At 36.5% G+C, this 122,349-nt stretch overlaps 11 protein-coding genes and 1 pseudogene across 20 annotated transcripts; 8 read left to right on the top strand and 4 right to left on the bottom strand.

The window, feature by feature from the left end:
- Positions 1–9,083: 9,083 nt before the first annotated feature.
- On the bottom strand, positions 9,084–14,060 carry LOC113050224 (growth/differentiation factor 5-like). Its single transcript, XM_026213007.1, has 2 exons — positions 13,117–14,060; positions 9,084–10,702 (listed from the first exon to the last, which is right to left on the bottom strand). The coding sequence occupies exons 1-2, from the start codon at positions 13,736–13,738 to the stop codon at positions 9,840–9,842; spliced, it is 1,485 nt and encodes a 494-aa protein (XP_026068792.1). The 5' UTR covers positions 13,739–14,060; the 3' UTR covers positions 9,084–9,839.
- Positions 14,061–21,014: 6,954 nt separating this feature from the next.
- On the bottom strand, positions 21,015–29,915 carry LOC113050223 (syndecan-4-like). The gene is made up of 4 exons (XM_026213005.1): positions 29,667–29,915; positions 23,677–23,886; positions 23,056–23,230; positions 21,015–22,657 (listed from the first exon to the last, which is right to left on the bottom strand). The coding sequence occupies exons 1-4, from the start codon at positions 29,724–29,726 to the stop codon at positions 22,497–22,499; spliced, it is 606 nt and encodes a 201-aa protein (XP_026068790.1). The 5' UTR covers positions 29,727–29,915; the 3' UTR covers positions 21,015–22,496.
- Positions 29,916–42,860: 12,945 nt separating this feature from the next.
- LOC113050222 (oxidative stress-responsive serine-rich protein 1-like) lies at positions 42,861–45,418 on the bottom strand. Its single transcript, XM_026213004.1, has 4 exons — positions 45,093–45,418; positions 44,534–44,639; positions 44,286–44,396; positions 42,861–43,980 (listed from the first exon to the last, which is right to left on the bottom strand). Exons 2-4 carry the CDS (start codon positions 44,617–44,619, stop codon positions 43,278–43,280), a joined length of 900 nt encoding a protein of 299 aa, XP_026068789.1. The 5' UTR covers positions 44,620–44,639; positions 45,093–45,418; the 3' UTR covers positions 42,861–43,277.
- An 11,013-nt stretch (positions 45,419–56,431) lies between these two features.
- Positions 56,432–68,794, bottom strand: rbpjl (recombination signal binding protein for immunoglobulin kappa J region-like). The gene is made up of 12 exons (XM_026213003.1): positions 68,608–68,794; positions 65,729–65,798; positions 63,873–64,007; positions 63,099–63,169; positions 62,907–63,022; positions 62,184–62,358; positions 61,403–61,540; positions 60,205–60,317; positions 58,932–59,072; positions 58,692–58,847; positions 58,450–58,553; positions 56,432–57,178 (listed from the first exon to the last, which is right to left on the bottom strand). The coding sequence occupies exons 1-12, from the start codon at positions 68,639–68,641 to the stop codon at positions 56,905–56,907; spliced, it is 1,527 nt and encodes a 508-aa protein (XP_026068788.1). The 5' UTR covers positions 68,642–68,794; the 3' UTR covers positions 56,432–56,904.
- On the top strand, positions 62,940–85,098 carry LOC113050219 (matrilin-4-like). 10 transcript variants are annotated; one of them, XM_026212994.1, is made up of 19 exons: positions 62,940–63,063; positions 69,633–69,749; positions 71,205–71,768; positions 72,763–72,885; positions 72,973–73,095; positions 74,086–74,208; positions 74,455–74,577; positions 75,216–75,338; positions 75,815–75,937; positions 76,741–76,863; positions 77,190–77,312; positions 77,599–77,721; positions 78,005–78,127; positions 78,441–78,563; positions 79,665–79,787; positions 79,973–80,386; positions 81,824–81,976; positions 82,262–82,366; positions 84,259–85,098. In XM_026212994.1, exons 2-19 carry the CDS (start codon positions 69,677–69,679, stop codon positions 84,315–84,317), a joined length of 2,844 nt encoding a protein of 947 aa, XP_026068779.1. In that variant the 5' UTR covers positions 62,940–63,063; positions 69,633–69,676; the 3' UTR covers positions 84,318–85,098. The 10 variants fall into 10 exon arrangements, with proteins under 10 accessions (XP_026068779.1, XP_026068784.1, XP_026068782.1 ...); XM_026212993.1 differs by lacking the exon at positions 62,940–63,063 and adding an exon at positions 65,379–65,733; XM_026212997.1 differs by lacking the exons at positions 62,940–63,063; positions 77,599–77,721 and adding an exon at positions 65,377–65,733.
- A 3,716-nt stretch (positions 85,099–88,814) lies between these two features.
- LOC113051162 (odorant receptor 131-2-like) lies at positions 88,815–89,747 on the top strand. Its single transcript, XM_026214754.1, has one exon. The coding sequence runs from the start codon at positions 88,956–88,958 to the stop codon at positions 89,745–89,747; it is 792 nt and encodes a 263-aa protein (XP_026070539.1). The 5' UTR covers positions 88,815–88,955.
- Positions 89,748–93,177: 3,430 nt separating this feature from the next.
- On the top strand, positions 93,178–94,924 carry LOC113051161 (odorant receptor 131-2-like). Its single transcript, XM_026214752.1, has 2 exons — positions 93,178–93,414; positions 94,205–94,924. Exons 1-2 carry the CDS (start codon positions 93,178–93,180, stop codon positions 94,922–94,924), a joined length of 957 nt encoding a protein of 318 aa, XP_026070537.1.
- A 756-nt stretch (positions 94,925–95,680) lies between these two features.
- Positions 95,681–96,841, top strand: LOC113051160 (odorant receptor 131-2-like). Its single transcript, XM_026214751.1, has one exon. The coding sequence runs from the start codon at positions 95,927–95,929 to the stop codon at positions 96,839–96,841; it is 915 nt and encodes a 304-aa protein (XP_026070536.1). The 5' UTR covers positions 95,681–95,926.
- Positions 96,842–106,128: 9,287 nt separating this feature from the next.
- LOC113051159 (odorant receptor 131-2-like) lies at positions 106,129–107,043 on the top strand. Its single transcript, XM_026214750.1, has one exon. It carries the CDS (start codon positions 106,129–106,131, stop codon positions 107,041–107,043), a length of 915 nt encoding a protein of 304 aa, XP_026070535.1.
- Positions 107,044–109,148: 2,105 nt separating this feature from the next.
- Positions 109,149–110,176, top strand: LOC113051088 (odorant receptor 131-2-like; annotated as a pseudogene).
- Positions 110,177–117,024: 6,848 nt separating this feature from the next.
- LOC113051087 (odorant receptor 131-2-like) lies at positions 117,025–118,087 on the top strand. Its single transcript, XM_026214699.1, has one exon. It carries the CDS (start codon positions 117,152–117,154, stop codon positions 118,085–118,087), a length of 936 nt encoding a protein of 311 aa, XP_026070484.1. The 5' UTR covers positions 117,025–117,151.
- Positions 118,088–121,189: 3,102 nt separating this feature from the next.
- On the top strand, positions 121,190–122,107 carry LOC113051086 (odorant receptor 131-2-like). The gene has a single exon (XM_026214697.1). The coding sequence runs from the start codon at positions 121,190–121,192 to the stop codon at positions 122,105–122,107; it is 918 nt and encodes a 305-aa protein (XP_026070482.1).
- The last annotated feature ends 242 nt before the right edge of the window (positions 122,108–122,349 follow it).

Genomic DNA, 122,349 nt, shown 5'->3' with positions numbered 1-122,349 from the left:
ACCATCCTCTGAATCTTTCTTCTTGTGTCTCTTCCAGGAATACACGACTGTTGTTTGTTTGCTTGGATCAGAGCATCTCGGGAATGGTTACCATGCTGTGTGTTTGCGTGGATGCGTATAAAAAGTGTTTATGTGTTGTGCATGTGGTGACGGATGACCAGCGCAAGATTCAAGATGTGTTTTCAGGTATCAGGTTTGAATCATTTCTCATGTGTGATCAATGCAAACATATGGCAGCTAATAAGAGGAAGTCTCTGCTGTTTGCTGAGGACACTCACGCTTGCCTTTGATAGTGCGTGAGACAGTTCAGGATCCCTAAATGACCTTATCTTAAAACAAAACCAGTCGCTGTTGTGGTGCAGCAGTTAGCAAATAACTTTTGTCTAACTGAATATATTTTCAGCATATATTTCTGAATATATTTCAGCATCATTACTCTAAAAGTGTCACATGATCCTTCAGAAATCATTCGAACATGTGCCGATTTGCTGATTAGAATTTTTTTTCTTATTATCAATTCTGAAAACAGTTATTATATAGCTGTTATTTGAAATACTCTTTTTTTTTAATTGTCTTTACTGTCACTTTTGATCAATTTAATGCATCCTTGCTGAATAAAAGTATTAATTTCTTTCAAAATGAACTGTGCCAATCCTAAACTTTTAAACAGTTGAGTATAAGAATCAACATAAATGAGAAAGAGCAATGAAAAAGCAACTATTTAAACAATAAAACTCTCCTCTTGTTTGTGCTGATAACACAGTTTTTGGGGCTGCAGATCTGAATCCAGACTGCCTCAGATTTTATATAATCCTTCTTATTTTTTCAGCTATTTATTACATTTACTTTTGAATATAGTCAAAAAGATGAGAGATATATGATGTAATTCCACTCCACCCCTGCTGAACACTGAAGACCCCATGTTAGACTCTCAACAGCTTGAGACTGTTATAAACCTTTAGTGAAGTGACATTCAGCCAAGTATGGTGACCCATACTCAGAATTTGTGCTCTGCATTTAACCCATCCGAAATGCACACACACAGAGCAGTGAACACACACACACACTGTGAGCACACACCCGGAGCAGTGGGCAGCCATTTATGCTGCAGCGCCCGGGGAGCAGTTGGGGGTTCGATGCCTTGCTCAAGGGCACCTAAGTCGTGGTATTGAAGGTGGAGAGAGAACTGTTCATGCACTACCCCCACCCACAATTCCGTTCGGCCCAAGACTAGAACTCACAACCCTTCGATTGGGAGTCCAACCCTCTAACCATTAGGCCACGACTTCCCCTTACTTATTCACTCTACAACACACTTGAACCGAGTATTTTAAACTGCAAATTTCCTTCCACCAGACGTGTGGTTGTGATCCCTACAGCTATATTTTATACGCTAGACATATTACTATTTGCTAGAACATATTATTTATTCAGAAAACTTTTTTAATGTGATGAATGCACGACTCAAACCCGAAGACTCAGGAGGTGAACTAATCATTTCTGTTTCCTGTACAGAACCTATTGGATGTTGCGGATGCATGGTCAACACAAAATGAACGAATCCCATTCTCCAGTCATATTAAAGATTCATTTGTAAATGAATTAATCGTTCAAGAACCATCCATCACTAATTATTAATAATTGTTGCTTTGATGTTCTGTCGAGCGTGTAAAATATGTAGTTTTGCGTGTTGTGTTGTGTATACACTCAGTGCACCTGTAGGTCTCCAGCTGATTCACGTTATAATTCTGGTATAGTTCTATAAGTGTTGGGGAGTCCCAAAACCAAATTATGAGCCTTTCAAAAAGCATCATAAGGATACTTTAAGATCTTTTGGGTCTTTTAAGAGCTGCAGAAACCCTGCCTTTTTTCACTTTTATTGTGATTTTTAGTTTATTTTTTGCAGCCTCCAGTCCCCATTTATTGTAACTGCATTGAAAGAGTGACCGGTTTCTTCAGAATCCTCTCTTTTTTTCCACAGATGAAAGTAAGTTATACAGTTTTGGAACAAGTTTTGGAACAACATGAGGGTGAGTAAATAATGTCGAAAAAGTTTTATGAACTACCCCTTTAGTAAAAGCAATTAATATCTCATTTGAGATTTTTCTTTCCAACATGAGGGAACAGCATTAAAGATCTAAAAATGAAGCATATTCCTCCACTTGGACTCCTCGGTCTCTCTGTCTCTCCTCAGAGCAAAGCCATGCTGAAGGAAATTGCTTTGGAGAGTGACGATATTTTCATTTTTCATTTCAGGGCTGGTGTGTTTGCCTAGCACCTTGCAGAGAGAGCGAGAGTGCACTGTTTCGAAATGATGGCTAATAGGTGAGAATGCCAGCAGATTCTTGTACTTGTATGTGTGTGTGTGTGTGTGTGTGTGTGTGTGTGCTCAGTTTGGGGGCCTTGCTCCACTATGAGTGAAGTTAACATTTAGCATGTTAGTCGAAGCCATGTTGCACAAAACCATGATGAACAAATTTTGGTTCTTACATGACTTGTTCCCCCAGGAAGCAGCAGTTCAAGGCTGGGTTCAGATGAAACTGGTAAAAACACACTTAACAAGATCCCTCACTCAACTCATTCATCAGAGAGCGGCTCTATGAAGGCCAACTGCTTCTGATACAGGCTAAAAGAAAGAAAGCATCAAGTACAGGAAGCTCTGACACTGAACATGCTCAGCTTGTAAAGTAAAGATATATGGTTCATGATGAGTCAGACTGGGAAACTGAACAAAACTTTTTTTTTAAACTTTTTTTATAAATATTTGTAAAAAGTTATTATTAAATGAGCATACAAATTTTATTATAAATTAAAGATTTTTATGAATTTAAAATGGCTTTAGTTAATAAAATAAAACATTAAAAATGTTTTATTTAAAACATTATGGCAAGAATGTAATATATATATATATATATATATATATATATATATATATATATATATATATATATATATATACACACACACACACACACACATATGTTTGTTTTTGTAAAAAGTAGGTTCATCCCATAGGCGTAATGGTTTTTATACTGTACAAACTGTATATTCTATCACCCTTCGCCAACCCTAAACATAACCCTAACCCTCACAGGAAACTTTGTGCAGTTTTACTTTCAATTAAAAAATGGGGACATTGGTTATGTCCTCATAAGTCACCCTCTCCTTGTAATACCTGTGTCATACCCATGTCATTATACAGAGTTGTGTCCTGATATGCCACAAAAAAGAGCACACACATACACACATACACACAAATATATTTTATATTTTATATATAAATCAGCCAAGCTGGTTGATGAGCTACACTTTGTATCCTCATGCTTTAATAGTGGCCAGCTGAAAACTGCCCTAATGAAAGCACTTTTTGTGTGATTTAGGGTATTAAGATGACAGCATGCTGATAAGTGTATGGGTGTGTGCACGGTCCCGAGCTTGTGCGACATCTTTTATAAACTCATATACCTGTGATCACCTGTGTGACGGCCAATCATAACAGGAGGATTTAAGGACATGTTTGTGTCAGCGATGGAAATTTATCAGTGGGAATAACCTGGGCTTACCAAAAGCTCTGCTTACAGCTGTTTGAACAGATGCATTATAAAGCAGGATTTTATCATGTAAAACTCATCAGTATTTTAACTTCAGATGCTACAGGGGGTGCACACATTTTACATGGGAAATGACATCACTGTGTACATGAGCGTCAGGTGGTTCGATGCCTAATGCTGCAGCATTGTTTTAAATGGCATAACTGTGTGTTTACTCACCTGGCTTAGGTTTCATACTTTGGCCAAATGCAATAAAAGTTATAACAAAACATACCTGTATTCTCTAGAAATCCCAATACTAGCAGCACTCAGATTCTTTTGACAGCTGATCCTAAACCATGTTATTCCCAGCGGAACCTGTTTTCTTGTTGGAAATCCACTTCCTTTCTATTCTTGGGGCCCAGAAGGCTTCCAAGGAAATGTATGATTGAACAATAATAAATAACGTTAATTGCATGAAGCATGACTTGTGTGATTTGCCACTCCATCAACCAAATAAACCACCACTGAAAGATCATGGGTGCACAAAGTAGATCTGGGCTTGAAATATTCTCGTCTGCTATAACAGTGTGCCATACATCAGTGCCACGGGATGAAGTACTCATCTTTCAACAAGCTATAAGCTCTAATGTAAATTCAGCCTCCTCAGCTCCTATTTTAGTCGAGTGTGAGGACAGAACACGTCTGGCATACTACAATAAACACAATAAAACAAGATGTAAAGGACAAAATAAATATTCCCACAGGGTGGCCTGCCGATGTTTTGAGAGACTCCAGTTTTGGTGACAACTGGATTCGTAGATGTGGTACTGCAGGTGTTGGCCACATTGGAAAGAATAGAAAAAAAAGTCAACGTCAAAGCAGAGTAAAAGACAGGCAGATTACAGTGTGTCATTGTTTAAATCAATTGATATAAATATAAATATATATATGCAAATTAGAAGGTTAACCCAGGGTTTAGGAATGCACATGTGAAATTAATACCCAGGTTTAACTTATAACCCAGCGTAAATTAAGAACAGTGTGAAAGGTGAAGGTAAGATAACAATGGTTTCCCATTACCCAGGGTTTAGAATAACCCAGAGTTAACTATTTAAAGTGTGAAAAAGCCCTTATAAGACAGAAATGAGCTTCCCTATTTGTACCTGGCATGATTAGCCTATTTGTGTTTAGTTGCATTAAAAAAAAAAAATCCTGATTATAATAGACCTTCGAAACTCCAGTTCCCATTAGTCTCCCACTCTTGTTCCACTAGCAGATGTGCAATGTGGATTTATTACTAAAGCTCAATGTATCACCACTAATTCTTCTAGCTGTGACAGATCTCTACATGGTGTTCTGATGTCATTTAGTGATAGAAAATACGAATTCACAGGAATGCCTTGATGAATGGAAGCAGCTGCCAAATCCAGTGACGGAAGTCATGAAAGTATGCATGCTATTGATCCATCAGGCTCACCCGTGTTTTCTCAAAGCTGGGGGTGGAATAATATCGGCCAATCTGCAGAATGTCAGCAGGGCAGCCAAAACCAGGAGGTCCAGGCAAGCTGGGAAGGTTATGCATGAAAGACAAAGGTGGTCTTTGGCCTGACCAAATTACATTGTTTTATCAAAGTCTGTCCAGCTCAAGTTCCTGATGCTACAGCTGGCCTCTTTAAAGTTTCTGTTTTCATTAAAAATTAATTGCAAAAATCTATGTTATTTTTAGCGATGCAATATTGAAAGTCTGGTCAGATTTGATAAACCAATACTTATTTTCGAGTTATGAAGAATGTTGCACTTGTTTTTCAAGAATCAAACAAAACCAATTTTTATGCACAAACAAACCCAGCTCTATCAATATCAACAGGGAAAGCACTCTTTAAAGGGCAAAAATACTGTACTAAACTTTATCTGTTCATTCAGGTCAGAAGGTTGTGAACGTCCTGAGAAAATAGCTTAAGAATTATTTTATGGTATTTATATGAAAATTGGTGCATATTTGACATACATGATATATAACTCTTGAGTTTTTATAACATTGTCCAAAAAAAAAAAAAAAAAAAAAAAAGACTTCCTAAAACTTTTTTTTCTTGATCACTGCTTGCTTGCATCTTTAATTTGTTTTAAAAAAACATGCTATCCCACTATATAACAAAATTGTACAGACATCTGTCAAGGAAATATTAGATTGCATTGGAAAAAAGTTAAACATCGGTCAAGATTTCCTTGGCCAAAGCCAATAACAAGCCAACAAAAATGTTCAGCTTGAAAGACAGGGATGGAGGGAAAGAGAGAGATTAAGGTTTGCGAATCACACACTTCGCTCAAAGCCACAGGAACTCTATAAAAGTGAGAGAGTGTAAAGACCCTGGAGTAGTGAGGGTCCTTTGGCCAATAGACATGTTTTTGTCAGCTTTCCCAAAGTATCACGGTTAAACCTTCAGAGGAAAATGGATGGGCAATTAAAGCTGTATTCAATTAGCTCCATGGGTTAAAACTACTCTGAAATCCAAGCAAGCAGGTGGTTCTGTTTATATCTGGAAACAAAACACGTCTCTTTAAGATTATGTGATACTGTACAATCTGATCTAGTTTGACACTTTTCCACAATCCAGGGCCACATACAGTGACAAGCGAAATGTAATTCTACAAACAAGTCATTTTTCTGCTTAGACAGATGTTTTAATGTTAAAAAAAAAATCTATATTAGTGCATGCTTTAAGAATATTTTGTAAGGTACAATAGGAGTTTATGGTTCCCAAAAATGTAAATCTGCTGAAATTGTACTCACCCTCAGGCCATCCAATATCTAAATGAGTCTGTTTTTTCATCAGAACTACAGGTATGGAGTAATTTAGCATTACAACACTTGCTCACCAGTGGATCCTCTGCAGTGAATGGGTGCCGTCAGAATGAGAGCCCAAACAGCTGATAAAAACATCACAATAATCCACAGTCATCCACACCACTCCAGTCCATCAATTAACATCTTGTGAAGCGATTGTAAGGAAAAAATCCACAATTAGGATGTTTTTAACTTTAAAACCATCCTTTCTGGCCAAAATAAATGGGTTTAAAGGTGTTGTATGTAAGTTTTTGACTCTACTAAAACATAGAAATAGCAAATGTTTGCAGATATTTAAGAAACATGCGAAGTTAACATACTTGTTTATCTGAAAAACAATGCTACAGTCAGTTATTCCCCTGAAAATGAGCATTCCATGTCAGAATGTCTGTGTTTGTTTTGGTCTGAGTAACCCGCCCTCTGCCAGTTTATCCAATAGTATTTCGGTACCCCGCGTTGCCAGTTGGCGGAAACACAATGCATTTAACTTCAGTCATGGAAGCTGCCAAACGAAAGTGTCAGAGTCAGAGGTGGAACATTCTACCCATTCTAAAAAGCCTCGGAATCCATCAAAGTAAGAAATAAATTATAGTATTTTACACCTCACAATGTATAACAGTATACTTGATTATGGTTACAACTGGGCTGCCTCAATGTATGCGGCCTCCAGAGGAATGAGACGCAGATTCAGAGTTGTAAAAATCCACATTAGGTGGTTTATAATTTACAAACACTAAAAATATTACAAACGTTTACATTAGCTGATCAACTACCAGTGTAAGGCTCAATGCTTTCCATCATCAGGTGGGCTCCTCCCTGTTGGTGTCGTCAATCTGGCAACCTGCATGTGTGTCAAATCTCAGGAGGAGGAGCCTGTCAGTCCTTCATACAGCACGTCTTGGATTTGTTTGTTACAAACTTTTCTCTTCACAAGAAATTAACTTTTTAGAGACCTGTGCATTTGTAATTTTGAAAATGTTTCACACTTTAAATTTTGATTTTAATGAAGTTCTATATTTAGACTTTTAGCAGTTCAATTCTCTACCGACAGTAATAATCTATGAATTCATTGATTCAGTAATTAGCAATGCGTTGCTTAGATATACAGATTCGTTATTGTTATAAAGTATTTTCTTGTCATCAACAACAAAGCAACAAAATTAGAAACAATTTTGTTATCTTCTTGTTGCATTTCGCAGCATTTTTTTTTAAGACAGACAAATTATTTGTTGGTGAAAGCAGTTCCTCTTTAGGATGTGCATTGTCTCTCTAGAAAAACCTCTTGCAAAGAAAAATCAATTTGAACTATTTAGTTTTTTCACATTTGTTTTATTATGAATATCTGCTTCCATCAGTTAACATTGTAAATTCAACTTGTTCAAAGTTTCCATTTATATATATATAAAAAAAAATGAAAGTGCAGACAAAACTAAACTGTTGTATGGTTGCTGAAATAAATTCTCTCCCTTTAAATGCCATGTTTAAATGTAAATATATATACCTTTCTATATTCGTACAAAATGGTTAACGTCACAATATGCGTTACATGCCGTTACTTTGGAAAGTAACCTTGACTGGATCATCAAAAAACAACTATAAAAACACAATTATTATCCTATTATCCCTTACATCTATTATCCCTTCAGTTAAAGCACTTTAAAAGCAATAGCAACATGTTTCTTTTGTAAAACAAAGATTAAAAAAAAAAAAAACATTTACTTAGCGTTGAACTACATGAAATTTAGCTCAATTAAAAAAAATATATATTATTATAGCGACTAGACATTTACTGAAATTTCAACACTTTAACACATTCTGATATAAAGCATAATGTGCTTCTGTTGAGCAGCTAGTAATGTGAGGACAAAAACATCAACACTGGTGAGTAGTGGTGTATTTTCACCAGCAAGATTCACAAATCTGAAGATATAGTTTCAGCGCTAGTGACTAATCTGACACTGGCAAAAACATCCACTCTAATATAATTATTTATTTGTTGCTTGCAATTAAATCAATTCCAGCAGAATACTCTAATGATAAAGGCTACTTATTGACTGTATTGAATGTACAAAGATGTGTTTAGCAGCCAGATGGTGTAGTTATGACATCTACCAGCAGGGGCAAACTGAGCCATGCTTACCAACTAAATGTATTAGTAGAAAAAGCCTCAGCTAGTTTTGACTCAAGAATCTGAGGCGTTTAATTGGCACATTGACACAGGTTTGTGTAAACAAACAATTACAGATGTTACAGCAAAAGTGTTTTCTTGTTCTGAATCCTTTATGTGAACCTCCTGCTGTTAATATCTATATGTTAATAATCTATACATGACAGGGTTGTGTAAAATTCAGAATGGAAGAATATGCTTAATTTCAGTTCATAAATGTGAATCTACTGTAAAAAATGTTTACATATATATATATATATATATATATATATATATATATATATATATATATATATATATATATATATACATCAAGGCTTTTAATCAGGGTTGGCACCAGAGCACAAAAAGTGAGGGGTGGGGGGTATTCACTTTGAAAAAAATACTACTAGTAGTGTAGATGAAGTAATTTTGAGGTGCAACAGATACAACAAATAAAATGGTAAAAACACAAACATGAAACTTGTAAATAAAATACATTTTTATATACACAACTTAATAACATATAGCCTATAGTTTTATAACATATAACATATAACATATAGTTTTATATATAAATAGGGTGTTTGTCAGCTGATTGCATGCCATTGGAGTTTCCAGTAAAATAGCCTACTAGAAGCGCTGTAGTTTTGCTGTAGCTACTAAAGATACAACACACAGATAAAATTAGAAGTTACTTCAGTTTCTGAACAAAGAAATTAGTAAGTGATGTCATAAATACACAAGCCTAATTTTTGTTTTAATTGTCAGAATCAATCGTACATAAGAATTTAAGCCAGATTCGGTCCAGACTCTGTTGCTATCTGGGAAGCCAAGCATAAGAATACTAAATTTATTATGAATTTTTTACCAATTAATTGCATACTTTAATTGCGACCCACCCCCAACACCCACTTAACAGCTGAAAATACTCAGTCATTTATGGTGATACAGTAAAGACTTGCTGTAAAAAAAAAAAAATAACTGCAAAGTGCAAAGTGTTAGCAGTTTGAAGGTTCAAGAATATTAGCAAAGATTATTAGAATTCTTTATTAAGCCACCACTGTTCTGTTTGCTACCTCAAATGCAAGAGTTAAACTGGAATTTAAAAGATTCTGAATTCTGAATGGTGCACAAACCTGTTCCATTCTGAATGCAAGTGTATAGGCTAAAGGTTATAGCAAATTGAACAACAATACGGAAATCATACTCTTGATTTTTGGCTGAATAACTCATCATAAAGAAAGTCTTGAAGTCATAAAGATTTAAAAGGTTTCCATTCCGGTTGCTTTTTAAAAGTCTTCAGAATATCTTGCTACCTGCACCCACAGCTCTCCACCACCATGTCCTCGTACTGCTTGTACACCACGTTATTAGCCGAGTCAATGTACAGAATACTGATGGGGCTGAGTCTGGTCGGGACGCAGCAGGTCGGTGGGGTGGATCTGGGATCCATGGAGTTCATGAGAGTCTGGATGATGGCGTGATTGGTAGGCTCCAAATGGGAGCGGATGGGAAAGTCACAGACGCCGTCGCAGTGGAAGGCCTCGTACTCCAGAGGGGCGATGATCCAGTCGTCCCAGCCCATTTCCTTGAAGTTGACGTGCAACTGCTTGCGGTTGCACCTTGGTATGGGATTCTTGGATGGTTTTTTCCCACGTGGCAGCGGTGCCCGACGCATCCTCCGCTGGGTAAAGAGGTACTCGTAGACGGTCTTGTTGTCGTGACCAGAACGGGCTTTGATTTCATTGTAAAAGAGCCCTTGATTTTTCGTACGCCCAAACACCACAAAGAAGGCTTTTTCCTTGGATTGCCTTCCTGTCCGACTCAGGCCGAGTAATCGCAAATCAAGCAGTCGGCCTTGATCGACTGCCTCCAGCTCAAAGCAAAGCTGTGGAGTGTTTCTAAAGTTCTTGAACAGTTTCCAGATGTCAAACACTTCCCAGTACAGGGCACTACGAGGGTCGATAGGTTGAGTATGCAGCAGGACAGGTCTGTGCTTACCTGAGGCACAGGTGTACATTTTTAAAGTTGCTATGCCCTCAGTAAACGTGGCCTTACGAAAATCCATGTGCTTTTTTCGGAGGATGCGCAGCTCTGCACCCAACAGACCATCCTTCTCCATTGAGCTGATATTGAACAGGTACCGCTGACGCCTCAGGAGGGCTGCACGGTCATCTGCAAAAGTTAAGGTCAAAGATCAATAAAAGAGTCATTGCATTTCTTCATTTGATTCATTTTTGAATTCATGGTTTTATCTAGCATAACACAAAAAGGTAGTACAATTAGATTTTCATATACCATTTTTATAATTCCATGTTTTTTGGATGTTACCATGTTAATACCAGGTTCTTGTACAAAGTATTATAGTGATGTTGAACAGTTTTGGACATCTGCAATGGTATTACCTTAGATTATAGACAGAAATTATGATACTTCCATGTTTTTTACCATAGTAATACCCTGTTTTTTGCACATTCTATCATTATTTATTTTTTATTTTTTGGGGAAATGCACAATGTTTTATCATATTTTTGAATGAACTCATTGATCGAACAGCAACGTACTTGATATTTTCCACAATCAAGCTCAAACATTGTGATTGTGTGTGTGTCTGTATGTGTGTGTGTGTGTGTGTGAGTTTCTAAAAGAATGCAATGCAATATGAAGGCAGTGCATTATAAAAATCAAAGGTTTAATTTTCTCCAAGAACAGTTTCCTTTCAAAAGACTATTAAAACCAGACGACCTCGGCCTGGAGATCACAACATACTGTAAACACAGCATTATTATCAACCTGCAGCTATTTACCAGTGGGCCTACCACCGTGACATATGGCTTTCACTAACATAGGCTGAAAGGACCATCTGAAGCGCACGGAGAGGGACAGAGAGAGTGCAAATGATTAGTGCTGTGTGAGTGTGTGTTTGTTTGTGTGTGTGTGTGGAGATGTAAATTACACTCAATGGATGTAGAAGGACATTATGTGCGGTGGACTTTTAAACTTAGAAAAAAGTACTTAGAAAAAAATTTAAGAAATAGTAATACCAAAAATGGCAATTCTATCTCCTTGTACGCACCTTCATGTCGATCCTAACCTGTATGAAGTGTATGATCTCCAAAGGAAGATATTTAGCAGAATGTTTCAGTCTGTTCTTTTTCATGCATGGAAGTGAATGAAGATCTAACATCTACTTTTGTGCTCCACAGAAGAGGTCATACAGTTTTGAAAAAAACGAGCATGAGAAAATGATAATTTGTAGGGAAACTATTCCTTTAGGTGAGGGGTAAATGCATGCATTTTTTTTTTTTTTTCGTGTCTACAGAGGATGTGGTAACTACAAATCTGCAAAGGGCATCAACTAAAACCATTCAAATCTTCTGAGGAGTCAACCTTGGAGCTACATATAGCAGGGCCATTTCAATTCCGTTTTAAACAGATTTACTTTGAAAAAAATAGAAACATATTGAGGCCACCTACTTGTAACCGGCCCAGGAGTTTATTTACTTAAAGCAGAGGTCCATCAAAAGTCTTATGCCAGATGCATATTGACACAGTTGGCTTGGGTCAGAGACCCAGATATAAAACAAAAACAAATGATTGTGCCGATTTAGTGTATATGCAATACTAAGCAGAAATAAGATGTTTTCAAAATATATATCCACCAGCTTTTCTTTTGTATAAACAGAAAAGGACAATTTAGTGTAAATGCAGCAGACTTCAAATGGGTAGCTGACCTGACATTTCAAGCAGTGACAGCAGTCTCCTGCCGTTTGCTTATATTATTTGAGAAATTATATACAATTTAAACTCTATGGGATATTTACTCCAATAAAGACTATTAATTTTACCTGCAAAAATCTAAAACATGAGTAAAGATAGTGGTGACAACAGCTAAAATATTCACTTCGTCTTTTAAAATCTATTTTAAGTTAAAATATTCTAAGTAACTAACCAATAGGTAATAGGGAGACTAATAATGTGGCTAGTTTCAGTGGGTGATTTCTAAAAAAATAAATAAAAAAAAGTAAAATCTAATCTCTCTCTCTCTCTCTCTCTCTCTCTCTCTCACACACACACACACACACACACACACAAACACAAACACAAATTAAATTCTTAAAATATATATTCACCCTCATATTCCATGGGGAAAAAATATATCTGTACATTTATCCCAGTGGGGCAAGTTGTCACAATATATGTGGCAGTTGTCTTTTTTGGAAAATGCTATTAAATAGCTAATTATGGCCTTTTCAGCTCATTTTAAATAGTTAATATACAAAATTATTCATGAAAACAGCAAAATGTACAGGGAAATAAACGAATTAATAAAAATGTTACATACAATAACATAAAACAAACCATTGCGATTTTATTGTTCATCCATTTACCCAACAACATAATTTTGTTAATACACTTTACACTTAAAATATTAAATATTTGAAACCAACATGCATTCAACATTTGATTTAAAACTTCACAGCTACTGAGAATACAGTCCTTGTGGCATTTTACCAATGTGACAACTTGCCCCGTTTGTGCATAAAACATTTATCTTGTGCAAACCAGAATAAAGAGGTACACCATACCTTGTCCTCTATCTACAAAGCTGGTGATAGTATTGGCCATCCCAGCCTCGTGCAGGACGCTAGTGTTGACCTCTCCGCTGGTCAGGGACCAGTACAGCGACAGCATGTAGTCATGGGGCGTCACTAAAGGGTGTTTGGGTTCCACGCTGGTGTTTTTCGCTCTCAGATGCGCAGGTGCCGGTGCGATGCTTTTCTTCACGCCAGCATTGGTCTGTCCAGCCCTAATCGCAGCCTGCGCGACTGATTTGTGCGCAGAAACTCCTTTATTGTGTCCCGCTTGGTGTTGGATGCTGGAAGAGGATGCGACCCTCGCCTCATCCTTGGGTACCCAAGAGCGCGCGGCCTCCCTGCGCCCTAGACTCACAGAGACCGCAGCGCGACCCGGGTTACCCTCGGCCTTTATCAGAGGTGGACCAGCCCGGATGCGAGAGATCTTTGCGTTGTCTGAGGACTTAACTAGCGTGCTCCCGTTGCGCGCCACCGGTAACCGTGTATTGGATTTGGCCGCCCCGGTGCCCCTGTTACCGGCCACTCCGGCGATGGAGAGCGCCTGCGGGATGAAGTCCAGGAATAACAGAATCCAGAAACCCAATAAAAGAGGGAGACTAGTCAGAACTTTCATCCTCTGATCTTCCTCTGAGTTTCGGTGATGGAAAATTGCCCAACGACTCTACCATGAACGGGACTGAAGAGGTAAAAATGAAGCTTTGGAAATGTCTGATCGATTATTCTGCGCAAATCATTGCCATGAGCCCCCCTCTTCAGAACCATAGTGATCCAGCTCTCTGTCAGAGTGGAGATCCAGGAGTAGGTACAAACGCGCAGTGTCTCTCGGTGAAGTCCAGCGGTTCTGCTTGATATCTTGTGAGAGACTTGTATGAAATCCCACTTTTCCAAGAGGGAAGGATGGCGTAATGCGCTCTTCTCGCTCACTCTTTCTTTCTTTCTCCGAGTTTGAACATGGTCCAGTGAAAACAGCACGCACACACACACACACACACACACACAAACCTGCAGGTGCTTAAATTGTGCGCAAACCTGAGCGCAGGAATTCCAACACAAACTAGCTTAATTACTCTCTGATGTCATGCTGTCCAGATTCATTCAACTGCAATATTACTTCTTAAAGCATGCGTCACTAAATACATAAAACCAAAAGCTTTGCATAAGGTCACGAGAATAATGCGCTGCTTAGGTCCTCAATTTATGAGCCACGGGACAGATCTGATATGCAAATGATCTATGCATTAAACATGATTTTATATGCAATCTTCACGGAAATAAAAATGGTGAAGAACTTTTCACCCATAAATTGCTAGTTTCACAATCACCTAAGAAACAGCACATAGCAGACTGAAGAGAACATCCAATTTTGAACTGGAAATTCTGATATAGTCTAGTACTTTATATTAAAACAATAAGTTATGTTTTAGTTATATATATATATATATATATATATATATATATATATATATATATATATATATATATATATATATATATATATATTTATGTATATACAGTACAGACCAAAAGTTTGGAAACATGACTATTTTTAATGTTTTTGAAAGAAGTTTCTTCTGTTCATCAAGCCTGCATTTATTTGATCAAAAATACAGAAAAAACAGTAATATTGTGAAATATTATTACAACTTAAAATAATAGTTTTCTATTTGAATATAGTTAAAAAATATAATTTATTCCTGTGATGCAAAGCTGAATTTTTAGCATCATTACTCCAGCCTTCCGTGTCACATGTAACATCCAGTCTATCACATGATAATTTAGAAATCATTCTAATATTCGGATTTATTATGAGTGTTGGAAACAGTTCTGCTGTCTAATATATTTGATCAATAAAAGGTTAAAAAGAACTTCACCTATTCAAAATTAAAAAAAATCTAATATATATTCTAATAATATATTTTCTTACTATCACTTTTCATCAATTTAACACATCCTTGCTGAATAAAAGTATTGATTTTATTAACAAAAAAATAAAAAAATAAAAATAATTACTGACCCCAAATTACTGACCAGTAGTGTATATTGTTATTACAAAATATTTATATTTTAAAAACATAACTTCTTTTTTTTTTACTTTTTATTCATCAAAGTATCCTAAAAAAGTATCACATGTTCAGAAAAAATATTAAGCAGCAGAACTGTTTCCAACTTTGATAATGAATCATCATATTAGAATGATTTCTAAAGGATCGTGTGATAATGATCCTAAAAATTCAGCTTTGCATCACAGAAATAAATTATAATTTAAAGTATAATAAAATTAAAAACAATTATTTTAAATTGTAATAATATATCACAATATTACATTTTTTTCTGTATTTTTTATCAAATAAATGCAGGCTTGATGAGCAGAAGAAACTTCTTTCAAAAACATTAAAAATAGTTATGTCAAACTTTTGGTCTATACTGTATATATAATTATATATAAAATAAAAACAAGAAATAAAATAAATACATGTAAATAAAATGAAATAAAGAAAAACAAATGGAGATAAATAAATAATAAATAAATAAAATAATAAATAAGCTATGTTTATTAATTAAATAAATATTTGAGCTAAAATGATATTATTATTTGAGCAGAAAGCATCTATCGACCAATCAGAATCAAGTATCCCAGTGAGCTGTGTAGTAATATAGAGGTAGTTTAACACTAAAAGATTAAACAAAGTGAATGGATTTAAAATTCAATTGCCACATCATCTAAATATCATCACACTGGTATGAGGTCAGAGGTCACATGACATGTTTTAAGTTTCTGGGATGTAGAAACTGGTACTGCACTCTGTTTCTACTCAAGCTTGATCATACATTCGTATTTAAAGCCTGTGGAGAATCAGTTTATTTCCTCAAGTCAAATATATGGACTATTGGTAATGCTATGTTAGACACCCACACACAGAATTCCAATCCTTCCCGAACATTAAAAATATTCACCTCCATAGACAAACAGATGAGGGAATGGAGAGTGTTTTGGATTGTGTAGGTGAAGCTAAGGACACACACACATAAACATGCTCATCCAGGGGTGAAAACCTTAGCGCTGGCCAGCAAACTGTCCGAGATGTTCATCTCTCAGCATGTTTTCAGAAGGATGGAGGAAACATGGCCTGTGGTTTAACCCACACCCAGACGCTTGGATCACCAGGAAGATTTCTTCTGTCAAAGACCACTAGTGAAAATACTTCCCTTGTGCATTTTTCTCATTTAATACAAATGTTATCATTACAGATCTAATCTACAACTGAATTGACAGTGAATAAAAAAAGGCAGCATGCATTCTTAATATCTCTTCAATGACACTCAAAATGACACAGAAAACCTGATGTTCATGCACTTCAGCATCATTTGAGATGTTCCAATCTTGAGCTTCAATGAAAGCCCCCTAGAAATAACAGTCACCTAGAAATAATAATAATAATAATAATAATAATAATAATAATAATAATAATAATATAAACATGCATTATTACTTTATTATTTGTCATATTTTATTGTTAATATGTTATAAGTTTATTATAATATTATTATATTTTATTAATAATAAACTAGAAATAATAATAACTAAATATTTTTTTTTAAAAAAATTTTTAAACATTTGAATAAGTATATTCATATGTTTTATTATTTATTATATATCTATTATTTTATTGTTTATTTTATTTTATTATTAATACATTGTAATATTTATTCAAAAATCTAGAAATCATTGTTTTACTTATTTCATTTTTCATCAATTGAATTCAATGTTTATACATTGAATTATTTATTTTAAGTTTATTGTTTTATCATTTATTATATTTTATGAATAATAATAAACTTCAAATCATCAACACAATGTTTGGTTTAATCCTTAAGTTTTATATTCAGGTTTTGAATCCCAGATTTTCAATGTGCTGGCAGATATCTTTGACCCCCTTCATGCCACGCTGGTATCTTTGCGCGGAGAAATGTGCTGTCGAGGTGTTAACCACAGGCATTTCTCAGGTGTAGTCGGGACAAATGAAATATAAAGGTGTTTACAAATGTTCTGGAGGAGAAGCCACAGTCTGCTAATATACATGTGCTCTCAACTTCACCTGTGCTGTGCTTCATTGACTCAAGTTAAGTTTAAAGATTATCTGATATTTCCATGTTTTCAGCTGCAGCTTGTTCTCCTCATTGAGAGTATAATGAATGTGTTGCTGAACCTGTCTTGTTCATTCAAATATTTGGGCCACACCATTACTACAGAAGATTGATTGAGCTGCGGAAACTCTTTTTTTTTCAAAGACAGACGGAAAAAAAACTGCAACGTTGTCCCCTTTTGGACAATTAAGGCTATTACATGCAAAAAAACTAAGGAAAAAAGAAATAATAAAATAAGTAGGCCTATTACATTTTTAATTAACATGCCTGTCGGGCTTTAAAAACTTTATAAAAATCTAAACTAAAAGACATTTTATACAAGTAAACAATTAAACTGGACTGAAGTTTGTCATTATTCCTTGAAAATCCTCAAAAACTACTTTGCACAAAAAATATAAATATTTGCACTATATCTGTTCTCAGAATTTGCGTATAAAATGGCTTTGAAGATGGCTTTTTATGATGAATTTAATCTGAAAACCACGATTATATTCAGTACATTTATAACAGATCTACCGCAGAAAGGATCAAGGCTTAATATATAATGTCTTTAACAAACCAGCAGGTGGCAGCAAGAGGTAATTTTTCTAACGCTGTTCGCATATGAATGAATACTAGTGCACTGCACTGCTGTCTACACACAATATAAAAACATACATGAAGATAAAGTGTGATAGACTCGAGTCATCTTGAACTCGGCGAGAAATTTTAGCATTTTAATCTCGCCCACATCTATCTCACAACAGTAAAGAAATGCAGTTACAAGACTGCAGTCTTTTCTTTCTAGCTTTGCCTGCAGTAGGCAAACTTTACGATGCACACACAGGCGGCCAACATCCTTGTGCAATTAAACTGCTCAGCCTTATCTTTGTTTGCTTTTCTTGTTTACTGTCCATCTCTGACCTGTTCCTCATATCGAGCAGAAATGGAATAATATCATAGCTCACGTCTCTCTGTGAACAGTCTAATTAAATGTGGTTTTATTAACAAAGTTCGGGAGAAGCACGATCAGATAATCATCCAATTTGTCAGAGGTGCATCTCGTTTAGCTAATCATCTTAAATAGCACACAAGCGTATATATATCCAGTCTTCCTACCTCCTGTCCCACGACAGTTTTTTTTTTCGGCATCCCTCCTCCACCCCAACTCACTTCTAATCTATTTATCCCAAATTGGGGATAGGGGGAGTTATTTGGACCCCTCCCCCAGGACAGCACGCCAAAATATGCCTACTATTCGCCTTCAGATTAGATGTAAGGGTGAACTCGTGAATGCAGATTTGGGGTGACATCCTCACAAGATGCAACTGCTTTAAACTTCATCATCAAGTTTTAATGGCGATTAAAGAGGTGCATGGTGCCATAGTAAAAGACTGCTGATATTATTAGTCCCTGTCAAGTCAAAATAACAGGGCCATATTCTCTTAGTAGAGTTTTTTTTAAAGAGTCTAGGACTTGTTGTCATGCTTTTTAAAAATAATTTCAGTGAATATCTAATTTTATTTGTATTTTTTTAAGCCAATAGACACAAACATTGGCTGCAATTTAACATTTGTAGCATTATTGATAAGAATATGTTTTTGGTAGGCCAATGTATGAAAAAACCTGTATATAGGCCTAAATATGAGGAATGTATATTTTTTTAAATATCATTATTTATTCATTCATGCACCAGCTATATATATATATATATATATATATATATATATATATATATATATATATATATATATATATATATATATATATATATATATATATATATATATTAATGTTTTGCTTTAATGATCATTATATATATTAATGTTTTGCTTATTTATTTATTTTATTTATTTATTTATTTTAATCATTATTATATATTTGCTTCTGGTTAATGATTAAAAAAAATGTGCCGACTTGTACAAAACTTAAATATTAGGCTACTGAAGCACTAAGATTAACTTGTCTGTCAAAATATACTGTAATTATAGACTTGTGGAATTTAGACTAATAATCTTGCAGTTAGTAAGATTTTAGTGACAACAAGGCCTGCAGTTGCATAAACACAGAAACTATGTTAAGACTGTGTCTTACAAAATAGTTTGAATAACTAACAGTTAGCCAAGAGATAATCCGTCTTATTTTTTGGATTCACATTAAACCAATCTACCTTTTTGTAACTGACTTTAAAAAAAGTTATGACCAAGAAAATAAATTAGAAGAGTAACTTTTTAAGACTAGTCTAAGCTGTTTTTGCAACCCGCTCCTGATGTTCATTATGTTCAATCTAAATGTAGGGGTTACTTTAAAATGTGTTGAACTGCAATAAGAAAAACACAATAATATAGGAAATTCTTTCTATATAGTGCGTTTATATGGCAAGCGGCCGTTTTCTCCTGTGTGTTTTGCCCCACCTCTTGAGTAAACAAACCCGGGCTGGAGTTGAAAGTGAAAAGGCACCGTTCATCTTACAATAGGATTGCGTAATACATGACAGTTTGAACATTTTCCAGAACCTTCCATGACTTGTTTTTCTGAAATGCATTCAGATGTGCAGCAGGAAACGCGAGCGTTCCATGAGGCGGGAAAAATGCCCAATAATAGGCTACTTCTTTGTCTAGTCCATTCAACCTGTTACTGGAAGCATGGTTTTTCCCCAACAGATAAAAGATTAACTTATCATGGAAACTGCCACATTTGCATCTATTTTCAATCTGTATAAGATATTTTTACAGCACATCTTTGGAAGATTTAATCAATTGCAAGGGAACTTCCCCGTGCAGGTCAGGTCATTTCATTTCTGCATTGCCAAGCAGGCTTCAACTGGTTTTCCTAAATGTCTCAACCAACTGTTCGTGCTAAATTAGGTAAGGAAGTGTGACGTCAGAGGGCATGTGTTCAACACACCCTGTCAATAACCATTATAATATTGCATTATCAAACAGACGATCAGCCTTAAGCGGTTATAAAGTATTTAGCCACTATGCCTAGCTTAACATTTTATGAAACTCGTTGTATAACAAAATATCCAACCAAAAAGTGTGGCTGATTTTTTGGAGCTGCTGTATTTAGATATGATCAAGATTCATGCATGACCCCTTACACTTTTAATCAAAACACTTTCTATTTTTATCCTTCAATCCTAAAAGAAAACAGTCTTTATTATCTTGGTATGCTTATATGTTTTGGTAGCAAAGCAGACAGGCATCAGCATGCTGGATACAGTACACACACACACACACACTTTACAGTAATTTCTCTAGAGGTGGAAATTCCCAGTTTAACACTGAGGCACTTACATTACATACTAAAGTTCATGCAAGATATCTGAAGACTGTCAAAAATAACCACAATGGTGGCTCAGATAGCTTCTGTTTTGAAGGACCATAGCAAAAGAACTTCTGCAGAACTGAATCCTTGAAACAATCCCAAAACATTGTGCAGTACCCACTAAATAAGATTAATAAAATACATTTGAATCCAAGAATCAGTCTCCTTAGCTTCAAATTCAAGTGTGTTTGTAAACTAAAGTGTTTCTCATTTCATACTTTTTTCCTTCACTAATGTCTAAAAGCCTTTCTATACCACACAGACCCTAAATAAATGAATTTTTGACTTGATCCAGGTGTGCTTTAGATCAAGAGGAAGGACCAGTTGATAGTACAGCTCAAACTTTCAATTAGCAATTTCGAATAATCTCGAATCACATCTGAAGAAATATAGTGACATTTTATGTGGGAAAAAAGAAGTTCCAGACAACTTTATTATGTGCATAAAACAGCTTTATTTTCAACAGATCAGAACCTTCATGAAGAAATCAATGATTCATTGACTTCAACATTAGATCAGTGATTTTATCTGGATGTGACCAAAACAAAGCAGCAGATTTTTTTCGCTTTTCTATTTAATCATTTTACACCATGCTAGTAAGACACAGCGCAATCACGTTCCCCTTAACTAATCCAGAACATCCTTCTACGAAACATAAATAGATTCAGCTTAAAAAGTCTAAAAGAAATAGAAACTCTTAAAAAAAAAAAAAAAAAGACTAAGCTTTGAATTGTTTTTTTTTTTTTTTTGCACTACTGTATATAAAACAAATCTAAAAACTAAAAAAAATTAAATAAAATTATCATATGTACAACAGCTGAGAAAGTGGAGTAAAACTCCCGACCTGAAGGCAGGCAATAAAATATAAAAGTTAAATTAATACAAAAAATAAAAATAAAAAAGGAATTTCTACAAAAACACTGAAAAAAAAAAAAAAAAAAGTTAGTACTAGCATTGGTCATGGTTCTCAAACGAAACATTTTACATAAAAGGGTTCTGAAAGATACAGATGCAAAGTGTTTCACGAACAGGTTTTATGCCAAAAGTGTATACCAGGATGAGATACAAGAACAAAAGAAATTATTTTGGCATATAAATATTTGGTAAATAAAAGGCTATCAAGAAATTGCTAAGTATCAATGTTTTACATTTTATTCAAATGGCTATATACAGATCCCTGGATGTACAAGCCTGTTTAAAGTGAGCTGATTCTCAATCAACATCTGTACCTGTTAAAGGAGCTTAGCAGACAGTCAAGCAGCACTATAGTGGATCGAGTCTCTCGTCGCACAGAACCAACACAGCAATGACATACAGATATGAGGAATGTACCATAACATGGTTGAAATGAGTATACATTACTATAGCACACCGATTTCAGGTTTGCTCTCACAGAATTTAGCTTCAAACATATACTGCATGCCCTTAATTTGGTTCCACTTCTGATGTTTTATTAAGGAGATAAAAAGTTTTACAGCACACAGATTTAAAAATAAAAAAGACATCTGATAACGTAACCATCCCTTCTGTAGCACCGATCGTGACACTGACTGTTTGTCATAACGGCTGGTTCAATGGTCAATCCAAAGCCTTTAACCTGTGAACGGCTCCATTGCACCGTGTAGTGTTTTATTTAAAAAAATATAATGGACACAATGGGCCACATGGTGAAAAGGCAATATGTGTGAGAGAACAAGATGACGAGAAAAAAAATGTATTTGAGCGGTTTGGCAACAGACGCTATGCCCTCGCTTTAAGATTTCGATGCAATTGTCCAGGCAAGAGTTAATTATTTGTGTGAGGTCCTTCTGTGGTTTTCGTGGTGTGTGAGGTTGGCGGCGGCCCATCAGGCCGAGGCACTGTGTGAGCTTATAGTTCAAAAGAGAGGGAGAGAAAGTATGTGAGGGTGTGGATGCTCATGCATAGAATTCTGTGGTAGGAGCTTTCTTGTAGATGGGCGTCCTGCCCAGGTCGTAACTTCCTTCGTCTTTCTTCTTGATGCGGAGAACGAAGTGAACCAGCAGGACGATGAGGAGGATGGCGAAGACCAGACCAACCGCTGCGCCCGCAATAACAGCTAGAAAACAGAAACAGAAAAATGTGAGGGAGGCATAATCTACAGACACAGCCTTAATGAATACCAGCAGCCTGTGTGGATTTAAAATATATCACTTGTTATTGTTACTGTATCTTTAATGCAGAAAGAAACATAAAATTACACATTTTTGATGGGATACTTTGATGGGACTTTTATACTCAGATTTAATAGAATAAAATTTCCAATAATACTAAAATAACACTGGAAAATACTGCGTTAGATGAAACAAACCACTGGGATTTATTTTAAAGCAAAACATTAAGCACTAGGGTACTAAACGTTTTTTTATATTTAAATATTCAAATGTTGCCTAATAATGTTTATTAATTGTATTTACTTTGCACATCAAACTTGAACTAAAAAACGCGTCTCCTCACCTGCAAGCATCTCTGTGTTGTTGAACAAGCTGTCATCTCCAGCATGGGTCATGTGCACTCTGCTGTCTTCAGGAAAGCCCACTTCATTGCTTTCAATCAAAACTTTATTATCGACAGCTGGCTTTGGTTTGAATGAATCCTTCAATTCAGGGATCTGGTTACTATTGAAGAAAGTCTGAGAAGGGAGAAAACGATCACAAGAAAATTTATATAAAAATCAAATCGGTTGCATATACAGCAAAAGTCTGTCATATGAACAACAAATCTGTAATTCAACTCATGGTTTCATGAATCATAAGCATGCATAAGAAAGAAATGGCAATTCAAGTTGGATATGACCCAAAGTAATGAATTTTAAATCATTGAGTCAGTTCAGCAATCGGCTCATAAGAGTCACAAATCAGCCAGAAAACACTGATTGCATTGCATATTTGTTTTTATATTAAACTAGTGCATAAAATGCAATAGAAAGCAATATTTACTGTAATGATCAATTTCACTTTAAAATTTGTAACTTCTTGTAGGCAAAAACTTCATTAATTAAAATTCTTGTTCTATTTCCTAACAGGCATTTCTGTAGAATACAAAATTTTTCAACGAAAAAAAAAAAATCATATCTACCTCGCTGTCTATGGGTCCTTCTACAAACCCAGAGCCTGAGCCATCATAATTATCATAAACTTCTTCATCATCATAATCATCGTCGTCCTCATCGTCAGTTGGGTTTACAGTAGTAATCTCAAAATCTTCATTAGGAAAGTCGCCGGAAGACTCCAGATCATCATCGGGCGACTTGTTTTTCAGAGGTATCCATGTTTCAGTTTCTCGTACCTACAGAGACAAATAACATACATGAGGACAAATCACCAAAGAAAAATGTGCAAAATCACTCTTTCATAATGTAATCCAATGCAAACAAAGGTAACTGAAGGAACAGTCACAACTGAGTGACACAAGAATGATTTAGAGACCTCATAAAATCAAAACTGGGGTTTTAAGGCCTGGTGTAAAACATCTTATCACTTTAAAAGATATGCAGGTTACTTTGGCCTATGGCATAATAACGATTGTTCTGAGAGCACAATTTAATTAACACACACCAACGATGTTAATCACCTTAGAAGAGCCATCACTGTGAATGGGTTTTAAACAATTAATAGACTAAGCCTATTAGCATAACAGGAGGAAGTAGATCACCCGAACTTATGTTTTGTCTCTCTTTCAAGACTCTTTCCATGGAAGTGGCCATCTTTCACTGTTGCTATGTTTGCAAGAAATCAAAGCATTCTTTTTTTTTTTTTAAGTGTAAATAAAAATAAATTAAATTCTATTCTGAATAGTACATAACTGTGATTCACACAATACTGCATTACAATCAATTCACTCTTGACCTTGAAGCGGGCTGGAAAGATAAGAGGCAAGTTAGTGCAGGTCTGGAACCATAGTGTACAACAACAAGAATTCACCAGATAGGGGCTGAGGGTCTTTATCTGTCTCTCTCTCTCCTGCTCGCTGTCAGAAACAGATTTAATCGAACAGATCTCACTGAAGTTTCACATACCAGGAAAGCAAAAACATTCATAATGCACAGATGCACGCTCACGGCATAACCACCTTAGACAAATTTACGGAGAGTTTCAGTAAGGCAACAATGACTTCAAGTTTCTTAAATACACATTTTTTTTAAACAAATGTAATGCTTAAAATGGCTCTAGATGCAATAGGGAGGGTTTTTTAAAACGGAGACTGGGGGGGGGGGGCTGATTGACTCATTTTCCAGGAAAAGCAGGATCATACAAACACCACATGAAACTGCATGTCAGCTCTAGCCTGCTCTGTTGTTCGAAGACAATAAAAGAAAAAGGGAGAGCGAGAAACAGAATGACAGAAACCACAAGAGGGTGTGGGGAAAGAGGCCGACATACATTATGGTTTCTTTAGCTTTAGTGCTGTGAAACCCCACTCCAAAATCCCCCCGCGTTCTGAGGTACTCAGCTAGAAGAGAGTACAGCGGATACTCTGAGAAAGCCGTGGTTCAATTAAACCAACGCTTAAATTCTCATAAGCAACCATTAAATTCCAAGCAAACATATACAAGCCACTTGAAAGAGTTTTAAAAAAACTCCCACCACCCAAACTAAAATCTACAGACTAAGATGGACTGCTAAAGAAAGTCCCTCGATTTCTCAGTCGCAACACAGGAAATAATAATTTTTCTTTTTAATTTCCCAGCAATAACCAAAAAAAGAGAAAAGAACCCTCACCAGCTTTTAAAGGAAACAAAACCAATGCATAAGATAACAGCAGCTCTTAAAAGAATAATTAATTCATGCAGCTCACTAAAAACTAAATTCTGTCATTTAGTTGCCCTCATGTTGTTCCAAACCCTTTCACACAAAAGGAGATGTTTAGTTCATGCTGCTTGAGTCCAAACTATGGATGGAGACGGGCACTGTCAAGCTCCAAGAAGGACAAAATGCACAATTAAAGCAATAAAAAAATATATATAGAGCATATAGAGCTTGAAATGGAAGTTATTATTCATGTCATTATTGTGTTTGCTAATTATATCTAGCATCAGTGACCACAAAAGTAAATCATACAAATTGAAAACAACATAAGGTCTAGTAAATGTGTAAAAGCTTTATTTCGGAGTGAATTATACCCTTAGGCAACACTCCTGATAGCCGTTGAGACTTTGATAAAAAAGATGACTGATGTCTACAAGTATGATTATGGCTTTTATCCTCAAAGTGAGCCTGTGTAAATTAATCAGCTAAGGAAACCAGGACCAAGTCAAGACTAGCAAAGCTGGGAGCAAATCCGACCATCTGCTGACAAATGGTCTGGCATCTGTTCCAGTGAGTCATCATGGGCGACGAAAAGAGAAGATCCCACAGTCAGCGGCTCATCCGTTACAGTGAAAAACTGTCGAGGTGATCCGGCGATTATTCACTGCCAATATTTAAAGAACTACGACTGTTTGCATCTTGGTTTTACTAAGCAACTTCTGAGTGTGGAAAGTCACAAGAGTTGGGACATTTTACAGAATGTCTCCTGAAAATGTTCAAATGCCTCGATTCAGTCTGGGTTTCATTGGTGACCCATCAGAGCTACACTACAGATATTATCCGCTGTCATCTGTGGTGGTTTGAAGACTGTCCTTGTTGTCCTTTCAGGTCACAACCAATTACAGTCTCAGTCATCAAGACAAAGGGTGTCTGTCACTTCCACCAATCGGATTTAACAGTGCATTGTGTCATATGATCTCCTCATGAGATACACTCCTCACACACACAGAGTGAGTGTACATCCTACTTTGCACACAATCACACTTGTATATTGAGATTATTCCTTCCTACACTCCTAGCTGAATCTCAATAGTGGGGCGGAAAGACTCACCTACCTGTTAAACGATACGTCACTGTTCAATCACATGCCAGATTCTCACCACAACACCTGTTCAAAAGCCCTGAAGCATTAGTGCATGAGAAGGAAATGGAAATTGGACTTTTCCTTCAAAATCTTCAACTTAACCAAACAAAAAAGGACTATTCAGCCTCTATTCTCTCACACAGGGTGTGCGATCACATTTTCCTTGTATCAGTTAGTGGCTTTAATTAATGAAGCTTCTCACTATTAAGTCAAAGACTGTTTTATACAAAATGAGCCGTTCTGAATAGCCCAAACAATCAGTGGTGTATAATCTGGGAACGAGGACCTGGGAACTTCCCCGACTATCTTAAACCTGACATTAACAGAGATTTAGACTGAATTTAGGAAACAAAAATAAGAAAGAAATTCACCAAAAATCTATACACATCAGACAATTCATTTGGTGGGTTCTCTGAAGAATAGCACCCATAACACACTATTTCACCTTTGTGCATTCATCAGGAAACAATCATGTTCATTACTCTTTAATTACGCTTTACAGCAATTAATATTGCCCAGAAATGAGAAGCTTTAAGATTGACAGTCAGACACTGCCAAAAATGATAATAAAATCTTACGATTTAGATCGCAAAACATTCTGAATGAACATTATTATTGCATTAATAATATTTTTTATTCAAAAAGTACATTTAACGCCACAAGTGGAACCAAAGTGTTTTACAATAAGAAAGTAAATTATAAACATATAAAAGTAAAAATAAAAGCTAGGAGTAGTAAGTCTAATGACCACTGAATGATGGAGAGGCACTGAATTATTATCATTAATAATAATAACAATAATATGCATGAATGGACATGTAAAAGAGCATTCTAAACAATATGACGATGCAGGAAAATAACAGGATATTGCAAGTTAGCAATAAATGTGTTACTAGATGTGAAAGACCACTGTGTGTTTGTAGGAACATCAATGAGGCTCAAAATTTCTTCAACTTAAGCCCGGAGACCTGAGAAACACCCAGATTGGTGTTTATTTGAAGACTGGGTATTTTCAGGAGTACAAACATTTATACGCCAAGAAAGACAAAGGGCTTGATCAAATTGCCATTGCTTAGGGGGAGGGTGTAGACAAAAATAATCTTCACTAAAGAGTAAGTGGTAAAACCAATTCAGATGAATACACATATCACAAGCCTAATTGCTAATATGTTATCATAAACAAGCTATTAATTACTAAAGGACAAATAAAAGCATAAAAAGTGCTATCATCCACACCAATAAGCAGAAAAAATAAACTGGTCAACTTAAGAAAGAGGAACCGTCATTAAGAAGGACAGCTGGTGGATGGTTCTCAGCATTTCCAGCTAAAGCCAGTCTGGCATATGGTTAATAGCTCCACAAGTAACAGAACTGGAACGGTAAACGGATGTGGTCTGCCAACTGACTCTAGAAAACACAGGATTCCCTTTACAAGGCCTCAAGATATTCCTTTGGACTTGCAAAACAAAAAAGTGTACAGCATAAGGCATTGCATTTGTCAAAAACATCTGCGTACACAGGCAAAGTTGCTGAAATAACTAAATTATTCTTTCAAACAAGCAGCAAATAAAACCCTTTTGTTCGGTTCCAACATTCCAGCCTCGAAAGCGATTTGATAGACCAGTGGACAGCAATGCAAAAATCGTTATTACATCCTGGCAATAGTATTTATCATGTCTGCTTCCTTTCAACAGCCATTCTGATGAGCTTCGCACCCTAAAAACAGCTGAATAAATAAAAGCAAATCACCTCATGCCTAATTCATAACAATCAGTAGCAAGATACCTAGCATGGCCATCACACTTCAAATAATACAATTTTAACAGTGCAAGTTTTGTTTTAAGATAATTATTAACATACTAAGGTCACAAAACACTGTTTGTAATAAATCAACAATTATTTTCATTAGTTTTAAAATTAAAGATTATTGGAGTGTTTTTACAAAGAAAATACAATTTCAGTTTTTCTAATTTTCAATAGTTTCTAATTTCATGTTTCGTTGCCATTCCTAGAGATTATATTTTAAGGTGGTGAAAGCTACACTCAAATATTACCAACATCAAGGCCAAATCAAGAATATCCACTCCTACTTTGCCAAGGTTTAAAGTGTCCATATAATGTTGAGTTTAAGCCAGACAAACTTGTCCAGTGGCTAAAGAGGAGGGATCTGGATGAAAGAGGTGGACCATTTATATCTGCCCAAGTGTGTGAAATCCCAAAAGAGAGGCTGGTCAAGGTCAGGAGGGGTCAAATTCCTCAGGAAAATGCTAAAGAATGGAAAAGGAGGGGGGCGAAAGGAACACAGACACTTCTGCATGATTTGGAGGAATGCCGTGGCCATCTCTGCCTCGAAGGACAAGGCTTTTGGTATGTGTGAGCTTGTTCTCACATTCTCACCAAAGATTAAATTACACCATCTGATTTACTACTAACAGCACAGCTGGTTTACTGTTCTATTACCCTTGGATTACACAACATCACACTGACGGACAATGACAAGACCCAGTGCAAAAGCTGCATCTGTTGGTGTTTAAGTGTAGATAAAGATCTGTGGCAACTCCTTTCCAAAGGTCTTTAATAGAATGGAAGGTTTGGTGCTCAAAGAACTTGCATTTTGACTTATATAAGGGTGTGTGTAGGGTGCGTGTGTGTGTGGCAGTATGACTGAGCAAGCACACTGGGTGGCATTTGTCTTCTATTTCAACTCCTAAAACATCGGCAGCAAGCTATTATTCTTTTGAGTTATCAAAGAACTGACCAACACAAAGCTGTGGCATCCTATTCACATGTGCTCCAGTGGGAGCTTCCATAATGAACAGATGGAATAGTAAACCTCATGGACTGAATCCAAAATAATATTAATAATAAAATAAACAAAAAAAGACACAAGGGCAAAAACTGTCACATGAAAGCCAGTGCTACTCATTAAGATACTCAATAAACAAAAATGAGCAAGACTAGTTTGGTCCTCTTAAATTGGTTAAACGTTAACTTATAAGGCTTTGTTGTTTCAACAGGTCTATTGTCAGAGAGCCAACGATTTAACGTAGCTAATGCAAATATAAAACCCTTCTTTTCTTTCGTCATTTGTGATTAAAGAAAACAATATGGGTCGATTATAAAACCCCAGTATCGTAACTGAATATAACATAAGTTAAAATTCACAAAATACTCACCGATTCAGCGAAAACAGCAGCAGCCAGAGACAAAACCAGCATGATGTAAACTTTCAACATCTTTTCTTTCAAATAAGAAGCCCCGACGCAGAGATTTGTAGTCAGTTTCCGAAGTGATTCACTTTTATAAATCAAAACAAACCGATCCTGTCTTTGTTAATCCTTTTGTAGGCCGATTCGATTAGGTTTATATAGCGTATTTTCTTGCTACTATCCTCTGTGTTGGTAAGCAGTAGTCCTGTGTAATGCTTGATCCCGTTTAGTTTTATTTCAAGACGTCACTGACTGAACCCGCCTCTCTTCCGTGTGCAGCCAATCAGAACACAGACAAACCAGTGACGTGTTTTTGGAAACTCCGCAACAGGTTTACACATTTTTTTCTTTTCTTGTACTTCTTGTTTATTTATTCTACATTGTAACTGCCCTTTTCTTTGTCTGTATAATGTTCTTGATAATAATAAAAAAAAAAACGTTTGCAAAACAATGCATTAGTGTCCAACATGTTGCCGGAGCACGTATTTACATTGGTAACCTAGTTAATATCCGTAATTAACTGACCAATATGAATGACTAGCATGTTTGAGGAAGTAGGAAAGAAGAAAAATGAAAGCGAGACGTTCGTGGAAAGTTCAATGACATAAATTTCCGGGTTTTTTTTGAGAGCGCTTTTTGCTTGTTCTTCCCCTTTCCATTAAAGTGGTATGAAAAACGAAAAACACTATGCTATTTAGATGCTAAATTAAATTAAAATTATGCATTTAGCAGCCGCTTTTATCCAAAGCGACTTACAGTGCATACAGGCTATCAATTTATACATATCATGTGTTCCCGGGGAATCGAATCCCCCACTTTACGCTTGCTTGCTTGCTAGCGCAGTGCTCTACCAGTTGAGCTACAGGAACACCATTGTGGGTAAAATAGCCTGGCTCTTTTAAAAGAGCTGGTCTGCATGCTGATCTTCAAAATTCTTTAGTAAACGAACTAGGCTCAGGCTGTGACCACTTAAGTTTGCAAGCCAGCATCTTGGTTTATCTTCTTTTCGTTCTTTTCCTTTCATAAATGTCAGTTATATTCAGATTTAGGTGTTGCATCATAGAATTAACGGTTGCCATTTCCTATAAAAGGTGTCTGTTTTTGGTTCTCATCCAATCATAGTTACTCGAAAATGATGGAATAACTCTTCTTGCATCACAACATTTCTATTCTCCCATGACTTTGAACTTGAAACCACTAATGCATGCCCCAACATGACACAGTCACTGTCAGGAATTTGTAATTGAAATCAATTCTTTGTAAAGTAATCAGAAACATACTCTATTATCAGATTAGAATGAATATATATATATATATATATATATATATATATATATATATATATATATATATATATATATATATATATATATATATATATATATATATATTGTTTCATCATCTAAGCATTTTTTTGCAACGTGTCTATTTATAATTCTCTGTTAGTAAGAATAGTGTGGCTTAGAAAGCAATGCAAATCATTCTATACAAACCCAGTTTGTAGTTAATCAAGACTGTCATGCCAATAAAAGTCTCTAGTGTATGTAAATGGTCATTGTACAGGCCTTTAGGTTCAGAAATCCTACAGATACTCACAGTGTTAAAATACTCTTAAAATGCTTAACTGACCTGGCAAACAATCTTTTTTCAGATTAACTTGTTAGTAGTGGCAGGGTGAATAGGATGGTAACTGCTGACATATATATATATCCCCTGTCGGAAATTATCTTTTTAAGTCCTCTCTGTCCCCTGATGAATCTTGCAGTATTTCAGCAAGATTGCATGATTGCATGATTACAGTATATGTTTTCCATATCTGCACATTCAGCAAAATTGTGGAAAGCTTCTACGCTCAAAAGAATTTGCAAAAGGTACCAGCTGTTTCACTGACCTGCTACTCCTGAGGTCTCAGACAGTCCTATATTATGACGTGATAGAGGAATCTGGGCTAATTATAGTCTTGATTTATTTAGTCTGGGCCTAGAGTACATTTAAAACATCCTGAAGGAAGTGTTCTGAAAAATGCAAGAGATGTGAGTGAAATACATCTAATGAATGCATGCAATCTGAGAAATGCGGACACAGGGGAAGCAGGACTTTTGACAAAAATAGCCATTAATCATGGTTATGATCTAACTTAACATCACATAACAACTTGATAGATAATGTTCCTACTTATTTTTAAGAAAGATTCTTATTATTATCTGAAAGTCCTGAGATGCACAAATCAAAAACAACTCAAGGGTCAAAATAGGGTGCATAAAGCATCTTAGAAATGCTTAAAGCTTGTGGTGAATCTTACTGTTTAGTTATTCCATAACTCACTTAACTGTATTTAATTGTTTAAGCAGTGCCACATAGTCTTCATTTCTGAGCTCATGGGTTTTCAGTGTTGCTGTTATGCGATCACTGATAATCAATTCTGTAGCGGCTGCTGATTCAAGAACAATGATGGGAAAAATTAGGCAGAGGCAGTAAACACTGCAGCTCGAGTCAGCTCGTTCAAGCAGTTATGGCAATCAAATCCACATGGTGAACATTAGAGAGAAGCGCCTGGCTCAGAGCTGCTGTACGCTGGCCTTCTCCACATCCCAGCCTCGACTTTCACTCAGTCATAGTCCGTCTTTTGTCTCCACGTAAAAAGCAAATTCCACCCAACCTCTGACATAGTCTTACACACATTCCAATTCAAGTACAACAATGGAGGCCTTTGTGCTGTGCTGCTGTGTGTGTGTGTGTTTGCTTTTCATTTTTATTACCCTCTAGATGGGCTAGAAAGTTGAATACTTGTGTTTGTTTTTTTGTAGACATTGTTTGTATTTGTATGATCTCAGAACTCCCCTCAATAACAACAACAACAACAACAAAAACACACACAGTTTCAAACTTTATGAGTGTTTATGGTGGGAAAAAAAGTCTATGGAGCTGTGTGTGGTCCCTTCGCTCTTTTGTGTTACCTGTAAATTTCTCTCTCTCTCTCTCTCTCTCTCTCTCTCAGAGCAGGTATGTGCAGGTGTGATATACTTTGAGGGAAGTTACTGTGATGTACTCAGTGTTTAGTGCTCACAATCCCATCTAATCTCTTTCTCCTCAGGGGTGTTAGACTTGAGGTGATGTTTGTTTTTATCGTTGCTTTTGTGAACTAATTATGAAGTAAATAAGCTCATCACAAAAACACATTCCACAGAAGATACTTGAACAATAAAGCTACACAATCCCTTTGAGCAGCCTACACAAATCAAGTTAACGCTGTTGGGGGAGGTATTTTTGTCCTGGCTGACTTTTTGTTTGTTTGTTTTTCTTTATCTTCCTTCATTAGATCAGCCCACATTCCTCTATCATTAACATCGTTAACATATTTATTGCTCTAGTTGTGAATCGTTATCGGTTTTGAACATATAGAAAAAGTAACGTATAACATATTTTATCAGATTACTCAAGTTTAAAGTTTAGTAACTTAATATAAATACTTTGGAATACTGTTAAAAAAAAGAAAGAAAAAGGTTTAATGTACCAAACAATACAATTTCCACATTACTTAACTATTAAGACTAATAAATATATTTTTACTGCAATATAAGGATATTCTCAAAATGCTTGCCATTCTTACTGTTTCTCAAATTAAATTTTAGTAAACTATATATATATATATATATATATATATACATATGTGTGTGTGTGTGTACGTGTGTGTGTGCTTTCTTTAGTTCTTATTTACCTACAGATCCACGAAAAACAATGTCATTCATACATTTTTGTTTCATTTTTAAACATTATGTCATCTTTATTTTTTTATGTCAATCTTTAATAATGTTTAAATATCATGATGATATTTAATTAGAATAATAAGACACTATATGGCTGTTGCCAATCAAATGAAATCATATCAGTAAATCCATAACCATGTTTGCACTGCAGAGGTGGTACAGTAGAAATTAACTGAAGAAGAAATGAAGAACATAAAGTCCAATGTAAAGTCCAGTGTCCAATGTCCAATGCAATAAAACTTGTATCAGTTTCACAGGATTCAACATCTAATCTAATCTGAATAAGCATTTTAAGTTATTCTTGATCTGTGGAAACCAGGGCTGCCAACACTGATCTCACACTCTCACGCCACATGCCATTTTCTCATGAAGTGCCACTGATGTTTGTCTGAAATAGTTTTCATTTTTTAATATTTATAACATTTAGTCCTGGTTTCATAGGCGGGGTTTAGAATTAAGACAGGATTTAGCCATAGTTCAAAAGACATTTAAGCAGCTTTTATAAATGTGCCTTATAGAAAAACAAAACTTTACTGGTGAGCATCTTGAGACAAATCAATGACACTTACTATTTTATGATATGTCACGGCAAGTTTATTTCAGTTAAAACAGCTCAGACATGCATTTTATTATGGGTCTATGGTTATACACACACACACACATATGCATATATATATATATATATATATATATATATATATATATATATATATGATTTTTAAATGTTTTTAATGACCTCTCTAATGCTCACCAAAGCTGCATTTATTTGCATTTACCAACATATTGTGAAATATTATTACACAGCTTGAAATAGATATTTTCTATTTGAATATATATAACAATTTAATTTATTCCTGTGATAATAATAAATTCAAAGCTGTATTTTCAGCATCATTACTCCAGTCTTCTGTGTCACATGATCCTTCAAATCATTCTAATATGCTAATTTGATATTACAATTTTTAATTTAATATTATAAAAATATTTTAATAACCTAATAAGACAATATTATAAATTATATATCTTATTGTTATTTTTGGCCAAAATCATGTCATATTGTCTATTTTATTTGAATACAATATTGTCATTTTTTTTTTTTACATCATTATATGTTGTATCGTTTTCATTTTTTACTCGTTTTCATTTTTTGGAAATACACACACACACACACACACACACACACACATCATATTCGTTGTTTAAACATGAATATGACAAAGCATTTTGCTTTGCTTCCCTTTTCAGTGAATTTCTCTTCTTTGGAAACTCTCACAAGAGACACGCCCACTTCTTGCACTACGGTATATCACTGAAGCCACACCCATTTTCCATTTGAACTTTGGACTAGATCCTCTTGCTTTTTCTAATCTTACCAGCTCTCTCACTCCATGTGTATTTTCTCTCTCTCAAATTCATTTTCATGTTCGTGTTGATGTTTTTTTCTTTTTGTACACTTTCCCTTTTCATATCTCATACTTTCACATTACGGACGCACAGATAAAGGCTGTAGAGGGTCACTGTTGACTGGGAGCCATAAAAACAGGGCACACAACAGCTACCCTTCACCCGCTCCACCCACAACCGCCTACAACACTGCCAAACCATATATAGAAGAGTATACACACTAGTTTACCTTCCCAGCACATGCCAAGACGTCACCACTTCCTGTGCATATGCAAAGTGGAATTTAAGAGGAAGCCCATAGAGGGTTAAACAGTGTGAGATGTGGTAACCGAGAAAAGCTGTGATAGGGGAATTGTGTGGAATGACTGGTATTTCCTGCCACAAGCGTCACATGTGCTGCAATGTTCAGCAACAGTTTACGTGCACAGCCAGAGAACTGCATGATCAGACAATATTTAAACAAAAATGATGAGTCACAAAATTTCACTGGAATGATATTTGACCATAGCATTGGTGTAACTCCTTTAGGAGTTTATTATTACCCAATTGATGGTCTTGAGCTAAGCTGGTTATATCATTGTGTCTTCTAAAATAACCTTTATTTTATGAAAATGTAATTTAATGTAAATTATTTTTATTTATAAAGCACAATTAAACAACAATGGTTGACCATTGTGCTGAACAATATAGTTTAAAAGGAATCAAAATACATAAAATGGTAAGAGAAGATGAACAAATAATAAGACATTATTAATATATATATAATATATTAATAAGGAATATTTTATATATTAATAATAGATAAAATATTGCTATTGATTATCATTAATATTAGATAAATAAATGAAAGAACTTTTCAAAACCACTAAGAATGATTAAACTTGTACAATACTGTTCAAACGTTGTGGGTCAGAAAGTTACATTATTTCGAAATAAATTACTTTTATTCAGCAGGTTGCATCAAATTGATCAAATGTAACAAATGTAAAGACACTTATAATAACATTTATACAAAGAAGATACTTATGAAGCCATTTATAATGTTACAAAAGATTTCTATTTCAAATGACTGCTGTTCTTTTGAATCTGAAAATAAAATGTATCACTGTGTCTGCAAAAATATTTAGCAGCACGACTATTTTCTACACTGATAATAATTATAAGAGGAGGAATAAGAAGTTATATTTAATAAGCAGCAAATCAGCAAATTAGAATGATTTGAAGGATCATGTGACACTGAACACACTGGAGTAATGATGCTGAAAATTCAGTTTTAAATCACAGGAATATTTTTTAAATATATTTGAATACAAAACAGTTTATTTAAATTGTAATAATATTTCAGAATATTTCTAATTTTCCTGTATTTTTGATCAATTAAATGCAGCCTTGATGAGCAGATAAGTCTTTCAAGAACATATATTATAATGTTATATTATAGTATATATATATTCATTTCTTTATTTTTTTACAGAAAGTGTAACTAGGACTTTTTCATTTGTGGTATGTATTTTAATTATAGATCAATTTGTGCAATTGTGACAGTTACTTAAATAGGATGCAAATACCTTTAGATTTACATTGAAGGAGGAAGGAACCAAAGTCATTGAGAACTAAATATCATAAAATTTGCATGGGTAAGAAAACAATCACCTAGCAACAACCCAGAATGCCTTAACGACTGCCCTGGCAACCACACACAACACCTGTAAATGCCACACACTATTTATTTAGAATATGTATAGTTCTGCCATGCTCTAAAGCATCACAAACAATAAATGAGTTGTGAAACTTGCTATCTGAAGTGTACGTGTGCATGAATGTGTTTCAGGGTGTGGAGTTTGGATGAATAGAGGTTTTTGTCATACTACTCCACAATTCACTGGAGAATGATCTGGTATGCTTTTGTTAGACAAAAAGCTCTGACATGGATCATTTTACCATTTCACAGTGTTTATATGCCCAGGAGACAATATAGACACTTAACACATCTCTCTGCTGTTTCACCTGCCCACTGTCTTTTTGCTCTTGGCCAGGTGTGACATTTCACTACAATCAAGCGACTGACGAGCGTCTCTCTTTTACAAGCCACATGATTCGAATGAGGACACTATCTGTGTGCCCACCAATACTGTAACTGAAATGAATCTGACTAATAGAGTCAGTTTCTACTCTGCTTTTTGCTAGTGAGCAGACACCAGCTGCACTCTGTGGTTCTACTAAGAAAAAACATTTCTTGTGCTCTATTAATATTACTCTATCACTAATGTTAGCTGCTTTTCATTTCAGATTTGTTGCCTTTATTAGTGGTGTCTGATTAAGTATATATATGTGTGTGTGTGTGTATGATGATAAACATATATTATAAAAAAGAACTTCGAAACTTGGCATTAGCAACAAATTTAAATAAAATGATAAATGTAAGTAAAATGACATGAACTAAAATGAAAATAAGAAATTAAAGCAAAAACAGATCAAATGCACTAAATATTTATATTATTATTTTTATTGTATTTTGTAAAAAAAAAAAAAAAAAAAAAAAAAACTATACCTAAAGCACTGCTTTGTGGTTTTCTTTTTTTTTTATCCATATCAAATGAAGTTTCATTCTTTGTTTTTTAAGTCTGTTTTTGAATGCATGTGACTAAGTGGCCTGTAATAGAGGACGTTTATTTTAGTCTCATCTTAAACTGTGTTCAAAAATGCATTCAAAAAATAATGCTTTATAAGCTATTAACACATTCAGTTGTATTTCTGATTGGGAAATCATTAATTAGTGAGCATGTCTGGAAACATAATATAGACATGTGATATTATTGCTGAAAGGTTAACAGAAACAATTGAGAGAAACTCTCATTACATTTAGAGCGCTATATATATAAATATTGATGAGAAATGTGCTGAACTGATATTAAAAACCTTGGTGTCTTTGCAAATTTCTGACCTTGATAAGTTGAGGTTATGTAGCCTAACTTACTCATGTTTTTAGTCTACCAGGAAGAACTTGAATAGATAAGGAATGAGACACTTAAAAATGAGCCACCATCTACCAGCACTGAGCTCACAGTCATCCAGACGAATGAGACGATCATGATTAAGTGCTTGACGCAATCAATGTTCTGCTAAGCATCACTGCATAGAAGATCTCACCTCATCAGTGAACCGAAAGACTGTGTTGATTCACACGAGTCCTCTCACATTACACAGCATGTTAGACGCTAGTTTAGAAGATAATCAGAGCTACTTTAACTTTGATCATACAAGCAAGATGAATGCCTGCACTTTCATTTGCAGCTGAATTAATGTTAATTAGAACATAATATGTTTATTCACCTTTTGAATATGCATTAGATTGGAGATCACAGTCAATGAGTGCTTTCTATATTTATATATTTTAGTGCTTTCCGTATTTTATATGCTTATGCATCTAATTAATATAGAAAACAAAGCAGTTTGATTTACATATTTATTTAAAATGGTATTAAAAATGCAACATGCAAAAAATGGAAAGCACTCTAAAAGACAATAGACAGCAATTCAAAATGGTTTAATATTTATTTTTGAGTATACCAGCAACTAAGAGACTCGTGAAGTTACATAAAATTACCCTTTTAACCCGTTCTTCTTTTATTTTTAAGTCAATTTGGATAAAAGTTTCTGATAAATGCATAAATGTAAATATGATTAAATAGTGCAAAACAGATGAGCAAGTGTTCTGTTGGCATTATGTTTACATGTTTATTAAAAATAGACATAAGGTTGGTTTCCAGGTTGGTGTGGTTGCTAAGGTGTTGAGTGTTTTTTAATGCATCGCTAAGCAGTTGCTAGGGTGTTCCAGTAAATTTATCAGGTTTCAATTAAAATGAGACCAATTTCATAACTGGGACAGTTACAATTTTATTATAGTTTATAATAAATAAATACATTTGATATTTTAAATGAATATATTTAGCAGTCTTCAAATATTGTGACACTTGCTGCAAATATTGTGACAAAGAAAACAGAAGGTAAAATATAAAAGTCGTGACATCTTTTCTTCAGTATTGTGACACAAAAAATTGGTGTAGGAACTATTTTCATTTAGAAATTACTAGTCAATTTTACAATTATTTACAAAAATTAACATACTGACTTAAACATGACATTTTTAGGATGAAAGTCTGAAACAGTATTTTCTTTTAAAACCTTTTTACAAATGGTAAAAAAAATTACATTGTACATCCTAATGTAACAGATTAGTGAAAATAAATAAATAAATAAATAAATAAATAAATAAATAAATAAATTAATAAATAAATATATATATATATATATATATATATATATATATATATATATATATATATATATATATATATATATATATATATATATATATATATATATATATATATATATATATTGCTTTTAGGAAATAGATAAGCTGGGGGGGGGTTAATTTATTTAAATTTTATACATGGTTAATTTATAATACATTTTAATGTTGCCAGGGTAAAAATGAGTAGTTTAAGTGATTGAACCTTTCAAAATCACACACAGACTGATCAGACCATTTCATAATGGTTGAGATCTGGATCTTTCCAGTCTCACTCAGATCTGCTGACCTTTGACCTCCAGTTGGATCATGCCCCTATGAGGGTGGCTGTGGTTTGAGTGGTGACAGGATCCTGCTAAAGCTGTGCCAACCTAAACACTTCCATATGAGCACCCATCCTAAACCATGGGTCAAAGAGTCCATCTAAACATTGTAAAATGCCTCTTTTTATTATTAGTCGATTTTGCTGTGAAAAGCATGATATGGTTACTACTGCTTATGTTTTTAAACCCTTTTTCCGAAGTATTTAATTTATTTTCCATTTTACTGCCATAAAGGAAAGTGCAATCATTTAATGCCTCATTAAAATTACCCACCAGGACAGAACAATGCGTTCCTCTCCTGAGTCTGTGATTGAATGCAGCCAGGATTCAAGTAGGCTACACACATTCCAGTGTACGAAGAGAGCAAAGCCAGGGGGAACGGGAACCACAGGTGAGGAGACAAGTCTGAACAAAACCAGCACAGATGCACTACAGGAACCAGTCAGTGAGTGACAGATGCACATTTCATAACTTAACAGTGACCTTTCTAATATTTCAAGATGAACTGGACTGAAGCAACTTAGGGTTACTTGATTATCCATAAATCAGTTTTTTTTTTTTTAATGATGTTTGATCATCAGGTTTCTGAGGAATGTTTATTTGTTCATCTTTCATCAACAATGTATTGCATTGTATTAAATGCTTTGAAACTATAGTTTGATCATAAAATAAATCATTTAAATATCATCTTACTAAAACATATAATTGGGAGGTGACAACTGATATTTATGTAATTGAGGTTGAGTTTGAGCTCCTTATTCTCACTATATTATAATATATGATCCTTAGGAGCTTGATCAAATATGATACAAAACCTAAAGCACATATACAAACTTTTTTTAAAGGAAATATTTCATATAAAGTCTCAGTAAACTGTTTCATTTTAATAAAAAAAACAATTTTGACCATTATTTTATATGCCAGGCTTTATTGGGTTAAAACACGCATATCTGAAATACGTGATTGTTGGTATGTGTGAACTTGAACTGTCAACCAACAAACCAACAAAAATGTTATTATGTGGAAAGGAGGAACAGTAAATGAATTAAATTTCTCTTTAATATCTCAGTTGTTTCTCCAAGATCATGATGAGAATAAATGGAAAACGAATGGAGATTGTTGTCAAAGTCACGTGATTTTCAGAAATTTTTCCGGAGAAAATTACCAAAATTACTATGAAAATAACTTGCTAAAATAATCATAATAATGATAATTTGTAACAATTTAAAATAATTGAAAAATAAATTGAAAATAAACTTATCTCCATTAGTTTCACTAACCTAAAATTCTCAAACTGTGATTTGATGTAAGATTCAGTCATCTTCAATAAAAAGTCACAATATGAACTTGTTACTGAATACTCGAATATCATCAGTGCTGTATTCATACTCATTTATAACTCTATACTCAAAATAACAAGGGTTTCATGAAGAATTTTAAGAGAAACATCAAAGTTGATGAGGTCTGAATGAGCAACCTCTGAGTAATTTCAGACAACCGAAACAACAGACAGCACAATAACAGCAGCTGCTCATGTTCCCCCAGCAGAATTCCCTGTGTTTTTTTCAATCTGGTTAACAAAAGGCTTGATTATTAGGCAAACTGGTTAGCTGGGCAGCTTTTGTTGACTGGCAACATCCAAGAGACTCTTTTGTGTGTTTCCATAGCTTTTCTTGGTATGCTTTGATGCAGTTCTCCTTTTGTAAAATCCATACAACCTTACAAGTCATTCTCAGAGGAGCGGGGACAGAACTGAAATCAGTAAACCAGAAAAAAGCTGAATTAGATTTAGACTTCTGTTTAAATACAAAGCAAATGTTACAGATCAGTGAGAGATGACTTATGCCATGACATTTAACACACAGGTTATTTACAAGGATAACATCTCTGTGTCTCTGTGACATGGTTGGAAACACATGGTATGCTTCACTGGAATGCCCTTTAGGGTGTCACTCTCGTCCTCTGACAGGAACAACGTCATCTTGTTGGCCCATGTACACCGAGTTAAAAAAAATTAAAAATATGGGATTATTATTATTTTTATTTTTTTTGGTATAAATCAGGTGAACATGTATTTAAGTGTATATTCTCCCTTTGCTCTTGTGCTTCCTGTATGTTTGTGTCATCTGAGAGAAGAAGATCTTGTGTTCGTAATGGAGGTTTGAATAGTTCAATTATTACATTTAAGTTATTCTTTATTGTCTTTATTTGCCTTTACAGGATATTTGTCTCGGACTCAAAAGCTGCAGTAGTACACAACAACCACACACAATTACATTACTGAGAGAGAGAGAGAAAACCTTAAACCTAAAATTCCATCACAGTTAGAAAAACCTACTATTTAAAATCCTAATAGAAAAAGGTCATGAACTCATAACGCTTCCCTGATGGTAGTAATTTATTTAGTAATTGGCATTTGGTCCAGTCTTCTTATGCTTACGTCCAAAGGAATAGCTGACCCAAAAATGAAAACTTGCTGAAAATGTATTCAGGCCGAACAAGATGTCGATGTAAATTTTCAGCAAATTTTAATTTTTTGGGGTGAACTAGGCCAAAACTCGTCAGTTTGAAAACGAAGATGTCCATTTTAATGTACAAAAGGCAAGACAATTCATACATTTAGTGCAGAATTTTAAATTAATTTGAAACTGACTAAGAATAAGCATAGAGAACAAGATTTTTTCTTTTGAGAACCAGACCACAAATTTAAGATTTCAAACCTAAAATCTAAAAAATGAAAACAAAATTGGTATCAGGGATATTCTGCAAATGTTGTGGTTTGTATCGTTTCTTGCTCACACAGAGATTTCTTTAGATCTCTATTTGTCTTTTGTCTATTTTATATTATACATTGATGTGCCACAGTTGTTTACTAGCAGAGAATGAAATCAAGCTTAAGAATAACTCTCGAGCTTACAGACATCAGACTTGATCAGGCCTTCAGTAAGTGAAGTGAATAAACGGAGCAGTGCTTCCCTCTAGTGTCCGTTACAGCGACACGATGGTATGTCACTCCAGTTTATTGAGGATTCAGAAAAATGCATTCTTATAAAGGTGAAGTTCCTTCCTTACGTAACATAGCTTTCTTTATGTAGAAAAGTAAAAAAAAGAATAAATAAATTAATGTTATTTGTGTGATAAATATATCCACGTTTCATAACTACAGTACTTTTAAATTGTCTTTCAATTGTTATAATAATGTTATAGTTATGTTTAATTTCTTTAAAATTTAAAGCCATTTATGGGTGAAGACAAAACGTCTTATTAATTTCCTGTAGATATAAAATATCTTGGTGCCTTGTCCACGAAAGCAGCAGCAAGATGCAAAGCAAGACGTCTAAGACAACAAACGTCATGAACAATCCCCAAAAAGCTGTTTTATTGAGAAATGAGATGACATCACATCCTTGGCATGGTGTAAGTTTGCATATATCAGTGAAAGCAAACCTGCAGTCTCTGGGATAGACCTTTGGCAACTTTAAAATGTTAACCAAACAAAACAGTTATCACGAGATCAAACAAAAACAAAGGAAACGGAGTAGTAAATCACAGAATGAGCCATGCTCCCATGATTCTCAGTCAGCACACGCTGTCTGGATGTTCTAGAGAAAGAACAAACATCATAAATCCTCAATACAACAATTAAGTAGAACTGCTTTTAGATAACATCTTCATTGCTACCTTTTATTTATTTAAATATTAGTTTTTCTTTAATAGTACCCAATTTCCATCTTTATAAAGCTTTATTTTGCTTCATGAAATGTAATGTTCAGGTGTACATCATCTCAGCCATGTGCGACATCTTCTTGGGGATGTAAAGGTAATATTCCATGTATCCGGAAAGGTCTTCTATGGTGATGTCATCCACGAAGGTGCGGGCCTGTTCGGAACAAGAGCGAGGGGAGCTTGACGACCCAACAGAAGTTCGGCTGTTGGATGAACTGTCCTGCAGGCTGGGAAGCTTCCGCTCGCATTCGGAGATCACATCTCGAAGGCCGGTGAATGAGTAGACCTCGACCCCCTGCCAGCCGGGACACTGGCATTCCCGCTGCCCACACGGACACTGACCGGCCTCCTGCAACTTGGACAGAGTTTGAAAGTCAGACGGAGCAGCATTACCTGCGCACACCTCCTGAGATCCCGGCCCACATCCTAAAGTGGGCCTGTTTTCAGCAGCGCTCTCGTCATCCAAGGGCATTCTGGGACTGCGGGGTGATTCCTGACCCTTTGCAGAAGGGAGGTGGGTTTCATAGCCGACGACACCGAATACAGTGGAGCACGGCGCTGAGAATGCTACTTCGTTCTTGACGGCGCCGGTGTCGTCGGGCTCTGGAGGGGTCTTGTGTTTGAGCTGGTCAGGAGGGGGAGACATTTTGCTGCAGTAAGTAAACTTTGGAGGATGAAGGATCGGAGATTTTGATCTTCGACGTCGCTGGCTTCTCACTGCTCCTCTTGATGACTTTCTTGTGCATCTATAGTAAAGAATAAAGGTGAACATGTTAGTATAAAGTGTAGCTTTGAGTGGTTGTTTTAATCCTATCTATTTGATATGTTAACTTTTAAGGCCTCTAGATGATCAACATGATCAAATCTTTCCTAAGAAACAATCTACTACTTTTATCTGATTGACAGTTCATACTTTTTAACAAGTAAAAGGCCTTTAAATGTAATTGTAAAACTGTCTCATACTGTTCCATAAAAAAATAAAGATTTTCTATTATATCCAAACTCAGGCTTTAAAGGGTTAACTAGGTCAGAATCTTAAAGCAGTCCTCACCCAAGCCAGTTATCTTTCGAGGAGCTCATCTTGGATTTGGCTCCTTCCGGGCTGCTTCGAGCAACCAATCTGGAAGCCAAAGACTCAGAGACGCGGACTGTAGATGTGGAACTGGAAAGGAATATACACAATTAACCGGCCAGCACAAAAACATGGCTTCTCTGCCAAAACATTGAGCCTCCGTTTCACTTTTGAGACAAATTAGCTGAAAAAAAAACAAACAAAAAAAAAATCAAGAGACAGCAAACCTTTCAGCATCCACACGAAGTTTCTTAAAAGCGGTCTGTAGTGTCTCCTCCTCACACTCCTTGCCTACTTTCTCCACAGCAGCCATTATGTTAGACAGCCTTCAAACTGAAACCAAAACCATAAAGAGTGATACAAGTTAACAGCAAATCCAATTAAAGCCATTAAAACATTCAACTTTATCTTAAACCACTCAGGTACTTTCAACCATCAACACAGGCTTCAAACAATTAGAAGAATGTAATAAATGAAGAAAACCTGCAGTGACTGAATAGTAATTCTAGCGTTTAGAATACCCTTTACACAAATGTTGTAACGTGAGTATCAGGTTCTAAAATATTGACTTATTCACAAGCATATTTTAACATTGTAATGTCCTTTATCATTCATATTGGACTAGTTGAAAAGTTATGATTCATGTTGTGAAAGGCTGATCACATGAACACTTCGTATAGTGAAGTTTAGCATTGTGTCAGGACAAGTTGGCGCTGTTTACAATCAGTGTCTACTTTGCCTTACCAAAATATATCACAAAAAGGACCCTTAAAGCAATATACTTACGGCCAAAAGACCCAAATCCGTGAAAATCCCGGACATACAGGAGTTTGTTTCTCCTGTATAGAGGAGCTGTTCACAAAGCTAACAGGCTAACGTTAGCTAGCCAGCGTGTAGAGGCGATATCTGTGAGAAAACTCACTTTAAATCACCCGATGACAGACTTTCGATGAGCATAACGCGATCTAGAGATCACGACTGTTCGATCAATACTCACAAATGATAGAATAAATCAATAAATCATATACAATACTGTAGATGTTTCGCTCGCTAGTGTCTTGTTTACACTCAACCACCAGAGTGACTCTGCAACAACTCAGATCCTGATGACGTAGTGCACGTACACAAAAACGTCAGCAGATTGTAGACGCTTGTAGAAGCTTCTCGTGTAGTGCCATATTTTATTATTAAAGGATGCAATATATTTTGTAGAGATTTATTATATATTTTATTGTATTCTATTTATTTATATATTAATAATTTGAGCTTTTCATGTCTAGTTGTATGTGCAATATGGCTACAGTATTAAGTCTGTACATTTGCGTTTATTATTTCATGTTTTTATACAGTCTATGATTATTTCATATACAAATAATGTTTGAGGCGCATCTAAATCTGCACGCGTTTTATCTCACTGGACATTCATAATTCGTAGATGCCATAAGCATTTAAAGCATATCAATCTATTTTATTGGTATCTGAGAATAAAATAGAAAACCGCTTTACAAATCAAATACAAGTAGGCCTAATTAAATAACAAGCATTATTTAGTAATCGCAAACAACTTTGAGTGGTCTTTCCTGAACGTCGATGAGAAAAGTAACAGTTTTCCACATCACAGACGTCTTTATAATCTATTGGCTAAAACATATGTAAACCTAATTAATTAATCTTTAAAGTATTTAAAGATGGAAGTTATATTAACATCACAATTAAGTTAAAATGGGGTGTATTATTATTTTTTTTTTTTGAATTTCCCAACTTTATTTGAGCAGGTGCTAACATGCAAAAAACGTGTAAATTAAAAAATATTCCAAATATTCCCATTTTTAAAAAATAGGCATTAAACATTCAGAAATACAGTCAGCGGTACATATATACATATTTATACATAGTAAGAAAAAAGTGAGTATTAGCAATTGATATAGTTGTTTTTTCTGTTGTTATTATTATGTAAAAAAGTTACCTGTTCATTAAACTGTTACCAATGTATAATTTTTTTTTTTCTGCTAACTGCCACTGTTTTTCTATAAAGCAAATCATTCGACAAACACTGCACTCAGCTGAATGGCGTCCTCTTGTGGTGATGAAGTGAACTGTCTCAGGCCTCCATACACCTTGCAAAGCCTGTTTGCAGTCGAAAACACGAAGCTTTGAGTTGTAAAGAAGCCAGACACAAAGTGCATCATAAAGATTAAATTTATAGCAAGGCTACCATGAAAGAACTGCTTGTATCACTGTAAAAATAATAATAATAATAATAATAACAACCAGATGCAGAGTTCATTAAAGCCAGAAAAGAAAAAGTTTGGTGAGTTCTTGTTTACTCTTTTTCCCCACATGTGCAGGAGTTTATGTTTGGAGAAAGCCACATGAAGCATTAAAATAAACCCCAGTGTCTGGTTCTGACTGTTAAATGTGCCAGATGTGTGCAGGAAGTGTTTTAGCACAGATACTTAAACCATAACAATGCATTTTATCATCCACTTTCCTCATCCTTCTCTCCATGTTTGGGTTTGATCTGGCAGGAAACTTAATGATGTCTGAAGGGAAATGGGCCATGCAATTCCTACCCTTGCATGTTTAAGCATTTAAATTGCAATGCCAAGACTATTCCTTCATAAATAAAAGCATGCTCACACATACAGTTACTGGACAACATATGCGTGACTATATATATTATTCAATTTGATAAGGGAATAATTTGTTAAGGCAAATATTTTTAAGTTAGAAAGTGGGACCTTCCATGTATCAAAAAAATAAATAAAAAGTTTTACATGCTAAGTAATACGAAGGAGGAGGAAATGTAAAGTCATTGCTAAAACCTTTAAGTTTTTTTAAAATTAAATTTAAATACAAATTAAAGATTTATCAGTATTTTTTATTAAATATTTATGAAAGTCTAAGACTTTGAAATGATTTATAATATAAACTAATATTTAGTTAAATAATGTTATATTTGCCTCTAATTATTATGCATTGTCAACATTGTGTTTACACCTTTATTTTTATTTATGAATTTATTTACAAAAGTCTGAGACTTTAAATCATTTCTTACGAAAACTTATATGTTGTGTTTAAATTCATATTAATTTAAATAATGGAATATAATGCTTTGGCATTTTCAACCTTTTAGTTGAACCATTAAATATATTTATTTATTTATAAATGGTTTTAATTATTTACAACGGTCTGAGACTTTGAAATAATTTCTTATGATGTAAACATATACAGGGTTTATATTATTATGCAAGTAATATTATGTATAATGCCTTTGCATCAAAATGACATAATTTGTATTTATTTATTTTAAACAGTGTGAGACTGTGAAATTATTTTTTATTATGTGAACTTTTTTATAGTTTTTATATTATTATTTGTCGAGCTTTTAATCGCAAACAAAGCATCTTTAATATGTGTTTTATGGTTGATATTAGTTTTAGACTTTGCAAGACCTGATGTAATTTGAGTATGTATGAGTTTCACATCTTAGTTTCACATTTATACGTACAATATTATAGACATTTAGATTCAGGACAGTCTGTTGTAGTTTGCAGCTGTGGCCTGCAGATGGCGCTGTAGTGTAGGTTAAAATGTTCTTTTGAGGAGGAATGTTTGTCGTCGTAGCTTGCTATCTGTCGTGTTGAAAACAAGATGGTCTGTTCTCTGCAGCAATCAGGAACGCGGTTCCTCCTGCTCCAGAAAATTCCTCATGTTATTGAATTTCATCCCATATATCATATTACATTGTTAAAGATAATCTGGAATCATGGGCTTCACAATTACAGCGGATGGGGGACAGTTTAGCATAGCTTGAAAGATTGATTTTCAAAAGCCCAAACAGTATCAATCATTATCATTATGGCTCGTAATGAAGCGTGTTGAGGTTATCTGTTGTATCATTTCTACTCATCCCATAGGACACAGGTGCAGAACCTGATTTTACCAAGTGAGACATGTTCCTGGGACAACATCGTTGTTGACCCTGGAACAACATTGTGATTAACCAATCAGATTTGAAGAACCAGTTTATAGATTATGTGAAGTTTATGCTTAAAATCATTGTTTGGTGCTTGTACATCAGTGTCATTCATCTATCATTTCCTCTGATTTTAGGGATTACTCATGGTTAAGGTTAGGTTTAGGTGTAGGGATATGGTTAAGAATATATTTTTGGAGTAAAATGTTGTTCCAGGGTCAACAAAATATGTTGACCTAGGAACACATCGAACTTGGCAAAATCAGGACGTGCGACACAAGTAGCGCTTTTAAAGGGGTAGTACACCTCAATAATAATAATAAACAAAATCCTGATAATTTACTCACCCCCATGTCATCCAAGATGTTAATTTCTTTCTGTATTCAGTGGCAAAGAAATTGAGGGTTTTGAGGAAAACATTCCAGGATCTTTCTCCATATAATGGACTGTAATGTGAACCAATGGGCTGAAGGTCCAAATTGCAGATTCAGTGCAGCTTCAAAGGGCTCTACACAATCCAAACTGAGGAATAAGGGTCTTATCTAGTAAAACAATCTGTGGTTATCTTAATAAAATAAATGTAGAAAATGTATGTAATATTTTTTACCACAAATGTTTGTCTCGATTTCAGTCATTATGTAATCACGTTGGAAAGGTCACGTAGGCAGTGACCTTTCCAACAGACCCAGTGTTTACAAAAAGACCCTGTAAAGAAAGTCCTTTACAAACAAAAAAAGAAAAAGGTGAAAATGCGATGGTGTTTTTCACCCTAAACTACCTTTTTGAACCAGAGTACATAGACTAAGAGCTGACCACAGATGACCTTTCCATCATGAATACATCAAGTGTGAAGTCGTGGACGTTTCTTTTGCGGAGCTAGTGCAAAAGAGCATTTCTGGTTAAAAGGTATATCATTTTTTTTTTTTTTTAAGAAAACAACAGATTATTTCTTTAGATGAGACCTTTATTCCTTGGCTGGGATCATATAGAGCCATTTGAAGCCGCACTGAAACTGCAATTTGGACCTTCAACCTGGCCACAATTGAAGTCTATTATAAGGAGAAAAATCCTGGAATGTTTTCCTCAAAAACATTAATTTCTTTGCCACTGAAGAAAGAAAGAGATGAACTGGATGACACGGGATGAGTAAATTATCTGGAAGTTTTTATTTTGGGAGTGAATTTGTCCTCCTTCTGAGCTTTGGAGCCTTCATTCTAATAGAAACACTTATGTAAACATACGTAAACTTTATAAACCACCATTTCTTAATTTATAGAAATGTCAAAGCATGGCACATTCAGACTCTATTCATGAACACAATTGCAGCCTTTTCTTCCAGCGCTTTGAATCTGGAGGAGGGATTTTACTAGCACTCTTTAAAACCAGCATATTACAGCTCTCTCTCATGAAGCTTTCATAGTTGTCAAGGCTGTGTTGAATGTAAAAGGTTTCCTGCCAGACATCCCCATTTTCAGAGGACAGTCCTGGTTTTTGGTGTCCTGTCCTGGACTGGAGCTGTCCCCCAGAAATGTCCCCATTTTACAGCACGTTCTAAACAATGATTACTTTCTCCTACAGAGGGCGCTGCGAACGACTGTAGCCACGAAAACCTGGATGGGAGCAAAGCGCTATTATCATCAGTTATCAAAAGAGACACCATTACTGGTTTCATAGTAGTTACATGAATAATAAAACAAAGTAATAGCCGTCGTGCGCACTTTCTAACAAAGCATGATGAGGTTGCGGGATTGTTTTGCACACAATGTCACAAATAACATTAAAAAAAAAAAATCGGCTAAATTAAACAATTACACTTACAGAAATCACTGCACTGCATTTGTGGTCAGAGTGAGCCTAAAATGCAAAACAGTAAGCTTGATTGGGGATAGTAAACATCAATTTACAAAAGCATGAACATTTAATAACCTGAAAAAATAATTGTAATTAGCCTACTATATACTCATATTTTGTGAAAATGTTAAAGTACCCCATTATGCCATTTCCAATATTGCCTTTCATGCCGTGTGTTGTGTAGCTGTATGTGAACGTAAACAATCTGCAAAGTTGTGAAGCTGAAAGTGCAAAATATAAATAAAGTTACTGTCTCCCAAAATAAAGAATCGACTCTGAACATCTGAAACGAGTCATTAGTATACGAATACGAATCCCACTTCCATGATGGCTACACATCATGCAGTTACACATTTGCATAATGCTCATGTATGTTCTATGATGGCTCGCCGTGAACAACTTGACTCCGCCCACAAACACATAATTCTACTGACGACAGCTTCTCTAATCTTGGGGAGTTCAACATGGGATTCACAAAATGCTTGCTGTTGAAAGATGGATCAGTATCATGTTTATTTGGATCAGCTGCTCTACTAAATCACAACCTGTAAGTATGATAAATAATAGATGTTTATATTTTCTGTAGAGTGTTCAAAATACAGAACTATTGAAATAGGCATATCATTTCCGACACGCGCTGTATGCCGTAGACCAATCAAAACATAGGCCATCAGCAGGCTCACGGAAAGGAGGGGTTTAGAGAGACTGAATCTATGAATTGCATCGAACAAATTGTTTGAGAATTGCTGGAAAATGAGGTGATATTAAATGCATATTTTGAGAAATTTAAAGTGTTTTTTGACCTTGCATGCATGTAAACCTATTGTAGGAGACTCCCAAAACAATAGTAACCGTCAAAATGGCATAATAGGGGCACTTTAAATGCAGTCAGAAAATGTTAAATATTTGTATACAGATTTTGTTTTATCATATGTTTTCATATTCGATTTATTTTTTATGTGTTTTTGTATCTTTTGTATTTTGATCGGTTTACTATTTGCAGTAGTTATTTACTTTTCAAATTTTCAAAATTGATGATTTTTAATTTTTTTATTTGTAGTTCTATTAATGAACTAGGGTAAGTTTGATCCTCAAACATCATTGTAATTATTTATTATGATAGCGTATTGATATATGGAAACCACAACAATTAAAAAACACAAACATACACAAATATACCCCCCTCCTTTTTTTAGACAATTGCAAGAGAGATTTCAATGATGTTTTGGCCACTGAACTAGGAAATGTCCCTGGTTTTCATTTAAGAAATGTGATCACCTTATACTTGGGTGTTGCTATTGACAAAAGTGAAAAGAGCCTTACCTTAAGTCTATTCTCTTATCTTTAGATATTCTAGGTTTACATCACTCCTTCATTTTAAGTCAATAGAATTTTTCTTTACCTAAATAAATATGATTTATTCAATAACTTCAGAGTGTAAGCAAGTCAATTCAATTGCCTTACAAGAGCAATTTCAAACTTTCTGCCCTAGCTGGAAGAATATTCAGTTATATTATTTTTGGCTACTGACGGGGTTATGAGAAATGAACATTAAATGGAAGATTGCATGTTACAAGCATGCTCTGGGCACATAACTCTCTTGTGTCTCTTTGTGTTTGGTTCCAGAGTGAAAAATATTGACGGTCATGCTTTGCAGACAACAGTTATGGAAAGATAATTCACTCTTGATCTGTCTGCTATAGCTTGATGTCTGTATTATGGCCTTCTAGTTGTTTTTGAAGTGGGAAAATTTACTGTATGCTTTTTGACAGACCTCTTTGAAATATTAACCATATAATACCTCAGTGCTGTCAAACTATTATCTGATTTGAACAAAACTGAATTTCCATTCCATTTCATGCTTTTAACAAACACTCCAAGATAATAATAATAATGTATAAATAAAAAATAATGTAATAATTGTAATTAACCTCCCTGAAAAATATTACCAGGGTTGTTTTTCTACTCGCAGGCCTTTAAATTAATCTATTTCTCATTTTCTGTCGAAAGCAGGGTATTTTTACTGTAATCTCTGTGAATTTATTTTTTTCTATTTTTACCTAACCAGATTTTGTTATATTAAATTTTATTTATAGATTTGCCATTTCCATTTTCTTGAAGTTGTAATGTTGTGTCTGTGTTCTTGACAAATCATAATTGCTATAAAAAAAGCCACAAATCATGATTAACTGATCTTTCCCTATTGCAATATAAATCTTAAAACCAAATTATAATGCAGATCAAATTGAGTATTATTTGTCTTGCTTTAATAACAAAATCAAGGTTATACCTCAAGAAATATACTTAATCCACACTTTCCATTAACATTACAAAAAAATATATAAGAAAAAAAACTCCATAAACATAATAAATAATCAAAGCAAGCGTGGCTATTTTTGTTGCCTTGTTTTGTTTATGTTGCTTTGGTCACATTAACATGTATATTGAATAGTGGAGTATTTTCACTATTCTATGCTAGTGAACAAAGAAGCTGATGTTGGAATGTTCTCCAACCCCTCAAACAAGTGGCTCCTAAGAGCCCACACACCCACAGCTACTGGTCAGACCTACGTGAACACGCTTCTGTACATGTGAGTGCGCACACTGGGCTGGGGTGAAGCAGAAAGGCTTATTGACTCTGAAAGGGGACCTGCTTCCTGAGAGGAAAGAGATTCCCACAGGAATACCAGCATACTGCCGCAAAGAGGAGGTACAGGGAAACAAGAGCCAGAGAGATGAGGTTCTGCTCACTTAGATGTTTCTCCCTTGAAATCTCATTTTGGCCCACAGGAAAGGAAAATCACAAATGGATATCTAATATCTTGTTTCTCCTAGATAGAGTGGCCCCAAAACGTGTTTAAACACTTACCAGAAAATATCAGACCAAGTTTGCAATCAAAAGTCAGACATCTCAATAAGAACATTTCTCATCAGATTCTTTTATGTCTATTTAACCTTCACTGATATGCACATCTATAGAGTCTTCACATTTAAGCCTCATTAATGTAACTTTTGTCCCTCTAGCGGATAAAGCATGAAATTACAAATTGTTCCTCGTGGAGGAACATTATTTTAGTAATTTTTTAAGTTGTTCTGTGTGGATGAAACTGGTGGCTTGAGTCGCACCACTGTTCTCACCTTTCCAGATAATGAAGACATAACTCTCCCAATAACAAAAGAAGGAAGAAAGTGAAAGAATCTGACAATTATGCTATATGAGCAGTTAAGTAGGTTATATTCGGTTGTTGTTTTGGCTTATTGAAATCCAGTTCATTATAAAAGTTTGTCAACCCTAACATTAAACATAAAAATTGCTATTCACATCAGATAACAGTGCAAACTATAAGATTTCAAGGCTATTTATAAGCATAGAGACCAACATAGAGTAACTGGTTTAGAGAATGACATTGTTACCAACATAAACATTGTTTTGTAAATATAGTCAATGCACAGCAAATGTGAAGCTATGCAAACTATTTTGATTAATGTTTTATTTTGGGTACTGTCGCTTAATTTATTTTTATTTTTATTTTTTTTTAAACACTTCACGGTTTTGAGGTTCCTTAGTTATGGCTTCAAATTAATTCCACTGCATTAAATAGTAACCTGACCCATCTATTCTTTATTCACGGATATGATGTAAACACACACTAAATAAAATAACAGTATGCAGTTTGTCGGAAAATTTGTCTTGAAAACTACATATACTGTGTGTGTGTGTGTTGTAAATTTCATCCCCAAAAGTTACAAACTATAGCTTTAACAACTGTCTAATTTCTTTATTTCTCCACAGGAATTAACATCTGAGACATCTAGAAGAAAGATCTGTGACATTGATATGTCTTCCTCACCTGAGCTACAAAACTGAAAGTCCTGGTCATAATTGTATGGGAACGCTGACATTTACACCAGGTATGCTCTTTAACAAGCCCTAATGCTAAGGATGCTGGGAAATATTCTCATTCTGCATGAACAAAAGACGTTCTCTGCAAAGTACTGGGCTTTCCGCCCATGTTTCTGATCCACTTGCATTTAAGACATTCTGACAACATGGAACATTTGTGAGATTGCTGTAGGGAGTGATTCTGTTCCGGCTGGCGGAAGGATGCACGGTCAGCTGGTTCCCCTTCAAGTCAGGCATCCTTACAGACGTCCTGTGGAGGCAGAAGGGCTTTCTGGAATGGACCATTTTCAGGTTCTCATGCAGTTACAACAGAGAACAAAGAGCTCACAAACTCCATCACACTTAGCGAACCATGTGATGTCAAATAAATGCACTGGATTTAACAAATGTTCACTTTGAATCTTTCCCAAAGTCTAAAATGCTATAAACATTGAAATGCCATCAGATGAGAAATGCCCGTTTAAGGCTTTCTAGGTCTTGGTTAATGCCTCTATCTTGTTGGTTTGGATAATAAGCCTCATTCTTCACTGTCTAGTCATCTAGCCTGTTTGAAAAGTCTGCCAAACATCTGGAATCGGTCCCTCTACATGTCAGACTTGATCGTGGTAATCTAAGTGCTTTTCAGACATCACAGCTGATAAAAGAAAATAAAAAGACCTAATTGTATCATATTAGGTCAGTTATTCACAATTTCTGCTCATAAAGTAGTTATTAACTTTCAGTGTGCCACAGAAGGCATACAAGAATTTTTAAAGGCATCTTTTTCACATTGCTCAGTTATCTGCTAAGGAAAGTTGATTTTAAAAAGAATAAACCATAACTTACACACTTTAGACACTTACATTTAAAAGTTTGGGATCTGTAAGATTTTTTTAATGTTTTTTATTTTATTTTAAAAGCCTCTTATGATTAAACATACAGTAAAAACGGTAATATTGTTGAATATTGTTACAATTTAAAAGAACTGTCTTCTAGTTGAATATGTAATTTTTAATTTATTAATGTAATGAATTCTTGCTGAATAAATGATTATTTTGTTTCCAAAAAGAAACAGTAATACCTTTTTATATATATATGTAATTTTGTAAGTATTAAAAGTAGTCCCCCACTTTAAAAATCTTTTGATAACAGATTGAATTGTGGCTTTGGAGTGAACTATCCATTTTATAATAAGCCTGCATGTTTTGTTCTTGTGTGATGTGGATGAAATGTGGAAGAAAGTTCTGGAAGTCCTTCAAAGCATTTATAATAATCAATTTCTTAAACTCTATGCGAAGTCTGTCTACTGCCGTGATTTACCTTGACACACTAATTGGCTCACATTTGGCCCCTGAACACACAGGTACCTGGGAACAGGGTACAGAAATATTTTTCATACTTTTATCATCTCTCTCGGACCTTAAAGGGCCCTTCTCAGAGCTGTAAATGAGCTGTCAGTCACAGGACAGATCCTTGACTGGAGCAGAAGGCAGATCGGGGGGGGGGGGATGATGGGAGAGTGGTGATATATTAGAAAAATGCTCGGCCAAAATAAAGGGACAGAGGTTTCTTTATGCTCAGAGGGAGCAGCATACGGAGACTGTTGATGCGTTACATACACATACCCAAAGTTTACGTTTAAGCTGCTTTGAGAGATTCATTTGAAGCAGGAAGACGAAGCTGAAAGAAATGTCCTTTTTATGGTATTGAATACAATCCCTCGAGTTCCATAAGAGGTGTGAAGAACGGATATAGATAGAAGAATAGGTCCCTTCAAGTCTCTCGTCTCCGAGCGATTGGAAAATATATTCCAGGTGCCTTTTGGCAATGGTGGACACATGATAAAGATTAGTTGATGTGCCGATGTGCCAGGCCCTCTCACGCATATTTGCTTTAGTAATTAGGAGGAGGAAATGAGCCAAAGACCTCGAAGACCCTTCAAAAATCTGCACACACACTGTTTCACACTTTTCAACACAATTTATGGGGTATGTTCTAAGCTTTCATCCTCTGAAGATGATCTTGGATGTGGCAGTGGTGCTGTATAATAGCTGCTTTGTGTAAAGTTATGTGCAGCATGATGTAAAAGATACCAGAAGCAGTAAAGCAGAGTAAGTAGAGGTAGAGGACATAATAATATCTATAACATATCTGCATTAATGATAATTAGATACAACTCATACTTATAATCTAATTATTCTAAATAAAAGAAAGAAAAAAAAAAAGATATATTGTGCTATAGATCTTATATTTGATGAATTGGACAGTCAATTTTTGGGAGTCAGTCTTTTTTTATTTTTTATTAATGCTTTTAAAATACATTTATGATTTATATCATGAATAAATGCTGTTGCTTTGAATTCATAAAAAAAGAATAATCATGTTTTGAAGTCTTACATTGCTCACCAAGGTTGCATTTATATGATCAAAAATACAGTAAAACAGTTGTTATGAAATATTATTTTATGCTGTGAATCCATTGATATTAATGTGGAAGTTGCACATTAAAAACAAAGGTGTTTATGAAAGTAATGCTCAGTCAAAATTGAAACGTTTGCTGCAGCAAACTCTGACATAAGCATCCAGTGACCAATGAGAACTTCACAGAGGCAGGTCCAGTTTCAATCCAATTAACTCTATTCTGTATTTATTTCAGACTGTCCCGGTACTTTCCACAGCCCAGATACACAGATCTTGTGCATTCCTACGTCAAATGCCCCCTCAGAGCTGTCTTTAGTCCGTAAGCTCCCTAAAGCTCTATATGATTACATGATTTGAGAGTTTTTCTTATGAGTGTAAGTGTTAACAAGAGGATAGAATGTGTGCCAGGACTGGAAATAATCTGACATGAATATTTGTGTGTATGTGTGTGTGTTTGTGTGATCTCAGCTCTGCATAAATAGGTGAAAGTTTGTCCGTGTGAACTCCTGGTGAATGGTGTCTATGAGTGAGTCTGAGTCTGCGGTTCTCTCTGTTGTACCATTTCCTTGAGGGGGGGCGCCCTGCTCTGGGGTGTAAGTAAATGAATATGAACTCCTGTAGATTAACCCATCCAATCGGATCAGACATAAAGGCACCGTGATTGGTAGTCTCATCCATCTCCACTCGCCACTCATTATGGATACATCAGGGACAACACACATCAGAGACCTGGAAGACCTGAGATAAATGAAGTATTAGATTAACAATCAAATGTTGAGCAAATAGCCTTATTCTCTAGTGTTCAACAAGCTTTTTCAGCAAAGAACCTGTTAGCAGGTAGCATTGGCTGTTATATTACTGTAATTCAGTGCAATTGCCTGTTTGCCTTTAATTCAGAAAATCGTGGAATAAAATGTTGGATGCACTGCAAAAATGAATATCTTCCACTGTATTTTTGTTTTCTGGTTCAAATATCTAATATTCTTAAATCAGCATGCATTTGCTTGAGGAGAACTGCCTTCCCGACTAAGCCTTGTTTCTCCAAAGGTTTTTTTACGCCATTTTTGTCACCGATGGAGTTATGGTTCTTTGCCACTGTCGCTTTTGGCTTGCTCAGATACTTAATTTCTGGCAATATTATCAGCTTGATTGCAAAAATATTATTTGAAGAGAACGGAACTGGATGATGACATCACTGAATCATCAATGAACTGACTTAAACTGAAAAATGTACTGTTTACTATTGTGCTACATTATTGACATGTTATTTTCTAACCCGATCCCAGGGTAATTTGAACATATTTTATGAGGTGATTAATTCATACAAATTCGTTCAACCTCACTCGTTGAACCTCACTTCATACGATTTGTGCTAAATCCTACGTATTTTACGAGTTGCACATTTTGTATGTATTTGTACGAATGACATACACCTAACCCCGCCAGTAAACCTACCCATCACTGATGTCTAGACAAATCGTACAAAATCAAATGAGTAAGGTTGTCTGAATTTGCACGAATTAGCCACCTCGTAAAATACGTACAAATTGTTCATGAGATAGCGTTGCTATTTTCCTGTTTAACACTGTAAAACTGCTTTGAGACAATCTCTATTATATAAAGCACTATTATAAATAAAGGTGACTTGACTTGACAGTAGCTTTTATTAGTAGTTTTATTAATAATCTTTGTTATAAATAAGCATTTTTTTCAACAATTAACAAAACAAAATATCATGTCTATGAACTGAAAAAAATATTTGAGCTCTCCATATGATTGGTTAAATAATGCAACTATTTTCAGTTTAATTACATATTAAGGTGTTTAATTATTAGTTCTTCTTTTGAGATCAATGTTGTTGTTTTTTCGCAAAAAAGGATTTGTTTGTATGTATTAAAGCTATAATTAAGTGGCTTGATTGCCATTCAATTTAAGCCTGTTAAACTATAAGCTTTTCATGTTTTAAAGTATCTGCCTTAGCACTGCAACAAAATATGATAAATGCCAACCTGAACATTGTCTCCGCCTGCATGTTACCAAACCAGACTTTTAAGTGTGGACTGAAGTTTTCTCCGTGAAGCTCCAACATGGCCACATGTCCTCCTCCATTCAACTAAATCACCATGGACACATGTTAGTGTTGTTTGGGTAAGTAACCCTATTATTTAACTTATATCTTAAATTCATCTTAAATGCAGTTACTATTGGAGAGATGAAATGAAGAAACATAGCTGCTGGCTTGATTTCTGACCTCTAGTCCATTGATGACAGGTACAGGGCTGATGGTGGTCGGGTGACTGGTGAGATTCTCACTGAAGTTGTATTCAACCACCTCCGTTCCAATGATGGTCCAGCAGGAGCCATCATTTAGTAACACCTTATTACTTTCTTTTGGACACGGAGAGGCCTATAAGTTTGGAATGACATGGGGGTGAGTTTTCATTTCGGATCGAACTATTGTTCATGTTTAACTGTCACTGCCTGTGTTCACCTGGAACTGTATGATTTTTTCATTAGACAGGCACAGGTACATATGATTACTGTCTCTGAACTGGAAAGCACATTTATGAAGCTGAGACACAGGCTCATCCACGTCTAGACACGCATGCTGCTTGTTCACTTTACGTATTACCTGCAAGGAAAGAAAACAGAATCAGGTAACTATTCACACAGCTGACCGTTTTGTCCATTTTTACATTTAGATCCCCTTAAAGGAACAGTTCACCCTTTTTCAGTGGTGGAAGCATTATTGTAGATTATGGATTCATATTCTTAATTATTAAATTTCCCCTCAAACATGCAGCTTTTGGCTTCATGAGACATTAATTGATACTGGAGTGGTGTGGATTATCGTAATGTATTTATCAGCTGTTTGGACTCTCATTCTGACGGCACCCATTCACTGCAGAGGATCCAGTGGTGAGCAAGTGATGATGAAGAAACAAACTCATTTTGGATGGCCTGAGAGTGAGTAAACATTTAGCTAATTAGCATTTTTGAGTGAAATATTCCTTTAATAAAGAGCATCAGTGAGCATCTCCTATAGCTCTGTTCGCAAAGAAAAACGTTTATTTTTAATTGTGGAAAATGCTTTCCATTTTCGTTTCCAAGACTTCTGAAATCTGATATGAGCGAACTTAAAATAGCCATTAAAAAAGAAATGAAAAAAAGATTCATCACCCTTCTATCATGCACCACTACACCTGGTCCCCCGCAGCACCTGTGTGCTGCACAATATGCCTGACTCTTCACGCTCCTCTGACACTGCTGCACGGCGATCAGAAATCCTGCTGCATGAGGGCTTCAAATACACGCTTGCAAACCAAAACAAACCAGTCAGCAAATTCAAACTAAAAAAACATTGTGAAGGTCTATTCTGTTTGCTAGTCTGCTAAAAATGGGTTTTAAACATCATCCTTGACATTCTGATTAAGCGCTTTATCAGCAAATCGTGACGCAGGTTGGTAGCAGGGCGCTTTCCAAAAAACACCACAGGGATGGAAATTTTTACTTTACAAAATAAACTTCAGAGACATGGGTGTGCAAATATAGATCAACTTGCAGATTCAATTCAGAAAGTTATTTATATATATATATATATATATATATATAAAAATGCATGCAGTCCGGTTTGGCATTGCTAGTCAAACAGAAATTACACATTTTAACTTAATTTCAGCTTTGATATATTTTTCAAAAAATGATGTGGCAGATTGAGAATCATGTAATAGAAACAAAGTCAGTTTTATATTTCCAGACTGTACCATTGGAGGCAGTGCCACTCCTGAGTCAGTGCATACCAGCTGAACCACACAGCCGTAACAGATGTAGCTGTCACACACAGTGTATTCACTATGAGCGGCTTGCATCTCCTCCACTATGAAGAAACAGAGTAAGTATTGCACTGTTAGGGAATGAGAAAGATAAATAGACTTCACTCAGATGAGGCTTTGAGCACCGTATAAAGGTTAAACCCATTTATGCTGTGTTTATTCCAGCTGTTTAGCACATGTTGCTGACATTTACAATGGGACCTTTTAGAAATTCCTCAGGTTTTGTTTTTTGGTAGAATTTCACTCTCTGATTTTACTCTCATATTGCAGTGAGGTGCTAAAGGTGTTTGTGAACCACTTTGTTTCCAGTTGTTTCTAGACTTGTCTGGGTTTCTCGTGTTATTTATCTACTGTGAATGGTGAATTACTCACTAGAGTGATGGGGCAACAGCATATGCATTGGTGAACCCAGGTTAATTGGAAAAACTTCCACAGTTTTGCACTTAGTGAAAAATAGTTTTTTTTTCTCTGCACATAAATGCATCATTTGCATGCAGTTATTACTAAATGAGCCCCAATGTTAACCTTGTATGAATGTTAGGTAACACTTTACAATAAGGTCTCATTTTTTAATTAGTGTTAATGCATAAACTAACAATGATCAATTTAATTTGACAGCATTTATTAATCTTTGTTAATATTAGTTGATAAAAAATGTTCATGCTAGTTGACAGAGCATTAACTAATGTTAACAAATACAACATGTGAACTTAAAATATTTATACATGTTGAAATTAGAATAAATTAAGATGAATAAATGCTGTTGAAGCTTTGTTCATTGTTAGTTTAAATTAACTAATGTAGTTAACTAATGGACTGAAACTGAAGTATTGGACTAAATAACTACTTAAACAATTTTGTAAAACCTTGTTACCAAATGTCACCTAAAACAGTGACCCAGGATTTTAAAATATATAGTGTGAAATCTTGAAATCTGACTACCCAGGATTCATTACTAACCAGAGTTAAATATCAGTTTGGAAAGCTCATAGTTTATAGTTTTAGTCACTTAAAAGAGCACATGTCATGTTTAAACAAAGTTAGTTTTTTTTTTTCAGTTAATTGTATCATGATTAAGATAAAAATGAATAAAGGCAGAATGGCAGAGAAAGAGCACTGGATCTCAAACCTAAAGTAACAGTAAAGGCCGTCCATTGTCTTGCGCTGGCGACAAAAGCCCCGTCTTCCACCGACAGGTAACGTGTACTGACCGTCTGTGACCGCAAGCGGTTAAACAACGATACTTTCGAGCCTGAAGAAATGCACACTGCAGAAAAAAACACAAACATTTTAGAAATTAGTTACAGATTTTTTAACCCAACAGGCAAACAAAAGAAACAACATAAAAATGTAAACCCTCAATGACACCTAAACATGCGCATTCAGACCGACAAGCAGACATATACTGTGACTAATGTCAGTCTGTTGTTTTACTTAATCTTTGTCTCATTGTCCGTCTCTCTCCCACAGAACGGTGAGGAATTCAACGTCACTTGACAGCTGCTCTCAGATGTCAAGCGCTTCTTTCTTCCCCTAAGAAGCTCTCTGTGGGTCCCACAGTCAATGTCAACAGAAGATGCCCTCTTAGTGTGTGCTTAGGATCAAAAGGTTAGAGGTCAAATGTCTGACTCATATGGCAATGGCTGCCGGGTGACACCAGTTAGTGGCTTGACCCTGCTTCTCATACACAAAGACACACCAACATGCTAACCCAAACTTACAGGAGTTTGGTTTCTACACCGGTTAACCCTTTCACGTAATGGCACATAGTCAGAGTAGACTTCATATTTCATTTGTTGAAAATGAAGGATGACAAATCACTGTTGGCTTTTGCATGACTTAAAATTGTAAAAACTTTTAAAGTACTAAATTGCAGAAAAATTTTAATATGGACACATGCACGGACTCACGGTCAGCATTTTTCATGGACTGCCTCTTCTGTGATGGTTTGGAGATGACTTTAATGAGTCTGCTGTTGAATGTGCCAATTTCTTGCCCTCCGCTGTGAAACAGGTGAAGCAGCAGGCGAAAGTGCTTTCGTTTGTCCGTATCTGAGATATACAAGGTTTTAGCACAAGCAAACATCTGAAAAAAATACAAATAATAATTAAATAGACTTGAATGAGTACAAAAGTACACAAGGTTGTGGTTGGTACAATTTTTTTGTGTTGCAAAGCTGAATTTACACATGATCCTTTAGAAATAATTGTAATATGCTGATTTGCTGCTCAAGAAAAATGTCTTATTATTATCAATGCTGAAGACAGCTGCTTTGTATTTCTTACTGACCCCAAACTTCTGAATGGCAGTGTAATTGTCAGTTGTATATAAAGCAATAAAATTAACATCAACACAGCTCAGATAATTTGGTCTTGGAAGAAATATTGTTATACATGTGAGTTTATTTTGAGATATTTTGATCACATCTTGGTAAATCTGAGCACAGTTTGAGACATTTTCGAGATCTCATCTGAAGAGGAAAACAGGTGTATTTTTTTAAACCTGGTTGTAACACTAATAGAATAAACATATGATCCCATCTCTAAATCTATCTGTACACACAGGGGTCATGTCCTCTCATAAACCCTACAGACACTTTCCTCTTTGATGGCTGGGCTTTGGCAATGTCTCACCCTCCTGTCTGTCTGCTCCTCAAAGCTCAGCTTGAAACTGTCTGTCCGTGGATCAGTGGAGCTGTCCAGACCCATGTAACCGAAAAGCCGACAACTGGACTCTCCTAGACCTAATGCTGTGTGAATACAAATGGAAAAATTACAGAGAATTACAAGGGTAAGAATCAAGATGTTCTCTCACGGCTCATTAACCTTTAAGTTGCTCCTGTCTGAGTTTCCATCCATGTCCACTGAGATACACGCAAGGAGGCGGACAGAAAAACCTACGAAAATGCACAAAACTGTTATTTTTGGATAAAAGATATGAAGAAAGAGGGTGTGCAATAGTTTGCAATATTCTTGTAAATTATCCAGTAAGAGATAAAATAACTAAAAACACTGAGGAAAATACATTTACATGCTTTGGATGAATAAACAGGAAAATAACGTTGACGCTGTTGTAAAATTAATCAATTATAACACAAATTCAACTGTAAAGCAGCTCTAATGAAGACGAGTATATCATTCAGCAGTGTTTATTTCAATGTTTAGTTCAATAACTGTTCATTTTATTGTTTAATTGAGCAACACAAAGCTGTACAGAAGAAAAGTTAGTTAGTCAGTTCAGAGATTATTTATTTCAGTGTTGCAAATTTAATGTTATAATCCAGTTGAATTCGGTTTTTAAAAATCATAAAGGTTTTGGAACATGGTAGCTGGTTTCCTAGCTATTCATTGACCAGTTGGGGGAGACCTCATTGAATGGGTAGACCATATTTACATCTGTCCATCTTTAGACCTGGTATCAAACCATTTGGTAACAAACCAGCTTCAAACCAAGCTGATACGATGCGTTTTTTCCAGCAAGACTCAACCAACCATATTCTTTTCAGTTTACATTTATCAGCAAATTCTGTATGTATATGTGAACATGCTTGTATTTTTCACGGTTAGAAATGTAAATGCATAGATGAAAATCATTTTTACCTCTTCTCATTGCCATAAGACTTCTGAGCAACTTTGGCATGTAAGATGATCACTGATTGGTCAGGACTGAATTGAAGGTATTGCCTCACTGAATCTCTGGTTACTTTTGGCAATGGGGAGAAATTCTGATCCTCCCTAGTGATGCACAAAAATATTTATTTTAAACTTGATGTTACAAAATGGTAAAAGGGTGGTGAATCAATATGCATCCTCTCCAAACTCATGCAGTTTACCCTTTCAAGTAAACTATCTGCATTTCTCAAAGATCCAATCATGGATTAACTCCTTTCCAGTTTCAAAGTAAATATTGGTATTATTTCATAAAGTGGGGAATATATATATATATATATATATATATATAATATATTTATATATATTGTATAGAGCTAGAAAGTGTGATGCATTTAGGGCAATATATTTCAAAATAAATCCTTTTTATCCCAATTTCCTTTTTTAAATTTCACAGAAGGGGAACCGTCTGTGTAAAAATAAGAAAACATTTCCCTTTGTGTTCCTCAAAAGAACTTAGATCTCAGGTTTGGAATGACATACTAGTGAGTAAATAATGACGGTTTTAACTTTTTGGCTCAAGCACAACTCTCTATTCATCAAAGAATCCTAAAAACAAAAAAATATCACAGTTTAGTAAGCAGCACAATTGTTTCAAACACTGATGACAAGAATAAATGTTTTTTGAACAGAAAACCATATAAGAATGATTTCTGGAGGATCGTGTGATACTGAAGACTGGAGTAATGATGCTAAAAATAGTGTTGACATCACAGGAATAAATTACATTACTGTATTTTTGATCAAGTAATAGAAGCCTTGATAAACATGAAACACTTCTTTCAAAAGCATCAAAAACTTATCAACACAACTCAATACTTTGAACTTAATATGATCCGTTTGCAGTTTCTCTTTTTTAATGTTTCATTTATAAATGGCTAATTTTATTACTTACTCAATTCGAAACAGCTTGGGAGTTATAATTCCTCTTATTAAGACCCCAAGGATATAAATATGATATTTCCCAGCAGAGTGAATTGCTTTAATTGAAACTCGCGTCATTCCCCAGGCTTAGGATGTTTGAGTCAGTCTGCCTGGCCTTCCCAAGAGGATACAGGGTCAAAGGGGCACTGATGTTATTTCCCACTTTGAGCACATTAGGATGAAGGTCAAATTATATCCAAGTGTTTGGCTTTTTAAAATTACTGCACACAATACTTTTAATACATTGTATGGCTCATTGACATGAAGAATCATGCAGTACTTTAAAACTAATTTAACTAGTTCCATTATCATACTTAAAAGACGATCTAAAATTCACTTTCCCTTCATATAAACTGCACTACAGCAAGATCTTTATCAGTTGTATGCCTACTATCTTTATTATAGCCGTATTAATATTTCATAGAAAGCCTATAAAGAAACTAGCATCACTGTAAATAAAATTCAGGTTTCAGACTGTAGTAAGTTCTGTGTTCACTGCACTTCAAGAGCTCACGCATCAGTCGTGGACTAAAACAAAACCGCAAGGAATTTCTGTAGGCTCACTGAAAGAAAGCGTTAATGTTCTCTCTCCTGCTGCAACCCCCCAGTGAAAACCCTCCTGCTCTTCCCATTTCGGACGGGGGTGGGATCTACATTTTAAACGTGCTCTGTAGAATTAATACCTGGCCAATGTCTTTGACTGTTGTTCACTCTATACTTGAATAATCGCCTGGAGAGGTTTCTACTCAGCTTAATGAACTGTTTGAATCTTTTAAGGTTTTCTTAACCACTACCGCGTCGTTTGTCGTATTTTTGGATACTGTTGCCCACTCTTACTGGAGAGATTCTACCTGTGTCATTACCTGAGGTGAGTGAAGCACGCGTCTGATGTGAACAGGTTAGACACTTCTGTCGAGTCCACAATGTCCAAGCCTGGAGAATTAAGAGGGAAAAAAAATACATCGTTGCTTGCGATTTAATTGTTTTATCGAGTTGGAAATGGAACAAAAATGGCACGACCTGGGCAGTGACTTTCTTAAAATATAAAATGTTTGAAATGGCAGCTAATGTGAGATGGTTAAACGTAGGCTAATGAATGTGAGAAACATGGTAAATGTGCTTAGTTGAGCATTTTCGTGCTATTTTTAAACAATGTTTTCAGGCTCCCTCAATAATAAAAAACGTTATTTTCATTAAAAAAAGAAAAGAAATAGGCTACTGCACATTAAATAATATACGAAGAATATATTTAACAATAAAGGCCAAGTTATATAGTATATATAAAATTATTTATAATAAAAAAATTTTGCGTTATAAAATGCATGGTCTCTCAAATAATCAGTTGTTTTTATATAGCCCCTAGGCCAATTATGAATATGATGACATAAATTTGGATATAAATGTCTGTTACGATATTTAATTAAAATACTTTTTTATTAGCAATATTTAATATGTAGGCCTATATGCATGATATTTTTTAAATGTTAGCCATTGTGACTTTCAAATTAATATTGTGAACACATCACGTGGTCTTTTTATACCCGCGAAAAGTGCGTTTGTTTAAAATTGCATGTTGACATACTATTTCTAAGCTGTGTAGCTATGTGCACAGTATGTAATTATTTATCCTTATGCATACAACCAAAGCACACTGTGTAAAACTGTCACCCATAATGCAGTGCTCCAAAAAAAAAAAAAATTCAGTTGCAATTTAATTATTTTTTTATTTAATTTTTTTCTGATCAGAAAGCAAAACATGCAGCAGACACTAATACTAATGTTTGAAGATTATTCTTGCTATAAAAGCAATTCTTGTATAAAAACAATATATAGGCTTTTTCTTTTTAGCATTCTATGAAAGCATATATCTGACGGTACACCGTATACTACTGTGCAGTAAAGAGTACACTACTTATTATTCCATTCCAAACTAACTAAACTAAATATAGATTAGTATGTAGCAGATTGGCTGTGTCTCAAAACCTAGTGAGCTTCCAACCTAAACATAATTTTTGAGCACCATGCTTTCCACAGTGCTGCCTAGATAGGTTTTGCGACACATGCTTTATAGGTGCACATGGTTAGCTGGAGGCAAAACTATTAGTAGCAAAGGGTCACATCTGCTTTCAATCCCACTTTAACAAGAAGCTGCTATTAGTTAATCTTAACGGTGCTCCGAAGCTGTCAGTCAGTCAGCTGCCAAAGAAATAACGCTTCTCATTTTCCTCCATTTCCCTCCTCTAATGCTCCTGTCTTCTCTCTCACTCCCTCACACTGGGGTTTTCTTTGGTCTGTCTGTGCCCCATGTCAAGCTGAGAGAAATGTTTACACTGCGGGCTTTACCCCATGGAGATCCCTTTGGGCTAGAGCTGGGATCCGGGAAGCTTAAACAGTTTTCTAAAGATATATATATACAGCATGCTGGAAGAAATGTGCTGATGCTCTTCTTTTTTACTGTCACCTTTTCTCACTCCTCTACTTTACTCTGGAAGGATATGATTTCTCTTGGTTTTGGTTCCTCAGAGGAGCTATCATTTTTATTCATCCATACTATTCATAATGATAGTACTTCACTGTGTCTAATTTTACATTTTCCCATCCATTTTTTCACCTAATTTTTAATGCTCAGAGATTTATAAAACCTGTGATGAACAAGAACATATTTTACCACAAAGCCGAAAATAAAAAAATCTGCTTTGCTTAAAGAATATGAGTAAGCTTATTTAGCACAATTTTATTAACTCTTTGCAATTCATTCTGATTAATGCTATGCTATTTAAATTGTAATGTTAGTTTTTGTTGTAATTCTTTTAAATTATGCTGATCAATGATTTATGCTGGGAATCAGATATTTATTTTAATGCTTTACACTAACGATAGTATGGGATTTTTATTATTTATTTTAAGTAAATATCTACAAATATTATAACAAATATTATATAATATAAATGACATGTACATATTTTTTTATTTGACTTATTTTATTTTTTAACTGATCTAATTGTCGGAATATTGCACATTTTAAAGATCCTAAAACAGACTTTTTATAAAAAATATTATATATATATTACTATTAATAAAAGAGAACCATGTCACACACATATATATATATATATATATATATATATATATATATATATATATATATATGTGTGTGTGTGTGTGTGTGACATGGTTCTCTTTTATTAATAGTATTTTTTCAATAAATGAAATACTAATAAATAATAAATATTACATTGTGTAATTTTTTTATTTTATTCATTTTAATGATTAACTAAATATATATATATTATATATATATATATATATATATATATATTACTAATTCCTGACATGGTTCTATTTAATTTATTTTTTCACTGAATCTAAATAAATATATAATAAATATTATATAATATAAATAAGAAGTTATGTTTTTTTTAAATAATGCTCGCCATTGTCAACATGGTTACCTTTTATTATTTTTTATTTATTTCTAATTAACGAATACATTTTTTTAAATAAATATTAATTCATATTATATCATATGAAAATACAAATTTAAATTTATTATTAAATGTATTTTTTGAAAATACATTTAATTAAAAAAACACTTTTAGCATCGCTATCTTTTATTAGTTTTTTTAATTTTCAATAAATACAAAACTTTTTTTATTATAAATATTATATAATATAAATAAAAAATCTAATTTAATTTGCTTAAAACTATGGCCACCATTGTTATCATATTTCTCGTACTGACCTGTTTCTCTGTCTCCTTGCCTTTGGTCCTGCATGGCACTCAGATGTACATCTGCCACTTTGAAAACTTCATAAACTCTTCTATAGTGCCAGACACTCCGCTGTTGTTCATGCCAACTGGTTTTACATTATTCTGTCCTTTTGCAGTAGTGTAACTGTCAGAGCTCTGTTTTCAGAAGACATCTCCATCTCCATTTCCAGTAACTGTGTTATCAGCCTCATAGGAGGATTTGTAAATCTATATGTGTGTTTGTTTTCAGAGATAGTCATCTGTACTCAGGTGCTGAATTCTCACGCTTCCCTCCACGTGGCAAGCAGTTACTGATACAAGTGAACACAGAATGAAGCTCCAAATAGAAGTGAATGCGAGTGACATTTAGCACAAATTTTGCTTATTTTGTGGGTAAAACATGCACCAAACCTACAGTATCTGACATTTAAGTTACGACCATGAATAACAAGCAAACAGACAACTTTTATTGTAACTTTTGTGGTGTGAAATAACATGAGCATAGATAATTGATGACAGAATTTTGAATTAATTATGCCTGTACACATATCAGCTTCAACTGCAACATGTATACGAATAGCAGATAGAAAATCAGCACAGCACTAATCTGGCTGGCTGTTTATCTGCTGAGTAAAAATTCATGCCTAACCACGACAAACTCAATTCTTCGGCCCTGTGATAGTGATAACCCTTCTCAGGCCTTTGGAGAAGCAAATCCTTTTTCTGAAAGTCAAAGTGACTGACAGCACGCCATTTACAACACCAACGTCCCAGACGCTGTTATTTTGCAGCAATTACTTCACACGGCATTTGAACTCAGTGCCTCTGGTGATGTGATCGGCCCAAAAGCCTATTAACTCTTCCATGTTAATGGCCTGTTTAGAGCTGCTGCTGTGGACCATCTGTTTTGTGTCGCCATTTTATTGCAAGCTCAGACTGGAATGTATAGCTGCTTTTAAATCGCAGATTTCCCTTGACCTGCAATTTTTCTCTTTCTTTCTCTTCTCCATCTACAGCCATTGGAATTTTTGTGGCAAGATTGGGCCTTTGTCGACGAAACATGATACGTGCGTTGGTGTACATTGGTGTGCTGATAGCCATAATGGCTGTGACAGAAGCAAGGCCTAACTCAGGTTGGTTAAACCGCCGTCATAACACTAATAAATCAATCTTGTCAGTAAGGCAATGTAGACTCTACCTCAGAGTCTGTCGATTACACTAAGCATTTTGTGGTGGCACAATTGAGTTGTTATTGGCAAACCAGACAACCATTGTATGGATTGGTTTGTTTTTTTATCAACTAGATCTGTGCTTCTTAACTGCTTTAGGATTTAGATTTTACATGCAAAACTAAACCAAAATGTTATTTAAGCATGAACTATGTAGACCTGATATACAGAATTATAAGATGGGTCTGAAAAAGAAAATTGACTTCACATTTTGAGTTTCAGTGGTTTCGTGTTTTTGGCAGCCACTAATTAACCACATTAAAAGCACATAGTAATCAGCACAAATGATGTCTGTCCTTACTGGGTTGGTGAACCTATATTTTAATGTATTCTGAGTATGATAATACTATTTCTTTTACTTTGGATAATTTTGTTTATGGTTCCCAAATTCAGGTTATTTTCTAAGTTTTTCAATCAATTGATAGATGAATTTGATTAGAATTAATCTCAACAACAAAGGATAATAGAAACATCCTCCATCTTAAACAAATTCTAAACATATTGGCTTTACTATCCAATTTATGCATGATTATATAGTTGCATTTTATTTGCATCTGTAAGGGATGCATGTGAAAATTCTCTTCCCTTCTCTTTTACATTTGAAATGCGTTAATTATCCCTGAAATAAGCATTTTTCATTCTTTACACATTGCATTTCAAATGTTTGATTTTTATCTTCAAGACCACAAATCTGTTTCAGATGCATTTTATTTGCATCTGTTAGACACTGTTAGAACAGATCTGCAACCCATTTTTGGTTTGGTAATACCAATGGTTCCCCTTAATTAAGATTGTCTGTTGTGACGTTTTCAGCACTTTCAAATTTCAGTGAAACATGGCACTGATTTTGGTAAACATTGTACATGCATAAAAATAAAGGTTCCATGAGTTGTTTTCGCAGAAATGGCATAGAAGAACCATTTTTGGTTTCCAAAAAAACCTTTCAGTGAACAGTTCTTAAAAGAACAATTTTTTTCTTAGTGGGAAGACCATTTTTAATAATGTAAAGAACCTTTTGCACGATGAAGGTTTCATGGATGTTAACAGTTCTTCAAAGAACCATCAATGCAAGTAAAGAACCTTTATGTATGATAGCGTAAGAACTGTTTTTTGTTTCTTAAAGGATTTTCATTAAACAGTTCTTAAAAGAACTTCGGTTTGAAGAACATTTTAAATAATCTGCAGAAACCTTTTCCACTATAAAGAAACTTTTGTGCAATGGAAAGTTCCCATGGATGTTAAAAGTTCTTCATGGATCCATGAATGCCATAAAAGAACCTAGTGTACTTGTTTTCTTGTAGCTTTAGACTGAATAAGTACTGTCATTGTGTTTTTCAATCCGAATCCCATTTTTTACAGCTGAACCAAAGTGTAAATCAGGACCGGTCGACCTTGTGTTTATCATTGATGGCTCCCGCAGCGTTCGTCCCCATGAGTTTGAGACAATGCGCAAGTTCATGATAGACATCATCCATGAGATGGACATTGGCCTGGAAGCTACAAGAGTTGGTGTGGTCCAATACTCCAGTCAAGTCCAGAATGTGTTCTCCCTCAAAGCCTTCAGCAAGACTGCGGAGATGGTCAAAGCCATCAACGAGATCATTCCATTGGCACAGGGCACTATGACCGGCCTGGCCATCCGCTATGCTATGAATGTAGCCTTCTCTGCCGAACAAGGCGCCCGTCCCAACGTTCCCCATGTAGCCGTTATCGTGACAGACGGTCGCCCTCAGGACCGTGTGGCTGAAGTGGCGGCAGCTGCAAGGGAGTCTGGGATTGAGATCTATGCCATTGGTGTCGCCAGGGCTGATATGACCTCACTGCGAGCTATGGCTTCTCCACCATTTGAGGATCACGTCTTCCTGGTGGAAAGTTTTGACCTCATTCACCAGTTTGGGCTTCAATTTCAAGACAAGCTTTGTGGTAAAGTGTTTCTCCATTTGATATACTGTATGCTCCACAATAGTGAAAGGATCTAGACATAAAAGTTTAACATTTCAACTTTTTTTGGACTCTGTTCTAAAAGGGTTTAACCTCAAACCTCAACTCAAAGATGCAATTTCTTCTTAGAAATAACAAAGGATGTAAACTACCATTCACAAAGTTTGTCATTAATTACACCCTCATGCGTGTGCATTCCTCTACTTATAAACAAGCTGCACTGCATCTGTTTATTTTCAAACAGTTGTTTTGCTTAATATAATTTTTCTGAAATCATGATAATTTTTTTTTCCAATAATCTATGATGTAGGGAAAGTTCAAAAGAACAGCATTTATTTGAAACAGAAATCCTTTGTGTCTTTATAAATGTCTTTACCATTACTTTTGATTAATTTAATGATTTAATGCATTCTAGCTAAATAAAAGCGTTAAGTTCTTAAAAATAACTTTTGAACAATCTTGTAAACATTTATAAAGTAATAAAATATATTAAATAATAATCATAAATATTAATGATAAAAAACATTCCATTCTTTGTAAAATATTTTACAATTATTTAATTTACTTAAATCTAGCTAATTAATCATAGTATTAATTCTTGTTCTTTATTATTTTGTCAAAAATAATCTTAAAAATAATCCTTCTTGTGAGTGTAAATGGAATAAAAATAAAGATTCTGATTAATTTAAAATATCTTTTTTTAAAGTCAAAACAAAATAAAAACTGTAAACACTGTTTGAGATGCTCTCATTGGTTCACATTGTCCTTTGAGCTTTAAATCAGTCCCACCTTTCGTTTCTTTTTTCTTGCTGAATATCCTATTTCATCAAGGATTTGAAAATGGAAAATCTTATGTGCAATACGTAAATCTTATGTTGACTGTAAGCACATGAATACTCTTTTTTTGACATCCAGTGGACACTATGGTTTAACCTGTCTTGCTTTCTCAATATTCATATATGCATTGGATTTGCAGGGATGGACTTATGTCTAGAATCAGATCACGGTTGTGAACACATCTGTGAGAGCTCGCCTGGCTCCTACCACTGTCTCTGTCTGCCTGGATACACACTCCACGAGGACGGCAAGACCTGCACACGTGTGTAGCCTTACAAATGACACATCAAAGAAGTATGACACAATTATCATTCCAGTGGTGCTCAACAGGTGTGTGTTTGCTTTGCAGCCATTGATCTTTGTGCTGAAGGGAAGCATGATTGTGAGCAGATCTGTATCGCTTCACCCGGGTCATTCACATGCGACTGTAACACAGGATACACACTCAACGATGACAAGAGAACCTGCAAAAGTTAGTGACACACAGTAGTGATATCTACATAACAATTTGAGTGAACTGTAAATTATAAAATTGACATGAACTTATATGTTTTTATAGAGTATATAGACAAAGGTTATGTTCGGAATAGTATACTATACCATACTATTTTAGCAGTACATTTACATATTTAGCAGACGCTTTTAAGCAAAGCAAAATACAGTGCATTCAGGCTATATATATATATATTTAGCTGTACGTGTTCCCTGGGGATCAAACCCACAACCTTTTGCACTACTAACGCTCTATGCTCTACCACTTAGCCACAATAACTCAACACCATATGCAAATATTCTGCAGCAGTGTATACACTAGTATTCCATTCCGAACATAGCAAAAGGAACATACTGTGTACTAAATATACACAAGTTTGTGTATAACAAGTTTGACCTTAAGACCTCTTTTAAGAGTAAAATTTTAAGAGTAAACGCCCAAATTTCTAAGAATTTTCATAGAATTTTGTCACTAAGAGCAACTTTTTGCATTAAGATCCTTTATGAATACGGGCCCTGCTCTTTATTGTACAGCACAATATAGCCTCAGCACATAGTATGCTTATTTGTGTAATGCAAACTTAAAGATCCAGTGAAATAAATTTTCTATTACAGTATTTATTAATATTTAGATTTAGCTTACATTTTTTTAATACACTTAGCTACCAAACGAGTTAGTTGCATCAAGTGTTTTTTTTTTTCCGTTTATTCTAAGTATTTTATTTAATATTATATTTTATTTTATTGCTTTATTTCAATTAATAAAAACAAAATAGCAAACAAACAATAGTTTTAGTTTTAGATAACTATAAAAACACTGACTGAAGATGGAAGTACGCTAGCCTATATATGGCTTCAAAATGATTAGACGTGGACTAAAATCCAGAAAATCCAGTCCAGATTTCATGGGGTCTTTAACACCTGATTACTCACCCAAGAAGCTTCTCTCACCGTTCTCTTCCTGTTCCAGTGATCGACTACTGCTCATTTGGGAATGATAGCTGTGAGCACGAGTGTGTGAGTGTGCTCAACGGCTTTAACTGTCGCTGTGACGAAGGATACTCACTCAACGATGACCTGAAAACCTGCACAAGTAAGTGAGAGCAATTTCCTGAAACTTACAATGCTTTTTAAACTATAAAAAAGTAGATGCTTTGTAGTACTGCAATAGAATTCCATTCAGTTTCTAACATGTAACTGATGTAAAATGAGCAGAAAATGATAAACCAAAATAGTAGCTGTATGCTAGTATCGGCAAATGTGAACTAAAATAGGCAGTGATTATTGTTCTTGTGTTTTACCATCACCAACGTCTCATGCTTCTGTCTGCCTGTTCCAGTGATCGACTACTGTTCTTTTGGGAATGATAGCTGTGAGCACGAATGTGTGAGCGTGCTTCAGAGCTTTTATTGCCAGTGCCGTGAAGGATACACACTCAATGAGGATGAAACAACGTGCACAAGTTAGTGAGGGCCACAAATACACACATAATTCACATATGGAGGACTCACAAATACCCAAAACACTACAAGCCTGTAATTAAATGCCAGACTCACTCAGACATTCTCCTAACTAACATTTTTCAAACACATGGAACAGTTTCTAATACAAAGAAAAAGTTTGCAGTGTCATTACAGCATCCGATTGGCCACATATGCTGCTATAAAACACACCAGCGCTATCTATCCGTTTCCTCCTGGGACCATCTGGTTCATCTATCAAGCCACTAAACAAAACTGGGTGTTTTAGTGTATGAGCTTCTAGTTCTGTACAGTTTTTATAGTAAATAGTAAAAACATAGCCAAGTTTAGCGTTTTTGGTTTATAAGCAGTATAGGGAAAACTGCTATTTGTTAGCGCAACTAGCTTGTTACTGGAAAAATACACTGTTTTGAAGGTAGTTATAGCCACTGTCATACTGCTAAGTGTATTTAAGTTAGCATTGCTGATTTAGTTACTGCCAAGCACTGCTAGATACATGCAAATACTTTTGGCAGCTTAACTGTTTTGAAACAAGATCAACAGCTTATAATTTAGTTTGATGTGGTTTTGCTCCTCCTGCTTTGCCAAAGATTTTCTCACTTTTCTTTGCCTTTTCCAGTGATCGATTACTGTTCATTTGGGAATGACAGCTGTGAGCACGAGTGTGTGAGTGTGCTCAATGGCTTTAACTGCCGCTGTAATGAAGGATACTCACTCAACGATGACATGAAGACCTGTACAAGTAAGTCAAGGCCATCATCAGTTTGTACATACACAAATTCAAAAGGAATTCCCTTAAAATCAAGTTTACTTAACATTTTTCTTAATTGTTTACCATCGGTATTGGGTCCAACCATGCTAGTTTGAACATCAAAAAGATGTGGATCCCATTTGGTCTAATAATCTTATGTTCTTTCTCAAAGCACTGAAAGCTTTCAGATGTTTGTCCACATTTGGGAATTGGGATTGTGAATTAGGCCACATACAGTATAGCCTGTTCTAGAAAACTGAATCTTCATGTTTTCCCTCCAAAATGGACCCAAATAAATGTCTCAATAAGAGCATGTGATGGCCAAAACAAGCATGGAGAACATTTGGCAAACAATTGAAAGTAAACTTGACTTAAAGTATCTAAACGGTGTAGTGCAAAATTTATATATAAAAATGTATTGAAATGTTTGTCATATTTGAATTATGATCCATCTAATCCATATTTAGTGATCGATTATTGCTCATTTGGGAATGATAGCTGCGAGCACGAGTGTGTGAGTGTCCTGAAAGGCTTTCACTGCCAGTGTAATGATGGATACACACTCAACGATGACAAGAAGACCTGCACAAGTTAGTGAAGTCGCTTACGATCCATTTATACTTTCCTTTTAAAACAATTTCACTGCAGTTTTCTCAATTGTATACCATCAATATCTGAGGTATACATCAATTGCAAAACAAAAGAGCTTTTTGGACAGATGGAGTGTTTCCAGTTTGAACACTGTGCATTCAAAACAATTTGGAAAGGTTGTATTTACAAGATGAATGCAAATGTAATTGTAATTTAGAGTGGGATATTTTCTTGTGTGTCTATTTTCGCTTTAGTGAGAAAACATATCAGAAGCAATAGATCTAGCATCTGTATCAATGTTACTTTTTCCAAAACTACAATAGAACTATACAATTACTAAGTTGCATGTACAAAATACCACAGTATTGTACAATTATTGTACAGTATATAATGATTTGACTTCTCGACTCGTAAAGATTAATCTCCCAATTAGAAATGCACAAACTGTTCAAACAGAGTTGTTTGCTTGTTAGTAAAAAGTTAAATATTTTAACATTCAATTACTTTTTCTGTGTTATTTGAGACCATAAATTCTTGTTGAATGCACCATTTATAGACACGTTTGTGGTTTCTAATAAGATTCCCCCCAAAAATAAAGGCCCCAGTGAGAGCATATGATGGTCCACAACAAGCTCTTACTGTAATATTGAGAAAAATTGGGAAGAATTTTGAAGAAGCAAAGAAACTTTTCTTTAAAACTTTCAGATGCAAAAAGCTAAAGTGATTAATTAGGGATTCATTAAATATTTATTCTGTATGGCTTGCATGTCCTTGAATTTTAATACATTTAATCCATATTTAGTGATCGACTACTGCTTATTTGGGAACGATAGCTGTGAGCACGAGTGTGTGAGTGTCCTGAAAGGCTTTCACTGCCGCTGTAATGATGGATACACACTCAACGATGACAAGAAGACCTGCACAAGTTAGTAAAGGCTCACAATCAATTTATGCTTTCACTTATATGCCATTTCCTTACTTTTTCTCAGTTTTTAAGCATCAATATTTGGGCCATCCATTGCTTAACTTGTCATCAGGTTTGTAAATGGTGGAGTGTTTCCCATTTTCAAGGGTTTCTGAATTAAAACTCCAACAGACTTGGTCCAAATGACCCCAATAAGAGATGTGTTATTTGTGATGGCCCGAGAGAAGTTCTCTACCATATTCATGATAAAGAAATGAGAAAATACCTGAATTATAACATTAATATAAAAGATAAATGTTTATCCTGTTTTTATCCTGTATTTTTAGTGATCGATTACTGCTCTTTTGGAAACGATAGCTGCGAGCACCAGTGTGTGAGTGTCCTGAAAGGCTTTCACTGCGTTTGTGATGATGGATACACACTCAATGATGACCTGAAGACCTGCACAAGTTAGTGAAAGCCACATGTTTAAACTCTACACATAGAGTACACACGTATGCACACGGCGTATACATACCTTAATTTGAAAACCAAAATATTTCATAGCCTTTATGAATCCAGTAATCCATGCTTTACTGCAAATCAATGAAACAACCACATCTATATAAAAGCATTTTTATGAGTTTCCTTTCTATGTTTCTTCCTTGTACAAAACATTTTGCTCTTTGCTAACTACTTTGGCTACTGGTCTTACTCCAGATTTTGAGCTTCTTTGCTTCTTTCTGTCTGTTCCAGTGATCGACTACTGTTCATTTGGGAATGATAGCTGCGAGCACGAGTGTGTGAGTGTGCTCAAAGGCTTTAACTGCCAGTGTAATGAAGGATACTCGCTAAATGATGACCTGAAGACCTGCACAAGTAAGTGAGGGCGACATATCAAACTCTACACACACATACTGTTGCGCACACCCTTATTTAAACAAGGATTAACATCCACAAGGGCATTAAAAAACACAAAATAAATATGTCTGTTTTATTATGAACTCTGCTGTCTATGCCTTTTATGACCAGCTGGTTTAACCGTTAACATTCTGCTTCCTAAGCGTACAACAAACGCATATGGAAACTTTTGAGTTGCAACTTGTGAATTGCTTACACTGTTTTCTAAAGTCTATTTCCTGCTATTCTCTTCTTGTTCCAGTGATTGATTACTGCTCATTTGGGAATGATAGCTGTGAGCATGAGTGTGTGAGTGTCCTGAAAGGCTTTTACTGCCGTTGTAAGGATGGATACACTCTTAATGACGACAAGAAGACCTGCACAAGTTAGTGAGAGAAACTGATCGACACACATACTGTTCCAGATCATTCCACCAATCATCCATGCTTACTCTGTTTGATTGAGCTCTTTAAATTGTTCAGCTCTCATGATGTCGTTTTTTGTTATTGTAATTATCTTAAAATGGACAGTTACCTTATGCTGTTTTATAACCTGAGTTTTATGAGAATCTACAGTACATTTTGTTGGTTGTTCTTGCTTGTGTGTTCGGGTCACAATTAATGTGTCATCTTCAGTCTATAGGATGGGTTACTCTGTTGGCTTACTAAAACACTATTGGCTTTGTTTTTGTCTCTTAGTGATTGATTACTGTTCATTTGGGAATCACAGCTGTGATCATCACTGTGTTAGTGTGCTCAATGGCTTCTACTGTCGCTGCGATGAGGGATACACTCTTCAGGAGGATAGAAAGACCTGCCAGTGTATGTATGATCCGGACGGATGCTAAATGTCTGTTATAATAAGTAGAGCGGTTTGTAGTGTTTTCTATATTAAAATACTGCCTCTTTTTGCAAATATAACACTTAGTATGTTTTCACAAATAATTGCTAAAAATAATAGCTTTTAAAAGCAGTGGTAGGATTTGTTTAGTGCATATTGACGTCTATATTTTATTATGTGCTGTGATAAGATACAGTATGATTTATTGATATTCCAAGTTGAATATCTGATTAATTCACACCAAAAAGATATTCTACTCTCAAACTGTGCTCAAATTGCATAACACTGTATGGTTACTGTCGCCTAAACTCTTTAAAACTGTTCAAAATCAGCTGGCTCGGAAGTGAGCACCCCCTCTTTAAGCCTGATGGCCTTCCCAGACCTTGGCCTCGAACAGCTGGAAAGACCAAAAATATCAAGTGTGTCGTTTATCTTTTGTTAAGTTTACCTAAAGGCTCTGGACATTTGCTTTGAAGAGCATTCCTTCACCAGATTTCCGCTTTCTGCTACCAATAAAATGCATAGCAGAAATTCAGTTTCATTCACATTTATTCTGTTTCTCTTGCAAGTATTTACAGCAGATTGAAATTGTGCAAAAATCTGATAAACACTGCTACAGTGCTAATTTGATTGTTTAGTTTTTTTGTCTGATCAAAGAAAAGCTCGCAAACAAGGCTGCATTAATTTGATAAAAAAATATAGTAAAAATAATCATATTATTACAATTAAAAAATATTCAAATATTATTACAATTTTCTATTTGAATATATTTTTAAATTAAATTTATTCCTGTGATCAAAGCTGAATTTCCAGCATCATTACTTCACTCTTCAGTGTCACATGATCTTTCAGAAATCATTCTAATATGCTGATTTTGTGCATAATATTATTATTAAGGTGAAAACTGCTTAATATTATTTGTGAAAATATAAATGTCTTTATCACAGTTGATCATTTTAATACATCCTTGTTGAAGAATCAATCGTAAATTCTGTTCCTTTGCTGGCTCACCTCATGAATCTGTTTCATGTTTATTTTCAGTGTGGTTAATGACATGCTCTTCATGTTTATGTGTTCTGCAGCGGATAACTTGTGTAACACAGTGGAACATGGTTGTGAATACCAGTGTGTGAGCACTCCAGGATCTTACCACTGCATATGTCTCGAGGGCCATGTGCTACAGGACGACGGCAAGACCTGCGGAAGTAATGCACGCTTTCATTCTGATCACCCTTGTTTTAAAAGGGGAAATTCCTAAAGCTGAATTCCTAATGCTACAAAGTATAGATTGGCACAATGTTATACACCTTTGAAAAGACAAAAATTCCCCATCTTCTCTGCTAATGGAAAACATGTTTTGAAATGCATGTTTGTTCATTTCCTTTCCAAGCCTGTCGATCTTCCAACATCGACCTGGTTCTCCTCATCGACGGTTCCAAGAGCGTGCGGCCGCAGAATTTCGAGCTTGTCAAGCAGTTTGTTAACCAGGTGGTGGATCAGCTGGACGTCTCCCCTAAAGGAACACGCGTGGGTCTCGTCCAGTACTCAAGCAGAGTGCGTACAGAGTTTCCGCTTAGCATGTTTCAGACAAAAGAAGAGATCAAAAAGGCTGTAATGAATGTGGAGTACATGGAGAAGGGGACCATGACGGGTTTGGCTCTCAAACACATGGTGGAGAACAGCTTCTCCGAGGCTGATGGAGCCCGTCCTGCTGAGAAGAACATCCCACGGGTCGGCCTGGTCTTTACTGACGGACGATCACAGGATGATATTCAAGACTGGGCTAAGAAGGCCAAGGAAGCAGGTATTGTTATTAAGGGGACAAAAATAAAAGTGTTAGTCGTAGATACCATACACTTTAAGCTTTTGTAAAAAATACATAGAATGTGGTGTAAGAAAATAGCTTTGTAATAAAACATTATAATCCTCGATTTATCATCATTAAAAACAAATCTAAATTTAGACTACTAGTCAACATTTGAAGTGGATCAAAACCTTTCATCAAAGTTGTCCTAAAAACAACACAATACCCGTTCTTTTCTTAGGACAACTTTGATGAACTTTTTTGATCCACTTCAAATGTTGACTTCTGCAATCTAGCTTTGCAGCTTTTAGCTTGATTGTAAATATTTTCATTTTTAAATATAATATTATTGCTAGAAAAGTTTGAAAGAAATTCATTTTTTATGTCATCATATTAGATTCATAGTAGATTAAAATCTACATTTGTACTCAAACTAGTATAAGAAAATAACTTTAATAAAATAAAAAAATAAAAAAGTTTTATTTAAATAGAAATATTAGCATTAATTACATTTGCAAAATAATGAATATTACTAAAAAGATTAAAGATAATTTTTTTTTAAATGCAATAAGATATCCCAAATTGCAAACCTCATTTAAAATTAGGGGTGCTCCGATCACGATTGGCCGATTGTTAATGCGCATCTCGTCAGTAAAGCCGGTTCTCTAATCAGCGGTTAATTCCATCAGGTGCGTGATTTCACATAGAGAAGTGTTACTACACAGAGCCGTTGTTAACTCAGAAGATGCGCCAAAAAACGCTGAAAATGAAGTGGATTTGCGCATCTTCTCTATCAACAATGGCTCTGTGTAGTAACAGCTGCTCTATGTGAAATCACGCACCTGATGGAATTAACCGCTGATTAGAGAACCGGTGTTCTGTCGATTTGTCCTACGCTGTCAGATTTTCCTACCTCCCACTAAAACAGTGGGTACAACGAAAAATGCTACTGTAAAGTTATGATTTATTAATGTCTACACCTACCACAACCCTAATCATACCCTTACAGTACTACAAATACAGTAATTATGTGTTATATTCGCGGTTGTAGCTAGAAGGGATACAGTTACAGGAAACCAACAATAAATATTAGTTTCTACCAATTAAATTGCGTTTTTATTAAAGTCTACACCTACCCCAACCCTAAACCTACCCTTACAGTAATGCAGATACATTAAATATCGTTGTTTAACATGAGACAAAGGACGTGATATTGATGTGCGCGTGCGCAGTAAACCTCGGTAGGAAAATCTGACAGGGTAGGATAAAATGTCAGGACACCGGCTTTACTGACGAGATGCACATAACGATCGGGCCGATCGTGATCGGAGCACCCCTATTTAAAATGAATATAATTAAGCATCTTCTCACTGGCTATTTACTGAAAAATAAAAATAAATTCTACTAATTTCATGAAAAGTGCAACTTTTGTTCCAGGTATCACCATGTACGCTGTTGGTGTGGGTAAAGCCGTGGAGGATGAGCTGAGAGAGATTGCCTCTGAGCCTGTGGAAAAACACTTCTTCTACAGCGCCGACTTCACTGCCATCAGCCAGATCGCTGAGAACCTCAAACTCAATGTCTGTCCAGGTGTGTTTGAAAGACTGAGAACACTTACATACAGTACTTGAATCTTGGATGCCAGACACAATTGCACAGTATTTTGTTCAATATCGCCATCTAGAGCCTGAGGTAAACACACACATGCAAACTTTACCTAAGGAGGTGCTTATAAGCCTATATGTTCCTTATTAAAAATCATTACCTGCAAATTAGCATTTCTGCCAAATACATAAATGCAAAATTTTGGGAAATTATTTTTAATGAATATTCATTATTTCTTTAATTTGCACTCATTAAATGCACATTTTTCAGCTGAGAGTCAAGGTGAGATCGAGGTGAAGGACCCCTGTGCTTGTGAAAGTCTTGTGGAGTTCCAGCAGGTTACGATGTCCACCCTAGACCAGCTCAACCAGAAACATATCCTTTATATATTCAGTACAGAGTCTTTAAACATTATGCTTTCTTTTCAGCATGTGCAATTACACAATGCAATAGTGTTACTCATCCAACTCCAAACTTTCTACAGTATAACCTGAAGATTAACGCATTATTACAACAAGCTAAGGGGTTTAACAGAAGCCCCTCTGTACAGAAAGAGCCCACATTGTGTCCGTTGGTCTGATCTGTTCCAGACTGGCCCCTCTGGTTTGGCTCCTCACATAAACCTCTGTGACCACACGCTTCAATGGCTCTTTGTTTCAGATCTCTCACTCAGCATCATTCATCAAAGCTCAAAAGAGCCCTTGTCCCACGTCTGAGGCCAGAAACAGATGTTTCTGAACTACTAAATGTAGATGCACGTCTCCACTGGATCCATTTAACTAGAATTTGATGAGATTACAAAGGAAGGATGTTGCTTTTAGTACAGATCTTGCTGATAGGATTCATTTACAGTTGGATCTGGTGGTTAGAGTGCATTGCTCAGATACTTTGTATTATTTTGCTCAAGCGATGCAATTCTTAAGTTAAATTCCCACATCATCCTCTCATTGTTTTCTCATCAGAGAGGCAGAAGGCCACTGTCATTTACCTTTTGCATGTAATTATGTAAATCAGTGCTGCAGTTGTGATGTATTTTTGTAGGCCACCCTGAAAATTAGCATTACTCTGGTTCCTCCGATAAAACCCCAAAAGGATTTTTCCATTGGCTTTCAGATTATTGCAGAAAGTAAGCTCTGTGACTAACAAACGTTTTGTTCTTGTTTTGTTCATCATGATAATATCTACAAATGAACACAACTTTTATGAATTTGGGAGCCTAAAAGTAATTGGCAGAAGTGCAAAACTAAATGTAAGCTATAAACGAATAAGTCATTTTTACAATAGTTTGCAAAAGTGTAATTATATTGTCATATGTAGTAAAAATAAGTAACAATTTAATATATTAACATATATATCTAGCCCATACAAACATTTATGTTTATGTGTATGAAATAAATTTTTGGACATATGTCATGTACATGAAAAAAAAACATCAAAACATTTTCATATAAATGTCAGAGTAAATATAAAAATCAATATATCAGTAAATATCAAAGACAAAGATGCATTTAAAAAAACGATTGCAAAAACATATATAAACCATGATATTTTGTATATGTTTTGTTTTATTAAAGTTTCATGAATAAATATATTTTGTTGATATGGTTGCTACATAATAACATAAAAACTCATATATAGTTATTGTTAACATACATATACACATTTTACTCTACTTTTATATGTTTTAAACGTATATCTTTATCTACCCATCAGAGAATGTGTGTGTGTGCCTTATATATGTAACATGTTATTGCCCTACATCGAGATAGATATATTAAGATATATTAGATATTCTTTAAAGATAAGTTAAAAAAAAATCACAGAGGGGGTATTTCTGATGAATTTTATGTCATAGAATAAAACCCATTCAAAACACCCACTGACCCCAGGACAATGGAAATGGAAATGCTAAAATGCAAAATCATTTCCCAGTTTTGGCCTACAAACACATGTCACTGTTAATGATTTGACTTTAATATGTAACTTGTGAGCATTGTAATATCAGTAAACACATGCATAGAGACTCAATTTGCTGTTTTGACCTGGGACGTAAAGAAAAAATCACCCAGGACAAGCAAACAAGCAACTGAAAACCACCCAGTACACACTAGATTTGTAGCAGTTTTGTATGTCTATATATATATAGAGAGAGAGAGAGAGAGAGAGAGAGAGAAATCTAGTTTGAAATATTTAATGCCTAAAACAGCAGAAAAGTAGTGTGGATGACTGATCACGTTTTATAGTATATTTCCTTAACTGTGTTTCACTGTCAGCTATGACCAAGCGACTGGAAGTTCTGGAGAGCCAGTTGCTCACTAGAAAATGAGAAAGCACTTTGAGGACGGGGCCCGCTGGGTGTGAAGGGTCCCACAGTCACAAGATCTACAGGTGTTGACGCCTGATGCATGAGGCCCACTATTTCCTTATGACATTTTTGGACATGGCTAATATTGTTCCCTATTTATACATGCTCTGTATTGAATGATTTATAGAGAGATATGTATTTATGGCAAATTTGATATTATCATTTATACACTAAAAAGGGAAATTAAGTGTTTTATACCACTCTGAAATATTGTCATCTTTATCCTGTTTGCAACATTTCTGGCTCCAAATTTATGCACAATATATGAACGTGGATCTGTAAAACCTTTATTCACAAATATATGAACAGAAAAAAAAAATAGTACTAATTCCGTAAAAGCACACATCCACTTACTTATGACCAAAGCTGTTGCCTGTTGTGCATGAATATTTAAATAGTCAGAGGAACATGTTTGATCATTGTAAACTGTTTAACTGGACTGCAGTGTGGCCTGAATGGTTTGTTAACACAAAGATATGATTTTAGAAATTATGTTAACAGGGTTATTGTGTACAAGTGCCCCTTAAGATTGTAGTTTTTTTAATTGTTGTTATTGAATACAGAATCCAGTTATGATACCTCAGTGTACTCTGGCCTCAGGTTTTTACGTTTTCTTGATATTTGCAAAAAAAAGGCCCCATTATAAGGCTGTTACATGTGAATTATTTCCTAATAACACTCCTTTTTAAAACATTCAAAGTGTGTCTGTATTCTTTCACAGTGTTAAATAAAGATGTTTTCAGACTGCTGTCATTCTGAATACGATGCTTTAAAAATGTTCTACCATAATATAAAATAAATCTACTATTTATCTGTAGAAATATATACATGGGACCAATGAAAATCATATACAATGTGTATTATTTATTATTATTTATTTATTTTAGATTTACTTTTCACTCAGAAGTTTAGTACATTTCAGAAATAATTACAAAGAAATGGCAAGTAAAACATTGAGATAAAATGTTGTAAAATTTGGAGGGAGGGAGTTCTTGTAACTACTGCAAAAGTATTAGTTGTTATTGAAACTTTGAAAAGTCATTTTTACAGTGTACTTAAATATGGCATACATCACAAACTTTCTTCAGATTTAGTGATTGATCAGCGTTTACATCAGCCACCATGTGATCCAAACACAAGAGACCATTAGTGTTAACATTTCAAAACAAAATCTCTCTTGATGCCAGCAGACCTTTGAACAGCTAAAGTAATCTCGCTTATTATGTTCCTTGATCTTTTGTGCATCTCTCCACAGACGTGCTAATCACTCCCAGGGATGCAAGCTTCAGAATAACAAGGGTTCCTGGTCGCTTTGCCCTTTTGCCTGCAGATCTCTGGGGCCCGAGATGCTCGAGTCTCTCTTGCCATCGCTCTTGCTCAATCTAGGCTCATTGGAGGTTGTGAAATGTCAGAGATTCCCGCTAGCCTCAGTGAACGCGTGTTAATTACCACAAACATACTGCAGCTCAGACTCCAATACTCAGATGTCGAAAGGACAAAGCTCCCTAATGTGAATTATTGTCTTTTTAGGAACACAAACACATGTTGAGGAAAAGGGCATGGTTTTTCAGGCTGGAGTTAATTGTTTGTTTGTTTTTTGACAGATGTGTGATATGAAGATGAAGTGAAGATGAAGCGATGTAAGTTTAGAGCCATATTAGGAGGTTAACTTTATTTAACAGACAATTTGAATCATAATCATGGATTTGGTCAAACCAAAATAAAATACATTAAAAGTCAATGTTACCATTCTAATGATTTTTAGAATGGCTGCATTCAGGGTTCACAAAAAAAAAAAAAAAAAAAAATCTAAATTTGCATTTTATGTAATTCAATTACATAACAATTTTCCATCCATTTAGATGTTTTACACTGTTTTAACATAAAATAAATCAATAAACGTATATGCGTCAGGCATACGTGAATGAAACCGGTACGATTTATGTAACAGTTCACAGTCCCACACTGTTCATGTATTTCCACACTACAGAGTGTTAAACAAGCAGAATCACTGAAGGAAAGAGAAACACAAGAACTACTATTACTATGTAATAAAAACAGCAATATTGTGAAATTTTATTATGATTTTAAATAGCAGCTGTATAATTTAATATATTTTAAAATGTTATTTATTCCTGCGATGAAATGCTGAATTTCAGCAGGAATATCACTACTCCAGTCTTAAAGGGTTAGTTCACAGAAAAATGAAAATTATGTCATTAATGAATCACCCTTATGTCGTTCCAAACCAGTGAGACCTTCGTTCATCTTCAGAACACAGTTTAAGATATTTTAGATTTAGTCCGAGAGCTCTCAGTCCCTCCATTGAAGCTGTGTACGGTATACTGTCCATGTCCAGAAAGGTAAGAAAAACATCATCAAAGTAGTCCATGTGATATCAGAGGGTCAGTTAGAATTTGTTGAAGCATCGCAAATACATTTTGGTCCAAAAATAGCAAAAACTACGACTTTATTCAGGATTGTCTTCTCTTCTGTGTCTGTTGTGAGAGAGAGTTAAAAACAAAGCAGTTTGTGATATCCGGTTCGTGAACTAATCATTCGATGTAACCGGATCTTCTTGAACCAGTTCACCAAATCGAACTGAATTGTTTTAAACGTTTCACGTCTCCAATATGCATTAATCCACAAATGACTTAAACTGTTAACTTTTTTAATGTGGCTGACACTCCCTCTGAGTTAAAACAAACCAATATCCCGGAGTAATTAATTTACTCAAACAGTACACTGACTGAACTGCTGTGAAAACAGAACTGAAGAGGAACACTGAGCCGAGCCAGACAACGAACCGGTTGCATCAGTTTTCGGATCACCAGTAGTTCTTTCGAACAGTTTGATTCAATGAACCGGTTGAAGAAAACGGATACCGGATATCACTATACTGTTGTGTTTTGAACTCTCTCACAACAGACACGGAAGAGAAGACAATGATGAATAAAGTCGTAGTTTTTGCTATTTGTAATTTATTTTCGATGCTTCAAAAAATTCTAACTGACCCTCTGATGTCACATGGAGTACTTTGAAGATTTTTTTCTTACCTTTCTGGACATGGACAGTATACCGTACACAGTTTCAATGGAGGGTCTAAGAGCTCTCGGACTAAATATAAAATATCTTAAACTGTGTTCCAAAGATAAACAGAGGTCTTTATATATATATATATATATATATATATATATATATATATATATATATATAATTTTTTTTTTTTTTAGATGATGTTAAATGTATTTAATTTAACGAGGACAAATTAGACAGTGAGCAACTGGAGCAATGCAATGTCCTTATTAATTTTAATTATTAATTTAAATGATTTTATAGAGAAAATCCAGGGATTACAGTAATTTTGCATTAATTGTGCATAGTTTTTTCTCTCTTTTTTTGTTAGTTGTTTTAGTTTTTTTTTTTATCAGTAAACACTAAAATAAGAAAATGGTTCAAAAGTCATAGTGGTCTGGATGTTAATATCACAACTTGAATGGTTGTGGATATATAATGTTTACTTGTTTTTAGACCTTTGAAATTTGGATAATGAGAAAAATTTTCAGTAAAACATGTCCTATAAGATCTGAAGGTTTTTTTTTTGTTTGTTTTTTTTTACTGTATGTTGCTTGTCTTTTAGCTGAATATATAGCCACTTGTGAATGCCTTTCAGTGGAGAGAGAGCAACTGCAGCATCTGTCAGCACTGAACACGCTATAACCATATTTCCAGGTTAAAAGTTTGCCCTGGCCAGGTCATGCCAATCGCAAAGTATATTTCTCTAAAGCAGAGATGCCCAAACCAGGGTTGACCCTTGACAGGAATAAAAATGCCATTGAAGCATATCTTCATTTCTAATATATCACTTTGTATTTAAACTTTTTTTTAATTTAGTTTGTTTTGTTTTGTTTGCATTAAAATGTTGAGAATGTAAAGGAATTTGATTATTTATTTATTTTTTTTATCTGACATTTTATCATACAGTTGGATACAAAGCAGCATTTTCTTGCAACCTACAGCCCTCAATCAAGTTTGATATTTGGCCCTTTATAGTTAAACGATTGCACAAATACATGGTTTGAATTCTTCTGACATCTCACAAGGTTGTCATGCGCAGTTCTTTAGGATCGCAAAGATGACACCGACCTCAATTCCAAAGAGGCAAATCACATGGTATAAAATGAAGTACTCATCAGCTTCCTTTCACACCAGACTGGAGCAGCTGCCGAGGTATGATTGCAAAGACAACTGATCTTTATGTGACTCACTTAGATGTGAATTTGTTGATGCAACTGAATATTACATTAAGAATAACATTTTTCTAGCTTAGTTATCTTAAAGCACATAGTTAAACCTCCTATATTCATTGCTCTCTTTTTTTTTTTTGAAAGCTGTGCTATCAAAAAAATGAACATTTCACTAGGGAGTAACATCACACAACCCAAGTATCAGAGGGACAGCTTTAGCTCAGCGGTGACTAGGAATGTGATCGTGGTCGGTTTGTGCATCTCCATCAACTATATCAATGGCACGCTCGTCCACACCTTCATCAAGCATGAGATCTTCAAAGGAAACCCTCGCTACATTCTCTTCATTCACATGGTGTTCAATGACATGATTCAGCTGATGATTGCAGTCATCCTTCACATTTTAAGCTACACTGTGTTTACTCTCAATGTCTCTTTCTGCTGTGTCTTATTGATGAGTGCTATATTCACAACTCTCAACACACCACTGAATCTCGCTTCTATGGCTATAGAGCGCTATATAGCCATATGCAACCCTTTACGTCATGCTCAGATCTGTACCATACGTAAAACATACACCCTTATCGGTCTGATCTGGGTCCTGAGTGCCATTCAGGTTTTACCAGACTTGTTCATCCTGTTGGCTACAAAACCTCTAATCTTCTTCTACAGCAGCATCCCCTGCATCAGAGATTATGTGTTTGATAACCCATATATAGTAGATAAGAGAAATGTTGTGTACATCATTTACCTGACCTTTGTGTGGCTCACTATAGTGTATACTTACTTGAAGATCATGTTTGTTGCAAAGGCCACGAACTCAGATGCTCACAAAGCTCGGAGTACCATCATCCTACATGGGATCCAGCTTCTGATGTGCATGCTAACGTTTATCGGGCCCTTCCTGGACAGGCTGCTGGCAGAAATGTTTCCACAATTTATTGTAGATATGAGATTCTCAAGCTATTTAGTCATCCAGATAATGCCCAGGTTTATCAGTCCAGTTGTGTACGGCTTGAGAGATCAAATGTTTTGCAAATACTTGAAAAGATACTTACTGTGTACAATGTTCAAGATGAGGAGAAAACTCCAAAACATCCAACCCAGTGGGAATTTGCCAAAAGTTTCTAATAAATCCATGTGAAAGTTCACTATTAAAATGATGTGATGGCAATGTTGACTTTTAAAGCAACATCTGAGGATGAATATGATTTGTTTGAAAAATTAGATAATAAATATATACTGAACTACATGCACAATTAATACACTGAAATATAATGATTAGTTATCTAATTAGTTATCATTCAGATTTGATCTTTTTTGCTCACTTTTTAAAGTGGGAAATTGCAGAAGATAATAAGATCTTTTGCAGGAAGTGTTTACTTTTTTGCATAAACAGGTAAAAAACTGAAAAAATGCTTATTCAGAGTGTATGGCAGCTGAACATGAACTTCTCAGACATATACCAGCATAAAAAATGTCAGTGGAAACACATACATTATTAAATCAGTAGTTTCAATTGACTTTTTTTTCTCAGCTTTGATATAGTAAATCTAACACATTTTCTGTGGATGTGTAAATACTATAAATTATAAGCTGTAATTCTCTCATCACATATCGGATCACATGCCATGTGATATCTAATAACTGTGTTTTCTCATCAATATGATCTGTAATGTTGGTTACACTAAGAGAAACCAGGAGCATCGGACTGGGGGTAAAACCAGTACTGATTACCAGGGGCCCAAAGGAAGAAAGGGCCCTTGAAAAGTCTGGAATATATTTTATTTTACCTGGATATTTTCAGGGGGGCCATGGGGGCCCGGGATCTTGTGCAACGCACCTGAGAGATGAGATGCATGATGAGCCAGATCAGAGGCGTTGAACAAGATACCGGGCCCAGCCCTGACGGGCCCCCAAATAAAAAATAAAATATATTCCAGACTTTTCAAGGGCCCTCTCTTCCTTTGGGGCCCTGGTTATCAGTACTGATTTTACCCCCAGTCCGATGCCCCTGAGCTAGATCACAACAGGAACATTTCTAATGCCCCGGCACTATCAATAAATTGATATTATGGAAATATCATTAGTTATGTTACTGGGGCAAATAAAAAACAAACAACACAAGCTTAGTGAAATGTATATCGGAAAAATAAGAATTATGAAGTCCTTAGAAAAATGCCCCCTAAAATTAGGCCTTTTCTGATATATTATATCCTATTTTAAATTTGTACTTTGCCCATATATATTTTACTAAGCATGAGTGTGTGTCTGTGTTTTTTTTTTATCTCTATATTTTCCCTAATGATGTAACATACATCATAATCTACAATCAGAGTGTGCATGCATTTAAAAAGCTTCGTGAGTGAGTGAGTTTTGCTGTCAAATTTTTTTTTATAAAGAAGCCATTTTTCCGTACACTTGTTCTATTTCTAATCATTCATTCTGTGCTAACTATGAATGTTTGTTTTGTAGTGCTGACAGCTTGACTGAAATTGTTTTGAAGGTGATTTCTGCTCCATGTCTTCTTTTCTGGATAGTTGTTTTACAATCAAAAGCATTGTGATAAAAAGTATATCGATGGGTATGTATCTACATCATAACCCCAAACCAGAAAATAATACATTTGATTTTGTTTACAGCACATGGAAGCATTATGTTAGCAATTGTTTCTTAAATTGTATAGCTTTTTTTAATCTTGCCCTTAGGGAACAAAATTGTAAACAATAAACATATTATATATAAATAAATAAATATATATATATATATGTAATAAAACTCAATACACTCTAATGATGGGTGAAATATGGACTAACCCAGCTGTTGGGATAACATTTTTTACAGCATTTTAAAAACAATCCAGCATTTAGTAGCAAGTCATCAACAGTTCATAAATAAAAAAATAAAAATAAAAAATTTCCTGTATGTCACATTTATATATGGCCTAATATGAAACATTGAAGGCCTTTGCTAACAGCAGCCTGATCTCATGAGAATTTAATAAGTAATAGATAAATAAGTAATTATAGTATGACTTTGTTTGAAACCGTATATAGACAATTTTGAAAGAAAATACATGATTTATATAGTAAAGCACTTTATTTTACTGGTAAGATACAATAAAAACACAAAGTCCAAAACATTTAAGTCAAAGCCAAAAACATATATTCAAGCATATTTAACAGCCAAATTCACATGAGTTAGCAACACATTCTCACTCCCAACCTGTCACATACTGAAGCTTGTTCAGGACCCTTTGGTATCACTTTTTAATGCACAGGGTGCCCCTTTAGCATAATATTTTGATGTGCATTGTCCATCATTGCTTGAAATAAAAACTCTTTGGTGTCAGTATGCAGACGTGAAAGGCATATTAAGAATTGTATCGTTTTGATTAAATTATATATTGGGTAATATTCATTTTGCCATTATTGCATATACTGTATGTTGGGGAGTGATTTTTCAACGTAAACAGTCGCAACTATTTTATATACCTTACGCTGTTTACACATTTATGAGCATGTAAACCAACCCCTTCCCCTTTATCTAACCATCTATCAATATAAAACACAGGATTTAAAAGGCTTTAACAACAGTAACAAATATATTATATATATATTATATAAAAAAAAAAAAACATTCCAAATCTACTTTTTAATGGTCAGTTTTTGCAATCAATACCTGTGACAGTACTGTTAATTGTTAAGTTGGCCTACTTGTTTTATATTTTTCAGAGGTCGTAGGTTTAGGGTAGGTGTGTGTTTAGGTGCTCCAAAATGTCTAGCAATGTATTAATGTAAAATTATTTATATTTTTACAAAGGCATACAAACCATTAAATGTGTCTTGATCTGACACATAAGGCAAACAACTGAAAGCAATGGAATACCCTGCATGTCGAAAAGTAACATTAAAGGGGTCCTGACCATTCGGGAGTGAGTGAAAACGTGTTGGTGTTAGTTTACTCCTCTGTTTACATCTTTTCGTCCCTGGGAAAATCAAAACTGTGTTAATGCCAAACCCCTGAAGAGTTTTCTGTGCATCCTCCAATCAGCTGCCCTGACCTATAGCTATATCACACCCATACGCTATAAGATTTACTACAGGCCTGGACTTTCTGACAGGGCGAGAGGCATTTTAGGTAAGATTGGATCTGGCTAACCAAATCTCTAAACTCTAGCAAGATATCTTAAATGAAGCAAATTGGAAAATAACATTACACCGAGACATACTGTGCCTTACAAGTCATGCTTGTTTTATTTCTTTCAGGAAAAATCTTTTCAGGATCTTTCATCTGTTTGAGTGTTCATGTTTATGTAATTGTGCAGCAGTTGCTCTAGCAATAGAAAAAGTGTCTCTTTGCATACGCATATGCATTTAGGTATTACTTGCTTTTATAACCATACTGCTCTATAACAAATCATTATCATGCATTATTACGTGCCTTTGACTGTAGTAAGCTTTACTGAGTAAAAGATGAATGGTACAATGCAAGAATGTGTAGCTTTTACTGTATTGTGTGTAGTTTTGTACACAGTGTCTATAATGTGTGCTTTATCATCTCAGGTTGAGAACATGAACTCCAGCACTTTGATCCTTCTGAATGCCATACCACGGGACAGCTTCAGCGCTGCTCTCACTAAAAACATTGTGGCCATGCTTGTGTGGCTGGCACTCAGTATCCTTAACTGCAGTATGGTGTCCACTTTCCGCAAGCACAGTTTCTTCTATGAAGATCCACGTTATATCATGTTTATCTGCATGGTCATTAATGATGGCGTACAACTGACACTGGTCACCGCCCTGTATGTGGTTAGTATTGAGATGAAATACAGGGTCAAAAATGATTTAAAGGACATCTAGAAATGCCTGAACACAATTGCATTGGATACAAAATATCAAGCACGTGGCATTTATTTTAAATATTCAAGTAAAACTAGATAATATTGTATATAGTGAAGTGCTATATAAAATAATAGTTTTCCGTTTGATTATATCTTAAAATACATTTATTACTGTGATGCAAAGTTGAATTTTCAGCATCATTAATCCAGTCTTCTGTTTCCTTCAGACCTCTCTCTAATATGCTGATCTGCTGCTCTTTTCTAATTATTATCTTATTATTACCCACCCCCCAGAAAAAAGTTGAAAGTTTAATCATTTGTTGCAACAATTTTCATACCACTAAAATGGAAAATTTAACTTAAAAAAAAACATTTTTACTTTTTTATTTTTAGATTAGTGTTTAGTAAAACTGTTTCCATCTTGCTAAAAATCAGTTGTGCTGCTTTATATTTTTGTTATACATCATTTATGAGTAGAAAGTTCAAAGAATCAGCATTATCTGAAATAGAAATCTCTTGTGGTAAATTTCATTACTGTCACTCCCAAATTAAAAAAAAAAAAGCGTAAAAAAAACCTTGTTAATGAATATCTAATCGATTTTTTACTATTATATTTAGTTTTTAGTATTTTAGTATTTAGTATTCATACCACAAAAATGCTAAACTTGACTTTATTATGTTTAAGCACAATGATTGTAGAATGAAACCATGTCATTTCCATTGTGCATGTCATTTGTGTTCTTTTCTTCCTGCTCTAGGTGAGTTATGCCTTCTCAAAGATTCTGGCATCCGCCTGCTGTCCATTGATCATGACCGCTGTGACGACCACACGCTCCACCCCGCTCATCCTGGCCGGCATGGCCCTGGAGTGCTACATCTCCATCTGCTTCCCCCTCCATTACAGCCACATCTGCACTGTCACACGGACCATGTGGATGATCGGAGTCATATTCCTCCTGAGTCTCACCCCTCCCATTACTGATCTTTTCATCACCGTGGCCAAAGAACCACCAGTGTTCTTCCACTCATCCATTTTCTGCGATCACTCCCTCCTATTCCAAGACCGTTCGATTTATTACAAGAACTGCGTGTTTGATAGTGTGTATTTCTCTTTTGTTTTCTTGACTTTGCTTTATACGTACTGTAAGATCATGCTGACGGCCCGTGCGGCCTCCACTGACCTGGTGTCAGCCAAGAAGGCCCGTAACACAGTGTTACTCCACGGGGTTCAGCTGCTGCTGTGCATGCTGGCGTTTGTCGTGCCGTCCATGCAGGCTCCGCTCATACAACTGTTTCCAATGTACGGCCTAGAGATCCGTTATGTTAATTTTCTTCTGGTCTACATAATCCCACGATTTCTCAGTCCTATGATTTATGGATTCAGGGATGAAAAGTTTCGCAAGTATTGGCTCAGGTGCTTTGTCTCTAAAGCACACAAACTAAAGCCAGCCAGCCAGTTCTCTCATAAGCCTGGATGATGTTTTGTTCATATCGATTCCACATGTATGATTTGTAGGTGACGCTGATTTCTGGAGTAGAGAAATGTTTCAAAAATCTAAAATTTCATTTTAACAGGCAACATTTGAAGAAATTGTTTGAATATGATTCAGAAGAACAAAATATAATTTGTGTATTTAAAAATGAAAGACCTGTTTGAAAAGTCCTTCATATTGCTAAATTAATAAACACTATCGAAACTATACAGTTTATAAAGATTTATAATAATATATAAGAGTGGGTAGTTAAATTTGTTAAAAATAGTAAAATTTTTAATTTAAAATGTATGTGTATGAGCACATTTTATAGTTGCTATAACTGGAAATAAAAAAGCCCTGCGGTTTTACATGGATTTTAAAAGTACAGATATTCCTTGTAGTTTCTGAAGCAGTATGAGGTTACTCATTAGAAACTGCATATACTATACAGCCTATTAAAACCCGAATTACCGTTTGGAATAGTTTTAGATGCAGTCTATCAGGCCACTTTGCAGGACATTGTAATTTAAACTTCCCAAAAAAAAGCATTGAGGTCATGTAAACCTTGATCAAGCTTGCGTCATTTTAAAGGAGCTCATTAATTCAGCACAAATCCTCAGTTGTTCAGTTTGCCCTTCAGAGAGCACAACCATTGCACAATCATAGGGATAAATACAGTAGAGGCTATAATGCATTTCTCTGAGGTCAGAGTCCATAGGAATAAGGCAGGTCAGTTTATGAATTTCAGAGTCATCAAATTTGTGGAACATGTGAATGTCTTTTCGCTTCAGCATTATCTAATTAATATTGATGTTGTTTTTATAATGCTCATGCATTGTATACAGTACTTTAAGTGAGCTTGTATAACTTTATACTGATAACTGAAATACTGACATTGAGTGCTGCGACACTACAACATATTATTCCAATGATAGTGTACTTATCTAAATCTGTAAGTGATTTATACACTGGAATTCCACAGCTGTTGCAGGTCACTGGATCATAATGAACAGCACCATTCAGAAAGATCAGTTTTATGACTCCTTCATCAAGAACTTTATTAGTGTAGTCTTCGGCCTAATCATCAACTATATCAATGGGACATTTGTGCTTGTCTTCTTCAAAAGTTCTATTTTCTATAGTGACCCAAGATACATTTTATACACCCATTTGGTAATCAATGACATGATAATGCTGTCCATTTCTGTGGGCTTACAAGTCACAACATATGCTGTGGGTCCCTTCAGTCTCTCAGTTTGTTGTGTTGTTTTATTTGTTACCGTTATAGTCACCAAGAACTCTCCACTGAATCTGGCCTGCATGGCAATAGAGCGTTACATCGCCATTTGCAAGCCACTACATCACCCACAAATATGTACAGTTCGCAGGACATACATGCTCATCTGGTTCATATGGATTCTGTCAGCAGTGCCGGCTTTCAGTGATATATTCATTACATTATCAACTCGTACAGAAAGCTTTTTCTCTACTGCAGTTTTATGTCACATGGTGATCATTCGCAACACCTGGCAACACGTAGTCAATGATACTGTGTCAAATGTTGTGTATTTGTTATTTGTGTGGATTACACTGATTGTCACCTACTTTAAGGTTCTTTCTGCAGCAAACGCTGCGAGTGCAGATCGAGTGTCTGCTAGAAAGGGCCGGAACACGATACTGCTGCACGGAGGTCAGCTTTTACTGTGTATGATGTCCTACATCACCCCACTCCTCAGTACAGTGCTTGTAGATCTTTTTCCCCAGAGTCGAACAACCATTCTGTTTCTTCTGTTTTTGTTTTCAAATGTTCTACCAAGGTTACTAAGCCCACTGATCTACGGGTTAAGAGATAAACAATTTGCTGAGCGTGTGAAAGTGTATTTTTGTTGCAAAAAGACACAGATAATACGAGTGACCTAATCTATGAACACAATATGTTTAATATTCACATTAAGCTTACTTGAATTGATCGGGATTTGATTCGGTGTGAATGTATATATGTGATATTTGTTAAATGGCTTCTTTAACTCCTGATGTGTGGTATGAAGATCTGAAATATTTTGTTTAGTCTAGATAACCTTTATGTTTTGCAGGTTGGGTATAAAATATAAAATTCAAAGCATAAGTGTCTGTTGTAGTTAAAGTCATATTTTTAAGTACTTGGTCTACCTATAGCAGGGATAGGCAACTATGGTCCTGGTGGGCTACTGTCCTGAGGAGTTTAACTCTAACCCAGGGAAGCCATGAACAGTTTTAAGGGGGGTATGCAAGACAGAAATTTGGGCCTCCTTCTTTCTGATGAATGTGTGTGTGCTTTGAGTGTATGTGTTTGATGTATATAAAAGAAACTGAAAGACACCGAATGAGAAAATTAAATAATGTATAACTTAAAGTAATAAAATGTTTTTAAGGTTTTAATTTTAGTTCATCAAGCTGTACTTTCTTGTACCTAGAGACAAGGACAAAGAAAGGGCAGTGAAGAGCAGATCAGATTGTTTTGTGCTTTAAATGACTCTGGCTGATGTCATTGTCCACCACAAATTCACAGGGTACATTTCCCATAGTGTCATATGGACTATTAGATGAACTTATTTAGATTAATGTTATAATATTACTGCAAATATTTTTTATTGCTCAATGGTTGCTCTTTTATAGCTCATAACTGAGACTTCCCAGCTATGTTTCGTTTAAAGAGATAGTTTACCTAGAAATGACTTAATTTAAAAATAAATTGTCATTTAAGGAGAAAGCAGACTCATTTTTTAAAGGGTTAGTTCACCCAAGAATGAAAATTATGTCATTAATAACTCACCCTTATCCTGTTCCAAACATGTAAGGCCTCCTTTTATCTTTGGAACACAGTTTAAGATATTTTAGATTTAGTCCGAGAGCTCTCAGTCCCTCCATTGAAGCTGTGTACGGTATACTGTCCATGTCCAGAAAGGTAAGAAAAACATCATCAAAGTAGTCCATGTGACATCAGAGGGTCCGGTGGAATTTTTTGAAGCATCGAAAATACATTTTGGTCCAAAAATAGCAAAAACGACGACTTTATTCAGCATTGTCTTCTCTTCCGTGTCTGTGTGAGAGAGAGTTCAAATCAAAGCAGCTGGATTTCCGGTTCGAGAACGAATCATTCAGTTCACCAAATCAAACTGAATCGTTTTAAAACGGTTCGCATCTCTAATACGCATTAATCCACAAATGACTTAAGCTGTTATTTTTTTTAATGTGGCTGACACTCCCTCTGAGTTCAAACAAACCCAATATCCCGGAGTTATTCATGTACTCAAACAGTACATTGACTGAACTGCTGTGATGAACACCGAGCCGAGCCAGATAACGAACAATAAACTGACTCGTTCACGAGTGAAGAACAGGTTGCATCGGTGTTCGGATCACCAGTAGTTCTTTCGGACAGTTCGATTCAATAAACCGGTTGAAGAAAACGGTTCACCAGTTCTTTTTCGCTCGACGTAATGGCGTCATTGGCGATGATTGCCCTTGATTCAAGCCTCAGTGATTCTGAAATCAGTTCAGAATCAATCACCAAAAGAATCAGTTCAGTTCAGACGCTCTGTGTGTCGGTCTGCTTCACGCTGAATCACACATGCGCAGTATCATCAGCTCCTCGGTTCACGAATCGGACACGTCTGACAGAAACGGTTCTTCACTCGTGAACGAGTCAGTCTATTGTTCGTTATCTGGCTCGGCTCGGTGTTCATCACAGCAGTACAGTCAATGTATTGTTTGAGTACATGAATTACTTCGGGATATTGGTTTGTTTGAACTCAGAGGGAGTGTCAGCCACATTAAAAAAGTTAACAGCTTAAGTCATTTGTGCATTAATGCGTATTAGAGATGTGAATTGTTTAAAACGATTCAGTTCGATTTGGTGAACTGAATGATTCGTTTGCGAACCGGAAAATCCAGCTGCTTTGATTTAAACTCTCTCTCACACAGACACGGAAGAGAAGACAATGCTGAATAAAGTCGTCGTTTTTGCTATTTTTGGACCAAAATGTATTTTCGATGCTTCAAAAAATTCCAACGCACCCTCTGATGTCACATGGACTACTTTGATGATGTTTTTCTTACCTTTCTGGACATGGACAGTATACCGTACACACAGCTTCAATGGAGGGACTGAGAGCTCTCTGATTAAATCTAAAATATCTTAAACTGTGTTCCGAAGATAAAAGGAGGCCTTACATGTTTGGAACAGCATAAGGGTGAGTTATTAATGACATAATTTTCATTTTTGGTATTTTTTTATATTTGAATTTATATATTTTATATTTTAAATGTATTGCTGTCACACATTTTAACTTTATGAACTACAATATTTTCCTAAACTGATTAAATGTACGTCTCCATTTACACTGAATTATTACATTTGATCAATACATTTAAGTTAGAATAATAAGACACTATATGGTTTTTACTATTCGAATGAAATCAGTATCAACAAACTCCATCTGTCCACTGCAGAGGAAACACAGAAACTGTGCCATTTAGATGTATTTACTCAGACTGTTTAATGAAGATAGGTTCCATAAATTAATTTATTCAAAATTGAAAATGCATAAATAATGTTATTAGATTAATGTTTTACTTTTTTGACATACAAATAGGAAATGTTGGAAAAATGTAATGATACTTTTATGAAATTAAACCACTAGTAGGTGTTGACAAGTCACCGTCTTAATGAGTGAATCATTGATTCAACCAATTCATATAAATGGCTGATTCATTCAATAAATGAAGCAAGTAACCATTTTTATAAATGGCTCACTGAATCATTGACTTGTTCAAAAATGATGAATCATTTAGGAACGAAAGACTGCTGTGTGCTGCTCAGAGATGCACGATTGCGCTGCTGTGGCTTTGCTTAATTCATAATGTGTCTAAAATGTAAGTCAGTTATATTACTTGTTTATTTAACTAAAGTTGTAACATTAATACATAAATATATGACCGTGGTTGCAGTTTTAACTATACAACCCTTATTATTTATTTCATTGTTTTTTAAATCATCATAACAAAAATAATTTTTAACAGTTTAAAATTATTTGTAATTATTTGTTTGTTGCATTCCACCAGGAGGGGAGAGTTAATGTAAAAGCCAATGAAAGTTTTATCATAGGTAGAATGCAAAATGTTTCAACACGCATTTCAGTCAAATGTAATTTTCAAAAAAATTTCATTTTAACAGGCAACATGACATTTGAAGAAATTGTTTGAATATGATTCACAAGAACGAAATATAATTGTGCATTTAAAAATGAAAGACCTGTGTTAAAAGAAGCCCTTCACGCTGCTAAATTAATAAACACTATCAAAACTATATATAAAGATTTTATAATAATATATAAGATAGGGTAAATAAATTTGTTTTAAAAAAGTAAAAAATTTAATTTAAAATGTATGTATGTGAGCAAATTTTATAGTTGCTGTAACTGGAAATAAAAAGCCCTGCGCGTGCCACGCAGCTGGCTACAGCTTCGAGTAGGGAAGCAAGCGCCGGCAGTGGTGCCGGGAGTAAGGCTCTGCGACGCAGCGTCTCGTTCCCTCGACGTGAACTTGAGCTGCATCAAGCGCTTTTGGGGAATAATGTGCCAACGCTGCCAGACTACCAAAACCCCTGCTTAGTGTGTATCCGGAGAGCAGAGCTAAGGCGAGAGGACAGAAGAGCCAGGAGCGGCTCGCATATCGAGATTGTAAAATCTGGCGAATGTAGAGGGCGTGGACCACCCCGCAGCGTTGCAGATGTCCAAGAGGGACACACCTGCTAGAAAGGCCTTAGAGGCAGCCATACTCCGCATAGAGTGAGCCTTGGCGCCCAAAGGAAGGGGAAGACCAGAGGACTCATAGGAGACGTTGATAGCCTCGACTATCCAACGACTAAGGGTCTGCTTAGAGGCAGGAGAACCCTTTTTAGGAGGACCGTAGCAAACAAGCAATTGGTCAGACTTTCTCCACAGGGCAGCTCTGTGGATGTATGCGTCCAATGCTCGCACTGGACACATACAGTTTAGCTTTTCCTGGGCTGGCTCCCGAAAGGGAGGAGGACAGAAGGCCTGCAGTACGACAGGTTGTGGTGTGACAGAGGGAACTTTAGGAACATAACCCGCTCGAGGGTATAAGAATGCTTTGGCCATACCAGGGGCAAAGTCTAGATAGTTAGGGGCCACCGAGAGGGCCTGGAGATCTCCAACTCCAACTTCTAGAGAAGTAATAGCCAGTAATAGGGCAGTCTTAAGTGTCAGATGTCTGTCTGAAATGTCTTGAATTGGCTCGAATGGAGCTTTGCAGAGAGCCTCTAACACCACAACTAAGTCCCATGGGGGAATACGGGACCGTACTGGAGGTCTCAGCCTCAGTGCACCTTGGAGGAAACGTGTAACTAGGGGGTGTCTACCCAGTGACTGATCATTGAAAGGGACGTGGTAAGCAGCTATGGCCGCCACGTACACCTTTAAGGTGGAGTGGGTTAACCCCGCAGAGAGCCTAGCTCCAGAACTGTACCAACTGGGTAGTTAACAGGGTCAAGGGGGCGATCTCTGCACCATGAAGTGAAGAGTTTCCACTTCAGGGTGTACAGTTTCCTCGTAGAGGGAGCTCTGGATTAGAGTGGGGTCTCAACAACCTCGGTTGAGAGACCAGCTGCTAACAGAAATCAGATCTGCGAACCATACTCGGCCCGGCCAGAATGGGGCTACTAACAACAGACGGATCCCGTCCCGGTGTACTCTTGCCAGAACTTCCGGGAGCAGAGCGATGGGGGGAAAGGCGTACAGATGAAGCCTCCGCCAAGTCTGTGCCATGGCATCTAGTCCCAGTGGAGCTGGGTGAACTAGAGAGAACCAGAGGGGACATTGCGATGTCTCTCGAGTCATGAAGAGGTCCACCTGAGCTTTGCCAAATATTTGCCATATCTGCTTCACCACCTTGGGGTGAAGCATCCAGTCCCCGGGGCTCGGCCCCTGTCTCGACAGCATGTCTGCTCCCACATTCAATCTCCCAGGAATATATACTGCTCTTAATGAGAGGAGTTTGCCCTGAGACCACAGGAGGATCTGGTATACCAGCTTGTACAAGATGCGTGAACGCAGACCCCCCTGGTGATTGATATAAGAGACTACCGCTGTGTTGTCGGTGCAACACAGCGGTAGTGTCAGATGTCTGTCTGAAATGTCTTGAATTGGCTCGAATGGAGCTTTGCAGAGAGCCTCTAACACCACAACTAAGTCCCATGGGGGAATACGGGACCGTACTGGAGGTCTCAGCCTCAGTGCACCTTGGAGGAAACGTGTAACTAGGGGGTGTCTACCCAGTGACTGATCATTGAAAGGGACGTGGTAAGCAGCTATGGCCGCCACGTACACCTTTAAGGTGGAGTGGGTTAACCCCGCAGAGAGCCTAGCTCCAGAACTGTACCAACTGGGTAGTTAACAGGGTCAAGGGGGCGATCTCTGCACCATGAAGTGAAGAGTTTCCACTTCAGGGGTGTACAGTTTCCTCGTAGAGGGAGCTCTGGATTAGAGTGGGGTCTCAACAACCTCGGTTGAGAGACCAGCTGCTAACAGAAATCAGATCTGCGAACCATACTCGGCCCGGCCAGAATGGGGCTACTAACAACAGACGGACCCCGTCCCGGTGTACTCTTGCCAGAACTTCCGGGAGCAGAGCGATGGGGGGAAAGGCGTACAGATGAAGCCTCCGCCAAGTCTGTGCCATGGCATCTAGTCCCAGTGGAGCTGGGTGAACTAGAGAGAACCAGAGGGGACATTGCGATGTCTCTCGAGTCATGAAGAGGTCCACCTGAGCTTTGCCAAATATTTGCCATATCTGCTTCACCACCTTGGGGTGAAGCATCCAGTCCCCGGGGCTCGGCCCCTGTCTCGACAGCATGTCTGCTCCCACATTCAATCTCCCAGGAATATATACTGCTCTTAACGAGAGGAGTTTGCCCTGAGACCACAGGAGGATCTGGTATACCAGCTTGTACAAGATGCGTGAACGCAGACCCCCCTGGTGATTGATATAAGAGACTACCGCTGTGTTGTCGGTGCACACTGACACAGGACAGCCTCTCAGGTCTGGGAGGAAATATTTCAAAGCTCGATATACTGCTAGCATTTCTATACAATTGATGTGCCATGTCAGATGGCGACCGCTCCACAGACCGCGGGCAGGGTGGCTACTAATGACCGCACCCCAACCGGTGAGGGACGCATCTGTCGCTAGCATTACACGGCGACCAAGAGCTCCCAACACTGAGCCCTGATTCAAGAACCAAGGTTTCTTCCATATGTCTAAGGCACGAAGGCATCGCCGCGTGACCTGAATAGTTCGGAAAGGATTTCCCCTCGGGGAAAACCCCTTGGTCTTGAGCCACCACTGTAGGGGCCTCATGTGCAGGAGGCCAAAAGGTATCACGTTGGACGCAGCTGCCATGAGCCCTAACAGTCTCTGAAACTGCTTGACAGTGAGTGACTGGCCTTCTCTGACTCTCTTGACTGATGTGATGATCGACTCGATCCGAGCAGGAGACATACGTGCCTGCATCGTGGTCGAATCCCATACTACGCCTAGATAGGTGGTTCTCTGAACTGGAGAAAGTACACTCTTCTTGGCCTTCAGTCTCAAACCCAGCTCCCCCATATGGGCGAGAACGACACCTCGATGTCGAACAGCCATCTGCTCTGATTGAGCTAGATATAATTTAGAATGCGGATGCCCTGCATACGGTGGGGTACACAAGCCGCAACTACACATTTTGTGAACGTGCGGGGTGAGTGTCACGGCGCGGTAGAGACGGCGCCGTGGAAAGAGCAAGGTCTGGGTCCAAATGCAGGGAAGAGACACTTTATTATAAAAAGAACAAAAAGGCCAACAAGGCAAAACAAAACTGGCATAAACACAAACACTGGGAAACCACACACAACTCGAGGAACACTATAGAAACACAGAATAACATTTACAAGTACAATTAATCCAGGCAGGACGAGTGGTGGGAGAGAGGAGAATATATGTAGGTGAACAAATGGGAATCAGCTGTGTGTGTCTAAGTGAGTGAGTGGATGCAAAACAGGTGTACCGAGTGAACCAGGTGTATTGTGAATGATGAATGAGTCCGGGAGATGGGGAAGTGTCGCCCTCTGGTGGTGAGAGGGAGGAACACCGGGTCCGGACTCATGACAGTGAGAGTGCAAGGCCAAAGGGAAGTACTCGACATTGATAAGCTTTGCCCCCGAAAGCGAACCTCAGAAACTTCCTGTGTTGTGGAAGGATGGATATGTGGAAGTATGCGTCTTTGAGATCTATTGTGACAAACCAGTCCTCGGATCTGATTTGGGCTACAACCTGTTTGACAGTGAGCATTTTGAACTTCAGTGACATTACTGAGAGGTTTAATTGACGTAAGTCTAAGATCGGACGCAACCCCCCATCCTTCTTTGGAACTATGAAATACCGGCTGTAAAATCCGGATTCCCTGTCTAGAGGAGGGACCACCTCGATGGCCTCCTTCCTTAATAGGGTATTCACTTCTTGTTCCATAACCAGAGCCTGCTGGGGGCTGATGACTGTTGGTGTAACCCCATTGAATCTCGGCGGTGGATGGCCGAACTGAATAGAATAGCCTCTTTCTGCTGTGTGCAGGACCCATTGAGATACATTTGGCAGTAGTTTCCACGCTGCTCGATAATGTACTAAGGGAATCAGTCTCTCGAGACTGATCTCTGGTGTAAGAGACCCCCGAAGGGGAGGCAAGCTTCCCAGCTCCGCTACGCTCACGGGCGGAAATAACTGGGAGAAACGCTAGCGGGAGACCGATGCGCCCTGAAACACTGGCAGGGTTGGCAGACCGGCCTCCAGAGGGCACCGGGGAGAGACGGGCACCGTATAATGAGGTGGACACCGCTCTACCCAGTAGGGACTACCCTCGAGGTCACTGGGATTCTGGCGTCAGGACCTCTTCGTCGAGGACTTCCTAGCTTCGATAACAGTACGAAGATCAGATTTTAATCTATGAGCCCCTGACTCAGAGCATTTAGACCCTCGGTCCCGACGTGGGGAGCACGAGTGGCGACGCTCTGCTTTTGAGCCTCGCGGTATGAGGAGCTAGCTAGTGGTGTGAGTATCTCCCGTCCAGATAACCCACAAGAGCGACGAGGGAGGAAACTCTGGAACGCCCTGCTTGCGTGCCTCCTCCCTTGAGAGCCGACTCAGCGTGCTTCGACCCCAGGCAAACCATGCATAAATCATGTGTGTCTCCAGCCGTGATGTAGCGCTGGCATGGAGGAACACACAGTTTATAGCACGATTTGGATTCACCCTTCACGTGTCTGGTCTTTGCTTTAGACTTTGGCATTTTAGTCTACTGGTACTGAACAGACAACAGTAAATAAGACTTACAAGACAGACTTATGAACATGCACACACAGAGCGCTTGCTGAAAGACGCGAAGCTGAAGCCAGCTGCGTGGCACGTGGCTTTAGCTTCCTGGTCGCTACGTCACCCCGTCCGTGACATCATGCTCTTCCATTGAACTGATTGCACACGATATTCAGAATTGTTCTTGCCAAAGGCGTTCCCCAAAAGCGAACTGCATATACTATATAGACTATTAAAACCCGAAAAATTACCGTTTGGAATAGTTTTAGATGCAGTCTATCAGGCCACTTTGCAGGACTTTGTAATTTAAACTGCCCAAATGATAAAAAAAAAGCATCTAGGTCATGTAAACCTTGATCAAGCTTGCGTCATTTTAAAGGAGCTCATTAATTCAGCACAAATCCTCAGTTGTTCAGTTTGCCCTTCAGAGAGCACAACCATTGCATAATCATAAGGATAAATACAGTAGAGGCTATAATGCATTTCTTTGAGGTCAGAGGCCATAAGAATAAGGCCGGTAAGTTTATGAATTCAGAGTCATGAAATTTGTGGAACATGTGAATGTCTTTTCGCTTCAGCATTATCTAATTAATATTGATGTTGTTTTTATAATGCTCATGCATTGTATACAGTACAGTACTATACAGTACTTAAGTGAGCTTGTATAACTTTATACTGATAACTGAAATACTGACATTGAGTGCTGCGACACTACAACATATTATTCCAATGATAGTGTACTTATTTATATCTGTATGTGATTTTTCCACTGGAATTCCACAGCTGTTGCAGGTCACTGGATCATAATGAACAGCACCATTCAGAAAGATCAGTTTTATGACTCCTTCATCAAGAACTTTATTAGTGTAGTCTTCGGCCTAATCATCAACTATATCAATGGGACATTTGTGCTTGTCTTCTGCAAAAGTTCTGTTTTCTATAGTGACCCAAGATACATTTTATACACCCATTTGGTAATCAATGACATGATAATGCTGTCCATTTCTGTGGGCTTACAAGTCACGATATATGCTGTGGGTCCCTTCAGTCTCCCAGTTTGTTGTGTTGTTTTATTTGTTTCCGTTATAGTCACCAAGAACTCTCCACTGAATCTGGCCTGCATGGCAATAGAGCGTTACATCGCCATTTGCAAGCCACTACATCACCCACAAATATGTACAGTTCGCAGGACATACATGCTCATCTGGTTCATATGGACTCTGTCAGCGGTGCCGGCTTTCAGTGATATATTCATTACATTATCAACTCGTACAGAAAGCTTTTTCTCTACTGCCGTTTTATGTCACATGGTGATCATTCGCAACACCTGGCAACACGTAGTCAATGATACTGTGTCAAATGTTGTGTATTTGTTATTTGTGTGGATTACACTGATTGTCACCTACTTTAAGGTTCTTTCTGCAGCAAACGCTGCGAGTGCAGATCGAGTGTCTGCTAGAAAGGGCCGGAACACGATACTGCTGCACGGAGGTCAGCTTTTACTGTGTATGATGTCCTACATCACCCCACTCCTCAGTACAGTGCTTGTAGATCTTTTTCCCCAGAGTCGAACAACCATTCTGTTTCTTCTGTTTTTGTTTTCAAATGTTCTACCAAGGTTACTAAGCCCACTGATCTACGGGTTAAGAGATAAACAATTTGCTGAGCGTGTGAAAGTGTATTTTTGTTGCAAAAAGACACAGATAATACGAGTAACCTAATCTATGAACACAATATGTTTAATATTCACATTAAGCTTACTTGAATTGATCGGGATTTGATTCGGTGTGAATGTATATATGTGATATTTGTTAAATGGCTTCTTTAACTCCTGATGTGTGGTTTGAAGTTGTTTAGTCTAGATAACCTTTATGTTTTGCAGGTTGGGTATAAAATATAAAATTCAAAGCATGATACTTTTATGAAATTAAACCACTAGTAGGTGTTGACAAGTCACCGTCTTAATGAGTGAATCATTGATTCAACCAATTCATATAAATGGCTGATTCATTCAATAAATGAAGCAAGTAACCATTTTTATAAATGGCTCACTGAATCATTGACTTGTTCAAAAATGATGAATCATTTAGGAACGAAAGACTGTTATGTGCTGCTCAGAGATGCGCGATTGCTCTGCTGTGACTTTGCTTAATTCATAATGTGTCTAAAATGTAAGTCAGTTATATTACTTGTTTATTTAACTAAAGTTGTAACATTAATACATAAATATATGACCGTGGTTGCAGTTTTAACTATACAACCCTTATTATTTATTTAATTGTTTTTTAAATCATCATTACAAAAATAATTTTTAACAGTTTAAAATTATTTGTAATCATTTGTTTGTTGCATTCCACCAGGAGGGGAGAGTTAATGTAAAAGCCAATGAAAGTTTTTCATAGGTAGAATGCAAAATGTTTCAACGCACGCATTTCAGTCAAATAAAATTTTTATGCAATATTTCAAACCTTTAACCCACTTGGGGAAATCAAACCATGGCAACAGTTTGACTGATCTCAGGTCATAAATAAAGACAAATATCTGATCTCGTAAGAATGTACACAGAGTGATCGCAAAATCGAAAGTCAACCTGTTCTTGTATGTAATATATATTTATATAATAATTATTATTATTTTAATCTACACCTACCCCAACCCTAAACCTAACCTTTACAATAATGAAAAAATAGTAATTATTGTTGCACAGTGTGTTGTACAACAATAACCTAGTAGATTTTGCTGTATGCCATCTAGCATTAACCCAGAGGATGGTTTGAAAAGTTTTCAATCTGTGCAAGCTCTTGTCATGCGTAGTCCAGTCAACGGACTCACATATTGATCAATAATATAAAATATACAAGTGTGTGATTATAATTAATAAGTGATGTGAGTAGTAGCAAAAATATTTTAGTTGAGCTGTTAGGGGTGTCTGAGACCCCAGCTATAGCACATGATAAAATGAGGTGCATGTGATGTGCATTCAGTTTCTGTCTGGTGTTGAGGTTATTCTAATCTATTCTACTGAATCCCAAATAAGTGCACCACACACACACACACACACACACAACCAAGTCAATGTAAAGTCAAACACAAGTGTTTTTCAAACCAGCTGTCACGATCCTGCATGACATTCGAAGCTTCAAACATCATCAATCACATGCTATTGTCATTTCAAGCATTGGCACAGTGTGTCATACAATAGTGCTTTGAAAAATTCGTCAGAGCATCGAGCCTCGCATCAATAGTCCCATCACTAATTATTTATAGATTTCACATAAGAGAGAGATGCATGCACAATTGAACCACACATATGCACATCTGACAAAAGATCATGGATTAATTGTTGGACAGTTTCTATGCAACATTTCATCAAAGAGGCCCCTGGTTTAATGGCACAGACAATTAAAGGTGACTCTATCGCCCCCTTGAGCACTGTGGTTTGTTAGCACCACTGCAAAACAAAGGCGCATTTTAAGTGTCATTCATGAGCTTTTGCATATTTTAAATGAATTGTTATTTAATAATTTTATGCCCATCTCGATATTACCAGCCTGTGATCATACTTGGGGCGTCCTGCCTCTCTTTCTCCCTCCCCACGTGCTGTCTCCTCTTCCTCATCTGAAGTATTTAAACCTGTTCATTTTTACATCTGGAGGCAAATCAATCGACTACACAATTTGAGAAGGTAAGCACTACAAAAGGTTTTTGCAATGCTGTATTTTGGAATTCATGTGTTGCTAATAACTTCTCACTCTTACATACTCTGTGTATCTATTTTATCTTCAGATCAGATGACACAGATGGAAAATATTCATCCTTCTGCTTGATGGACTTCACAAAGTTGTGGACATTATTTGGAGGAAAAACAAAAACAACAAAAAAGCTAAGAAAAAGGAGTCACAGATACCGGTGCAAAAGGGCAATGAATTCTACAATGTTTCAGTACACCACAGCAGACAGAAATGCAGAAGCTTTTGCAAAAATTTTCACAACTGTTCTTCTTGGTATCATGGTAAACTGCGTCAATGGAATTTTTGTTTTCACATTCTTCAAGAGTTCAGTTTTCTACAATGATCCAAGATATATATTGTATGTTCACATGGTTCTCAATGATATGCTCTTGGTTTTTTTCAGTGTAAGCCTTATTGTGATGACTTATGCATGGCCAAAGGTTCCTCTCCCGTTCTGTGTATCACTTCTAATAATATCCTCAACTACTCATAAGAACACTCCTCTGACTTTGGCCGGTATGGCTGTTGAGCGTTACATTGCCATCTGCAAACCACTGCATCACCATCAGATCTGCACAGTGCGCAGGACATACATCCTCATCTCTCTGATTTGGGGTGTTGGAGTACTGTACTGGCTGACTTGATTCTCCTTTTAGTTGTTCGCCCTTTATCTGTTTTTACAACAAGTGGTCTCTGTAGTTCAACTAATGTTTATAACACGCCGTACCATGTAGAACAGAGCAAAATTACACATGGGATTTATACATCTGTTGTGTGGGTAATTCTTGTATTCACATATTGTCGAGTGCTGATTGTGGCCAGAAGGGCCTCCACTGAGAAATCTTCCGCAAATAAGGCCCAAAGCACCATCCTGTTACATGGAATACAGCTTCTGCTGTCTATGATGTCCAATATTACTCCTGTAATAGACAAGATTTATGCCAATGTTGTTCCTACACTACGGTCAAATATCAGCTTTTTCAATTATCTTCTTACAAACTTATTACCACGACTGCTTAGCCCCCTTATTTACGGTGTTCGAGATAAAACATTTTTCAAATACATAAAAGGACTTCTTTCATGTAGATTATTAAATATGAAAGTTGAATCAATCAAGCAGTGAGCTAAAAATGCATCATCAGACAAGCATTATTAGTAATTACTGTCAGCCCTTACCTGTCACTCCCCAATTTCGGTATGGACACACAAATGAAATACCCAAAATAAAAAGGTTGTTGCTCATCAGTTTTTCTTACTAGATACATAAACAACATATGTTCACAAAGCTGACACTTCAAAGTTTACTGTTCAAGAACCAGAATTACTCAGACTGTCATGATAATAAATATATATAAGCTCAAACATGAAAACAAAAATAAAAATTAAATGTATAAAAAAAATTGTAGTAGGATATGATTTTAGAAACACAATGAAGCTAAAGTCAGAAGTCTACTAATGCTTCATTTTGATATTTCAAAACATAATCTCACAAACTGTGAATTTGTGTGTTTTTATAGAAGGCTAATAAAAGGCTGTGTTGTGTAAGTGTCTTTTTGTAGTGTTCCTGTAGCTCAAGTGGTAGAGCATTGTGTTAGCAGTGCAAGGTTGTTGATTTGATTCCCAGGGAACACATGTTAAGTAAAAATATTAGCCTGAATGCATTGTAAGTCGCTATGGATAAAAGCGTCTGCTAAATGCATAAATTTATTTGTTTATTAAAAGGGTAATAAAATAGATTTATGACCCCTGTAAGCACTCCTGGTGACTATTATAAAATTTTTGGTTCAGCACTGCCCCATTCATTATTCTATTGTTCTTACGAAATGAGCCCTTCACATCGGCCAGGTATGACACAAAATCCTCATTATTCTTTTATTATTATTCTTTTGTTTTTATTCCGCCATTATTAGCCTTTGTTCTGGTACTTCATGGTTTACCAAACCACATTGCTTCAATCCCAGTATACATTTACCCCACTATTATCAAAAGTCTTACTATAAAAATACTACAAAACATTTTCTTACGACCTTACGTGACTATGACAAAATGCATTATGAAGAAGAACCACACCTGCTATGTAGCTGCATTAGAGCTAACGTTAGCATCAAGCTACATAAGACAATTTGTGAAATTATTAGTACACTTTGACTCAAAACTCACTTTAAACCCTGAGTGAGTGTTTGTTATAACTTCATTTTGCGATCTCATGTGGAATTTGGTTCCTCTTCAGGAACTCTAGCTGCGTCGAGAACGTTTGGGGAATGCGTCCAGCGTGACGTCTCTGAATAACATGTATAATCAGTCCAAAGGAAGGGGCGAGACGTCATAGGCGGGTGACGTCAGAGACCAGGAAGCATAAAAGCTTGAGCGGCGAAGCCGGTAATCAGCCTTGTGTCTTCAGCAAGCGCTCTGTGTGTGTGTCAGTCGCTATCTGTTTGTGAGTCTTATTTAGTGTCGTTTGTCCAATGATAAACTCCATTGTCAAAGATTCAATCAAGTGAAGTTTTGGGCGAGAGCAGGCAGCGTTCAGGCTGTGTGTTTTCCCTGCCAAAAAAAAAAAAGAAAAGGGTAGGGACACACGCAGCTAGTGTGTTGTCTGCTTTAGAGTGAAGCTCGCAGTGTCAGCTCTGGAGGGAGTTAACGGCTGAAATGCGAGCCTTTGCTTCACTCTCAGAAGGCTCTCTTTGAGGAGAGAGCTTTCACTGGTGCTTCTCGCAGTACCAGCCCCGCTTTTGCCGAGGCGAAGCGGTGGTTTTACTCGCGGGATTCGCTTTCGGATCTGCTGGGAGGAATGTAAGACGGGCAAGTCCCTATCTTCTTTCTTAGCCACCAGATCCGGCGCCCGCTCTCGGGGGTCGGAAGCCTTTTTTATTATGACCCAATATTAATATAAGCAGCATTAATGAAGAGCTGAGCTCACACAGTAAGCTCTTGAGGGGCTGATTATGCTTTTCTCGCTGTTAAGCGCTCCGCTCTCGCCGGGCACGCTCCGAGGAGTGTGTCTGCGCTTGCGATCTTGCGGTCAAGGTCTCACTGGTGCTGAGGCACGGCGGCGACCGCGATAGCAGGAATCGCACATGATCTGGCGAACGGGTTGGAGATGGCTCGTCCTATCTCCACCCGTGTTTACTAGATCTAGAGCTCGTTCTGGAGGCTTGGAAACCTGCGCTCGGTTTCTTCGCCCTCTGAGACAGCTCGCTGCAGCATCCATCTTTCTCTGAGGAGATTGATATTGTTTGTGTGACTGAGTAGCATAAAATAAATAATATATATATATATATATATATATATATATATATATATATATATATATATATATATATATATATATATATATATATATATATATATATATATATATGTATATATATATATAAGACATGCACTGCCGAGGCAATGCATGTATTACATTGTTTCATTTTTATGCTTTTTTCTACACCAGACCGTGTTAACTAGTCTGGTTGCTGAGTACATTTAATTCTAAGGAATAAAATGACATTTATCTGACTATGTGAAGTTAGATGTACAGGGGCTCTAGGGATGTAATTTCTTGTGTGAGAACACATGTGTATGGCTCTTCCTCTGAGGAGGTTGAGGCGGTTAGGGGCTGCTGAGCGGAGCAGTCCCAACCATGTTCCAGCTCCTCGTTGCCGGTGGTGTCACTTTTGTACTCCGCAGATGTACAAAAGTTTTCACTGGATAGCCTTCATCATAACGTCCTGATGCCTAGGCCTAGGACGTTTTGAGGGCCAGCTCCCTCTGGGGAAGAGTGGTGTATACCGCATTACACGGTGCCCGTCTCTCCTCAGTGCCCTCAGGTGATCGTTCTGCCAACCCTGCCGGAGTTCCAGGGCGCAGTGGTCTCCGGCGAGTGCTTCTCTCAGTTACCGCCCGGAAATGTAGCAGTGCTAAGAGGCTCGCTACCTCTACGGAGGTCTCTAGAGCAGCTAGTACGGTCGTCCCCTGCCGATCCACCGCTTCAGGGCACCGAGCTAGTGGCTCTAGGCGCACCAGAAGCCAGTCTTGTGAGACTGGTTCCCTTAGGAGGTCACATGGCGGTCTGGGAGCCCCTGCCAAGTGTATTTCATGTGGTCCTGCCCCAAGCAGGCTCTGGTCTAGTCTTCCTAGCAGACGATGTGGGTCTGAGGACCGTCATTTTTAGGAGACTTCAGCTACGAGAGTCCTGATGCTGTGGCTCAGGACCTCTGAGGGTTGGGGAAGAGCGGTGTACACCTCATTACACGGTGCCCGTCTCTCCTCAGTGCCCTCAGAAGATCGATCTGCCAACACTGCCGGTGTTCCAGGGCGCAGCGGTCTCCAGCGAGCGCTTCTCTCAGTTACCGCCCGGAAACGTAGCGGTGCTAAGAAGCTCGCGACCTCCTGGGAGGTTTTCAGAGCAGCTAGTTTGGCCGTCTCCTGCCTGTGCGCTGCTTCAGGGTACTGAGCTAATTGCTCTGATGCCACCAGAGATAAGTCTTGAGAGGCTGATTCCCTTAGTAGACTATTTTGCAGCGTGAAACTACTGCCAAATGTGTCTCAGTGGGTCCCGCACACTGTAGTGAGAGGCCACAGAATCCAGTTCTGGTGGGCCCCAAGCAGTCTCTGGTAATGGAACAGAAGTAAACTCTCTCTGAGGATGGAGACCATCGATGTGGTCCCTCCTTGGGTTGCAGAGTCCAGGTCCTACAGCAGGTACTTCACTGTTCAGAGGAAGGATGAGGTGTTGTGTCCTTTTCAAGATCCGTGCCTTTTGAACCTCTCAGTCAGGGGACTGAAGTTTAACATGCCTGCATAGGCCAAGTCTGTGAACTGGTGTGTCACGATCTATCAAAAGATGCAATTATCTCCATCCTTCTTCATTGGAAGTTCCTGAGGTTTGCTTTTGGGGGCAAAAGTCTACCAATACGGATCTTCCACTGGCCTTGCACTCTCACCCCACACTTTCACGACTCAACTACATTGACGATTGGTTGATATCAGCTCAATCTGAGGTTCGGCACCGAGGTGTCGTTCTCACTCACATGAAAGAGCTGGGGTTAAGACTCAACGCCAAGGAAAGTGCGCTTTCTCCAGTTCAGAGAACTACTTATCTGGGCATGGTGTGGGATTCGACCACGATGCAGGCACGTATGTCACCTGCTCGGATCAAGTCGATTCTCACTGCAGTCGCGAGAGTGAGAGAAGGCCGGTCACTCACTGTCAAGCAGTCACAGATATTGCTGGGTCTGATGGCAGCTGCGTCCAACGTGAATACTATTAGTCTGCTGTACATGAGACCCCTACAGTGGTGGCTCAAGACCAAGGGGTTCTCCCTAAGGGGAAACCCACTTTGCATGCTAAAGGTCACGCGGCGCTGCCTACGTGCCTTGGATATGTGGAGGAAGCCTTGGTTCTTGTCTCAGGGCCCGGTGCTGGGAGCTCCTTGTTGCCGCGGGATGCTAGCGACGGACGCGTCCCTCACCGGCTGGGGTGTGGTCATGTTTGGCCAGCCTGCCCACGGTCTGTGGAGTGGTCGCCATCTGACATGGCACATCAATTGCATGGAGATGCTGGCCGTGCTTCGTGCACTTTGTTATTTTCTCCCAGACCAAAAAGGTCACCATGTGTTGGTGCGCACCGACAACACAGCGGTGGTCTCTTTCATCAATCACCAAGGAGGTCTGCATTCACGCCTTTATACAACCAGCGTACCAGATCCTTGTGTGGGCCCAGGAAGAATTCCTCTCGTTCAGAGCAGTTCACATTCCTGGGCATCTTAATATGGGAGCAGACATCCTGTTGAGGCAGGGGCCGAGGCCCGGGGAATGGCGGCTTCACACCGAGGTGATGAAGCAGAGTTAGAGAGATTGGCCAGACTCGGGTGGATCTGTTTGCATCTCCAGAGACATCGCTCTGTCCCCTCTGGCTTCCTCTGACTCATCCAGCTCCACTGGGGCTGGACGCCATGGTACAGACGTGGCCGAGGCTACATCTGTACTTTTTTCCCCTGATTGCTCTGCTTTCGGGAGTTCTGGAGAGGGTGTGCCGGGATGGAGTCTGGCTGCTGTTAGTAGCCCCATTCTGGCCGGGCCGGGAATGGTTCCTGGGCCTGATTTCTCTTTTTGACGGCACTCCATGGGAGGTTCCCATCAGGAGAGATCTCCTCTCGCAGGCGGAGGGTGCATCCCCTCATGGAGCTTAGAGGCTGTAGGTGTGGTCTTTGAGGAGGCACAACTCTTAGCTTCCGGTCTCTCAACTGAGGTTGTAAGACCGTTCTCCAATCCAGAGCTCCCTCAATGAGGAAACTGAAGTGGAAGCTTTTCACTTCTTGGTGCCGAGACCACCAGCTCAACCCAGTTAACTGCCCGGATGGTACAGAGTTCCTGCAAGCTCTCCGCAGGGTTGACCCACTCCAACCTGAAGGTCTACGTGGCAGCCATGGTGGCCTACCGCGCCCTTCTCGGTGGCCAGTCAGTGAGCAGAAACCCTCTGGTTACATGTTTCCTCCATGGTGCGCTGAGGCTGAGGCCTCCGGCCAGAAGAAGCTTATGCTAAGTGGTGAACAGGATGCTATCCTAAGTCTAAAGTCCTCTGATCTCCCCTCTCCTGGGGGTCAAGACTCACTCCTTCTGAAGTTTGGCCATTGGACGGGTTGTCCCCGATTTCTGTCAGGCTCCTTCTCCTTCTCTTGCTTCAGCTGTGCTCTTCCACACTAGGCAGAGATTTGAAATTCTCTGATTGTCTGGCGGCGTGGGCATTCTCATTCCCCAAACGTTCTTGATGCAGCTCGAGTTCCTGAAGAGTAACGTCTAAGGTTACGTATGTAACCCTGGTTCCTCGAAGGAACGAGACGCTGCATCGCAGTGCCACACCTCCGGCATCTCTGGCTGGTGCTTGCTTCATTCTTTGAGGCTGATTACCGCCGCTCAAGCTTTTATGCTTCCTGGTCTCTGACGTCTCGCCATTCCTTTGGACTGATTATACATGTTATTCAGAGACGTCACGCTGGACGCGTTCCCCAAACGTTCTGGACGCAGCGTCTCGTTCCTTCGAGGAACCAGGGTTACATACATAACCTTAGACATTTTTTACTGTTGTTAAAATATGATATTTACAACATTTTATATTGCTGCACAAATTAGCATTTCATATGTAAATATTCTTCATGGTTTTAAAAATACCTCAAATCTCAAGCAAATCACATAGAAAGTATATCCTTTTGTAATCATGTGTTTTTATTATCTTTGGTCTTTGTGTGCTTTTGTTATGGTCACATATGTAACATACGCAGGAGTAAACAGGAAACTGTGAGTCACAGCACGAGCACAGAACAGTGTAAACACACAGAGAACTAAGGGAGCTGCTAAGCTTCATCAGATCGTGTAAATCAGAGGAAAATTAATAGAAAAGATTATTATGTCGGAAGAAATATGAAGTAAACAAGAGTAAATATATCTATATATTTCCATGTACTGTACATGTATCTTTGGATATATTACCTAATTGATGCTGTTCAGTGAATCTATGTAAACACAGATAAACCGCTGCTGATTTGACTGAATATGAATGCATGATGAATTTCTATTGAGCACAGATTTATTATTTTGCACTAGACATAAATTACTAAATTACTGTGATTGCACCAATTGTTTTTTTTTAGCCTTAAAAACACAAATGAACAAGCATTGTCTCTGACAAATGGGCTCTTTTTCACATTTCCAGGTTCTCATCACGGAAGTAGTCCGTGTTTTTTTGCAAAATAACAGAGTATACCAAAATCTGTTGCTCACTCCATCTTGCCATCTCTCCCTCCCACTTTCTCTGTTCAACTCTCTATATAAACTCGTCACTTTACTTCTGGAGCCAAATTGACTAAGCGAACTGTTAAGGTGATTTTGATCCATTTGTATTGTATAATGTACAATACCTGCTCTGTATTGCATACTCTAAAAAATTATATCCTTTGTATTTCTATATCAGGGTAACGCAAGATCTTTTGGATATAAACTTCGTGTTTCATGGACTTTGGACTGTCATTGACATCTTACAAAGAAAACAAGCTACAAAAAAATCCTGATATGATTTTGAGTCACTGCATTATACCAATTGCAAAAGAACGATGAACTCTACAATGCTTCAATACAGCGCCCAAGACAGATTTATGGAAGCTTTTGTCAGAAATATCATCTTCGTTCTCTTTGGGATCATAATTAACTTCATCAATGGAGTGTTTGTGTTTACATTTTTTAGGAGTTCAATTTTCTACAGTGATCCAAGATATATATTATATATTCACTTGGTTATCAATGATATGCTTATGGTTTTTTTCAGTGTCACTCTTTCTGTGATGGCTTATGCATGGCCGAAGGTTCCTTTCTCGTTCTGTGTCATTCTGCTAATAATAACTGCTACTACTAATAACAACACTCCTCTGACTTTGGCCGGTATGGCCGTTGAGCGTTACATTGCCATCTGCAAACCACTGCATCACCATCAGATCTGCACAGTTCGCAGGACATATATCCTCATCTATCTGATTTGGGGTGTCAGCGTTTTACCTGGACTGACTGACTTGATTGTCATAGTAGTTGCTCGTCCTTTAGCTGTCTTTACTACTGCTACTCTCTGTAGTTCAACAAATGTGTATAACACACCATACCATGAAGAACTGAGAAAAGTTATAAATGGCATATACTCCTCTGTTGTGTGGGTAATTATTGTATTCACATATTGTCGAGTGCTGATTGCGGCCAGAAGAGCCTCCGCTGATAAATCCTCTGCAAAAAAGGCCCAAAGCACCATCCTGTTACATGGAGCTCAGCTTCTGTTCTGTATGTTGTCCTACATTACTGCTGTCATAGACAAGATTTCTGCTCAACTTCCAATAGATGATCGGAAAAAAGTGACCATTCCTAATTATTTTGTAACAAACTTATTGCCGCGACTGCTTACTCCCCTGATTTACGGTGTTAGAGATAAACTTTTTTGCAATCACATGAAAAGGATTTTTGCATGTAAAATACTTCTTGTAAAGGTTGAATCAACTAAACAGTGAGCAAAAGGTTTTTTTTGTTTTTCATGGTGATAATTGTTTTCTTTATTTACTCACTTCTGAAAACTGCTATTTTTAGTGAGTCCTTTATTATTAGACTTCTTTGGTAATGCTCACATATTTTAGTCATAAATTGTGAAATAAAAAATGGATGTCATCATAATATAATATATAACCGAAATAAGTAAAATTATATTATTTAAAAAAATTGTTTTTTTTCAAAAATTGCACATTTTTAATGGAAGTGGATTGCACTTAGATGAATGATTTGCAAAACTTGACACAAATGTCACGCTTGAGCCTATGGCATAATTCCTGAAGCTGGACTAGAGTGTGGTGCTAGAAATGCCAATGCAGATGATAATAATTGTAAATCTTGAATGCACTGTAATTTCCTTTGCATAAAATTGTATGTCAAATACAATTATATGAATAAAAAAATAAAAAACAATGTCTTACATTTTGTTTTTATATTCCTCATACCATATGCTTGTTAACATGATACATTTTTCTCCTTTTAATTTCCGTTTCAGATTCAATAAATGGATAAATCTTAATAAAGAAGTTTTGTATTTTAGCTTGACAAGCTGATCAAACCATCAAAATCTTTAGAAGGAAACGTAGACAACAACTACAGTCAAAAGTCTTTCTTCCAAAGAAAATGATACCACTGAATTTTACACTTTTGAACTGTCACAATAAACTCTACAACTCTATAATCTTAAAGGTATTCAGATGCTTTTTCTCGCAGTCATAATTAACTCCATCAAAAAAGTTTTTGTATTAATTTTCTTTGTATTATACTAATATTAATGAATTGCAACACTTGGTGCAAACATTGAATTGAAGCCTGTTTCATAAAACCTATAGCTGAACTCATAAATTAAATGTGCAACTAGCAATGCCATTTCCATGAGTTCACTACTTGTTTTTGAACACATACTAATAAATGCAACCTTGGGAAAATGGGCCTATTTGTCAATTTGTTGCAGTTTCCAGCTGTGAAATGACCTCTGCTGGCATTAAAACACAGATAACATTTATTCTTTTGTACACAAATGATGAATAAGGGTGCAGATTTGATTATTAAATACTTTTAAGATTTCTAAACTAATACACTGACAATTGCATCTCATGAACAGCTTCATATTTATGGCTTTTCTGACATAGTAAACTTGTTAAAGCTGCATTAGGTAACTTTTGTAAAAATATATTTTTTACATATTTGTTAAACCTGTCATTATGTCCTGACAGTAGAATATGAGACAGATAATCTGTGAAAAAAATCAAGCTCCTCTGGCTCCTCCCAGTGGTCCTACTGCCATTTGCAGAAACTCCATCGCTCCCGGTAAGAAAATAACCAATCAGAGCTGTGGTCCGTAACTTTGTTTGTGTTCAAAATGTAGAAACATGTATATAATAAGCGAGTACACCATGAATCAATTTTCCAAACCGTGTTTTTGGCTTGTCCTGAATCACTAGGGTACATCTATAATAAGTGTTTATATTCGGACTATTGTAGATTGCTTCGGGGGTACCGCGGCGGAGTTACCCAGTACCTTTGTGATTCTTCATAGACATAAACAGAGAGAAGTAGTTCCGGCTACGATGTTATTCCGCAAGACGCAAGCAGTTCTGTTTATTAACCGCTAGAGCGTCAAAAGTTACCTACCGCAGCTTTAAGTGGCTCATTTGGTCACGTGAATCACAAATCCACAAATTCATTTTGATGAATACTAAATCAATTTTTTTTTTTTTTTTTTTTTTTTTGGGTGGGATGAATTAATGCACATTCACATTTAGTCTAGAACATCTGCATAAATGCAGTTATTTTTAAGCCAATGTTGACATCTTATCTAAATGGTGATTTTTTTCAAAAAAACAGCAACAACAACAACAACGTTACCATTCTATATGTTTTTCAATATCCGTGCTTGCAAAGATTCTGCACAATCTTCTTGTTCAATATTCTCTGAATCCGGCTCAAATTGATATGTCAATATTGACTCCATCCTTAACTATACCAGAGCAGACAGATCTTGCTGCTTTGGCAAGGGGCAGGGCAGTACTGAAACACGGTCTAAACTGCTCACCAATCACAATGCACTGGGATGGCTAACCTATCACATCACATTTAGTTTTTCGGAAGGTGGGCCTTCATCAAACCCGGAACTAATCGAGCCATTTGTGCAAGACTGGGGAGAAAGTTAATGCAATAATATAAATTATGTAAAAAATGAATTAGTTTTTCGAAACACCAAGCATAAGAGCATGTTCTAGTACACCCCCTAAACAATTTCAAGACATTGTAAAAGGAACCCTTGTAATACAGTGGTTCTTTTATGTTTATGTTGCAAGTTCAGTGATGCAGGTAGTGACGATTCCCTCCAGCCAATCCGTGATCAGCAGTTTACACATCACGTTTTGGTAATAGCATGGTTCACTTGGAACCAATCAATCAATGAAGGTGGTAGCAAAAAAAAAAAAAAGTACCAGGTACCAGGCACTGTGCCCATTGGAACCCTCCCCCCACCCCCAAAATTGAACCGTACCATGCATGTGGTACCATGCAGTGGAAAAGTGCCATTAAAGTGACAGAGGTATGGGGTGGTGTACCCCTCTGTAGTTTTCAAGGGCACTCCAGTTGGTTATCGTGACACTGGACCACTCACATTTTCATCAGCATTGTCTAGTCTTATGTTGTTGTTGTTTTTGTTTTTTAAACCTTGACTTGGGCTATTCAATAAATTTGCGCAGAAGATTTGTATTAATTTCCATAGTTTCTTTTGCATTAAAAATACTGCGCTGTCCTGAAATCAACAGCCACTTTTTGAATAGGCTAATTAAGTGACCCAAGGGCAATGACCATATTCATAATCCCTGCCCTTTCCACAAACTATAAATGACACAGATGATTAACCACTGATTAAAACCCATGTGAGCTTCAGACTGAAACATGCAGTCCAGAACCAGTTCTGCTCGAGGTAAGTCTATCTACAAGACTTTTCAAAAGGAATACGCTAGATTAGTCTAGACAAGGTCACTACTCATGCACTCTCTCTCTCCTCATTCCCTTCCAGACTCTTGGTCATAAAGCACCGGAAAATGAACTCGACGACCTGGATTGTGGATAGTTACGAAGAAGCTCTTGTCAAAAACATTGTGATCGTTTCTCTTGGTCTTATCATTAACTTCATTAACGGAATGCTGGTGGTGACTTTCTTCTCCAATCCAATGTTTTCAAGAGACTCCAGATACATTTTATACATTCACCTGGTAATCAATGACATGTTCATGATATTCATATCAATGAGTTTATATGTGTTGACCTATGCATCCCATGTTGCAAATGCATCATTGTGTTACACATTGGTTTTTCTTGGTTCAGCCACTTTTATGATCACTCCATTGAATCTGGCTGGTATGGCAATAGAGCGTTTCATTGCTATTTGTAAACCACTGCATCACTCTCAGATTTGCACACCACGAAGAACCCATATCTTTATATGTTTGATTTGGGTTATAGGCGCTATACCTTCTCTAGCAGATATCATTATTTTACTCTTCGTCGAGCCCATATCTCTCTTCAGGTCTACTGTGCTTTGCTACACATATATTTTGTTCCCGTCAAAACACCACAAGGATCGCATCACTGCTTCACAAGTCATCTGTATGTCATTTGTGTGGATAATTCTCATTTATACTTATTGCAGAGTCCTGTTCACTGCCAGAAAGGCTGTTTCAAAGGGTTCAGCAAATAAGGCTCGGAGTACGATATTGTTGCATGGTGTCCAGTTACTTCTTTGTATGCTTTCCTATATCACTCCTGTTATGGATATATTTGTCATTCCTTTTTTTCCTGCTCACAGAACAAAGATCACTTTCTTTAATTATCTAATGACGAATATCATGCCAAGATTATTGAGTCCTTTGATATATGGGGTCCGAGACCAGAAGTTTCTCAAACAAATGAACGAATACTTTACATGTAAAGTTATAATTTTAAAAATAATGCCATCATGATTTTTTGTTTTTGCTACATTTATTTAAATTTGTATTTATTTATGATTTATGTGATATTTGTTTTATTTGAGAACATTACTGAGAACAGAAATTCTCTATAGTGGCTGAAAAACAACTCATACTTGAAAATTTATGCATTTTGAGTACAAACAAATGATGAATGACCTTTACTCAAAACTAACTTCACTGATGAATTTTCAATGCATTTAAAAGGCTGGTGTTTTGATGATTTTTTTGGGAAA

The sequence above is a fragment of the Carassius auratus genome, chromosome 31 (assembly GCF_003368295.1).
Source record: "Carassius auratus strain Wakin chromosome 31, ASM336829v1, whole genome shotgun sequence".
NCBI lineage: Eukaryota > Metazoa > Chordata > Actinopteri > Cypriniformes > Cyprinidae > Carassius > Carassius auratus.
This window is presented reverse-complemented; position numbering and strand designations above follow the sequence as displayed.

Coding starts and splice junctions, on each gene's coding strand:
- LOC113051160 (XM_026214751.1), top strand. CDS start 95,927: ATGAACAGCACCATTCAGAAAGATCAGTTTTATGACTCCTTCATCAAG.
- LOC113051161 (XM_026214752.1), top strand. CDS start 93,178: ATGAACTCCAGCACTTTGATCCTTCTGAATGCCATACCACGGGACAGC. Junction 93,415..94,204: donor TGGTCACCGCCCTGTATGTG/GTTAGTATTGAG, acceptor TTCCTGCTCTAG/GTGAGTTATGCCTTCTCAAA.
- LOC113051159 (XM_026214750.1), top strand. CDS start 106,129: ATGAACAGCACCATTCAGAAAGATCAGTTTTATGACTCCTTCATCAAG.
- LOC113050223 (XM_026213005.1), bottom strand. CDS start 29,726: ATGTTGAAAGTTTACATCATGCTGGTTTTGTCTCTGGCTGCTGCTGTT. Junction 23,231..23,676: donor AAGGACCCATAGACAGCGAG/GTAGATATGATT, acceptor CTCCCTTCTCAG/ACTTTCTTCAATAGTAACCA. Junction 22,658..23,055: donor CAACACAGAGATGCTTGCAG/GTGAGGAGACGC, acceptor TCTGTTTTCTAG/CTGTTATTGCGGGCGCAGCG.
- LOC113050222 (XM_026213004.1), bottom strand. CDS start 44,619: ATGGCTGCTGTGGAGAAAGTAGGCAAGGAGTGTGAGGAGGAGACACTA. Junction 44,397..44,533: donor CTTCGTGTGGATGCTGAAAG/GTTTGCTGTCTC, acceptor ATTCCTTTCCAG/TTCCACATCTACAGTCCGCG. Junction 43,981..44,285: donor TCGAAAGATAACTGGCTTGG/GTGAGGACTGCT, acceptor TCTTTACTATAG/ATGCACAAGAAAGTCATCAA.
- LOC113050219 (XM_026212994.1), top strand. CDS start 69,677: ATGATACGTGCGTTGGTGTACATTGGTGTGCTGATAGCCATAATGGCT. Junction 78,564..79,664: donor GGATAGAAAGACCTGCCAGT/GTATGTATGATC, acceptor TGTGTTCTGCAG/CGGATAACTTGTGTAACACA. Junction 80,387..81,823: donor TAAGAAGGCCAAGGAAGCAG/GTATTGTTATTA, acceptor CTTTTGTTCCAG/GTATCACCATGTACGCTGTT.
- LOC113051086 (XM_026214697.1), top strand. CDS start 121,190: ATGAACTCGACGACCTGGATTGTGGATAGTTACGAAGAAGCTCTTGTC.
- LOC113051087 (XM_026214699.1), top strand. CDS start 117,152: ATGAACTCTACAATGCTTCAATACAGCGCCCAAGACAGATTTATGGAA.
- LOC113051162 (XM_026214754.1), top strand. CDS start 88,956: ATGGTGTTCAATGACATGATTCAGCTGATGATTGCAGTCATCCTTCAC.
- LOC113050224 (XM_026213007.1), bottom strand. CDS start 13,738: ATGAAAGTTCTGACTAGTCTCCCTCTTTTATTGGGTTTCTGGATTCTG. Junction 10,703..13,116: donor CTTTGTAGATAGAGGACAAG/GTATGGTGTACC, acceptor TAACTTTTGCAG/ATGACCGTGCAGCCCTCCTG.
- rbpjl (XM_026213003.1), bottom strand. CDS start 68,641: ATGCAGGACCAAAGGCAAGGAGACAGAGAAACAG. Junction 64,008..65,728: donor GCGTGCTTCACTCACCTCAG/GTAATGACACAG, acceptor GTGCATCACTAG/GGAGGATCAGAATTTCTCCC. Junction 58,554..58,691: donor CTGTCATCAATGGACTAGAG/GTCAGAAATCAA, acceptor ATGGTGATTTAG/TTGAATGGAGGAGGACATGT.